We start from the raw sequence: 144,179 nt of genomic DNA, 5'->3' as shown, positions 1-144,179 counted from the left end.
TAAACATGGCAACATTTCTTTCCTGGATGAATTAATGTTCATCCGTGCAGAAAATTTTGAATGTAACATTATTTAAGCAATTTAAAAGTGAATTAAAGATTCATCTATTGTATCAGGTATCTGACTTCAGGCTAACATTTTAATCTCAATCATTGTTACAGTGTTTGCCATTCAAAAACTCTGAGAGATAAAGATGAAGGTTAATTCATGCAGAACTCAGTTCCTTGTTGATAAGTATGGTTGGGTATCAGGGAACTGCAAAATATGCTAATGGAGTTATTGTTTACCTTAGCATATTAGGCATCAGTTACACTTGTTTGAATAATTGGTTTTAGCTTTTGCATTTCAGATTTATTTTTGGTTTTATGTTGTTTTCATAGCTGCTACACTGACCACAGAAGGACTGCATTTTTTTCTGTTGTAAGCAGACCCACAGATTTCATTAGAATCATTTGTAAATATTTTTGCAACAGCTGATTGACAAACAGTTTTCTGGGAGGACTTGGTTTAAAAAACAATAGCTGTCACTCTAGCATTTTTCAATTTGCTAAGTTACTGTCCTTCTCTGACATCTTTTCATCAGCAGACCTGATTCATCTACCAGTCAAACAGGTGCAATTTCTTCATCTAAGCTACTCTTTAATTTTAACTAGGAACAGTGAACTCATAATCAGGTTCATTACATCATGTTCAGACATGCCGAATCATACTGAGAAATACTCTTAATGGGGGTCTGACTTGGTCAAAACCACCTTTCTTCTTGGAACAGGCAAACAAAAATTCTCCATAACATGACCAGAGCATTCACTATACATGAAATATGCTAAGAAGGTGTGATTAGGGTATATGTATAAAATACATCTAAGAATATGCAGTATGTAACTCTGCACCCAAAGGAAGTCCCTACAGCCACAGAGCCTGTTTCAACAGGTTGGAAGCAGAGGGCAAGAAACTGCTTCTTACAGGATAGTCTGCCCCAGGGAGGGCTTTTCTTCTTAATTCTCATCACTGAGGTCAGGTGCTGTTTGTAACACAAGGATTAATCTTACATTGAAAACATTAGTTCTATAGCTGTGGACATTTATGAAGTCCCTACAAATGACTGATCTTTTTGAACCCTACTCAGGCCTACAGCATCCCAGGCCAGTGTGATCCATGAACTAGCTGCAGTGTAGTTATTTTGTTGTATCTCAGCAATGCTTCATAGCAGGTGTTCACATCTCCCAGGTTTCCTCTTATTTTGATGTCTTTTCTAAATAAACCAGTGCATTTTTGAAGTAGCAAAGAAATGGTACTGGTATAAATCATACATTTTAAAATTAAATCTCACCACATATTTGTGGTGATTTTTTGCTTTCCGTTGCCTAATGCAGAAGTGAAATATTCTTTCTCTTACACAAACACTGGCAAGCCTGTTTCTCTACTATTCTTCTGTAATTATCAACAGAAGGTAACTGGCTCTCCTAAGAACTGAATGTAATTACTATGGTTTTGCTTACTTTAGTTAGATGACCAGGTTGGGAAGACAATTAGTCATTCCCCTTAGTGATAACTACAGGCACATTTTATTGTATAATTGCATATTAATACACAGCTAGGTATTTTCACCATGTTTTGTCAGATTCTGAACTGTCAGATCCTGGTTATAAAAGTCCAGGTGTAGCGATTAGATCCCTTCTGTTTCCTCATGAGGGAGAAAGAGCAAGGATTACGTATGAGTCCACAGTATGGGAAACAAGCAATTAAGCTAACAAAACTTCACAGAACTGACTTGATTCCCTACCAGCACCAGTTTTATGTCAGTAATTCTGCCTTTAATACACAGATATCAGTGAAATCAGATGATGCAGCTATTGCTTAGCAGAAAAGCCAGTCTACAGTATTGCGAACTTCTTAAATCGATGTAATGAAGCCAGGCTGTATTAAGATGTGCAGTAATCAGAAAAAAAAACCCAACATTTGATTATGAAATGGTTATAAATATGCTAAAAATCTTTCTTTAATTTTTTTTTGTAATGAAATATTTATTAGAAACTAGCTGAGTTCCAGTGGGTGGAGAATGACATGGAGCAGAAGCTACAGGGATGATTGATTTTTATCAGTAATTACATGTTCTGACTAAATACTTTCAGATTCTTAGTGTTACTGTTTCTTGTATCCAAGTGATTTTATTTTAATCTCCTTGAACAAAAAATGGAACAAAATGGAACTATAGTAAAGGAACAAAACCCCAAAGCCTTCTTACAAAGTCCCAAGCTTTAATTTTTTTTAATGTTTGGCTATAGTTACAGAAAAGCTTTAATTACTGATTGCTCATACTACATAGAACTGGCAAGAAGAAAGGTCATTGAAGTTTTCCTACTCTCTCTTGAGTGCTTCTCTATAATAGTCCTAACTTACAGAGGGGAATGTAAGCAGTCGTTCTTAATATTTACTGTTCTGACCTCACTCTAAATGAGTTCTGTACGCTTTTTGCATGACTGAAAGTAGACTTACAAACCAAGATGCTATCTCCTTTATTTTCAGCATTGGAGAAGCCATGCTCTAAATGATCTCTTCTGGGAGGCTAGAGGGTGAGTATCACCATTTTTGTAAAATCTTTTCCTTCTCTCAGATACTATATGAACCCTTGGTTAAGAATATAGGAGAGAAATGTACAACTATTAAAAACAGAGTAAGGTGTGTCATTCACGGTTGTGATAGCACAGGCAGTCTTGATCCACATTCAGAACACAAGAAAACTTCTGGTCCAAAGAGACAGAAACCACCAGCAGCAGAAAGATCTGATAACACACCTGTAAGTTACTAGTAACTCTAGTAGATTTTTGTGGTTTTATTTTATGATGCAGTATAAATATTTTAGAGATACCTAAACAAGTCGTTAGACAATGGCAGCAATAAAAGTGATGCATGTTTAGAATAGTTACTTAAAACACAAAATATATCTAATACAGAAACTGAGTGGAATTTTTTCCTCCCTCAACCTAGAGAATCTAGTAAGTTAATAACTTGCATGGGAACTAGGAATCAGCACATAGACATATAATATGAATACAGTATGCAAATAGCTCAGTCTGGCCACTGAGCTCAAACGTAAGTGCATAAATAAATTCTAATTGATTCAGAAAGTACTGAATTAAAAAAAAATAAATCTTGGAAGTGAAGAAAATTTAACTAAATAAACTGGTTTAGGATGAAACCTTTATTAAGGCATATTAAAGAAAGACAAAAGAAAATAAAAGACTAGATTCACTCAATGTCTGAAGAAGAGATGGTGTTAGCCTGCCAACATTGCCTGATGTAGTTCATACAAATAATTACAGTTTCTTAGATGAAGACAAGCTAGTGGGGAATGCAATAGTTTCTTGTCTCATAGTGTCTTAAAACAAGTTGCAGCGCTCACCACACATTTGCAGTGAGTTGTGTTCTTTTTGTAGCTCTCCACCTCTACCCTGCTAAGCAATATTTACTGCTATCACAGGCCTTTAGAAGTTAAGATGTATATCAAAACTGAATGTTTAGTTGATCTTGGATTTTGGATGTTTCTTTTTGATTTGTTTAAAAAAAGTGAATTAATATCTGCTACCAGACTTTCCAGGGTTATCCGGAAAGACTTACTTTCCTATAAATTTGAAACTTAGGCATCTACCATGAATTTAAGCTGGTTCTTAAAGAAGATAAAATTCATTTTTATTGCAAATATGGCTTTTTCCAGCACCTTTGGGAGCAGAAAGGCAGATGAAAAAGAGAACATAATGTGAGCACTGAAAAGATGAGAGGCGCACAAAAAATGTGAACTGCTGAATTTACTGTCTAGCTATAATGAGGTATTGCTTAACAATTAAGTTAAATTATGCAGCTGTTTCCTAGTATATTGTGCTAATGCATCTGAGAAATTATAATTTTCTGATTGGAGAACGTTATGTGGAGGAAACTGTAGCATTCCCCATTCCTGCAACAATTCATTTCATGATTAAAAAAGGAAGCCAGTATTTTTGCAGCTGGCAGGAATAGGCAATAAAGGATGACAATCCAAGGAGGCCTGTTAGTCACTGACACAATAAAATAATCCCAAACAAAAGCTGCAAAAGGAAAAAAGCTTGAAAGGGTACCAATGACACACAGCCGCAGCTTATGGCTTTCTGTGGTGAAGTGACTGTATAGCCCGCTAGTAGCAGAAACAGGTTTGAATGTTTCAAAAAGAAATGCTGTCACATGTGTTCCTTCAAAGACAAGTGCTCAAAAATTTCAGGGAACTGTTAACTCAGTGCTTTAAAGCAAAAATTGCATGTACATCAGGGATATACATCATCAGCTTTAAAAAAGAAAACCCAACTTTGCTAACCAGCAAGTCTTAATAATCTTAAACTTTTTAAAAAAAATTGCTTGAATGAGGATTAAGTGAAAAGTGAAGATTTGGAAAAAATAAATAGTATTGAAAAATTAAAACAAAGCAAGTATGCTGGCATTCCAAATTCTGCAAGTGGAACGTGCTCATGGGAAAAATGGCTACATAAAGCAGAGAAGAAATTAGGTATGTTAATTGGAGCAGGTGGCTTATTTTTTGTTATTTCATTTTTGACCAGCTTGAATTCTTGAGACTATTTAAAATTCCGGTCTAACAAATTCATAAATAAATCTGTATTATCCATTGTTTGAACTTATTTATGCAAAAAAATCCCAAAAACAAAAACTGTAGATGAAAACACATAATAGCTTTTGAGAAAAATGAAAGCTTTTCAATTAGCATCCATACTTCAGATGATCCTTTTATTCTAATCATCTGTTTTGCATGATTCTTTTGTTTTAGTCAGCATTTCCTTTTAAAAAAGGTTGAATTGGGGGAAAATATCATTTTATTTCACATTTTATGAGTCTGAATAACATAAAATGAGGTTGTGCCTTGCTTCATGACCATGCATATTTAAACATTTTCTATAAATACATTTACTTACTTTTGTTTTATTCTTGTGACAAAGCACTGCCTGGAAATGATAATGAAGAAACCTAAGAAAATACCATTTGGAATCATTCTTTGCTTTTGTTTCTATCAGTTGTTCCATAAAGGCGAAGCAGATTTGGCCTTTTAGTTCTTTAAGCTACTTCTGCACTGACTTTTTATATTGAATTACAGTATTACTCATCAGAAAAAACAGTCTATGATCAAGTGAGTTTCAAGATCTTTTTTCAATCTTGTCCACTATGTATCTAAGCTGACATTCCCCCTACGCGGAGGTAAAGACTTTGATGAAAGAAGTATTTCTGTTTCCCCATTTCTTGTGGAATGATTGAAGAGTTTTTAACCATAGAACAAAACAGGATTTTTTTGGTTCGAAAAAGATGAAAATTTGGGAAATCCTCCAGAATATAAAAATTATTCTTCAGAAACAACCTTGAAGGGACTTTAAAATCTCTAAAACAGGACACATTAGTCCACACTCAGTTAACTAGTTAATTTGGCAGCTGGTTTGAATTAAGTTAATAATGTGCCTCGCTGCTCGGCCACCTTACCCTTGCTGTGTGGTGCTCTCACCTGTTCTTACCCCTTGTGAAGTAACTGATAATTTTTGAGATGCTCAGATGTTATGGACCCTTCCTTCTATCTGTCTTGTGTTTATCAGGTTGTGAAGAGCCATGGGCTTTCTACCTTTCTGAGGGAATACCCAAGTAAGGTACCTGTTATCTGATGGGAGAAATAAAAAATTTGGTCTGCTCTGAAATGTTCAAGGTACTTCCCTTTTAGAGGACCATGAGCCACTTTTTGAACAATTAACCCCTCTCCAGAGGTTTTCTGTTCTGAGATGCAGTTTGTCTCCTCTCTCTCCCTGCATCTCTCTGTAAACTAACAGTATCATAGGTAGTGGATTGTAAACTTAAACTTGAGCACCAAAACTGTGATACAATGTAAAGCATTTCTTTTGGATATGTCTATTTTGTACATTTTTTGAGCTGTACATTCATTTTGTGCACTTTTTCGTGAGCACACAAGCCAGCTTTATTCTTTTGTTCACGTTCACTTGTGCCTGCTACAGAGATGGAAGAGGCTTGGACTTTGCAAGAGCTTACATTAGCCAAACAGGGAAGAGCTGAGGGGGAATATACTGAATGAAGCCAGGTACCATTGCTCTCGGGCCTATCATGTGGACTCTAATTAGAAAATATTCAGGAGGGAAAAAAAAATACCCTGTAGACAATTTAAAAAACAAATCAGCTATTACTACAGGAACAAACCAGGAAAATGTTAAATTAGTATGCAATTTCTGAAAATTCCTTGTCAAAACTTTCTTTCTCTCTTCTGCTAAACAGGGAATTTGGAGTTAATTGGGTGAGAATAGCCTAAGTATGTGAACGCTAAATTAGACAGGGAAATAAACCATGCTGCCACAGCCCTTACATAAATAAATATGCTTCCGGTGCCACCATTTACTCTGTATTACCTGATTGCTTCTGACCAGTATTTAGACTACTGCCTGTATGCTAAAGTCTCCTGACTTTAGCTGCTTTTCTGCTATAAAGAATGTCTTTTGTCTGTGAGGAAGGTGTGTCACCTCTGGAAAGCCAGGTTGTTTGAGATGATGGATTTGAATGAAATGAATAATTACATGAGGTGCACTTGACTAGAAAATGACTAGAACAATACTGTTACCATTGCACTGCTATGTCCATAAATACAATGATAACAGTATGTATACAACCATATATATGTGACACGTGGTGTGTCTAGTATAAATGTACCTTTTTATTTAGAAACATGAATAGATATAAATGTCTATAGCATGTTAATAATCAGTTTCTAAAAGTAATGCAGTTTGTGTGTTGATAGAATGAAAAGTGTAAATAAAGGAAACTGATTATATGCTAAGTTCAATTCTGTCTTACAAAATACTGTAATATTTTACAGATTACTTGTGTTGCAGCCATATAACAACCACATATAATTTACAGTTCTTAAAATGGGAGGTTATGACAAAAGTTGTCACAGAATCTTAACTAGTGTCATAAATATTCCACTGTAATCCATACAATATGAAATCTTTCATTGCGTCTCCCCTGAAGGTATATTCTTCAATTTTCATAGTTATAGCAAAATGATTAATTAGAGCTTAATGCTGTTGTGCCACTAAGCTACCCAAGACTTTTTACAAGCAACTATCCCAGTGTTAAAAAAAATAAAAAGCAGTCACACTAGTGCACAGCGCAACATATTTTTTTTTTTGTTCCCAGAAGTATGAAAATGCTTGACCCTTTCTTCTAGTAAATCACTGGGAAAAAAAAAAAAAAATAGATTTTGACTTCTTTCTTTCTTGCATTACCTTGGTTGTTTCTCTTCTTTCAAACAGACCAATTAAAAGTTTTTATACTTAATATGATTTATCAGCCTACATCATCTGTGTTTCTCAAGCAGTATTTGTGGAAATTAGCTGTGCTTTAGGCTCTAAGGCTCTGTGCAGTTTTACAGTAAACACAATATTCTAAGGAAACTCACAAGATGTAACAGCTTTTTGACAGAGATTAGTGTATAAGTGATGTTGTGCCATAATCTAGGAGACAAAGCCCTTGAAATAGGTTTCATTTTAAGTCAAGTATGCAAAGCATCAACCTGAGAAACAGTGATGTTGTTAACAAGGATAAAAGTCAATATTAAAAAAGGAGACTGTACCAGAAAGGGATGCATAGAAACTACAGACATTGAGTACTTACCTATATGTATAGAGGTGGACCAAATTTAGCCACTTTTTTGTGAGACTAATTAATTTTATTAGAGAGTAAGTAAATTCAGCTGTGAATGTTTGAGAATCTAATGACTTCCAGAGATTCAGAATGAATTCAGCAATAAAAGCTAATTAGAAGGGAAATGGATGCCTAAAATATCCCTGGTGTGCATAAAGAAAGAGTATAAAGACCATTCATTGAAATTAAAATTTAACAGTAGCCTAATGCTGCATGACATAAAATTCCATCTGTTGTGCAGAGCCACTAAACAAAGATACATGGGGAATAGTGTGTGGAGTCTCAGCTTTGCAGCTAGTCAATGAATGTATTGTAATGTCAAACCACTCCACACAATGAGAAGTCTGATGTTCAGAAGAGTCAGTTTAGGGCGTGATGATTCCTGTAATTACTAAATTAGAGAGAAAAAACTAAAACTGATGCTGCATTAGTGAGACATTTTATTTTTAATTAAGTAGGTGGGGTTTCTTCCTGCTTTTTTTATCTTTACAAGTGTAGAACAGGTACCCGTGCATTTTAGTATATATAGGCTGTAAAATCTATGTCCAAACCATTTCCTAGAGGTGCCTGTGTGGCACAGGCATCCGTGTACCTTGCAGGCTTCAAACAGAATTCAGGAGCAGGAGCCAAGTCAGTGTCCTTTGTTGCAGCATCTTATCAGAAACGCCCTGGAAGTTTCTGCAGAACACGTGAAAGGAAGTAAATGATAGCTTTGAATAATTTATTCTAGAATGTCTGGCTTTTTGTGCTGTTCACAAAATGTCTGTGAATGTCTTTTTTTTTTTTTTTCTTTTCTTTTAATGACTGATTACCAGTGATTGCTGTAACCAGTTTCAGCACACACATCTCCGGCATGAATTCCCCTGAAACAGTTCTCAAGATGTGGGCTGATGTATTGATGAAAGGTGGTTATATTGTACTTGCATTTCCATATTAGATAAACACAGCTATAATATTCCATTTTAATGACTAGAAACATGCAGCAATCAAAAAGGGTCTTGTTTGTTAAATGACATATCTATTAGTTTCTAGAGGGTTTATAATTATTGAGAAATTTCCAGCACAATGATTTTACTTTCAGGCTTATGTGTGAGATTGGAACAACAGCTTTTCAGAAAGTGAATCTAACAAAGTGATTGTATGATTCTTAGCACAACATGACTGTGGACTGTGATTGTTACCTAAGGCTAACTGCATGCTGAATAGGCCATAATGTCAAATTAGATGCTATTTGATATTCATATAGTACACTTTCTGAATGCCTACACGTGCATTAGTAATTCAGCACCTCTATTCTGGGACATCTCTCAATGCAGAGTTAATGGCTACTACAGAACACATACAGCGAAAGAAAATAACGGGTTGCACAGAGGAGAGTCACCATCATGTTGTGTGGACTGAGAGAACAAAAGTCCTTTAGAGAAAAAAGTTACCTAAACAGAGATCAAAACAAAGATGTGACTTGTTCACAATAGAAAATTCTGTGAGGAAGGGGGAAGAACTAGAACGAAAGATAAAAACAAATTCATATTCAGCAGTTTTAGGCATATTTAGCTGAAGACAATTAACCATCAGAAGAAGCAGCAGCAAAATATATGGGGATGATCTCTTTTTTTTTTTTAGTCTAAGACCAAGGTTCAATGCCTTTCTGGACAATCCTTTCAATCATTAAGAATATGCAAAATATAAATGTAAACAGGTTGCTAATGAGGATATTTCTAACTTTTATTTGCAAATTTACCCCAAAGAAGAGCAGGAAGGTTTTTACACAGAATTGAAAAACACTAATACAGATCTAACTATGCATATTTCTTGAAAGAGCCAGTAGTAAATGCAACAGTAATGGTAAACAGTGGCATTAATATGTAAAGAAACAACAGGTGTAACAAACTATTGCCAGATTTCCAGCCACTCTCTTTGCCAGGCAGAACCCGGGTAATTCAACTGTAGTATGTTCTGTGAATTACAGAAGAGAACAACTGGCAGATGGGGCAGCCATGGCAGGACGTGGGAAAAAATGGCGTTTCTCGCATTTACCTGCTCCATGTCTTGCAATCCGTTCTGCGTACTTGGTTCCTGGAGGCCCATCAGCTTGTTAATTTCCTCTCATTGATCTTACTTTGTGTATTTGTGAGCTACAAAGTACTACAGTAACTTTACAATTAATTTGTTAATAAGAAATGGTGCATCTCTTAAGTCACTGGTAGCTCAGCACTTTAGCCCACATCTTTCACTAAGCATACTTGGATGAACAATTCTCTTGATGGGCAGCTGTTTCCAATATTTCCTAAAGTTCTTGTCATTGCAGCTCTTAGAATTGGCATTTGCTGAAATATTTACTTTATTTTTACTGTTTTGATATTAGTATTTGATTCAAAGTACCTGTCATAGTACTTGTACTATTCCCAAAACATTAACTTGGGATGAAAGAGATAAGTGACTGGCTATGTATTTGTAGCAGCAAAGTATCCCTGCTACATTTACTGACTTTTCAAATTGTGTTTAGGTAGTTCAATGCATCTATATGAAGCCTGTCAGACTATCCTGAACCAACTGTCTTTAATTCCTCTCCCAGTAGTAATCTTCACTTATAATTAATTGTAAGGTGTGTATATATATAATATTGTCCATTAGAGAGGTATGTGACAGCTTCTATATGCAAATGTCCCTCTCTTCAGCCAAGACATAATGATTATGTACATAGTATTTATAAACATATGGTAAATCATTTTATAGAATGCATTTCAGTATTGCAGGATACTTGGGAAAAATATTGTGAAAGCCATCTGTATGCAAGTAAGATAATGAGGGGTGTGACAGGCAGGCTGCTAACTGAAAATCCTAATATCTGCTGTGTTGTTATTGTACTTGTCCTTTTTTATCATGCAGAGAACAAAAATGCAAACATGTTACTCCTAGAGCTTCAGCTTTCGAACGCTAGACATTTTTCTATCACTAGTCTTTAAAAATGCTTCTTAGAATTGTGAGTAATGAATCATGCTTTGTAAAAGCTTCATACTTCCTAAAGCAACGTATCGAAATTTTGTTGATTTTTTTTTTTTTTGTCTATTTAATGAAAAAAGTGTTTCACTGTCTATGATGGTTTCATCCACTGTAATCCTGTTCAGTGGCTGCCTATCTGTATCGTAAGTTTATGGCATAGTTCCTTGCTGCAGAAAGTGTAATAAACTTATTCTTCAAGTTAAATAGTGAACCCTGCATAAATCCTGCATTCAAAATTCAGTCCCTAAAATCGGATGCCCAAGATACATTTCCCTTAGTGGACTGTATGATGGGATAAAATACCCTTGTATGAAGTGTGTGGATGATTTGAAAATGGAGGGGGATGCTCTATACAGTGGATGGCAAAGGCTGACCTTCACGGGGACATCTGCAAACTTAGAGGAGTGTGCTAGCAGGAACCTCCTGAAGTTCAACAAAGGCAAATGCCCCAGGGCCAGGATAACCCCATGCATCAACACAGTTTAGCGGCAGGGTGGCTGCAGGGCATCTCTGCAGGAAGGCATCTGGGGAGAAGCAGCTGAATGTGAGGAAGCAATACACCATGGAGGCAAGGAAGTCTGGCAGCAGAGGCCCACTGAGCTTTTAATTTGTGAGGAATGTGGTGTTCGAGTATTATCAACACAAAACAAACACGTAGGTAAATCTAATAAAGTTTATTTTTCTATTTACTTTGGTTTTTAAACATAATAATAGATTTAAGTACTTACAAAAGTTAAAGAAGAATGAGATACTGCTTTAAAATTTGACAGCAAGACAGTTAACATCAGTCTGTCACATCTCTCCAAAAGATTAATTTGCATGATGGAAGTATTTTCTATGTCATTATCCAGAAGCAGAACTGCAAAAAGAATACTAATTTCCATCTTTTTTTTTTCCAAATATCTTGTATAAAATCACAACATATTGAGACATAGAAAGCTTAATTTTCAAAATGCAAAAGTCACAGGTAGCATAGTATTTCACCCAAAAAAGTAGTGAACATGATCTGCACCTGCTTCTTGAGATGTTGGGAAATTGATGTCCATGGTAACTTAGACACAACGGTCTTGTTGATCAGATAGTTTTATCTTCCAAATGTTTGTTGGATACTTTATGTCCAATATAGGTCTGTCATATCTGGAATGATGGCAACAGTCCAGCTTTAACATCATGTCTTAATTTCCAGCATTCATCAGAGCACCACATCAAGGACATTTTTGTTCAACTTCTCAATGAAGTGGATCCCACCATTTTCAAATCAATTTTTTTTACCTTTTTTGTATACCTTGTCCTGATAAGAGAGCACTATTGTCTGCGGCTGTAAAAGGAAAACAATGAGGTATTTCACAAAAAAACCCCAAACATCCAAAGCACCAGGGAGAGTTAACATTTTTTTTCCCCCCCAGAAAAAGTAGTCTTCATGAAAAGTCAGTCATCTAGGCTGTTCTGAAGATTTATTCCAAACAAAATCTCCCTTTCTAAATTTATTTTCTACAGCTACATCTATAGCTAAATTTGGTATACTCCTAAAGAGATTTAGATTTTATGCCCATGTTTTAAGGCAACTGAGAGACCCGTGGTTTAATATTTTTTAACGTTATTTCCTGAAGCTATTGTATTTGACTGTTCTTCCAGGAATCAATTTTTGGGGATATGCAGTCAACTCATTTTTATTGCAACCCATTCCAGCCATTAAGCAGCATAATTTCAGCTACCATGGAAATGCTGATTAAATCTACAGGTTTTATTTTGCCATTTTAGCTGCGTCTTGACAACTAATTGCTAGTTTGGTTAGGCATCAAAGGGGCATTGAATTTTTGGAATAAAAATGCAGTGAGACCGCATCCCAGAAAGGCATGGATCGCTCTCATCCGCACTTACCGCTTGCTAAATGGTACATTGATATCCACAGCTCCTTCATCCTCTGAGCACTGTGGTTGCCGGTAACCAGTTTGAAGCAAGGAAGGAGAAACACCCTAATTCGATGGAAAGTGTTAATGCCACAATTTAAGAGCAGCTTCTGTCAAAGCGCAGTTTAGGCCAAGGGGCCGCTTGCTGGCACGGCGCGAGGGTGGGAGAGGGAACCTCCTGCCTTCCGTGGGCGCCCCGGAAAACGCCATGCGTAGCGCCTGGCGCAACATTGCCCAGGGCCACTAGCTCAGATGAGGCCCCCCAGTTTTGCTGGTGGGATTCGAGTTAGCAGTTCAGGCCTATGCCATTGCCTTCCTGGTCTGGACTGGGTCTGCGTGGTGAGGCGCTGGTGGTGGGAGGCCGCCCTGCAGCCTCTGTGAGGAGAGGCCGAGGCTGCCCCACACCAGCCACAGCTGGCCCCAGCCAGCCCCAAGGGCCTCACTGCAGGGCACAGCTCCCCTCAGCCACCAGTGTGGCACCCCAGGAGACACCTATTTAAGTAAATACAAACCACCCTTCAGGTAGTGAGGAAGGCCGATGAGAGCATGAGAAGCAGCCCTGTGAGCACCTAGCTGAGAGAAGAAGGGGTGCTGCAGCAGAGACTCCCCTCTGGTGAGGTGCCTGTGCAGCAGCCGGCTCCTGACGGGAGCTGTGGCCCATGGAGAGGAGTCCAGGCGGGAGCAGGTTTATCCTGAAGGAGCAGTGACCTGTGGAGAGGACCCATGCTGGAGCAGGAGAAGACTCTGAGGAGAAAGGAGCTGCAGAGAGGTACTGCTGTGTGCTGATCCTCACCCCAATGCCCCAGCACTGCTTGGGGGGAGAAGAGTGGGGAATGAGGGAGTGAAGTGGAGCCTGGGATAAAGGGGGAGAGAAAGGTGTTTTAAATTTTGTCTGTGCTTCTTGCTATCCAACTCTATTTTAATTGTCAATACATTCAGTTAATTTTCCCCAAGTTGAGTGTGTTTTGCCTCTGACAGTAATATGTAAATGATTTCCTTGTCTTCACCCATAAGCTTTTTAATTTTGTTTTCTCCCCCTGCCCTGTTTAAGGAAGGGAGTGGGTTAAGGAAGGTGGGTGGGTGCCTGACAGCCAGCCATGGTCAGCCCACAGCAGGTTTGTACAAGAGACAAGGGGATGTCACTCCCTCAGCTCTGCCAGCCCCCTGGGTGGAGTCCTGCAACCTGAGCATCCCTCAGGGGACGAGCTGACATTGCCAATTGAGTGCAGCAAATGCTCTTTTAAGTACTTTTTTTTTTTTCCTGCACAATTAGCCTGTTTTGTGTAAGTTTTGAAGCAAGTGTTCTTTTCTCTTATTGAAGAGGAAAAACCAGATCTGTATATTTTGTCCAGATACTGTCATGAAACCGGCTCTTACATTTCAAAAGTAGTATTCCTGTTAAAAATGTCACCTGAGGGTTTTGGGGTTTTCTTTTCTGTGTTTTTATTTGTTACTACATGTAGGTGGGATGCAAAACTAGATCAGTAATAATTTCTCTGTTGTGGTGATGGTACGATATCTTTAAAATTATTCAGAAAACTTTCTACTTAGCTCTACTTTTCACTCTTCCTCCTGAAAGTGTGTGTTATTCAACTCAATAAAATTCCTGAGAAAAGTGCAGTTCTATCAAATATTTCATGTTCCTCAAAATTTTTATCACTCTAAACCAGATTATAATCTCAGGTAAGTGTAACATATTGCTTCATTGCTAATATAGTAAGAGATGAGGAGGCATGAAGGTTTTTTCTTGCTTTAAGCGGGCCTCTTCAGAAGTTTGATTATTTGCATGATGTCAGGCATTTGAATGGACCCACAGTCAAATTCCTTTTTTTTTTTTTTTTTTTTTTATTTACTTCAGGTGCTTTCAGAGTCACTCTCTACGACATCTCTGTTGATCAGCACTGGAGTGCCATGGGTCTAAACATACTTGGGGATGCACCTGAGATGACTAGGACTTAGTATAATATTTTTCTGGATTCTCTCCCACAGTCAGTGTTGAAGCCAAAACTGATGAGACCCTTGAAAATATGATAGCTATTCTTATATCCTGCATTTTCTCTCATTTCTGTATCTATTCCTGCCTGGTACTGCAAGTGTTTTACATCATATTCAATATCAGCACAACTTTGTATCTAATCTTTAGCGCACCAGTTGTATGACCTGAGAAAATGGTTTGCATTTTTATATTACTCTCTGCTGATGCTCTCAAATAGTGAAGAATCATTAGTTAAACCTTATATCCATCAGAGATGAACTGAGACATAAATACTGAGTTACTTGTCTAACGCTATGTAAAATTAGTGCCCAATATGAAGAAATAATGTAGCAATACTGGCTTCCTGTCACAGTTCAATTCTTCAAAGCAAGTTGTAAACACTCTATGTATTTAACACAATGACTTGGGCATTTTTAAAGCATGGAAATGTTGCTGACGTCATTTATTTCTTTGTACTGCATGATTTTTGGCAAGTCCTAATGCAGGAGAATGTGACTTGGCCCTGATACGTAGAATAAAAGAGATGGTCTCTTAGTTGAACACAGCAAACAAAAGTGAGTAAGAATAAACGTTCTGATGACTTTACAAATGCTATCTGATGGAGACTGCTGCTGACTTAAATTTCCTTCAGCCCTTCTTTGGACCCTCATGGTATGGTGTGGTCATACTATTTATATCATTAGGTAGTCTTAAGAACTGTGTACAATGCTTTTATATTTAACACCCACTCATTTTTGAAATGGAACCTACATATTACAGTGAAGTTGAAAGGCATATAGTCTGTTCTGAAACATGCAAATAATACCCTTTAGAGCTGAGAGGAATTAAGCACATGTATCAAGAGGAGAATATATCCTGAAATCTAATCTCTGTCTAGCTGTTTTCTCAACAATAAATTACATTTTATCTGAATAAATGTTATTATCTTTGCCAGTAGGTATCTTGAAATTTGATACTATGAATGTTCAGGGCAACAGAAATTTAAGCACTTTTGCAGAATGAAATTTTGAATTTCTAAAAGCCTCACAGATTTCTAAATAACACCATGCGCTAGAACTGTTCCTTCAACCAATACATTTATGGATTAACCAAGTACTGCTTGCTGGGTTTACACATGCAAACTCCCTTCAGAAATTTAATTTACAAAACATTATAGCCAAGAAAATATTATATGAAGATTGGTAGCTGGCTGCCTGCATTATCTTTTGTTGAGTTGTAGATAAATTTTCTTTTTCCTGTCCCATTTGCTGTACCAGGCCTTTGACCACTTTGGGTGGTTATTTTTCTTCTTAAAAGATCCTCAGTGTGTTTAGATCAAGGAATAGAATTTAGATGATGTGAAAGATTAGATTCAAAGCAATAACAAAGGTGCCTTTTTTTTTTTTTTTTTTAAACTGTGATAGCAAATACAGATGCTCCTGCAGCACCACAGACTATCTGCACACAACAGTCCCTTACTATTGGAATGCAGCTCTGTGTATTTCTGGTTTATAAACGAATAAAACTCCAAGCTTAATTTGATGTTAACTCTAAAGGCTTGTTTCTGTTTGGCTTCACTCGTCAGTTGTGATGTTTATGTACTATAAAGAAGACCCAAGACTTTGGATTTTACATGTTTCTTAAACCTTTGGGTCTTTCTGGCTTCTGCATTTAATACTTGCTATAATCCTGGAAAGCAACCACTTTTCTTGAAATAGAGAATGGCACAACCCTACCATTTATTCCCATAATTTACTGTCCTCTACTGTCTATACCATTTCTACAGAGTTTCTGCCTTGCAGCAGAATGTCTCACTTGTAATTTAATCCACTGAATTATGTGGTGTGATGGGTCTACAAACTTTGGACATTATATTCACCTTGTTGTTTTAAAAAAAACCAAACCAACCAAGCAAAAAACCACCACCACCCCCCAAACACACACAACCACCCCCCACCCCCCAAAATATACCAAACCCCCAAACCAAAAAACTAGAGAATGTGTTCTTTGTAAAGCAAGTCTGGAGAAACTCTTTTCTATTCTAGTCTCATTCCTTTTGTCAGTTTGGAGTCATTGCAGTGTTTTACCCAAGGCTTCTCTTTCTCTTAATTAATTACTGGAAATGATAACGAGTTGCTCCCTTAGTAGAGGAGTACCCCCTTAAAAGCACTACTTACTGTTCCATACTCCAAAGGCATGTGCCAGCCTTATTCAAGAGGATGCATGCTAAACACTGTTCATGGGAATAAAACAGTAGCTAATTGATGAGAATGAGCAATGTCAGATTATTTCTTTGACTAAATTGTTAAGTATAGTTTTTCAGTGTTCTTTTGAAGGCAGAAAAAACAACTGTAGTATGTCAACCCAAACTGGCAAGTTAGGCACATGTTCTTCCTCTAATACCAAATAATAGTTAGAAGCTTGAGCCAGTTACATCTTTCCTGTATGCTTCTGCCACAGTTAAGGAAAACTGGAAAAAAGTTACGGGAGAAAACATTTCTTGACATGTTTTCATTGCCCTTACTCTCTATTTCTCAGTCCACATATAAATGTGTACTTGCTAGATTTTTAATAGAAACAATACTGGAAGGGACTTTAAGAAGTACTATGGCAGGATCAATTACACCTTCTTTATTCCTAACAGCTGTTTCTTCTACCTGTTCTTAAAGATTTCATGTTAGAGAAGATGTCCATATCACTCCTGTTGGTAAGGAAAGTGAAGGGCTGAAATGGAGGCTTATTTTCTGCAGAGGAAATTGAATCCTTGTTATAGCAGTTGAAGTTTTTCTTATCCTATAGACCACAGATACAGACATGTTAATCACTTACGTTTTACAAAATACTTTTGCATACTTATAGACTATCATCATAATTTGCCTTATTCTCTTCTTTAAGCTAAACAATTCCAAATATTTCTGTCTTTCTTCATAGGTAATAAACCCTGGCTGTTTCATTGCCCTAGTTTTATTCTATCCAGTTTGTCCATGTTTCTTGGAAATCAAAGCAAAGAGCTGGACAGCATGCCCCAGCCAAAGCTTTATCAGTTCTGTCTATAGGGAAAGATTGCCTGATGAATCTTGACTCTCTTTCGTTTTCAGCTGTCTGAGGGGGGTATTTGACTTTTACTCAACAGTGTAACACTGTTGACTCGTGATCATCATTGATGCATAACAAACCTCACATCTTTTTCTGTAAAACTGCTACTTGATCCACGTCCTACATTTGCATAGCTAATTATTCATGCTTAGGTGCAGAACCTTGCCTTTGTCCCCACTGAATAAACATCCTATGCTTTTCATCTGCTTTCCCATTTGTGAAGTTCATTTGAATTCCTAGCTTGTCCTCCAGCTTATTTGTAGTCCCTACAAGCTTTGTTATCTGCAGATTTAAAAACTCATTGAGATTTCACAATTCTATACTGAAGACAAAGGTCTTAATACTTGGTACTCATCCAAATCTTGAAACGCAGCATAGTCAGGAAATGCACTCAATCCTTAAACAATGGACTTTCTCTTTGCGAAATTTTGAGTTGTCTATTCCCAAGTGATGTGAGCCTTTGGGGACTATGTTAGTTTAAGAAGATGAAAGAAGAATGCCCACTGTGTTCCATAATTTACATTAAAAGATATCTATGTGAAATAATTGGTAATGTGGGACCAGTTTCTTGAAAGAGTAAGAAAAATGATAACAGATTTTACCAAAATAAGAGGTCACATTTTAGGCAGACGGGTGAAAAATGTCTGTTAATTAATTTTCAAAATTATCTACATTTGATTATTTGAATTTAAATGCAATTTTAGGATGTTTCTGTAATTCAAAAGTAACAGGTTGGCTTACTATCTCTGTAGAATCCATCTCTGTTACTAATGGCAAAGACAAGCTTTTGAGGATACCTTTTAAAAGGTTATTGTCATCAAAGATTTTTTACCATTCCCTATTGGAAATTATCTTTCCATGCCCAAGGAATGTTACTAGAGTATCTCTGCTGTCTTAGTGCCATGTCAGCTGAGCTAGCTTTTTCAGAGACCTTTTTTGAATTATATGAGGTCTAGTACCAGGATGGCTACTGTTTTCAGCTGGCCTTAAATGAAAGGACATGTTTTAAGTTCTTTTCTTTATTTTTTTTCTTTTTTCCTTTTTTATTTTTTTCCTTTTCCTTTTTTTTCTTTTTATTTTTTCCTTTTTTCTTTTCCTTTTCCTTTTTCCCTTTTTCCCTTTTCCCTTTTTCTCTTTTTCTCTTTTTCCCTTTTTCTCTTTTTTCCTTTTTTTTCCTTTTTCCTTTTCCTTTTTCCTTTCCTTCTTTCCTTCTTTCTTTTTTTTCCTTTTAAGATCCTGGCAGGTTATGGAGGCTTTTTATTTGTATTTTTAAAGAATAGCCTCAGTCAGAATTTGGGCCGATATTAGAAATGTTTTCAGAGTTCAGCTTTACTTCTGTATCTTGTAGTTCAGTGCTTCTATAATGTTTAGAGTGGATTTCCAGGTGCCCAGGCCAGGATAGAGCTGAAAGTCTCTGAAGGGGGTCCTGTCCCTGCACTTGAGACCCCTACATCCTATTCCTACAAGGCTTTAGTTTTCCATGGGTTGAATTTTAACACTCAGCACAGGGACATGTACAACAAATCAGGAAAAGGCTAATGCAGGGTATCCTCAGCACTGTAAGAGTTAAAGATCAACCATACCATTTGCCAGAAAAATCTATGTTTCACTTACAGTGAATTTTTTTTTTTTTTTAACAACTGTCAGTAAGGTCACCATGGGGGACAGTCTGCAGTGCTCCTGAGATGACAGTTAGAAGATATTGCATTGAGCAATCCTCCCAGCACTCATATGACAAACTGATAGGGATGGGTTCATCACAAGATTTAATAAAGTTCAAAGTAATTGTCACTGGCAGTAATGTTTTTTAATTATTTTGAGACACAGTGAATAAGGCCATTAACTAGACTTTGTCTTGCAGGAATTTTGTATCATTTAGTAAATTGTTTTGTGGTATTTTGTTTTGCAAAATATATCTCTTTTGTATGTGTGCTGAGGGGAAGGAAATTATATTCCAAATTATATATTCTGTCCCATTCTAGATTCTTGAATGCCAGTGCCTTCTCTAGTTTTGAAAGCTTTTGAAAAGGTGGATTGTAATTTAGAGCCAGAGTATGTCTCCACACCATCATACAGAATGACTGTACTTTAGGAATGCTGTAAGGAAGGAACTGTGGCCCCAAGGAACTCTGTTTGTTCCTGTCAATGTTGACACGCTTACAGACGTGCATCAGTTGCAAAATTATGATGGTTCCTGGACTAGATCTGCCACACTAACTAAACATTCCTGGAGTACACAGAAAATATATCAAAGCCACTCAACACACCCCAATGCCAGAGTGCGTGTGGATGTGCTGCCTTAAACCAGAGTACAGACAATATAGAAGGAAGGTCAGACCTGTCCAGTGCGAATTGAAATCTACATTAAAAAAAACTTTGCAAGAAAATTCATTTCCATTTTTAATCATATGTGATGAAGACAAGCATTTGAAATATTTTAAAATGTTGTGGGGTGTCAATACCCAGCCATACGGTTGTAATGGACGAATAAGGAAGGAAGGGTTTATCTTCACCACCTATGGAGATGTGAGACACAAAAATAATCACAAAATTTGCATCAAAAAGGCAGTCCATAATTTATACGCACACTGTCAATCCACTAAAAACACAAACAGAACAATTTGCTTTATTAATTTCAGAGTAGAAGTTAATAGGAAATTGCTTTACAAGAAGGAAGTCCTTGCACCTCCAAGTACGTGGTGGTGAATACATGTAATTAAAGAACTCAAGTTAGTTCAAAATTTGTTGAATTACACTTTTCCACAACTGGCAACTTGTCACAATTTAATTACTACAGGGAAGAGTCATACACACAGGAGGAAAAAAACCAAAAGCTTTTCATGAATGCTGCTGCACTTTGTTTTCCTCATTTTGTATATACCTTAAAAATGTTATTTATGCTTTTGTAGAAGGGTTCTTCAAAGGAAAATGAATTGTCACTTAAAATGATATAATGGCTTTCAGTATCTACAAATATAAGAGTTATAACAGTATCTGTTTCAAGTCTTTAGTAATGTCATTAAGTGCAGTGAGAAAGGTTTACAAGACTTAAAACTATGATAGTGATAGTGCATAGATAAATACATCAGAATAATAGTATTCTCTCTCTTCATCTTGACTAAATGTATTTAAAGCTTCATTAACAGTGAGGGTTAAAGATCAGTCATCAGTCTCTTAACTGTTCTCAATAAAACCAGACTAGGTATCTCAGAGGAGGCTTAGCAGGGCTGGAAAATGGCCTAGGCCTTTTGTAAGGACACCAGAGAACAGTAACGCTGTTATGGCTGTTTCTATATCTTTGGTATTTTCATTGCATATGGAGATGGGACTTGTGAACCACAAAGTTCTTTTTGAAAGAAAAAAAAAAAAAAATAGGGGAAAGCATTAACAACAGACATGACAGGTGAGAGGCTTTGCGTGAAAAAGAAGGGAAATACAGATGATGTGTGGTGATGTTTAACATTTACCTGGAAGGACGAATGAGTAATGGGAGTTTTTGAGCCTCAGTTCAGTGCCTGAAACCAGTAGAAGACAAGCAGTGTGAATGATACTTAGCTATAATCAAGAAAGAATTAATGTCATTTTTGTATTAGTCATTGGAAATACATTTTTCTTACTTGCTTGTGTCTGTCTCTTTATAAGTAGATGAAAGAAACTTTCTTTTAGAGGTATTTACATTCTATATAATATGGAGGAGCCTGCCTCAAACTTTAACAGCATTTTACTGCTTGGTACCTTTCTAAATACTCATTCAGCTACCTTAATAAGATGATCTTATTATGCCCTCAGTTGTGAATTGCTGTTGGTCACCCAACCCATTAGCTAAGGCAAAACACACAGCAATTCAGCTTGACGTACTTAATGGAATTCTGAGGCTGCTTAATTTATCAGCCTGTAACATTAGGATACTTCAGCAAAGCTTCAGTGTTATGAATGTTATGTGCTGAATCTTTTGACAATACATAATGAGCCTCATCATTGTGAAGCCTGTGAATAGAATAGTCTGATCAGTTCATTAAGACCAGAGAGGTCTGAACACTAATAATGCCATTGTTTACACTCTGAACACTGAAGACCAAATTAATTTCTGGTGTAATTCCATAAACATTAATATAGTGGCTTCATGGATACTTTTGACCTAAGGAAAACAAGTCCTTTCTTTCGAGGAGTGCTGAAACTGGTGTAATAGAGTTACAGTAGTGATTTATTTTGTCAACGTGACTTTATCTTGGTAGTTTTTGATATATCATATTTTCTGGAATTATATACATGATAAAACTGTAGTAAGTCTAAAGATGTACTTTGAACCTAGAGAACATGACTAAATCTGTTTGTTTATTTATGGTTTTCCTGCTGTTGGAAATGAAATGGTAAGATGCACTAAAGCAAGATATTCAGAAAATCTATTCTGACCTAGTGAATCTAACCTCCTTCAGGACATACTCCTGTGCAAGACTGATCAGAACAGCTAAATTAGGTTCCTGCTCCTAATTTCTGTTTAAGAAACATGTGTCTCACCAATGACTGCAGAGGAGGTAGACTACTGAGTTACCTTTAGTCAACATACTTCTGTCACTTCAGACTTGATGATTTCCTACCTTGAGCCACAGTTGCAATTTGAGGCACAGGAGCTGGCAGAGACCTGCATGAGGTTTCACAGACGAGGATAGTATTTTAAACACTTGAGGATGCTAATTGCTTTATGAAGCTTTATTTGTAAATTTGTTCGGAGGCCGCCATGTAGCTCTTCTGCCAAAGTGTACAGCTGTTTGCAACAATAATAACACAGTTCTGCTCTCTTGGATAACTTGCAGCAGTTACCCTACAAGTGATACAATTGATTACCTAGCTAAGCACCTTGTAATATTTTAGGGAAATTACCATCCTGATCAGTGTTACTGGAGTAATTATCAAGAGGTAAATGAAATGTGAGTAATGAGGAGATTAGCTTGAGTTGAAGATCTTAAATCCTTTAATGTAGTACCCGGAATTGCAGTTTATCCATTTTTGTGAGGTGTGGGTTTTTTTTAATCTCATCCAAAGGGTCACAAAATTTGAAAAGCTCTGTTTAACTTGGAAAAATAGTGGGAGTTATTCATATTCTTCAAAGAAATATAACTTTTGTATTTAAGACTATTTCACAGAAGAGATTTTTAGACAGATACTTCTCCATCCAGTGTCTTGAAATGACATTTCTCTACAAAGAGAGGCCAGTGGAGCTCTGCCAATTTCTCTGCCAGTGTAGAGAAATGAAGTACTGAAGTCTGGTGGCCCTTGGTGGAGGGAATTTCCTTTTGGCACTTCTGCCAGTTACAGTATGAGTCCTGGACTATTCAATTCCACACTCATTCAGTTAGAATCAACTTTATGATTACAGAGCTGGAGCCATGCCCATGATAACTCCTTTCTCTCCTCTGGTAATCAGAAATACAATTTAGCAAGGATTTAGAAACCTTTCATTCTGGAGGAATAACTATTTGTCTGCCTATCTATTCATGTCTACATCAATAAGCAACTTCTTCATCAAATAACTAAATCTGCAGATTAACTGAGTTTCTTAACCAAATCACTAAACTTTTCCAATAAACTAATAAAAAATCTCTCCTATTTTTCCAGTGTTGAAATACATCTGGGGCAGACTGCACTTGACATTTATAAATGTACAATAAGTAACATGACTTTATGCAAGAATATACAGCAATGGATTCACGATTATATTGTTCGCCTGTTGTCATTACTAACTCCTCCAGAAATAATTGACATGAACATTTCTTCCTTATCCACAAAGAATCAAAAATTTCAATGACTTTTCTTTAAAAAGCACTGGTTATCGTACTCCCTAGAAATTTGCAGACTTAAGGTGAGGAAGGGTTGTTTTCGTAGCATTTACAATTAGTTTTTATTGTGCCTAGTACAGTATTTCAATGCTCCAGCTTGTTATACAGATTGTGAGGAATCAAAACATGGTAGATCAACTATTACTGTGTTTAAGAATTACTTTCCTTTGCCAAGTTTTATAGAAAACATTTGTTGTAGAAGTGAGATATAAGCAACAGATGTATCAAAACAGGACTTTCTTGAACATCCCTGCCATCAGTCATTTCTCATCAACTTGTTGCTGACACTGGTAACCCTACTTCTTTTAGAACTATTTCATATGGTGTTCACTTGTAAATGAAATACATAAAATGCATTTATAATACCTTAGTCCAGTCTCTCTATGCACAGGGTTTCTTACTGGTCACACCTGATCATGAAATACCTTTGGAACTATGTCAAACTTAGAGCTAGAACATTTGGAGCTAGTTATTTGCTCACAAATAGTTCTTTCATGACATGGAGCAATAGTTTTGGTTTTTTTAATCATTATACTTAATCACAATGGTAGGCGTAATTTGGATTAATACCTAGTAAATCCGAAAACATAGAGTTTTTAGCTTTTTTTTAAGCTGGACTAAATACTCTGAATGCAGTTATGCTTTTAAGAAGTCTGATTACTGTTATAGTGCCCTTCTTTCATGTATAGCTGCTGAATGGCTAGATGATTTTTACTTCCAACATTCCAATTCCCTTGGTAGTTTCTTACTATTTCCTAGCGAATGTTTGTCACCATTTTTTTTCCTCTACATTTTATCCAATCCATTTCTAGAAAGGGCAATGGTAGTTTTTTATTCTCTTTGGTTTTTATGAAAAAAGAAATCATGTTTTTATTTTTATACATCCTGCTTTTATTACAAAAATATATATGATAAATATTCAAGGAAGAAATACATTTTATTAAGAGGTCAACAAATTCCCAAAGAGAGACAGGTGTTCATAAAAAGATGATACTAGCATATGGAAGTTAAGATCCTCATTCTTCCTCTATAGTCATAAGAGAGACAGAGGTTCTGGATACTTGAATTTCAGTCTAAGTACACCTTCTCACTCCATGTAAAAACAGCAAGATGTGTCTCCTTGACTTATAGCTTGACTTTATGAATAAACATGTATTTTTGTAGTATTTTTGAGGAGAAATATTGGAGATCTATGGAGAAATAGAAGTTTAGCTTATATTGGGAAAAATTGCCTTGATTCTGGCATAATCAGCATTAAGTAGCACAGGAATAATTTAATTTATTCTCACTTACACATTTGAATTTAGTAATTTTATGCAAAAATAAGATGCCCAGCCAAAGTAAGTAAAATACTGTTTTTCCTCAGTGTGGATCATTAGAGACTTTTTCTAATTCCTCTTTCCTCACCTGAATCTAGCATGAAGATCTCAGTCAAGTTTCCCCTGCCCTGTTAGAGTGTGTTCTCATTCAGATATTTCATTCTTGACAGATAGAAATTAAAATGTCAATCTCTACAGTTATTTTCCTCTTCCCTCAAAAAGTGACAAAGATAGAAGGCTAACCACAATCCAAATGAAATATGTAAGGGATTTTTTTAGTGGAACAAAGAAAAAAGAAATAGCTCAGAAGATGAGATTTTTGAAGAGGTAAGGTGTGAGATTGTTTAGATCCCTTTTTCTTACTGGGCTTTTCCCCCACAGAAATAGTGTTGTAGCAGGCTTTGCCCAAGACAGTATGACTACTGCCCACAAGCAAAATGGGAATATTAAAACAAAGAAGCTGACATGTTGCTTCCTCGTCACACAAGGTTGAAAATAAAGATAAAAGCTGTTACCTGAAATTAAATCCTTTGCATGAGAGATCCTTGCTTTCATACTAAGACCACAATCAAATCATGTATTCAAAAGCTAGGTTGTTAAATCTCTGTTCTGTATAAATTAGCAGTTTCCCCTGTTTTATTAGAGTCTTCATTAAAAGGCACATACTTTTTCCAGTGAAGCAGCATCCTAACAGTGCATGAACATTTTCATTCCTAATGAAATAATTTTTTTTTTTCTGAAAATTGTAGTCTGTTTTCCCCTACTATGCAATGTCTACTTTTCAGCAAAGACTTTCTCCCTGGGAGATGCATTTTAGACATATTAATACATTAAAGGGTGCCTTTTAAACACACCATATGAGGTTTTTCCAGTGCAATATGCTAGATGAATGCATATTTAATTTATAAAATACCCAGAACAGATTATGATAAAATGTTTTATATAAGATGTGATAAAAATGTCACCTATTGCTCATTTATATGTTTGTCATTGTAGGCTACATATTTAGGTCAGATTAAATTGCAAGGCAAATAATGACTCATATATCAGTAAGCACAATGTTTGTTCTACACCAAATGAAAGACTTCTGTTCCTAACTAGAAAAGGTTTTAAATACAGGAAGAATTTGAAGTTACAATTATACAAAAGAAAAAATTAAGAATAAAACTATTACAGCTTTGGTTCTGATTTAAAATAACTATTCTTGTCATAGAGCCACTAAATGAGTCTTTACTTAGCTATTGGACACTGCTTGAGAGTGTGTAACAATATGGGATTTTTGTCATGCCATCCTTTCTCTATAGAATTGTAGAATAATATAGGTTGGCAGGGATACCTAGAGGTCATCCAGTCCATCTTGCATGACTTATCTTTTGGAGACTTGATCATATATAATCTCTTCAACAATATGCTCCACTGAAAATAACTCTACATAGAAGGGGGAACATGTTTTTATTTTATTCCTTAAATAGTTTTTCTCATTTCTAGAATTTGCAGAATAGTTCCTAATAACACTGAGATTATATGTTGCCCTAGGGTGGCTCTCATACTCCATAATGCATTGACACCATCAAAAAAAGAAAACTTTTGGAGAACAGTTAATCCCAACTCCTGAGGCTTATGGTGGTGGTAGGATGCATTTAATAGCCTTATCTTCACTTGAAACAGCCAAAATAGAGATAATTAATTTCAGCTAATTGCTGTGAGTTGTATATACTAGATAATATATATTTATTTTTCTTTAGGCTCGGACACAGCAGTGGAATCTCCAGGAGGAGAAATAAGGATAAAGGATAAATAAATTTGGGCAAATATTTGGCCTGTTGTCTTCATGTTTTCCGAGAAGATGAAGATATATTTTCCTTCAATGTAAGTATTGACCTCCTCTTTGTTTTGGTCGATACTTAGTTCTTGACTCAATTAATCTCAATAGGCACCAAAACAAAGATCAGTATTTATTTATTTATTGAAATCAGTGGGAATTATGTATATGTGGGGAGCAAATGATGGGTTTCCAAGAATTTTCTGTTAATGGCTTACTTAAATTTCTAAAAGAAACACTTCTCACTGCAATACATAGCATCTTTAGCCTTGCCAGTGATACTAAAGCACCTGAAATTTTCCATATTCTTCTCTTTAAAAGGTAGTTTATGTTTGGCCTTTGTGTGTTCTAAGAAATCTGGTAAGATTTATGAAGATTTCTTAGGAAGAGAGAATAAGAGGTCTTCGGCAGGTATTATGGTTGCCTGCTTTGAGTCTTGAAATTAAGGTGTTTCCAGTGTAGTCATGAATTTCCCTTAAATTCCTTGGCCTCCATTTACCAAGTGTGGGGAAGAGAAGCTGTTGTACCATGCAAGACCTGGAAGACACCTTCCTTCCGTTTCATGACACCCTGCATAGGGCATGCTGTACTTTGTGTGGTTGGTGTTTCTTTCAGAGGTTAATCAGAGGCCTTCTAAAAGATTGGTCTGCCTAAGGCTGAATTTTGCCTGTATATGTCTCAGTTATTTTTGTTTTCTCTCTTAAAGCTGAATGCGTGTTTCTATTTTCTTATGCTTTCAGTAGAAGTGCTGGGAAAGAGAATAAATGAACTGAAATAGTGTCTACTAATAATGGCATGCATTTATCTCTATTACTTTAATGCATATTAAATATGGATAGAATCAGATTAATATCTTTAAAAAATGTGGGAAAATATGAATAATATTGGGGGCTGAATGTTGGTCAGGTCTGTAGCTTTTTAAAATTTGGTGTTCCTAAGAATTCTTTTTCGTTACAGGAGAATTGTTTGCACTGTTTTCCAGATTTACTTTTAAGGCACTTCTTCAGCTGCACATTGTTATGTGCTTTCTCTTCATAGCTCTTCAGCCTACCTACGGGGTGGGGGAGAAACAAAACAAAAAAAACAAAACCAAAAACCAAACAAATAGAAAAAAAACCCACAACAGAAAATAGGTGAGGTTGCAGTCATCTTAAGAAGCAGATAGTTAAAATGCAGTTACAGAGACCCATCACTTGCTTCAGTTGCAAGTAATAAATATTGAATGAAAGCTGAAAGCAAACTGCTTGTGGAAAAGTTCATGAACTACATTTATTCACCAAAATACGAGCAACTGCCTAAGAAAGATGATACCCCCCCGTGCCCCATTAACAGGCTGGATTCATTGGTTAAATTATTTGTTGCCAAATAAATGTGTTGCTTAATGATCCACAGAGCAATTAACCTGTCACTTTGCACACTAATTTACTAAATCCTTTCCAATCTCCCTTTATATTAAACCCTTATTTCTAATTTGAAGAGATTAGATATTTATTTAAATATGTTTAATGTTTCCTGATAAAATGTTTAAAATAAATCTGCTTCAGAAACTCAGTGATACCAGAGAAATTAATCTGATACTACTATTGAAAGTATTCTTAGAATATAAGGAATCTTTGGAGATGGTCTAGTCCAACTCCCTGCTCAGACCAGGGTCAGCTAGAGTAGGGGTTGCCCAGGACCATGTCCAGCTGGGTTTTGAGTATCTCCAAGGATGGAAACTCAACAACTTCTCTGGGCAAGCTGTGCTGATATTTGACCACTCTCACAGTAAAAAAGATTTGTTTTTTTCAATGGAATTTTAAATATTTCAGTTTGTGCCCATTTTCTTTACTCTTGCCAGTATTTAAGCACATTGAGATTCCCTCGAGCATTTTCTTCTCAAGGCTGATCATTCCCAGCTCTCTTGGCCTTTCCTTGTATGTCAGATGCTTCAATCACTTCAGCATCTTTGCAGCCTTTTGCTGGACTTGCTCCAGCATGTCCTTGTCTCTCTTGTACTGGAGAGCTGATAAGTGGGTGCAGCACTCCAGGTGTGTCTTAGCAGTGCTGAGTCAAGGGGAAGGCTCACCTCCCTTGACCTTCTGGCAGTATTTTTCTGAATGCAGCCCAGGATCCCGTTGGGTGCCTTACTTCTCAACTTCTTTGACTCTAGAATTTTAAATCAAAATGAAGAATAGCACAAAAGTAACTACCTTTTACTCTGCTGCTTTTACTGTGTGAATGTATATATGTATTTATTGGTTCTGTATTAGATCACTTATGTATGAGTCTTATTTTGCATCCACAAACAGCAATGCAACAATAAGTGACGATTAGTATTTTCCTCAACTTTGGTACAGAGCCTACAACACTGGATAAATATAAAGGAGAACACAGTTTTCTCACCACATAATGTACACTGTCAAGCAAGGAATCTCTTAATTCTTTTCAGGCAGAGCCAAATTTCTCCAAAGTGGGTAGTATGCTTGCTTATTGTATGTCAGCAATTAGCTACAGTTTACATATTATTATTTAAAAGAACTCAGACTTGGCATTTTAATAAAGAGAAAGAAGTTGATAGGAAGGAAAAAAAATATTTGTGTAGCCTTGCTTTATCTTTCACACAATATTTGGGACTTTTAGAAGCAGTGGTGATGCCTGCTTATTAAAGAACACACACAAGCCTGAATTTCAAATGACATTCCCGATAAAAATAATAAAAACCTTCTGATGTGATAAAGGTGCCCATTCTTTAAATAGAGATATCCTTTCTGAAAGCTGGATGATAAAAGGTTTAAGGTAAGATTCTGTCATTCCTGTTTACCCAGCTAACCAGTCAGGCTTTAGTATTACTGCTCCTAAACACAGTACAACACCATGAGGGTATTTCTGACATGGATGATGGTCATGATTTTGAAGCAAATCTCTGCATCATCCCCACTTACTGCTCCCAGGTCCACATTACAGAACACTATCAGAGTATGACCCGCATTCCTTTCAGCTGAAACAAAACTGGAAAATACAGCCTAAGGGAATGCCTAATGCACTCCAGCTCTAAAAGATACTCAGTCCATGGGACCAGATCAGAGGTCGTCCAAAGTTTTAAGAAACAAACAGACTGTCACCGGGGCAGAGTTTGGTTCTCAGCAATTTGTTGCTCATGGCTAGGTAGTGGAAGATCTAAGTTTGGAAATCAGAAATTCTTCTACTCTGCTTTGCTCTAAATACAGGGCAATTAACAACAGCATTACAAACCCCAAAGAATGAAAAGATTTAACAATTAATAAATTATCTCTTTTTAGATAATGCACTTTGGTTTTAGTCTCTTAAGGAGCTGCCACATAATAGAGATATCCAAATAAAGTACAGAAACTTTGCAGTCCCAACTAAATACATGTTAAGCATGTTACCTTTCTTTAGATAGTTGATTTTTAATTGATCTGTTTAAATTCTCTTCAAACAACAATTAGTCATAGACTGTCAACAAGTAAAAACAAGACTGTAATTATTAACTCACAGTGATACGTTGGTGTTCATAATCAGATATAGATGATATCCAATTTTATAATTTCATAAAAGTGTTCAAGCAAATTACAGCCTTGTAATGACTCGATGGCAGTTTTATCTTTGCTATTATCTTTGTTGCTAGTTAATATTGGCATAACATCTTCTTGTAAAAATGGTTGTCTTTCTCATCAAATGTAGTACATGGTAGGGAGTAAATGTGTGTTAATGAAGCAGCAATGCATATGGAAGTGTTTGAACAGTTTTACTTCCAATTTAAAACAAACAAACAAACAAACCAAACACACCCACTGGACCAATTATTAATTCAAAGCTATTTGTGGACAAGCATCTGGCCACCTACATACCAGTCATCTTTCGGCATTTATTTCTGATGCTGAATAAGTACACTGTTACAATGGGATTTTTTTTTTTTTTTTTAATCCAAGCTACTTGTATCACAGGTACTGAATGTTCCCATAGTGCTATGACTTGCAAGCAGATGGTGTGAGTACAGCAAGAGAAAGTGGGATGAAAATCCTATTCACACAGTAGGCTGGGACACTGCTGAAGGCTAGTACCAGGCTTGTATGTTTTAGAGGCGATCTGAGGACTGTCCAAAGGTATTCACCAGTTTTTTTAGTCTGCCCTTTTCTTCTTCGCTGCTTTTTCTGATTTCAATTCAGTTGGGTTGCTTTGGAGTTGTGACAGAAGGGGAAAAAAAAGGAGACATTGTTCCAAATCTTCACTGATTACACCAAACACAGAGCAGGTAATATTAAGGATATCCTTACAAGTTCTTTTTAAGTAATTTCTTCCCCAGTTAAATTATTTTGAGGTACACTGTAGATGACACATTTTCAGTAGGTCTATGAGGGGATGGCATTAGATGATGGTAGAAGAACAAGACCCTAGCGAGGGTACCAAGCACAATAGTCCTACTAACAGTCCAGAAGAGCAAAGCAGAAGATCACGGAGACAACATAGCAATTTAAAAATTGAAAAATACCCATTAAATATGAGATGTGATTGCACCATCAAGTTTTCCCTCATTCTTGTGATTATTCAGTATTTCTTCTGCAACCTTATCTTCCCAAATACCAGCAGTAGTGGGGCTAATAGGATCTCCCAACTCATGTTATTTCTGTGGTTCAAAATTCATCATGGGTGTTTGCATGTGAATTCAAACTTGGACTTTCAGCTGGCCTTCCAACCAAGCTATTCATGGCCTCAGCCTCTAGAACTGGGTAAGACTAGGTACGGACATGTCATGGTTTAACCCCAGCTGGCAACTAAGCACCACACAGCCACTTGCTCACTCCCTCCCTGGTGGGATGGGGGAGAGAATCAGAAGAGTAAAAGTGAGAAAACTTGGGGGTTGGGATAAAGACAGTTTAATAGGTAAAGCAAAACCTGTGCACGCAAGCAAAGCAAAACAAGGAATTCACTCACTACTTCCCATGGGCAGGCAGGTGTTCAGCCATGTCCAGGAAAGCAGGGCTCTATCACGCCTAACGGTTACTTGGGAAGACAAACATCATCATTCCGAATGTCCCTCCCTTCCTCCTTTTTCCCCTGGCTTTATATGCTGAGCATGACGCCATATGGTATGGAATATCCCTTTGGCCAGTTTGGGTCCACTGTCTTGATTTGTCTCCTCCCAACTTCTTGTGCCCCCACAGCCTACTTGCTGGTGGGGTGAGAAGCTGAAAAGTCCTTGAGTTAGTGTAAATACTGCTTAGAAACAACTAAAACATCAGTGTGTTATCAACATTATTCTCATCCTAAATCCAAAACACAGCACTACACCAGCTACTATGAAGAAAATTAACTCTATCCCAGCTGAAACCAGGACAATATCCACCCCTTATTCTATACTATTTACGTCATGCCCAGGTCCCACACTTTCCAATACATTCTTTCCTGTCTTTTAATATATATACACAGATATCATTCCCTTAGTCTATGGGCCTATAGACTCTAAAATGTCTGTTGAGTTAATTTTGTCCATGACTTTGGGCTCTATCTGCCATAACAGTCCTTCAGGGCAGGAGAGATGGTGTGTGGTTTTGGATTGTTGCATGCTGAAGCCGGTTCTGGTTCCATCAATCCTGCACTTGTCTGGTTCTATCATCGCTGCTCTTTGCCCAGGTTCATCAAAATTCATTCTTCACTAATCTGGGAAATTTTTACTGTAATACCGTTGATATGGCATATAGCAACTATAGTAGTGATGACATACAGAATTATATAGCAATTAATATACAATTCAAATCATTGGCTATTCTCACCCAGAATCAAATTCCCTTGAGGTACACATTGGCTTCCACATCCTTCTGCATTATCCACCAAGTGCACCCAGGTCCTTGAGCAAAAGCAATCCCATGGATGGGTTTGCCTTTGCCTGAAGCAGGGATAATCCAGACTATCTTCCCCAGCTTATTTTCTATGTGTGCTACAGGGACTTTATCCCCTTCTATAGTACGTAAAATTTTTGTTTGGGCAGGGCCAGCTCAACTGGCAGATCCCCTAGTGTTGACTAACGAAGTGGCTTTTGCTAAATGTGTATCCCAATGTTTAAATGTCCCAGCACCCATTGCTCTCAGTGTAGTTTTTAATAGTCCATTGTATCGTTCAGTTTTCCTGGAGGCAGGTGAATGATAGGGGGTGTGATATGCCCACTCAATGCCATGCTCTTTGACCCAGGTGTCTATGAGGTTGTTTTGGAAATGAGTCCTGTTGTCTGACTCAATTCTTTCTGGGGTACCATTTTGCCGTAAGACTTGCTTTTCAAGACCCAGGATAATGTTCCAGGCAGTGGCATGGGGCATGGGATATGTTTCCAGCCATCTGGTGGTTGCTTCCACCATTGTAAGCACATAGCGCTTGCCTTGGTGGGTTTGTGGGAGTGTGATGTAGTCAATCTGCCAGGCCTCCCTATATTTATATTTCAGTCATTGTCCTCCATACCAGAAATGGTTTAACTACTTGGCTTGCTTGATTGCAGCACGTTTCACATTCATGGATAACCTGTGCAATAGTGTCCATGGTCAAGTCAACCCCTCAATGACGAGCCCATCTATATGCTGCATCTCTTCCTTGATGGCCTGAGGTGTCATGGGCCCATTGGGCTATAAATAATTCACCCTTATGTTGCCACTCCAGATCCACCTGAGCCACTTCAATCTTTAGCAGCCTGATCCACCTGCTGGTTGTTTTGATGTTCTTCAATGGCCCGACTGGGGTACCTGAGAATCTACATTAAGTGCTTTTACAACCAGATTCTCTACCCAAGCAGGAATATCTTGCCATAATTCAGCAGCCCAGATGGGTTTACCTCTGCGCTGCCAGCTGGTCTGTTTCCATTGCTGTAGCCACCCCCACAGAGCATTTGCCACCATCCATGAGTCAGTATAAAGTACTGGCCATTTTTCTCATTCAGCAATATCTAAAGCCAGCTGGATAGCTTTCGCCTCTGCAAACTGACTCAGTTCACCTTCTCCTTCAGCAATTTCTGTGATTTGTCATGTGGGACTCCACACAGCAGCTTTCCACCTTCAATGTTTTCCTACAATATGACAGGACCCATCATGAATAGGTGTTGCGGTTTAACCCCAGCTAGCCACCAAGCACCACACAGCCTCTCACTCAGTGCCCCCCACCCAGTGGGATGGGGAAGAGAATAAGAAAAAAAGTAAAACTCGTGGGTTGAGATAAGACAGTTTAATAAGATAGAAAGGAAAATAATAATATTAATAATAATAAAATAATTGAAATATACAAAACAAGTGATGCACAATGCAGTTGCTCGCCACTTGCAGACTGATGTCCAGTTAGTCCCCGAGCAGCAATTCGCCACCGACCCCAGCCAACTTCCCCCAGTTTATATATTGGCCATGATGTCACATGGTATGGAATATTCCTTTGGCCAGTTTGGGTCAGCTACCCTGGCTGTATCCCCTCCCAACTTCTTGTGCCCCTCCAGCCTTCTGGCTGGCTGGCCATGAGAAGCTGAAAAATCCTTGACTTAGTCTAAACACTACTTAGCAACAGCTGAAAACATCCGTGTGTTATCAACATTCTTCTCATACTGAATCCAAGACATAACACTATACCAGCTACTAGGAAAAAAAAATAACTCTATCCCAGCCGAGACCAGGACAATAGGGCATATTGTTTTTCATTTTCTGGTAGTTCATTACACAGTGGGAACTCTTTAGCACATGTCACCTCCTCCTCTGGTGACATTCCAAAATCTTTGCCTTCTGGCCAGTCCATGGTCAATTTAAAAATTCCTGGGTGACTGGGGTTTCCTATTTGAGCCCGTTGTGTGATCAGTGTGACCCACTTACTCCACATAGCATCAGTTGCATGATGTGTAGAGGGGACCCTCCCTTTGGAACATCCAACCCAGCGCCAGCAGTTGGGGTGCTAAGAGGAGCTTTGTTTCAGTACCAACCACTTCCAAAGCAGCTTGAACCCCTTCATCTGCTGCAAATGTTTCTTTTGCAGTTGGAGTATAGGAGGCCTTGGATGCTCTGTATCCTTGACTCCAAAACCCTGAGGATTGACCCTGAGTCTCCTCTGATGCTTTCTGCCAGAGGCTCCAGGTAGGGCTATTCTCCCCAGCTGCAGCGTAGAGCACATTTTTAACATCTCATCCTGCCCGGACTGGCCCAAGGGCTACTGCATGAGCAATCTCCCCTTTAGTTTGTTCAAAGGCTTGTTGTTGTTCAGGGCCCAATTTGAAATCGTTCTTCCAGGTCACTTGATAGAGAGGGCTTACAATCCGACTGTAATTTGGAATATGCATTCTCCAAAAATCCAGAGCACCTAAGAAAGCTTGTGTTTCCTTTTTGTTAGTTGGTCGATACACAGCTGTTACTTTCTTGATCCCATCCATTGGGATCTGACAACATCCATCTTGCCATTTTATTCCTAAAAACTGGATCTCCTGTGCAGGTCCCTTGACCTCACTTTGTTTTACGGCAAAACCAGGTTTTAGAAGGATTCAGACTATTTTCTTCCCCTTCTCAAAAAGTTCTTCTGCTGTGTTGCCCCACATGATGGTGTCATCCATGTATTGCAGGTGCTCCAGAGCCTCACCCTGTTCCAGAGCAGTCTGAATCAGTCCATGGCAAATGGTAGGGCCTTATTTCCACCGCTGGGACAGTCGATTCCAGGTGTACTGGACACCCCTCCAAATGAAAGCAAATTGTGGCCTGCAGTCTGCTGCCAAAGGGATTGAGAAAAACTCATTAGTGATGTCAGTTATGGCGTACCACTTGGCTGCCTTTGACTCCAGTTTGTATTGAAGTTCTAGTATATCCGGCACGGCAGCACTCAGCAGCAGCGTGACTTCATTCAGGCCACAATAGTCTACTGTTAGTCTCCACTCTCCATTAGATTTTCACACTGGCCATGTGGGATGGGACTATTAAAGGGTAAGCAAGTTTTGCTGATCACCCCTTGGTTCTCCAGTCAACGAATCGGCTTATGGATGAGAATCAGAGAGTCTCAGTTGGTGCAGTATTGCTGCCAGTGGACTGTTGTGGTAGCAATTGGCACCTGTTGTTCTTCAACCCTCAGCAACCCCACAACAGAAGGGTTCTCTGAGAGATTGGGCAAGGTGGACAGCTGTTCAATTTCCTCCATCTCCAAGGCAGCTATAGCAAAGGCCCACTAGTACCCTTTTGGTTCCTTGAAATACCCTCTCCTGAGACAGTCTATGCCAAGGATGCATGGGGCCTCTGGGCCAGTCACAACGGGATGCTTTTGTCACTCATTCCCAGTTAGGCTCACTTCAGCCTCCAATACAGTTAGCTATTTGGATCCCTCTGTCACTCCAGAAATACAGATGTACCCCTTTATACAGATACCCCTTTATAGCTTGATGACATTAGGGTACACTGTGCCCTGGTGTCTACTAGAACGTTATACTCTGGTGGGTCAGATGTGTCAGGCTGTATCGGACAATGATTATGCATTTTATCATTATAAAACTGGTTATAATGGCAAAGGATAAAAGTGGTAACATCTCCAGCTGTTGATCATTGACATATCTGTTTAGCTCTTATTAGTGCTATACTGAAGCCATGATCCTCAATATCGGATGCATTGGTAAGAACAGAAATTTGGAAAAAAATAGTCTGGGAAGAAGCCAGTTGATTTAAATTTACTGGCATGATTATATCAGATAATGACTTAGATTTGTATAACCTGTGACTGACTAAGAGAAGGTAATTACTGTTCCAGCCAGGAAAAATAAATAAGTGTTCAGCAATATTTTACAGACCCTCACACTGAAAGACACATTGTACGGCCACCACAAAAAAATCTGAATAAATATTGTCCCATTCTGTTAAAAATGAAAGAGGGTAATATGCTCTAAAACGTGGAAACAACACAGTATTGAGAGAAGGAAAGAAAGAGACAGCAGATGCTGTTTTCCAGACTAAATCTCCTCTGATGCACTCCAGGGACCTCATTTAATCAAGCATCATTCTCACACTTCATCACGTATATTATTCAGAAATGATGAAGAATTCTGGGAATAAATTAGTCATTTATTTCAGGATAAATGGTTTTTAAAATTTATTATTATTCAAGCTATTTTGAAAAATTTCGTTTTTCCTTTATTTCTCCCAGAGGCTTCCAGCTCAGCTTAATCAGAAACTGCTACTTGCAGGGTCCCAAAGATCAGGACCCTGACTCTCTTTGTAAAAGTCATTTTTCTGGGACATTCCTTCTTCTGTTATTATGTTCTCTCTACCTCTGATTATCAGATTTAAATATGCTTCCTTCAGTGCACTCTCACTTAGGGGAATGTCTATAACAATTCTCTGATTAAAAAAAAGTATTTTTTTTTCCAGCTGTGTGCATTAAAGTGACTTAACGTAAGAAGGACTCTCCACCAAAATCTTTTCCTTTTTTTCCTCATGTCTTGTTGACTGTTGGTTTTCCCTGCCCTTTTACATTATCCACTGCTGTTTACCTTCAGCACTTTACTTATCAATTTTATAACAACAGTGCAGCATAACTTGACACTGTCCAGGTAAATATATTCAACACTTTCCTGAAGAGTTTATACAAGCTGATACTTCTCTAGGAAGGATTCTGTCATATTTAATCACCCGGAGTAGTGCCTTATCTCACATGTTAGGGGGACAACCATGAGCCACTACCCAGCTGCTATAAAGTATCAGAGTATGACTTTCATGGCTAGATCACATATTCGTAAATAGTAGCTCTCTTGTTCAATTATTTTCGATAGAGGGATTTTGATTAGGTTAATATAATTTATACACCCTCCATACTTGGTGATGTCTGGGTGATAAATTGGACAGCCATATGATGAGCTGCATTTATCCTGTACAGTGTCTCTTCACTCTGCATGCTAATCTACCCCTGGGCACTTCAGGCCTTTGCCAAGTGTTATGTAGTCAAGGAGGAAAGCATGTGTTATAAGTACTGAATGAAGTTAGATTTAGCTTGAAAATGTGAAGGGTAAAGAAAAAATCACCCTTCTGTATATGTACGTATTTTGTGCATATCTGTATATATTTTTTTCATTCAAATGTCTTTTTTTTTTTTTGCCAAAAATTGTCTAGCTTTTACCAGAAATCAAGGAGCATTGTCACTAAACCTTTTTCTATTTCTAGTCAAAAATTATGTTTTTATTAAAAAGGGGACTAAATACTGACTTTTGATTGGAAAAAAAAAAAAACAAACAGAAAAAATTCTATGGATTTCCTATTAACAGAAGAAAAAAATTATTCCACAAAAATTAAGACAGGAAAATATATGTATAATTTTCAGTCAAGTCATTGAATCTTGGTGGAGGTTGAGGTACTGTATTACAAGTTACTCAGTCAAGCATCAGGCATTAACTCTGGGACCTTTCTTCTAGACAGCAAAGGTGCTTTGCAGCCCACCTTCATTGTCATCCAAATATTTAGCTGAATGTTCATCTCCCAGCAATTTGTCTGGGAGATCCCATGGGTCCCCTGCAGCCTGTCAACCCTGGTTTCCTACCTGCAGAAAAGGAGGAGCAGGAATGAGGAATTTAGTAATCATTTGCTTTCAGGCTTTTTCCCAGCAGCAGTGGGGTGGGATGTAGCTAAAGCAGGCATCTGACCCTGACAGCAAAGATTCCAAAGATTGGATGAAAATATTATTAATCCTTAATATTTGCAATGTCAAGTTTATTTGTGCATATGAATAATAAACTTCAGTGTCCTGCACCTGTTAGTTGCTTAGGATGCTCGTCGTCCATTTAGCAACTATGCGAATTAATGGGACAACCAGAAATGCTGAAGAGCCAAATGAAAATAATGAAAAGAATTAAAAAGGAAAATCCATATTGAAAATCCTTGTAGAATTGTAGAATTAGTTGCTTTCAAATGCTCAGCTATTGTAAAAAACGTGGTCTATTCCTGGGGAGCCCTGGAAGGGACCAGTAGAGCAGTTTCAAGTTCCATTTCATAGAATTTTTCTCTCTTATGAGCTTATGATGTCTGTTTCCCATCCTTTCATTCTCTCTCTCCTTTTCTTTTAGACAACAGAAAAAATTTCAGCATGCCAAACTTTGACCAAATGCAATAACTTTCATTATTTGTTTGCAATATTGGATGAACAGGAACTTTAGAGCAGAATGATGAACTTCACATGCTGTAGTGTGATGCCTCACCATAAAACGAGTTCCATTCTTTAAAAATAAAAACGGATCTTTTTAATGGGCTTTCTCATTATTACTTCAGAACAGCAGTCTCTGAAAAGCCCTCAGTGTGAGAACCCAATAGGGACTGCACCACAGAGATACAGGAAAACTCTGTATTACTTTGCAGTTACTCATATGTGCTGTGCTGTGATTCACTGCAATGAACTTCATGAACAAGAGATTTGTGTAGGTGATACAGTGTTTTAATGAACTAAATGATCACATTAAAAGATCACAGTTCAAATCCGCATTAAACCTACATTCTATAAGCAAAATGAGAAGGTATTTAACAATATGTGCTGTGATATTGTAAAAGTTCATTCCAGCTGGAGGTCTAGGCTTAGAAAATATTAACACCAATATGTATAGTACATGATGGGATATTTAATGCCTCTGTATAGCATATTTCTCCAGCAAGCATCTAGTATCTAATGAAATGCAAAATGTAGGGGAGTCTGAAAGGCTGCCAGACTTTTCATGCCTGGAATCCAAAACACAAAGAGAGGAGAGGTATGAGGTGGCTTTCTCTGAACAATATCTTCATGCTTCTAGGCAGAAAGAATAATTTGGTTCCCTTTCCAGACCCAAGAGATTCAAATGTTCATTTTCAAACAATAAGCCAACTGCTTAGTCATAGTGCAAGGCTCTAAAGAAGTATTCTCCATTCATCCTGTGAAACTGTGCCACTAGGAAGGACAGTTCAAATACCATGGAAGAGGGAAAAAAAGCCCAGGAGTGGACACAGTTACACCACCTACTGAACAGAGACAACATCAAGCTGGGAGGAACCAATCTGCTCCAAACACTCTGCACGTGTATGTGCATTTAAATAGGTGTTTGTTGAGTGAGAAACTGATATACCACTTTTAGGTTAGAACTCCAAACCAAGAAAATTGTATTCTCCACACTGTTTGTTCATCAGTATAGGAGTTAGAATCTAACAGCCAAATATTACTGTCAAAAAATAGTGAAAACATTCTGGGTTAAATTAGTTAAATGGATACATTTCACATCAATGCAACTTTTCCTCTTGTACATGATTTTCCTTTTCATCATTCCCTCAACACAGCACTCATCAAAGTTATTTTTCTTGTTTTTACAGCATTTTTAGTGATTAAAACATTTATATTTTCGAACCTTGTCCTCTCTAAAAAAAATTGATTAAATTAAAAAGCATAAATTCTAAAAAAAGCAAACTAAATTTAATATAATGAATAACTGAAACTGGTATTAAATGATAACATTTTAGAGGCATTTGTAGCACCATTCTGGTGAATTATGGGCTTTCACAAACATAATATCTTGCTACTGTGTACAGCAGTTATAAAAAGGAGAAACGTAAGCAAAAATCTGAACTTTCACACCTGGACAAAATTAAACCTAAATCCTTCCTGTGTTAGGATAAAAGTGAAACTACATTTTGTTTTTATTGCACTCTGTCTGATTTAATTTCCAGTCTCAATTCATAAAATACCCAAAATAATATGGCCAGTCCTTTTTGTTCTTGCCTAGATAGATTTTGATCCTGTGAAATCACAGCTCCATGTTAAGATCAAAAGGGTAGGGATGCAGGTGTCAGAACACTGGTTTTTCTTCTACTGAAAAACACAAGTCACCATAAGCAGTATGAAACATGTTATTTCCACATTCCATCTCTCCAAGCACAAAATGGTAGGTATAAGTACATGTAGCCTTTCCTCACCAATGTCTTGCCTTCTTCATAATCATCTTATCCCTATATCATAACATAACACTTAAGAATGACTCCACTGGAGTGAAATGGAAACTACATGGTCTTCATTCACTGTGCGCGTATGGCAAATACAGCAGCGTGGTCTTCATGGCTTCCCCAACTACCACCAGCCCTAGTAGAGCAGTACTTCTTATGACAACAATTGCCTTTCTGTATTTAGTCTTAGTCCTCAGTCTTAAGACTCTCAGCAGTGGGACTCAAGGAAGTGACTTTGGGGACGCAGTGGGCAAAAAAGAAACTGGGAACAGGATTTGTAAAGTCACAGATCTTCACTGCCATGAACTGCTTGAGATCCACTGGCTTCAGGAGGTCACAAGGGACTGCAAACATTTTTCAGAAATTAGTGTCTTGCCCCCGACCTCATCAAGATGTGAATAGTGACTTACGGCTGAAAGTTTCCATATTCTATAATATTTATTCCTGAGCCTTCTATTTGCACTCCTGAGAAGAGGTGGGAAAAGTTGCCTGTTTAGCTAAGTCTGTGGTGAAAAGTTCACTGCATCTTTGGATATTCTGGTTTTCCCTGAGTTTAGAAGGAAATGTTTTGAGAAAGAACCAATTTATTTTGTCATGGAAAGGAAAAAATGTTAGGTTGCTAAGTTTTTATACTCTACATCTGACCATACAAGTACAGTATCGCAAGTACCGGACCCATACAACTCAAGAGCTTTTTTTATTGGAAGTAAGCCTTTGGGTCCCCTAAAGGCTTTTCATGTTTCCTGGAAATATAAGACAAAAATGTATTGCAACATAGCAGAAGAAAGAAAGTAAATATAAAGAGAGAGGTGGTGATAGTTAGTGTTGGGTAAATATGAACTAAATGGTCAGTTTAAGAAGTCATATGCTTAGGTTATGTCTAGTAGATTTGAACACATAACAAAAACACTTCACACTGACACATTAAAACAGTGATTGCAATGCTTAAATTTATTAGACTTTGTTCTTCTGATTTCCAGTATGATTAGGTCACGATTTTGTTCCATAAACTAAGCAGTTTACATACAATTCATCACATTGGTTTTTGTTATAATGTGAAAACATGAAAAATATTATCATTCCGATATGTATGTATTTATTTACATATTTATAAATAATTTATCTAGTTCTTTCTGAATTCATGAACACCAGTTAACTGTACTGTGAAAGATATAGGAACATCTATGGAAGCCAACATTTTAGCAAGTGCTCATTTGTTTTTTGGCATACCTTAGACTTGTTGCATCGTTCAAAGAGGGAAACAACTTTCCTGTCCTGCTGCAATGGTTTACTTGCATCTCTTTGTTGAGCAGCCAGTTTCTTACCAATAGAGTCAATTTCTCTGGCAATGTAATGCAGTACCATGGTTGGAAGCCATGTCATTGCATGTCTACCAAATATTGACTTGACACATTGTTGCAGCCTGGACTCAGAAGACGTATTTCTTCCTGAGATGGTGTCCTTTCTTTTCTGTCTTTAAGAAATTACAGTGTATAGTAACCTGAACTTCCACTAATATTATGACCCTAATTGATATATTTGAAGTCCCAAGGTATTAAATTTAATACTGCAATTTGTGCCCTGATTGCAGTAATGGCATGAATAGGTTAACTGGAGTAGTTCTTAATTATAGATCCTGTAAGGAAGTAGGCTGCTGCCATAGCTCAGACACAACAGGCTGTTTAGAGGATTGTCAAACTTTTTTGGATTATTTCAGGAAATTAAGGATAAAGATGACGCTATTCTTTCTGTGGTCAAGGCAGGGGGAGAGAATGTTGCCAGTCAGGATATTATTTGCTCAGTATTGTTGCCATGGACCAGTCAAGGCTGAGGATTGCTTATCTGGAATTTGTCCACTAGAATTTATGATGGAATATGATATATGAGAGAAAACTGCTATGTATTAATCTGGAGTCAAAACACAGAGCCTGTCAAAATATTAATATTCTATGCATTCTGTTTTTCTCTTAGACTTTTATTTCTGAGAATCTTTTGACCAGTTCCAAAAAACATATGACCTTGCTGTTAAAATTAATATTTGGAATTTGTGAGAAAATAAAATAGGCATGTTCTCAAACCAGGCCCCTTTATGTGCAATGCTCCTCTTACTTATCACTGCCCATTCAAACATACCATCACTTACTATATTTAAAATCCTGTATGATGGTTTTGTGGGTATCCAAAAGTACTTTTTTTCCTGTTCCCAATGATGTGTCATGCTGAGTATAATTACTAAATGTAAGAATTATTAAGACTGCGTACACCTAATGCTCTTTCACTTAACAGATGGCTTATGAATATCTGGGACAACTTACTAGCCCTGAAATGATTCATACCTCAGCTATCTGAACACATGGCTACCTTTTATCACTTGTGCTGAATCTAAGAGCTGGTTTAATAACCCAGTTTTTAAAATATTTTCTGTTCTTTAAACAGCATATGCCACCAGCATATTTTTAATAAGGTATGAAAACCACAAATGTAAACTGTACTTTAGGCTTCCAGTGACCAGTCTTTCTTTCTTTTAATGTTATTACCTCAAATAGTTGTATAACTTCAGTTACATTGCTTGTCGGATCAATATCATTAATCCGATGCAGAATAACATCCTATCATAAGTCTAGAAAACCTGTCAGAATTTCCAAAATCTGAATCTGTTTGTGCCCAGCATTTCCATGCTCATCTTTTTATTTGCATGTTTTGGAGTGGATTACTTCCTGCTTTCTTGCTTTCTTTTTCTTGCTTTCTCACTCATTTTCTCATGTTCTCTCACTTTCTTTTGCTTTCCTGCTTTTCTGCTTTTTGTCTTTCCTTCTCTCCTCCTCTCCTGTTCTTGAATAGTCAAACAACCTGCTGCTTTATCATTTTCTTGGTTTGCCATACCTCACACAGTACTAATTTCTACACTTATTTGTTTCTCTTCAGCAAATTTTAGCTTCTGTAGGCTGCTTCATAATAACCCCTTTATCAGAAAGTGTGTGAGTTCTGTAAGTTTTAAAGTCTGTGGCGTATTGATCCATTATTTCAAACAGTTCTGGCCACAAAGGAAGCAATGATGTGTTTCATACAAAGAAAGTCACAGCCAAATTAGGTTTTCTAAAAGGTGAATGTATTCTAAATTATCAATGCCATTTTGTCCTCCATGTGCTAGAACAATGGAGATGATCAGTAAGTTAGAAAAATATATTTCTTATATTGTAGCAACATTTTCCATGGAATTTAAGTGCATACCAGTGATCCCTAATCAGGTAGAAAGCAATGATGAGTACTAGTTCATTGTATCATCTAGAAAGTCAGCTGTAACCCATTGTAAGAAGGCAGTATACTGAACAAAAAACATTGCAGAAAAAATTAAAATAACTGTGCTTGCAAACTGCAGGAATCAGGACTCAAATTTTCTTGCATTATTTACAATTGTTCAAGAATTTACATATTGAGAGACACATCCTTTATTGAACGCAAACATATACCAAAGTGTGAATAGAAAAAAACCAAAAAGTGAAACAGTTCATAGGACACTTGAGCAAGGTAGTTGGTAACATATCCAAGAACTAGCTTGCACTTTCATTTCTTGAAGTTTTTGTGAAGCTCTGTGCAACTGACTTATTGGCAGTTTTGTCATTAAATATCAGTCCTAACCGGGTCTTTTTTACACATCATTTTTGTTTCACAATGGTAATGTAATATTGTAACAATCAGGGAAAACTATGTGTGTTCCCACAGTACTTGGGATTGGGCAGAAAATTTTTTTTTTTTTAAATACTGAAGAATTTTCTCTCAATTAACTAGTGCTAGATAGATACACATGGATTATTTGTTAATTAACAATATTTAGCAAATTTGGGCAATGAAAAATGGAAGCAAAGCAAAGCATACGAGGATCAATCTTCAGCTGGTGTAAACTAGCACAGTTTAATAGCAATTCAACGGAATTGCCCAAATTTACACTGGCCAAAGGTCTGGCTCCCTATTTATAATCTCGTAGCTTGCTGCTTATGCAAAATGGATTCCAAGAACTCAGCAATGAGGGGATGGGAGCTCCAGAAATGCTTGGTTAATCTGGATGTAATTTTGTTTTTTAATTCCACACAGAAATTCGGGGGGGGGGGGGGGGGGGGTGTTGCCTTCCTCCCTCTCAAGATAATCACGTAAGATGGCAGAAAAAGTATTTTACTCTTTCTTTGGAAGGAGAATGCATTATCCACAGAGCAAGGAAGAATAAATATGTCTTAGAAGCAACTTGCTGATCTAGTTGTGTATTTTAGTCTTGCGAATCATTGTTAGAGTTCAAGGTAAATACATCGAGGCAGCACTGATTATGTTATTTTAACACCTTGTGTATTCACCAGTCACAATCATCAGTATTTGCTCCCACGTGCCTCAATGGTTTCAGGGTTAGACATGCTTAAAACACTCGCTCAAGTTCATTTTGCAGTTGCTACATTTTCCACGCCTTCCCTCTTCCAAGGCTGGTTCTTCTGAGCCTCAACACCCACCTTTGTCTTCAGAGGTCAGGGATGCTATTATTCTGTCTGATCTTACTCTGCCCTTGTCATTTAAAAAAAACAACAACTTGATCCATGCAATGCTTTAAATGGAGAGCAAAGAACCACAGTAATTAATATGGCTCTTGGCAGAGGTATAGTAGCATAAGAACATCAAAAAACCTCTGTGTTGGACCCAAACACATTGCATGAGCTCTGCATACAGCTCTGTAGGGTCTTTGTCACAGCCAGAGCCACATCACTGTGGTCACAGTGACACTTTTACACCTGGATCTATGTTGAGGAGTAGACTTCCATTCCTACAGTTGTGCTATTTCCCTATCGTCCTGCATAAAGCAGTCCAACTTACAGGTTCATTCCTGCTCTTTCACTGAGAAAAAGCCACTTGTTATTAGCATAGACTAATAATCTAATTTTGTATTTTCCTTCCAAAAAACCCACGGATGTAATTCTATGGATATCTTGTAAACTTCTTTTGGTAAGCTAGTTTTCTCATTTTACATATTAAAGGCCTATCAGTGCAAGAATATCAGCCCAGAAGTAAGACACTAAATGGAAAGTAATTGTGGCTTAGCTGTAGGTATGAAAAGAGAAAAATAATTGAGGTATGTATGTTTCTAATAGTGATTTGCTCACATATGCTGCAGATCTCTGTTATTACAGTGGGTTCTAATGTTTCTCTGGAGAGATCAATTATTTACTCTGCTTACCTATGTTAATGGTATGTCAATGTAATTTATGACATCCAAGCACCAAATTGCAGGAAAGTGTGGTAATGCACTGTAAGTTGTCTGAAATTGCCAAGTGATACTGGCGATATTACCCACATTTCAGTTGCAATCCCAGTTCCCTTCTGAGGCATGAATACTCAGGGGAATCTGCAGCTTCATCAGTCAGATGTTTCTGGCTATGATCAAGAGTGGTAAATTAGGTTTCTGCAATCTGTGCTTTTGAAAGATAAAGGAGCAGATCCTTAGCTGGTGTAAATTGTTATACGTCCACTGATTTCTACAAACCTATTCTATATGATACCAGCCAAAACATCCTCTTAAAGGCAAATTATGACTGAGTAGTAAGGAGTCAGGCTAGTAACTGAAAATTTGAATTTAAGCATTCAAAATCTGGTTAAAGCTTAGATCTGGATGCAACCTGTCTCCTTCAGACCTCTCATTATCCAGTTTAAGCCCTTATTTGCATTTAGCACAATTTTTTTTGTATTCTAGGATCATTCAGATGACAAGTGTTTAGGAGACAATCTCATTAGAATCTTGTTTGACTTGAAATCGTTGTTGCTTTTCTCAGTTCTGAGTTGTTTATTGCTCCTAAGTTTAGCAGACTTTGCTTGTACCTTTCTTTTTGTAAAAATGCCATATGTTGGATTTTGGCCAGGTTAGTGACAGTCAGAAATGTTTTTAGCTGGTCGTTCATCATCCTGCATTATGCTTATAAAATCTTTGTCCAGTTCTTAGTAGACACATGCATGACTTCATAAAGTGTTACAGTACATTTAGCATTCATTGGTGAGTGCAGTGATGGTGGAGCAAAATCAAAGTTTCAACAACCACCTTCTCCTTCACTATAAATATGTTCTTTGTAAGATTTATTACTGGCACTAATATTTACATAGTTACTCTTTTTGGAACTGTAGTGCTTAGGAACTTTTGTCAAAGAGAAAGAGGTTTCTTGGCAGCTCTCCCAGACTTTGCCAAGAAAAATTTATTGCAATTATTCATGCAAGTTTTCACAATTTCTTAACATAACTTCTTTCTATTTAATGCATCATGTTAGAACATTTCATTCAAACTGATCACACAATTCCAATGATTTTTTAAGTAATGTATACAAAAAATGATATTAAAGTTTAAGGTTTTCAAAATAAGAAAGAAAAGGAAGTAAAAAAATTGCTGGCTTAAAAGAAGAAGAAAATCTGGAGTCTGACAGCCAAATTTAAGGAATTTTACCAAAATGCAAAAATGAAAAGCCATAGACTCTGGTTTTCCTTTTTTCGTATCAAAGGGCATATCTTGTTCCCAGAAAACATTTTTTCACATTTAAAAATCAGGCTATAGAATAATACTTCACTGAAAACCCATAACATTTAATTAGAAAAATTTTTAAAAGTAGAATATCACAGAATTTGAGACAAGATCATGGTTTTGCATGTAAACTTTATGTCTTGGTCCCATACGATTTTTCCGTTAGTTGTTGAACAGTTCCGTTAAGTTGAACACCACAATTACTTGAATGTGAAATCTCTCTCTATTTGATTTAATGATTAAAAATTGTCATAATTTCCTTCATTACAAAATACACTTAGGCAAAATAAGCATACTGAACTTTAAATATCCAGCAACTAGGAAATTCAATTGTCTGTGTTTTAGGCAAGATATCCAGTGTGTTGCAATATCATCAGCATGGAACCAGGCAAGTCTAGCAGATTAAGTAATAAACAATGAGAGGCTCATTGACTCTGGAGAGGTTACAAGAACAATCTCTTCAGGAACAATATAGAACAAATTTTCTGTCAGTTGACGTCTCAACGCTATTACTATATTTATACAATTATATTTATACTTACAATATGATAAAAAGATGGTTTATATATCTATATTTATATACTTGAGAGTGCCTCTTTTAACACCAGTAAGAAAGCTTCTTATGTTTCTTTAGTATTTCCATTCTCAAAGAATGTAACAGATAAATATCAACTATAGCTCAGTGTCTTCATAAACTTTCATTGCCAAAAAGATAGACAGGAGAAAATTTGGCAACACTTAACAGCTGTCTCATAATTCATAGCTCTTATTATTCACCAATTCCCAGACAAATTTTAACTAATTAGTTTTGTCTGTTTGTTTATCCTTAGCATACATGCTTGACACCCCATTTAATTGCTGCATTTGCACTTATCTCAACATGGTACTTCTGTAGATTTTCTGTTCTGAAAGGACCTTCCTGCTTCATCCTCATCACATTACTGACACAAATGCTAGAAAAGATGCTAAAAGCCTGTGCACTGTGCCTGTATTACACTGTCAGTCTGCATATGTGTAATTCCCAAATGGGAGTTGCATCTGTGTTTCCAAAGATCTCATTCTATTGTATGCCATAAGATAGGTAGACAGTAATTAAAAATTTGTGACAAGAAAAATCAGATCACCAGTGACATACATTTTCAAATCCATGCAGAATCCAAGGTGTTGTGTCCAGATAAATGAAAAATGAAAAGGATCATGGATCATTTGACTGGGGTGAAAGTGGCGTAAGAAAAGAAATAAGATTAGCAAAGATGTTGCATGAAAGAAAAAGAAGTAAGCACATCATTCAAATAAGATATTGAATTTTTTTTTTCTTAGTATCTATTATGAGCTACTGGCACAGCAGTAAAGCACAGGTCCACACATTCTTTTTGTGTGTGTCTACATTGTGCATCAGAGCATGGTGCCTTGAGCTAGCAGAACCTGAGTTGAATGCACAACAATTTTGTACCTTCACACCTTCCCACATTGCCTGCCCTTATACTAGTAAATACAGGGGCCGGGGCATGGAGCTGAGCAACGTCCCATGGTACCATGCTCTCTAGCCCATTCCCTAGCAGGATGTTGACCGCAGTGCCTAGCTGCCTCCCCAGCATCAGAAGGCAGCACAGGGCAGAAACCACATCCCCCCAGGCAGTGCCAGCTTTTCATCCGTGTTTGAGGGAGGAAAGGATTGAAGCCTGTGAGTGTCAGCATGGCCCTTGGGCACAAGTGTGGGACAAACCTGCCAGCTGCTCTGCAACTGAGAGCCGCTGCCTACCTTGTGAGCATGACAAGGCCAGATCCAGACATCGGCGTGCTCTGGCCTATTTGTAGCTCATGTGGATATTTCTGCAATGCGTTCCTGCCAGCTGTTGTCCCTGGGTGGGCACAGGTACAGTTGGATCAGATTTAGCTACCTTCTCTCTCTCCATATTCTTCAGAGGTAAAATCATACTTGCTTGAAATGGATTGGAGGGACAGTCACTCCCTGTCATGTTTCATAGAGTACATAACAAGCCTCGATCTCTTGTCAAGAAAATGAAATGAACTTACTGTGTCTGGATGACCTTCAGGAAAATGAATAACTATTTTGTAAGCTGTTCATGACATATACCTAAAATTGAAGAACAGTGGATATTCCATCAAAAAAACCTGAACAACAAAACCAAAACCAAACCTTTGCTCTTACCCTTTGTATTTTGCTCCAAATTCTGCTTAGCTTTGGATCGTTTGAAACACATGTGCCTACATATTCCCCTGACTTTCTCTTTCAATTCTGTGACTCACATTTGTTGGATAATTGGTGAAATTATGGATTCTACTGGACAGAAAGTAAGACTGGTGTTTGTAGTAGTTGAACTGAGTGGAATATAATGTCCACAGTTCACTATTATACAACAAACATATGTCTTATAGCATGATTTGCAGGAAAGTATGTTTTTTTAAATAAGAATGTTTTATCATCACTAGCACCTTGTGTTCCCAAGAAATTGTTACAATGTTCCTGATAGTAATACTAAAATTAGATGAATCAGACCTGACAGAGAACTGCAGTACAGGGAGTGCTACATTAATTTCAACTACTCCTTTGCTGTCTCCTCTACCAGAAAAAAAAGCAAAATCAAGAACACCCCACCCTCCCTGAACATTTTAAAGAGGGAGATGGAGAAGGGGGGGGGGGGGGGGGGGGGAGGGGAGGCAGAGAAACCAAGAGAACAATGAAACAATAAAAATTCAATACTAACAGAATCTGTCAACCTTAAAACAATGAAAAGATTCAGAGTTCGGAAAGCCATTGTCTGCCATTTGTACAGAAGGAAAGAGGGAAATCAATATTTATTTCTTGGAGAGTGCCAGCCCCAGCATGTGGTATTGATATTTTCAACAGGATAGAAAGGCTTTTCACAACAAACCTTTCAGTTTTCCACCATTAGAGAAGGTCTGTGCATTAGCTTGAATATTACCTGGTAACACTGCTCTTGTTTAATGTTTTCTTTTGGGGAGATTTATGTTATTTTTATTGGCATTACCGTAAAACTTTTTGCATTGCTATTGCTGTTTTAATACAAATGAATGCATAAATAAAAGGCTCCCACTGCTGCACCACACAGGTCACTGCCTATGAAAAAATTTGCAACCAAAGAGTGCTGCAGCAAAGTCATGCTGGCCATGGCTTACAGGAGCTGCTTTGTCCACACCAAAAGCCTGAAGCATTTGCTGGTGGGTGGGCCCTTTTTATAATTTTCTGATATCACTATCCTGCAACCCCCAGAGATATATCTGTGGATTACAGAGGCACGGCTGGGGATGACTTTTAGTTGTTATTCAACCTTGACACAGCTGGGACCTCTGTAATGGCAGCTTGTTTTCTCAGCTCCAACTCTGAATGGAAGGAATTCATCCGAAAATGAAATGTATCCTGAACTGGTACTATACCTGCCTTTGAAAAATGCTATCTGTGTTTCTTTGACCTCTGTTTTCAATATATCGTATGACCTGATTGCTTTTATACAGCTTCTGTACCATCACTCAATCACTGCTATGAGGGGGGTGCTATCACCCCCCTCAAGAGAGAAGGGAAATAAGAGACTCATTACCTCTGTTCGCAGGAGGAAAAATAACCAACCTCTGTTAGAGTGGAGTGAATAGGAAAGGATGATGTCCTGGTTTTGACTGGGATAGAGTTAATTTTCTTCATAGTAGCTAGTATGGGGCTGTGTTTTGGATTTGTGCTGAAAACGGTGTTGATAACACAAGGATGTTTTAGTTACTGCTGAGCAGTGCTTACATAGAGCCAATGCCTTTTCTGCTTCTCAGCCCACCCCACCAGCGAGGAGGCTGGGGGTGCACAGGAAACTGGGAGGGGACACGGCTGGGACAGTTCACCCCAGCTGACCTAAGGGATATTCCAGACCATATGATGTCATGCTCAGCGTATTTTAGTTTAGTGGTTTAGTGGGCATGGTTGATGGTTGGACTCAATGAACTTGAAGGTCTTTTCCAACCTAAATGATTCTATGATTCTATGATTCTGTACAAAGCTGGTGGAAGAAGAAGGAAGGGGGGACATTCGGAGTGATGGCATTTGTCTTCCCAAGTAACCATTACGCATGATGGAGCCCTACTTTCCTGGAGATTGCTGAACACTTGCCTGCCAATGGGAATTAGTGAATGAATTCCTTATTTTGCTTTGCTTGCATGCATGGCTTTTGCTTTACCTATTAAACTGTCTTTATCTCAACCCATGAGTTTTCTCACTTTTACTCTTCTGATTCTCTCCCCCATCCATTGGGGAGGGAGTGGGTGAGTGGCTGTGTGGTGCTTAGTTGCCAGCTGGGGTTAAACCATGACAGATATGCTGATGTAAACTGTGCTAGAAGTAAACTCTTACTTATTAGCACTAAACTCTTATCCACCTTTCCAGAATAAACTTTTTAAAAAAATTATCAAGGTCCTGTGGATGGTTTTCAGACAGGGAGGCTCTCACAGCCTCTCCAGCAGGTCTGAGCCCTGGTAATCGCTCTGAGGCCCTCTCATCCTCCCCAGGGGGGTTGTAAATTGGCCTACTGGAGCACACAGCACATTTCAGTATCTGGTAGCTAGGCAAATCTTCTCCCTGTCCTCCTCCCACAGCTTCAAGCATTCTGTTTTTATACACTATTGTTTTATTGGGCTTGTGCCTCCCAGTGTGCTTGAGGCACTCTTGAACATCCTCTGATTCAGGAAGATTTTTTTCCATTGCTGCAGGCTTGCAAGATCAACTGTGAATTCTTTTATCTGTTCTCCAGAGAGCTAGAACTGCTCTGGGTTGGACTGGCAAAATATTGCTGTTTAAAGTCCAAAGACTGTATTCCAGTTCTTGCCATCACAGTCTATGCCAGGTAAATTAGTGGAATTTCAGCATATATCTTGCCTGAAAAATATTCAAGTCAACCAGAAATAAACATTCTCTTTTATTTCAAAGAAGTAAACAAAAACCAAACAAGGTGTCGTGGTTTAACCCCAGCCAGCAACTAAGCACCACACAACCGCTCACTCACTCCCCCCCACCCAGTGGGATGGGGGAGAAAATCGGGAAAAGAAGTAAAACTCATGGGTTGAGATAAGAACGGTTTCATAGAACAGAAAAGAAGAAACTAATAATGATAATGATAACACTAATAAAATGACAACAGTAATAATAAAAGGATTGGAATGTACAAATGATGCGCAGTGCAATTGCTTACCACCCACGGCTTGACACCCAGTTAGTCCCCGAGCGGCAATTCCCCCCGCCCCGACTCCCCCAGTTTGTACACTAGATGTGATGTCCCATGGTATGGAGTACCCCTTTGGCCAGTTTGGGTCAGCTGCCCTGGCTGTGTCCTGTGCCAACTTCTTGTGCCCCTCCAGCTTTCTCGCTGGCTGGGCTTGAGAAGCTGAAAAATCCTTGACTTGGGACTAAACACTACTTAGCAACAACAGAAAACATCAGTGTTATCAACATTCTTCACATACTGAACTCAAAACATAGCACTCTACCAGCTACTAGGAAGACAATTAACTCTATCCCAGCTGAAACCAGGACACAAGGAAAATTAAAGGTAGTCTCCTCGTGACACCAAGTTTGACCCGCATTAAATTGTTTTCATTTCAGGGGAGAAAGATTCACACAGAAGTAGACTTTTATTACAACTTCTCCAAAATTGTCATTTTTGCTTCAGCAGAAATCATTCAGTGAATACTAGAATTAAAAAAGGATTCCAACTGCCCCAACATGGAACTATTAATGAATAAATGATCTTTTAAGGGAAAAATTAATTCCTCCTTCCCGGTCAAATATTTAAGCTACAGGAGTTTTTTGTCTGAAGAATGATTGTCCTAGGATATGATTTCATATGCATCTCAAGCACAGGCACAGAACTGTGTGAATTCAGAACGTGTGAGTAGCACTGAAACCAAGACTTTGAACAGAGCATTCAAAAAGTGACCTAAAGAAAGTGATTAGATTTGTGTGAATTAAATGGTCAACATAATCACTAGAACTTAACATCCATCTTAGTACCTAAAGTTCGATTTTCTTGTCAGAGAGACGTAAAAATAAACCCTCTAATTGTTAGGGATGGTATTGTTAAAAATTTCACCCAAGAAAGGGTGATCGTGGTCTGAAAAAAAACTGATCATTGACATTTTGAGATTAGACTTAGGTGCCAGAAAGATGTTTCTAACCTAAATTAAACTAAGGTGGCAAAAATGATTGAATGTTTTACCCCAGAAATAGAAGAGAAAGTAAAATCCCCTGAAGGAAAAATGTCACATACCCTTACAAGGCTGAACATCCAACCATCCATGGGCCATCCACGTGAAACTGGTGGGAAAAGTTCCAGCAGCCCTGGGATGTTATTCTCAGATTCATGTACCATAATGCGTTTGTGGGGGTGATCTGTAGGAGTTTGATGTCTCTTTTCTCTTTTTGAAAAACAAATGCCTTAAGATCTCTGGAAATCTGGCCCTCAAAACTTGAGGGGTCTGAAGTCACTATGAAAAATCTTGGGTTTTATCTTATTGAAGTTCACATCAATCTTCTAAACCCAAATGCTGAATTCATGTTGTCATTTGCCTTGCTAGAAATATTAGTTTAGTTTCCTGATACCTTTTGTCTATTGATTATGTATAGAACTGATTACATGCATGCTCAGTTCCCACCCCTAGGGTTCCCTGTAGGACTACCAGTTAAGGGGGAGGGAAATAAAAAGTGAAAGCAGCTTTGTAGGAAATCCATCCATGTTCAACAAATTCCTTCACAGATCCCCAAAGAAAAATGCCTTAGGAAGTGCTCCCTCATTGTCTCTGATCAAAATGCATCTGCTGGCAGCCGATCTTCAAACACTTTGCACAACAGACGCAGGGTGCTTGTTGGTTTTGTGCTACTTCCTACAAGCGGCAGCCACAGGACACCTACCACTGTCTGTTCTCTCATCAAAGGACACAAAGAGTTGCCACCTGCAGCGTCTTCAGAGGCAAAACCAGCTGGAATGAAAGCACAGCCAAATTTACATGAAAAGCTTCCCAACAACCGCAGAAAGATGGTCTTTACAGGAACAGGGGTAATTCTTCCAGGCTTGCCTTACTAAAATACTGAAGATGGAGGAAACCTCCTCTCTCTTGCTGACATAACTGAGATTTTCCACTGGTACAGAGTCTCCTGGCTTAATCTTCAGATTTCCATTCTCAAGGACTTTGCCATTACATCAATATCTTATCCACATCATACTATGTGTACTTTATCTGCAGTCTGTTTACAGCATATGAGATGCTGACTGTGGATGGGAAAATGCTCCCACACCTCAGAAGTCTGATGGTTATGTGCCCAGCTCCCCTGTCAGCGCAGGAAAAGTGGTTTCTGCCCTACCCCAAGCACTGAGAGAACCAGACTGCATGGACCTCCCCGATGTTAAGTTCATGCCTCGATCTGGTGACATTTTAAAACTGCCATCAAAACAGCAGTTTGTCAGAATGAATATTCACCTCACAAAGGCTCCAGTGGGTGACCCGACCAGAAAGGGAGAGTAATTCACGAGTGTGGTTCTGGCGGTTGCCCTTGTTGAGGTAGCCAGGGATGATGGTTCATGCCTGCAAGGTCAGAAGAGGATCAGAATAGGGTTAATGGCAATCAGGACCTATGAACTAATATTACCCTAGAAGTTTTGCAGGACATCAGAATTACATATGGTGTTTTTATGCAGATCCTGGGCTCCAGAAGACCCATTTGTACAGGTCCACAGCTAAAACTCCCACTGCGCACCCTTGCTGCCAGGGTGCAGCAAGGCTGGCTACTCTGCAAGAGATGGGGAGCCAGGAACCAAGGCTGAGTGTGTGGCATGCAGGAGTTGTGGCCTCTCTAGCAAGGAGCCATGCGGTGTGGCAAGCCCGGGTCAGCATCAGGGCCAGAGTCAGAGGTCAAGGTCAGAAACAGGCCAGTGGCGCAGTGCAGCTTAAAAGTTGCTCGCAAGGGAAAATTGGGGCCAGACCTTGCTTCCAGCTCTCTTCACAACAACTTTTATCAGCGGAGGATCTCACCTTGGGCTTGGCCAGCTCAGCAGTCCAGGCTGACCTGCGCTGCACGCTGCTGCCCTAAGTTGCAGCCGGCATACTGGTGCATGCAACCTTGAGCAGGGTGACGCCTGGCAAGAACAGAGCATGTGGAAACACACACAAACTCCAAGTAACTTAATGCTAAATGGATGGCCTAAATCTGGGTTTTTTTTCCCCTCTCCACTGTTTTGGAAATGTAACTGGTTGTCTGAAATGCAATCAATGCATACTTGACTTTCGAGAATGATACATATAAAAGTGTTATAGAACGTAATTCACTGAAGTCAAGTATTCTTGAATCACATTTTAGATAATTGGATTAAATAAAAACTGACTGTAATTACAAAATATGGTTTGATTTTGATTCTGCTCTGCAATTTATCCAGTTTTTGAGCTTCATTCTTTGTGGCCCACCTCACTGAGGTGCTTTTTGTTTCTCTTTGCTTCTTTGTTTTCTTCTTAACATTTGGTGTTTCTGTTCAGGAAACGTTTTTCTTCAGTTTTCAGTATGTTATTAATAAGTTCTCCCTCCCCAGCTTGCTTTCCCTCAGTACATTCTTCTCTTGCCTATTGCTTTTGGGTTTATTTATTCTTAATGGCCCCAATTAGAAAACAGGAATCATCAACACTTATTTAAGCCTGGCTTAACCATGTGTTGAGTCATTGCCTGATTCAACATGCTTAAACTTACTAATTTACTTGAAGAATTGGGACAAGAATGATTTGTGCAAGGGCTCTGTTATACTCCCCAAATGAACCACAGTTTTGTTTGCCATAAATGGTTTATTTTCAACAGTGGAAAAGTTGCCAGATGAAATTTAGACACAGTATAAGGCACTGTGGCTGAGTGGGAAAGAAAAATATGAATGACAGAATAGTTTACAGCTAGCCCATGCAACTGAAACTGCATGTTAGCAGCTCAGTGTCACAACACCCACTTAGTGAAGGTAAATGGAGGGGAAGCAAAGGCAAAAGAAAAAAAGCCCAGCTGTTGCAAATATTTGAACCAGCACATTAGATGCTCACTCATCTTGAGCACAATATGGACTTGGAATGCATATTTGTGGTATATCCCAGTAGTGTTATAAGGTTCTGAATGAGGTTCCAGCAGAGGACAAGAGTGTCATCATTACCTATTTGAATGTCTTACTGTTACATTTGTCTACCTCACATCTTTAAACACTTCTGAGGCCTCAGTATCGTGATTAGATGCCACTCGAAGATCTTTCTACTGTTGAGGATTGGAAACAACCAAAGATCCATTTTCTGATTTTATCTTATGACTAACTGTAGCTCAGGATCTTTATTCTTAATACTTCGGATATGAATAATTAAATATTTAAATGTACACTTTGCATAAAATTGCTTGAGGGATCTGTTACAGTTTATTTGTATTCATGATCAGTAGCTATGTTGCTGAAGTCATTTTGGTAGTACAAAATTTTTTCCAAAGTCTTTCAACAGCCTCAAGTATTGTATTCACATCATTCTCACGCATATTATATGCTTGTCAAAGCAACCTCAAGCAAGGAAAGCTAATGTTTAAAACACAGGGAAATATTAAAAGAATTTAGGATAAATAGGAGTGCTCCTCACACAGCAAACTGTTTGCCTAAGGGAATATGGGTATACAACTTCCCTCATGGCTAGCTTTGGTTAACAAATAATTTGATACAGGGTAATTGGAATGACTGGGTGCCGGTGAATAAGAAACACTAACATGTATAAGTGCATTAGCATAAAATTTAGGACCAGCTCCTCAGTGGAAATTTAAACTAGATGATGCTTTCCTCCTACATATTGACTTAGACATTCCGATTCAAAAAATTATTGAGCTACACTTGGGGGGTTTCTGAATATTTCTTGATTTCAAATGGGTTTTATCAGGATGATTCTGTCATTTGACATTTAAGCAAATGAGAGTGTTATACGCTTTCTGAAGTACGTAAATTGGAAGCATCTACGAATGGGTACAGAATACTCATTCATTGACTAGAATTTAGACTGCAATTAACTAAACTAACATTTATTTATTTTTAGGTGCATACCTTCTAATAGGGTGCTTCACACATAAGTAATTAAACTTAACATTATGTCACAGGGACAAATGCAAATATATGTGATTCATTTCTTGCCACACAGATTTTTCTAGTGACAAAAAAATATGTTTTTTCTCTGCCTGTCTCTATTAGAGTTTCCGTTTTCTATACTCTGTTTACAGTTTGTTGCAAATTAAACAATGTCAAACTGACAAGCTGCAGGTTTTTTTCTAAATTTCCTGGCTTGTTAGGGGTGAAAAACTTCTTTTTGGGGGAAAAAAATGAATGTGCTTTTTCTGCAGCAAGACTTAAATGAAAGCAATTCTCCATGCTGTTAGCATAAATGAATTTGGCTCAAGTAAAATGCAAATTAAAGCTATTGTATGCACTTCTTTTAGTAAAGGCAAAATCTGTATTTCTGTAAGTTGTTGATGGTGTTTCCACACATTTATGTTCATTTTGCTATCCAACAGATTACACTGAGTTCAATGGCCTAATTCTGACCCCTTTTGCATCAGTTTTGTATTCATTCAAATCTACAGGGTCAGGTATCAGTTTACCGTAAGTGCACTGAAGCTTCTCTCATTAGCCTAAAATCCCAGGGACGGGACAGCACTGAGAAGCCACTCCTCTTCTGTTTAAGGCTTGTGGTATGGTAATGCTGCATCTTGTGGATATATATACAAATCTACTCTTCCAGTATTCTGACTTGAAAATAAAAATATGAGACTGTGTTAATGAGGTAACCTATGTGAGGCATGGGAAGACAGGGAGGAGAAAACATTCATTGCCATTGCCGTTGGGACTCCTAATGCTTTAGGAGTTGATTCAGGATAATTGAATTGCTGTGCTAATAAATCTCAGAGGAAGCTACAGCTATTTCAAAACACTTCCTGCCATGATAGTCTTACCTGAGATAGCAAAATCTGTCTGAGGTCATAACTCAAGTGCCTGACATTCAGGTGTTCTCTGATTATTTTAGTAGCCTCACCCCGCCACACATGTATGATACGTGGCTGGTCCCTTTTGTTTCCACTCATGCAGTCAGGGCCAACTCCACCCTGCTTGCCTGGGGACTATGCTTTCCGCTGTGTCACTGGTGCAATTAGTGCGCATTATATAGCCTATTGGTCAGGGGCTTCTCAAGCATCCAGGATGGAGCAACTGTCAGACACGCAGTCTGCTAGCTGGGATGTGCTACATAATCCTTGGCTCTACTGTGGAGCATGCAGATCTTTCCAAACATCAGCTGCTTTTTGTTTTTGTTCTGAGGGGCTTTGTTTGCACCTCGTAAGCAAATCTGTGTTTGACCGTCTGAGGCGCTGATTGATTCATTTAGTTCTGCATTTGTGGATTGCACACATTTGCATTTGTAGTGCTAACTGCTCCTTCCAGCTGCATAAGGAGCACTAATGTGAACCTTTTCCTGTGTAAAATGCATTGAGTGGTGACTGTTGGGCTGGATGCCTCTTCCTTGATGCTATAGCCCCAATTCATTTTATTGAGAAAGTTAATTGGATTCAGGCAGTAAAACCATTTTGTAGATGCTACAAAATCGAAACTGTAACAAACACATTATCAAGTGGTTGGGACGTGGTGTTAGTTCCTTCTTTCCCAAATTAGAAAGTCCAGTTTACTAACACCCTCTGGAAAATGCCTGTTCCATACTAAAACTTCTCAGTGTTAAAAAGTTGTATTGACATCTATATAAAATACTTTTTCTGAATTTTTGTTTCTCTCATACATTAATCATTAAAATTCTCATTGCGATCTAGATAGGGACCAGTGTTGAAACGACAGAAATTCTCTGCAGGTCCAAACACAGTGAAGTTTGGACTGTTTGGTTTGGTGCAAAGACAGACAGGTCTATGTGGAAAAGGAAAAGAGAAAAATTCATGATTCCTGTGCAGTATTGAGAAAAAAATAGCATATAAGCAAGTCACATAATGTGATATGTGTATTAAACTATAGTGTTAAATAATGTTTTATTGTTTTCCTATTAAAATGTCATTGATGGATACCTGAAAGAAAATGCATAGTGTTAATGAGAAATTTAAATAAGAAATTTAAACAAAATATTTGGATATATTTCTGACAAGAATTTTTAAGATTCAGAGGTAAATACAATCATCTTGCACAAGAAGTTGATGAAACTTCATTTTGCTACAGAAAGCTGTTTAACCAGAACATCTGACTAGCTCTATCCAGTGATTTCTAGATAATTATTGCTAGTTCAAATAAAGTAGCTTTTTCCAGACATAGTATATGGAAACTACGAGAGAGAGAGATAAAAAGTGAAAAGGCATTTACAGATCCTGAAATCTGATTTACTGGGGCATTTAGCCATGTGCATAAGCACATGAACTGCAATGATCTGTGGCAGTATTCATTTGGCTAAAGGATCTAGCTTAAATGGGAATATAGAATTTGGAAAAAATTGCATCAACATAGATAATTGAAGTAAGCTTTAAAAATACAACTGCAGAGAAGAACTAGTGATAAAGTTTATTCAGAAACCAGTAGAGAAGTTGCTTTTTTCTAAAATTATAAAAGTGTATTTGTTTCTGCCTAACCTCTGCCTAAGGCTTTCTGAGGTGCAGCCTGGGGAATCAGCTTCAGTCAAATCCAGATGCAGATGAATCTTTCAGATAATCACACCTCATCCCCTCTACTCCTCTGACTCAGTGAGCTGAGAGTAGATGTTCCAAGCTGACTTGTTTTCCTTTGGCAAACCATTCCAGATTTTGAATCCCATGGCTATGTTTGGCAGAGGGCATGTGCTTGGTGTCATGCCATGGCTTCTGTGACATGGCCAGGCTCAGGTTCCATCTCTTTTACCTCTTTGTTTTGTCTTACTCAGCTGTGAGAAAGCAGATATGTGCATGTGCATATCTTTGGGTGTGCAGGCATGTGAGCAGATGATTCATCTTGTTCACTGTGAAGGCAGGTGTGAAAAATTTGAAAAAGACTGCTTTTATACAAAAATTCAATACTAATTTCATAGAAAATCACTAAAGAGCTGATTAATGAGGAAGATCACTTAATGCTTCCTAATTAGATTGATGGAATTTACCCTGTGCCCTTAATCCATTGTGTATTAAGGAGAAATGGCTAAGGTTTTAATTTGAATGCTTTGTTTATTCCCAGTCCTTAATTTCAAGGTTGTCATCTGTGCAGTGTAATTTCCTTTTGTTTCATTACATTAATAGTTCAGTGTAAATAACTTGTCTGGTTAAAACCAAAAGTAGAAAGATGTCTCCAATGGTATTATGGTAGAAATCTATGGGCAGAAATTTAATTAAGCAAGCAGGAAAAGAGAAGACAGCATCATTATAGGGTTGCAGTGTTGTAAATCTATAAAAGAATGATGGCATCTGAAAGTGACCAACACAATCTGATGATTATGTAATTGCTGGAACATGCACAGACATTTCAAGAGGTGACAAAAATCTCAGAGACATACATTAAATTCTTCAGGATCTGAATCCAGATTTCCCCAATTTATAGCTGCTTACAGCCTCTGTTCTAATTCCCATCCATCTACAACGAAACACGAAATCACCAGAATGGCTTTCCTTCCAGCCGGATTAAATGGAGCAGGAAAATAGACACCATAAATGGTAATACATTACAATTAGAAACTTGTTTCAATGTAATAATCTAAGGCATGATTTGTGGCATAAATCCTGTTTCAAGAAAGCACTTAAGCATGTATTTAAGTCCATCTATATTGACACAAGGCATTTAAACATATGCTTCAGTTGAAATGTGGCCTTAAAGTCAAATTAAATATAATATTGTAGTATATATGCAAACTTACAGTAATTTTTTTAGGAAGGTTTCCCCAAGTAAGGATAACTTTAAGAGCTTTTGTTTTGTCTTGAATTAACATTGATTTCCTGAGCAAGAACCAACATAGACAGTTATCTATGGTATTTCATTTCCATCTTTCTGGAAAACTGTTTGGATGGACCAGTGTAGTGGTTTTTTTCCTTTGCTTTCATTGTTACAGCATTTTATAGTCCCTCCTTTTAAAAAGAAGAGCTTCTTTGCCTCTTGCTGATCTCAGTGCACAAGAGTCATATATTAGTAGGCTGACAGTAGGAGGAAATAAACTTTTCAGAAGATTTGTATTAGTCACTATTTCAAAACAAGTAATTTACACCTTTGTGCAAATTGGTAAATTCTTTTTTTTTTTTTGCTGTTGATTTCTACACATCTTCACTGTAATTGGACATGAATTCTGAAGATATGTGTTGCTGAAAATTTATGATTCAACATAGGTGTTTTGAGGTGTCAGGTTAAGGGACAAAAGATTTTTGTATTGCTTGTCATATGTCCTTCTCTGAAAGGGTAGAAGAAAGCATAAGACATGTATGTTATTTAGAAATCAGTGCCAATGACTCTGACAAAGGTTAGTTTGTGGACATATCCATGGAGGAAAGGTCCAGTTTCTAGTTTCTTAGCACTGCGTAAAATAAACATTTGCACGGCACATCACCAGTAGCAACTTGTGCTTACAAGTCCATGTCAAATAATAGCTTCAAATGCAGGTCCTTCCCTTGGGTCCTTTTTCCCATGAACAAGGGATGTTGTGGTGTTCTCCTTACCCCTCCTTCGATCAGACCTTTCTTCTAGAACTACATTTCCCTAAGTTTTCCTTCCTGTAAAAGCATGTTAGAAGACAATTGCTTAAATGAATAAGGCACCTAGTAATCAAAAACAAGCCCCCAGAGTTGTTTTTCTTTCAAGAGACTGATAATTTATTTTCTTTTCAAATCACATCACATCACAAATCACATCAGAGGAAAAGTCATGAAATATATTCTCCTATGCCACTAGAACTTACTATAATTTTTATATAATTCCCTGGAAGATGTGATATTTTATAAATCTGTGTCTTGACAAATTATTCTGTCTAATTCACTCATACTGTCTCATACTTGGTTCCGTTCTGATTCTACTTCTCCGATCTTCCAAGTAGAAATGAGAGAGGAACAACTCCTGATGACACAAAGAAAAATAAACTGAAATTAATAATCAAGCTAGCATGAAATAAAATTAATATTATAAATATTGATTATTTTAATTTGCAATAAATACGCTGCTTGTAAATAAAGACATTACTACCAAACTGAAATGTGTGAAAATATACAGGAAAATGTGTGAAAATATACAGCTTGTATACAGGAGAAGAGCTAAACGAAGACATCAATTTTGTAATTATAAAGGTGCTTTTTATTTTATTTTTCTTTCTTTACCATTTTCACATGCAAGTGCAGAATGTTTTTGCTATGTCTATTATTAGCATTTGAGCATCTCTTCCCCGCCCCCCCCCCGCCCCCCTTTCTTTTTGTATTATTTTCCACTAGAAGTGTTAGGAAAACTAACTAAAAAAGATAAGAAACTAAAACACTACTGATAACAATCGCTTTAAAAATAAAGGAGCATGAGCTGAGCATCCAAAATGTTACTTTGAAGTGTTTTTTGCTAATGTAGTAGCCAGTGGGCATGACAGGAAACGAATGAAAAGCTTACCTATAGCAGTTCAAAATTTCCCCACTCGTTTTAATTGAACATCTCTGTGACTTTTGTGCTATTAGAACTTGGAAAAAACCTTTCTCTAACCAAAAACAGGGCCTTTATTGTACATGTATAAACCCTGTGTATATGCGTAGGGGTTTTCATATATAAAAAATACATATACATAGACATATGCATATAGATATGCATATGTGATGTGATTATACATACACACACACACGCACGCACGTGTGTGTGTATATATATTAAAAGATTATCTACATTTAATGTTTCTCTCTGTATTCAAGGCTTTCTCATGTAGAAATGAAGCAGGAGCTTGAGAACTGTTCTGACTCTGTTCCCGCCTGCAGTCAAAGCGCTGTGGCAGTGAGAGGGCATGCAGGAGGGCTGTCAAGACCATGCGGGCCATAAAAAGCTGGTCCCAGAACATCTGCACCAAACCTCAGAAATACCAAGGCAGACACAAAAATGCCACCCCTGTGAGGATCTCTGACTTACATTCCCTGTCACCAATAGCATAACTGATTTGCATACTGCTGGCTCCCTGCTGCCCATTTCTGATGAATTTAATAGGTGTTGGGTGTGGTAAGGCAAGTCTTATTGATCAACCACTTCTATTTGATTTAATATAAAAGGATCCCTATTTCTGCCAGCACTGAGCCATGCCCTTATCTAGTTCTAGTTGTTGTAGGTGAGCTGAAGTTACTGAACCTGAGCTTTACTCAGTTAAGGAACTAGTGCCTGGTTTCAGAAATAATTTGTTCTTCTAACTTTTGATACAGCTTGTGAATCTCCCTCCTTAGCAGAAATACAGGTAAAGAAATAGGAGGCATTAAACACAAGCTACTAGTAAAGTAATATTTTTTATTCATAATTAATATGCTTCAAAAACACTCTTTAAGAGCAAGCAGTGTGAAGGACACATTCAAACAAACAATTTCTGTTAGGAACTGATCTAAAAGACCTAACAGAACTTGTTTTTTTTAAAACATTATAAATAATTTAACTTATTTTAATTATTCTCAGGAAATAATTTGAAAGTCTCTACTATGAAGATAACACATATAGGACTTTTGTTTTTAAAATATCAAACAGATTTAAAGTGATACTTCAAAAGTCCTCTGTTCAGCAGCAATCAATGTAATGTGAACTAAGTAGTTCAATTGTGCTTCTGTGAACATAAAAGCATACCATTTGTAAGCCTGTCTCACAGCAGCAGCTAAACATCAAAATAATATAGAAATTTAAAAATAAAAATAATCATGAAGTGTTCTGCTCTTTATCAGATACCAAAAATATTTCGAAGTTTTGTTTAAATACATTTGCTTCCTTACAAGCTTATGTGCACGTGTGCGTATAAGGCAAAGAACAAGAGCACTTCAAATGGAACAAATGCATGTTTTATGCCGGTTAGAATCTAGCCTTGCTAAACAGGAGGAAGTTCTACCATTGATTTCAATAGTACCTGGCTTAGGTACTATTCAATTTAAGGTTTAAGTCCTTCATAAAATTCAGACTTTAATAACTTTTATTCCCTGATGGCTGCAGAGTTGCTAAGGAAGCAGCATTTGACTTTATGCTATGAACTGCCTCAGGATCAGCCACAGAACCTGAAGGATTCTGTGCTGAGAGCACAGGGGCTGCCTGCCTATATACATTCACCCCATCTTCTCTCATCTCAGCTGGCCTCATCTACAGTGAGTCACAAATTTCAGGAGTAAATATTTTCTTGCCAGCATACCAACAAAAAGAACTTTGCGAAAAAATGCTAATTTTAATAATGAAAGCCTTTAACCACTATTCAGATTTCACTTTCTATTTGGGAGAAAGAGGCTAACATGCCAAGTGGTTTGTGTATTACTTGGCATGTATATACAGAAAAGCTCTAATCTGCTGTCTAGAGGGTAAAGAGTCAGTCTTGTTCTTGCCCTCACTTCTGTTGGAGCTGTTTAAGTTTCTATAAATAATTCTGCATTCTGAATAAAAGAGAAAGGATTTGGGGGCCCTGTGGTTAGGAAACTTACCTGGCATGTAGGTGGCAGATTGAGGTTCACATCATTGATCTAATGGGAATGAAATTGCTTATAGAGCCTGGAACAGCTCCAAGATAAATGAGGTGGTCTGTGATTAGAGCAGTTACCTGGAATGTGGAAGGTGCTGCTTAAACTGTCAGAGTGTGAGGGGCTCATTTCTTCCTCTGAGCCATAGTGAGCCACAGCCACTGGATCTCTGATGTTCTGGGATGGGGATCAATCTCTTGCTGTGTCAGGTCCAAAAATGTAGAAGCCTCTTTTCATTCCAAAAGGGAAAATGAAGAGGTTTTTTTGATATAACATTTTTTCCCTAGTATTTCCTTCCCACCTCCTGTAATGATCCCATTGAGAAACTGCTAACTCTGTGCCTTTGTAATCCTTGGCCTTTATGAAACATATGAGGCGAGACCTATATTGGAATCAGATCAGCCATCTCTAATCACACAACTATAAGAAAAACTTATTGCGAACTAGAGTGACATTATAACACTCATGCTCTGCTTGAGATGCTGTATGATTAGTTTTCTCTTTGGGCTATAATCATTTGGCAGACACCTCTAACACTGTAATCAGTTCAAAACTTAATGTTGGATTAGCTAAAACTTACAGCAATCAACCTAAACAGAAAATGCAGAGAAATCAAGAAAAAGAAAATTAATGAGGTGGTTCTGTGTTTCAGAAAGGAACATTGTTAGAAATCAAAACAGCAGGGAAGATGCATTGTGGAAAGAGACTCTTCACAGGATCTATCCAGAACTACTCCCATCCTGTTTCTATTGACTCCTATCATTCTGGTTTCACTACTTCTCAGGGTCCATGTTTGCAGTCTTAGTTTCTTATACAATCATAAATGGTCCTAAGAGCATAAGGTAGACTTTGTTTAAAATGCAATTGTGTCACTGGGTATTTGGATTCAGAACAAAGGAGAATCCGCACTGTTTCTTTTCTGTGTCATTTTTCTAAAGTGGCTAAAAGCAGGGAATTGAAACACTTCAAAATGCATAGCTAAAGTAAAATATATACACATACACATCCTTACTTTCAGCAAGTATGAAATTGTTATTTGCAACCAGAAGATGGCTCTGCAATCAAGCTGGGCAAGCTGAAACCATACAGATGCAGCAGTCAAAATTTTTTCTTTTATCCTTTCAGTTCCCTTCTTCCTCAGTGGAAACACACCAGTTCCTGTAAGCAGTGGTTTTACAAAAACTGTTTTTCCCCCCCATGGCAAAGACTCACTTTCCTCAAAGTCCTCTTTTTTTTTTTTTTTTTTTTTATTAGGGTAGGACACAAAGACAGAAGAACAGTCTGAACGGCTTTAACTGGCTTCCACTGAAGTCAAGTTGGTATCTCACTGCTGATTTCAGTGGCAACTGATTAAAAGCAAATAGAAGCTGCCTGGAAGTTCCTTTCCTTCAATCCCTGCAGGTGGTGTGGATGGCAGGTTCCTACACGTCAGTCTGTTGTGAGCTGATTTTCTTTTTAATGGTTGCTAAAAGCTATCAGTGACTGTTTTTTGACATTACACAGGGATGTGGTTCAGAAATGGTGCTGAAGATGACATGGCATAATTTTCTTATTTAGAATTGGATACCTGGCTGTTGGTATTTTAGTATTTTGTAACACTATGAAGAGTTTATATTACAACACGTCTTGTATCTGTCTTTTCCCCTTTGATGAGTTACCAGCCGCTGTAGCGCTATTTCAAAAGTGTGGATGGAGTAACTTCTCACATCCTTGACATAAACCTCTGAACAAAGCCCACATTTGGAAAAGGTAACATTTTTTTCCTAAACAGAGATGTTAATTAGCAAGAAATTCAGTGAAATCAATGAAGTAACTCCATTGTGAGCCTCAGGTTAAATCAAAACAAGGTCTATCATATCTTTTCTTGGCATTTGCTTTGAATTATTACTGTAAAACAAAAAGAAGGAAATTACAGGTGCTGCCCACTGTATGAGAATTTTAACGTGGAAACAAATTGGTGGTCGTGTACATTCTCCTGCTGTGCTAATTGTTTTCAAATTTCAAAATACTGATTATGGTGAACTAATGAGTGTTTTTCTTCCTGTAGGAGAAGGCTATACAGGCAAGAGAAAAAACCCTTAGCAATTGTTTGGGTTTACATTAATATAATAATCAATACTTAGCTGGTTTTGTCCATGTACCTGTTTTTAAATATCAAGATATGGGCCTAGTATTGCTCTAGTTTTCTGCTAGTTGAAATCCATTTCAATGTCACTTCTGTGGAGTTATAATGTAATGAAGCAATCAGCAGCGAATGAGGTCAATTCACTTTTACACACATGGAGCCTCAGACAGAAAGATAATGATTTTATTTTGGTTTTTATCGTCTTTTATTTTAACCTGAGCTCAGTGTAATTAAATGGAATTTATCCTGACATGCTTGTCCTAAAGGACAGGTGGAACTTTCAGGATCTCAAACTGCTTCCTTGTAATTTATTCATTTCATTATGAACCTGCAACCCTCTGGGGGGGTGACATAATATTATAATACATAATGTTCCTGAGTACTAGATTTTCATTTGGCTCTCTGATTTATCTGACAGATGCAAGGGGGGGAAAAAAACACGTGTAGCTGGAAAAATCCCCACGGACCACACATATGCGACTGCTAAAATGCACAGGTTATTTCAGTTAATGCTGACATTAACTTATGTTGGAAATGTTCCCGTCTGATTTTACTTTCTCTGGTGAAATAAGATGGTTTGGTGTTTTATTTCTGAGTCTGCTTCCTGTAGTTGTGCTCTCCCAAAACAAGTGTATCTCAGATCTCAATATCAAACGCTTTCACAAAAGATGTGTGCAATAACTCTTTCATGAAGCTGTGGGTTGCCTTTGCTCTCACAGAAGTTACAGACACATAGATAGGCTCTACAAAAGATACCATTTATTTGTAATCCCAGAATAGAAGCAGGACAATAGATGCTTCCCCCCCAAAAAAACTGGATTTGAATTTAAACCTCTGGTATTGTTAGGCCAATGCTTTTTCAAAACCCCTTAAGGTTAAGCCTCCTTTCAGACAAAGTTAGATGAAGGCGATGAGGCTTCTTCATTCTACACTTCATCAAGTATCACTGGAAAGCTCATATTAATGGAACTCGTTATTTTGTCAGTCTTTTACTAGAGGAAAGCAGGAACTGGCTCACCTATTATCTTTTTTACTAATATTTACATACAATAATAATGCACTCATACATAAAGAGTAACTGCTGCAAGTCTTCGTCAATCAGCAATTTAGCCTTTTGGTTACTGCAGTATCTTGGATGATTCTCCGTCATAAAGTGCCGCTGAATATCAGTGTATTTTACATAATATAAAATCAAACTCTGGGTGCTAGATTGAGAAAATTTCATTTTCTGTTCCTCCTTGTTCCCTTTGTAATTTATATTATGCCTTTTTCTGGTGACAGAAAAGAAAATCACCAATGATAAAATTAAAAGGGTACAGGGGGATTGGTTCCCCACTCATGTCAGAGTTACTGTTATACAGGTCTAGCAAATTCAATGGACTTAGTCTTACTTTGCATTAAAAGTTGCTTATATGTCACTTGGTTTACAAAGATACAGAATATGGGTGAACAGACATGAGACAAGCTTCAGCCAGTCAGAGCACAGAAAAGTGCCATCTTAGCCTCTCAAAAATTCCCTCAAGCCATCACTGACTGCAATCGACATGTTCAGTCTGATCTATGGAAGACAACAGCCTTACAGAACACATTAATTTGTTCCTCTAAAAGGATCAAGTTAATTTTTGGTCAAACTGGAACACACTTTAGGTAGGATATTACACCTGCTGCCAGGGTCAAATGTGATGTCTTAAGCCGCATAAGCTACTAAGTAAGTTTTTTACTCAGACTGCAGGCAAGCAGTTTGTTGATGGCTCTTTTCATTCTTAATGCGGAAGAGAAAAGTGCTTATGTAAAGCAGAAAAAATTGCAAAAAGCAGATGTTATGGTTATTGAACACCTTAAATTCAGTTCAAAGTAATATGGACTATACTACTCACTGCAAAAGCTGAGGCCTCTGTAAACAGATACTTGTACAGCAACTGCTAATACTTGTTTTCTTCTTGAAACACTTGCTCAGAAATATATCAGGTATCTAACTTGTATCAGGAATAGCAATTGCCATTTTCCTCCCTGTTTAGGGAGCTTTATAGCCTAATTGGAAGCATGTAGGTTCTAAAGTTGTTGCCATTACTATGAAATCATTCTTGAAGCTTTGCCATCTCCATGGCAACTGGCCTACATATATTAAGCATTTTGATACAACACCAATGTTTGCTGGTATTCTTAATTTGAGATATTAATTTAATATATCGGTGCCTTACACTGGAGTTTACGTGTTTTATCTTTTTGCTATAATCATGAGAAAACTTTGATGCTGAATAATGGCTTGCTAAAGCATAGCTCACACAGTGAAGCAACTACCACAGGATGAATTAGCATGGACCAAGGAACACACAGTCTCACTCTAAATGAACAGGATATGAAAGCACTAACTTACTTAGCTCATGTAGTATAATGTTTTGTGGGTCTAGGTAAGCTCTTTTAAGAGAAATCAGTAGAATCTTTTCCAGGTATATAAATGTTGCACGGACAATTCACCATGCTCAGGCAGACCCCACAGAAATCAGCAGCTGGGATCACTTAAGCCAGAGGTGGTTTTTCCTAGCAAAATATTCAGAGAAGGGTTTGAGGCAGGACCAAATCCTGCTACCAACATTAAATGTGGGGTGCAATACTGCAGAGTATACTCTGGTGTGCGCAGGAGGACCTTGAGTTGGGTCTGGTGAGCCGGTGTCCAGGCAGTGCTCTAACCCTCATGGTGGGACAGAGAGGTGAGACTCAGGTAAGCATTCCTCATGTTTCACATGCATCAGTTGTCTTTCTAACAATCTCTGGACAAAAGCCAGGTCTAACGAACTGGCACAAAGACGGCTGCTGTCCCTAGGAAAACTCATTTCAATCATCCACATGTGTGGGTGAAGTAGGGCCTGTGTTACTTCCATAGAGATAAGCCAGACAAATGAACTGTACTGGGTAACAGCCCAATATAGATCAGTTTTTCAAGGGCAGGGAGAGCCTGGAAGCTAGCTACAGCCACCAGGATTTTCCTGGAGCAAAACCATTATGCTCTTGCATGGGACTATGAAAAGTCCCCATTGATCTCAAAATTCCAAATGCTTATTTTATCCTTATCTTTCTGAATGAACTTGCAAATAATGTGCAGTGTAGTGGAAATGTGAAATATTACCCTGCTTCAAAGTGTATTAATCTTCCCTGAACTTTTCAGTATATGTGTTATTAATGCCATTGTAGAGCGAAGTCTTTGTGCTGGGATAGGGGTGGAGATGAGGAGAAAACACAGCAGTATTTACAGATAGATTCTGCAAACTGTAGTTCAAGAGAGATGACATCTTCTGTAATTGCAGATGAGTATTTTCACATTTGTTTTCTGCCAGAAATATATTAAATTATACTCACTCCCCCTAGCTAGTCTGTAAGCCTTTTTTCTTACTGGCCAGAGTCCCATTCCCAGCAATCCTTTAAATTCCTCATTTTTCATGCAACTACCTTGATTATCTATGCTGTTAGTGTGCTCAGTGGCTTTATGTCGGTAGAACAGATCCCAAGAGTTTCATTCTTTTTATTACATTCCACCGATGTGTGGATAGAATAGTTCTTCCTCTTTGGAGGTCAGAGAAAAATGATCTATTTACTTCCTTCTAAATGGAGGATAATTCTGTTTTTGCTTGGCACTGAAACTTTTCTATCAGACACCTTCCTGGAGACAATACTATAAAAGCCAGATTTTTAGCAGATTTGAACACTTTCTGCAGTTCCTCATTGAAATATCGAATTAGATCTGAAATTATTTTCTTCTGCACTAGTGTCATTTTAAGAGTGCTTTATGCCAGGGCCTTTGATGCCAAATTTCATCCCACGGTGAATTCTTACATGTAAACTCTCAAAAGCAAATTTTACAATAGACTTACTAACTGGCCCTTGGTTCCAGTAGCGCTGCTTGCAAGCTCAGTTAAAAAGCAGGCTCAATGGGTATAAGACCATAAGCACGTACTCTTTTTAGAATACAAACCTTAAAGCTCCTCTGTAATTTCTACTCCCCCAAAGCCGCATTCTGCTCTTGCCAAACCTATATGTTAAAAGGATGAGTATACCTCCTGTTAGGAAATGTGAATGAAATGAGGAGTGCATTGTGCTGATTAAAATGCAGGCATACATTTCTGTATACTGTAGCTGATAAACTAAAATTACTTGGTGAGCTGGGGATCGGGAATAAATGAATACAACTGCCTAACTGAGATTTTTTTTTTTAAAATCACTTTGAAAATACTTATGACTCCCTCCTTTTACCTCCTCTGAGCCTTCATGCTTTTAAGTGGTAACCAGTTTGAACTTGATACAATCTCACTGAAATCAGTGGAGAATTTTAATTAAATGTAATAGTGTTTAGAACAGGATCCAAATGCTTAGTATTGGGAAAAAAAATAGAAATTTTTGTGTAGGTTTCGAATGAATTTTCATTCCAGAAATGTACAGAAACTCTGACATTGTGGGTGTTTTCCTGACAGAGGCATCATGTGACCTCCGTGACTGACCTCAGGCAATGAAGAGCTCGTCCCGAACAGTGGACAATAAGGGCAATAGCTGATCCAATTGGTAGTTCCTGAGCTTCCCAGGACCTAAACCATATTTGAATAAACCACTTATTCAAGAGTTTCATTTTCCTTTAAAAAATACAATAATACTTCACAATGTTTTTAAAATCTAGATTTCTTTATGAAAAAATCATAGTTAATAAAAAGGTGTAACTTTGCAAAGTATGTTGTTTGCTTCAGTTCATTTTTTCAGGTATGAGAAAACAAAAACCAAAAAGCTTTTACTTTTTTATCTAAGATACACTCTTCAAGTTTTATTTCTCCTCTCCTGGTAGATACATGTATATAAAGTTTAAGATAAAACTTTATAAATTCAATACCAACTTTTTAGATCCACTGAGTAGAGACATATTAAATAAATAATGTATTAAAAAATAGCAGCATATTTATCATGGGATTGTGAGGCACATTAATCTATAATATGAAAGATGGGCCTCTTGTCCAGTTCCAGTAAGGCCAAACTAACTGCCCTTGCTTACAGTAACTGGTAAAGAGTAGGATATAAATGGTTAGGATACATCAGGATGATGTACGGTATAGCTGTGCAGCAGCTTATAGTATTGCAGCCTTTATCTCTGCTGCATACATTCTGTGGCTTAAAAATTATGCTTAATATTACTACGACTTCCATGGGGAATACAAATAGAATGCTATAACTAAGTAATGCAAATATATTTATGAACTCATTCTCTTTCCAACATGTCATATTAATAATTACCATCTTTCTTTCATTTAATATTTAAAAACCACAAAAAAGTATGAGTAGAATTTACACCTATTAAAAATTACTTTTAGCTGTGCCCAAAAATAGTCTGCAGTGTTACTACATTGTTTTTTTCTGTTGAAAAGACACAATCTGAAACCTAGCAAGATCATTTCTTCACAGTTTAATGGTGTCTTGAACATCCTAAAAGGAGACGTGGTCACAGAAAGGGGGGGCCGTATTCACATTTCATATCAGTATCACAAAATTGTACTGTTTATGTATAGCTGGTGTTTAGAATTTACATGTTATTCTCGTTAGTGTAAAAGTACAGCAGCAATGGTACACTTCATCTGTGCCACTGTGGGACGCCACTGATAGATGTAGTCCTGCTCTGGTTGCTCCTACTCCTGCCATTTACTTTCAGAAGTATTAGCAGAAATGCGACCACAAGAGCAGTTGGGTTCAGCTTGCTGAACTGTTGGAAAAGTATTTCCTTTTGAAAAAATGGTAGGTTTTTGATAGGTGGACAAAGTAGGGGAAGAGGAGGGAAGACCTGAGACACCCTTGGTGTTTGACTGCTGTTACACCAAATTGGGTGAGTGTAAAACTAAATCCTGAGATGAAAACGAAATGACCCAATGTTGTGAAAACATGTTATAGAAAACGTAACCATGTATGTCACATCAAAAAGAGTGCTTCTACAGCATTTTTTCTACAAAATGGATGAAAAATCTTGTTCTTAAGTGAGTCATTATCTGATCTCTCCAGTATAGTTCATTTTAGTACCTAGTGAAACAAAGCAGGAAACTTCATTTTGCAAGAAAATATTGACCTTTCAAACTTAGTATTTTGTCCCACACGCAAGAACTTTCAGATATTTGACAGAAAAAAAGAAAGCAGCCAATAGCTCAGAGTTAGAGACTTAGGGAGAGTTAATGGACTTTGTTATGTTTGATTCTGCCATAATAATTGATTATCAAATTGCAAAACTACCTTCTTCAATGTAATATTCTAATACGGACGCTGAAACTCTCTGAAAAAAGAATGAGGACATGACGAGGAAGTCCTGGTATGAAAAATGAAGGGGATTTTTATAGATGTTTGACACTACAACTGCTTACTGTTTGGCACAAAATACTGTCTTTTCAAATAATTTCTGCCATAGAAAGTCAAATTTAGGTATGTCAAAATTAGAAACATACACAAAGTGCATATTGGCAAGCAGAATGTATGATATCTAAGAATCCACAAAACAAATGAAAAAGTGTTTGTGAAAAAAATAAAGAAAATCATCACTGAAAAATTTACAGGAATGTTTAATTTGGAACTGATCCTTGAAGGTGGTTATAATAACAACTGCTATTAAGTACAGCAGTGCTCAGGGTTATTTTTTGTTGTTGTTAATGCTGAATATTAGTATTCATTGTGCATGTTTTTCTGAAGTGCCGAAGGGAATCAGAACTCTGTTTTCCAAGGTACTGAACAAGCATGTAGAGAATTTCCAACCCTGAGTAGATGTTAATAATTATATATATTTTAAAAAAAATCCTAAACCCAAACTTGAGCTAGTGCAGTGTTTGTAATTACTTGGAAGTGTTTAGGAGCTAGCTTTCACCTTTTGTAACGTAGGGTTGCACCTCTGAATGGAGAATTTGTTCATTCAATTCTGTCTTCAGACCTGTGTGGTGAAAGGTCTTGTGAAAGTTGATGAGCTTACTGCTCATCAAGAGACCACCTCGTATCTGTTTCTGGGAGTGTGAGACTGTGTTAAGAAAATACATAAATATGTCACTTCACTGGCATTGCTTGCATACTTAACTGATAGATGCACTGAAATAAGGAAAATTAAGCTTTCAATGGAGAAAATAACTAGGAATATATAGTAAGAATTTCAGTAAGAACACCAATTTGCAAGAATGCTACCATCTGTGAAAGGACATTAGTCAGCTTGGATGGGAGATTTCTGCATCCTACATTTGATTAGTAACTGCAAGTAGAAGTGTGACCATGGTTCCTACTAGGACCTTTTACAGAAGTTAGCTGCCCTCGTTTGAAGTATTGGATAGCTTGTTTCTGCTTGTGGCTTAGGAAGTCTTAGAAAATTTATTACAGGTTGAAGCAAAAAGCAGTGATTACAAACCTAAGAGTAAATCATAATTCTGACAGTGAGCTTCCTTTGGAAAATAGCATATCATTTCATATTGTGACTTGTTCCATCAAATAAAATGGAGGACGTTAATACAAGGTGATATTTGTCACAGTACATCATCCTGGAGATTGGCAAGAATCAGAAAGGAAAACAGCAAAGCAAACTAAGACCCTGAGCTTATAAGGGAATTTGCATGGGTAGAGAGAGAGTGATGTCAGAGTACAAACAAACATACGAACGACAACCTCAGTCCTTTTGCAAGACTGGGACAAAAACATGTTGAAATGACAAGAACCTAAGGAACGAAATGCAAAAAAGCATGCCTACAGTAGTGTGAACTATTTCTACTGCTCACCCTGAAAACAATGAGTCCTTTGTAACTTCTTTTATATAAGTAGCCCACAAAACATGAAATACGTTCTAGCGATCTAGCTAATATTATAAATATTTATATTCAGAATGAATTTCACAAGAGAGGAAGATAATACATTATAAAATATGAATACCAGTTTCATATTTTTTTTTAGTAATAATAGATGAAAAATTCCGTCATAAAAAAGAGAATTGATCAATGAAACTCTTTGCATATTCTTGAGCAGAATTCTTTGGAGATGCAAAGTCAATGAAGTTTCCCTTTATTTCTTTGTCTTTTAACTCTGTGATGATTCCCATTTTATCAATAGTCATGGCAACACAGAGCTGTAGCAGATTTTTATAATAAATAGCTTACTGTGAAGCAGAAGCTTAGTGGATACCATATCCACTGAGAGTGCTGTAGTGACTGCTAGTGAATGGTGAAAACATGTAGCAATTATATTTACTGTGGTTAGAGGGGCCTATCCTCTTGTCTCAACCCTTTTTGAATCCCTTTGTGCTTTGGTCCTTCACAGGGAATTACAGAATTCAGATATTTGTTAATGAAAAAAAATGTCTATTGCTTTAAGCTGGCAACTCAACTATTTCCTTTGAGTTAGATCTTGGAGATGCTGTTAGATCTTGTACTGTGAGATAATATCTGCATTTGATCTTTTTGTACCATTCTGGCAACCTTTCTTCATTGTGAACATTGATGGCCTATTACTCTCGTTTACTGTTTTTTACAGCTGAATATTTTGCTATAGGATTCTCTCTTCTATTGCCTGTAAGGAGGGATCTTGCCAGAAAATGCAAGAATTGACTGAATCATCTTTATTCCTGCCTTTGTGGGCTCCTTCAAAAATTGCAAGCACTGACCTGGAGAAGAGGGAAGAAAGTAATATAAACTGTTTTACTACATAGTATGGGTTTACACAGGATTTTTCTATTCTGAGGGCTTTGTTTTTATCTGATAGTCTGATATTTGAATAAGACTTCCCTGAATCTTTAGTAATGTGGATCCATGCTGGAACCCTTTTGCTTAGACCACTTTCACAATTTCCAATTCTTTTCATACTCAAGTGGATTTTAAGCAAGAGTTTAAGAGATCCACAATAAAGCTGCTGTGTGGGTACCACCTGATCCTGGCTATTTATTACTATTCAAATTATTGATTTGCTTTGGAGTATCTTCTGTTGACCTTTTAACAGTTTCATCTTCTCTGAAGACTGTCTCCAGTGTGGGAACCTTCCCTAATTGCCTCTTTAGAGAAAACAATGCAAATAATTAATTCTTCTGCAATGGCCTTTGGTAGTTTCCTTTTTTGGTTCTTTGACACTTCTAGTCTCTATCAGTCTCTCTCAGGACCATGAGCATGTTTTGTCACACCTGGGGGTTTAGCTGCCGGGGCTCAAGGCCAGCTCAGGTAGGGTGCAGGTGTGTGGTGGTGAGATAACTCAGAGGAGGCCAAGGCCTCCTCTACTCCCCACCTGCTTTTTTTAAGCTTAGGCTCTCACCCTTGCTTTCCACCTGCATTGCAGCTATCCCTGTACCTTCTATCCCCTGATCCTGACCTGCCAACTTGGTTTCCCTGCTTGATCCCAGATCAGCCTTCTTACTACAGACTTGCGGGTGATACCTGGACTGCCAGCTGCCCTCTCCATCCCTGTCCCTGCCCTGCTCACATCCTGCAGGGCTACAGTCTTGCTGGGAAGGGTCTTGTTCAGTCAACAGGGCTGTGGTACTCGGCCCTTGGTGTGCCTTTTATGAATTTCGTAGGCTGTTCCTCAAAATATTTTTTTCAGACTATTTTACTTCTAATAATCCCTCATGCTCTGCTGTGGACACATGCAGCATTTGAGGGGAGGTGTTTTGTAGACTCTGCTTTGATTACTGCTCTATGATTACTTTCATGGAGCTTCTTTACTGGAGACTGACACAGAAACTTTAAAGTTAGGTTAAAATCTTACAAGTAAGTGTGTGTGTGTGTATGTATGTATGTGTATGTGTGTGTACATAAATATATAAAAAATGTAACCTGTCTATAGTGACATGATTATTACTTTGGCATTTTTAATACAGATTTCATGCAATGTACTGTATTCTATACTACATATTTTGAGTATATTTGTAGGTTAACATAAATACTATAATTACATATAGCAAAGATACAGATTACTGCCCTAAAATTGGTTTATTCTGTTTTGATACTATGAATCATACCATTTGTGGGACTTCAAAATGAATTTTGAAGAATGTCTCATTGCTTATATTTATTTGCCTAATAATTATATCTTTCTCTTAGTTTCCAGATCTAAGGACAAATTCCAGCCTGTTTCATTTCAAAGACATTTGCTTGCAAAAAGAATTTTAAAGGCCATGAGTGAAATCGTCATTGTTCTACAGAGCCAAGAGTTCAGAGGTCTGTTTCTGCCATTGACACTCACATGGATAGCAGTTAACTCTGCAGGTAGATCCAATTTTTTATGATACTATAAATGTTTAAAAATATTTATTAGTTTGCTATCTCATAAAACTTGAGTTTTGGACATATTAGCCTATAAATATTCCAGTAATAATAATAAATCCCCCACATTTATTTAGCACCTTTCCTCCTAATGCAAAGTGCATTAAAATTTAGTCCTTAATGATATAACACATTATTTATTGCTTCTTGAATTTCTGTGATAACTCTGAAATGCCTTAAGTCGCTATGAGATTTTGAATTAAATTACCCAGTTAATACCTTTATGTTGTTCTAAGGTAAGTGTCCAGAGTAATTTCCTCACAATGTCTGTAGAAGAGAAAGAACATCATCCTATTCTAGTCCATTCTTTGGTAAATTCTTTAAATTTTGATTAAAGCTGAAATATGCTTCTTACTTGGACTCTTAAGTTACCTTATTATTTTAAGTTGTAATGTCAGGGGAGAAAACAATGTCATTTTTTTAAAAGGTAAAGTTTTAATGAAGGGACATGAATCTGTCACAAATTGTGTTTCTTCGCTTGTATCATAATATCAAAAATAGAAAAGCAGACATTTAATATAGAAGTTCGTATAAAATATTGTATTTTAATCAAATGCCTTATGAATAATTTCATTTATGCAGACTTAGAGTTTCATTATGCTCAGTGGTTAGTGGCTGGGGTGGTTGCAGTCCCTTCCACGTGTGCCTTGGTGATCAAGGTGCAGGTGTGGATGGCAGGCTTATGGGGAGCCAATGCCAGCAGGCTCTAGAAACTGATGACGTGTGCCAGAAAGGAGCTCAAGGCAACACAGCTTTGGAAACTTGAATGCCATCAACCTCGACAAAGGTGATGTTCAGAATTAAGGTTATTAGGTTTTACTACCTGAGGAATTTCTGGTACATGGGGAGTGGAAGTGCTCAAAACAGGGTTATCTGCAGGTAGATCTGTGCATCTTCGGTGTGCTGTATCTTGTTAACAGGGCCTAGATGCTTCTATCACTGCAGAATACTTCCTGCAACTAGTGCTTTGGTGTGGATTAATTGGATTTCATAACCTGAAAGTTCATGTGCAGATGGTTCTGGAGGAGGTTGGTGACAAGCTTAGAGATAGTGCCGGGTTACATGGGAAATTCTGGTACAAATGCAATATGTATCCATGTATTTGTGATTGAAGACGTGAATCTGATGTTTTGTGTGGCTCTCGTAAGAGTGTTCTTTCAGGGCATTCAGGAAAGGTCAGTTTTTTCTGCTATAAAAATCTGATCCATTGGATAGAACAACCAGGCTTTAGATGGTTGGTTGGGGTTTTTTTTGTTTTGGTTTAGTTTGGTTTGGTTTGTTTTTTTTTCAGAACTAAGACCTGCAAAAAGAAAAAAAGGATGTATTTTCCAGCTTCCTGAGGCACCCCCGGTATTCTGCCTAAGGATAAAAGCAGTTTGATAGCTGAAAGAGATCAGATAATTATAAGATATACTTGTAATATCACATCCTTCCCCTCCTACCCCCCCATTTATTCTCCTCCAGAAGATGTTCGCACAGACTATGGTTATGCTTCCATTTGGTTGTGCACTGGGCTGTTACTGTGTCTATGGATTTTTATGATATATGGTAGTGGGTCAAAATAACCAGGTATGCATTTTCAGAGGACACAAGTTGATGTGTCATCAGTTTGATGACAGTGCTGGGATCGGGGTGACCCAATATGTTCATGCTGCAGCTGGGCAGGAGCAAGTTGGGAAAACTGCAAGCTGCAGACCTAAGCAGAAAAAAGCAGTGTTGGAGTATTGCAATAAACTTCAGTGTGCTTCTTGCACTGTCAAGTTAGCCTATTCAAGGCTGTCTGAAGTTCATGATGAGGATATATGAAAAGGCTAATTATTATATGTCAAGAATTGTAATTTGTATAGGGACATAAGACTATGCACAGACATATGCACTGTCCATCAGAAAAGCTGCTTCAAGGTGATGTATATGTCTATTGGACATGGGGCCGATGAAAAATAAAGCACGATTTAAAATAAAGCAATGAGAAACTCATATAGAACAGGTCGTATGAAGAGGTATGCCAAATTCCCTAATCATAGGGTTAGTGCAGTCAGGGGACTAAGGATAACAATAAGTAAAGAAATTATTTGAGGAATGAGAAGCTGACCTTTTAGCTCAGAGCCAACCAGTAAATTTTGAGCTTCTGGAAATATGGATATAGACTTTCCACTTTCATGGACTATGTCTTATCCAAGTCTGTTCTTACCTAGACAGAGGAGTCTGGATATGTTGTCACGATACAGATGGAAATTGTATACCTGTACACTGAATGTAATTAAGGCCTGCAGACTACTTCCACAGTGGATACTAATAAATGTTTAGTCATACACAGGATTATACATAAAAGCTGTCATTTGAGATTTTATCCCATCACCATGTCTTGACTCTTCTTTGTGTGACTGTTGCTGAAATGCTTATCTCACTGCAATAGAACTCACCTTTTGCTCTGTAGCAGGGCACTTTGAAACTTTTTTCTTATTATGAGTAATTAACAAAATACTAGAGATCCCAGTTCTCAAACAATTCTGCTTTAGTTTAAACCAGAAAAGTCAACTCGGATAATTATCTGAATGTGACATAGACAGTTGACTTCATATGTTGGATCTCATACAGCGTTAAAACAATTGCAAGAATGCATTAATGTCAAACCAAGAGAGCAGTTGTTGTGGTTTAATTGTCTTCAAGAGCAGCATGATCATCTGAAAGTCAAATATGGTGCTTATGTTTTGGCCTTTTGGGGAAAGGTACATTTTAGCAGTTACATGACCCTTTTGCACAGAAATAATTGTCTGGTTTTGGTGCTGCATAAAGGCTAGAGTTTTTTCACCGATAATGTATTCCTGATCTTTGAATGCTGGATTTCAGCCTATGATAGTCGACTGATAATTATTTTCAAACCCAACAGGTCAAAATGCTTATATATATTTCAATAGTAGCTGCAGACAAAAACAATAAAAAAGAATTGCTTTTGTCTTCAAATGAGTTGGTGTATTTTGCAAAGGAAGAACATTGTACAATAACTGCTCATTTGAGAAGTAATTAACCTTCTTATGCTATTTGCATTATTAATGCACTAGAGTTATCATAATGTCCTAATGTATCTGAATTTCTGTTAATGTTTTCTTCACTAAATAAATAAAAATGAATCAAGTAAAGAAATGACATTTGTTTAATTGTTCATCAGGATTCTTTTTTCCCCTCATCCAAAGCCCTGATAGTTTGTTAAATAGAAATCCTTAAATGGATGGCATTTCATGATAGGTTTTGAACCTAATTATATCAAATGTCATAGCATTATTTATTTAAAAGGCTTTTCAAGATTACTGTACAAGGGGAAAAATGTGTTTTCTTCCTTTCAAAGTGCTTAAAATTTTCTATTAAGTTCTTCTAATTTGTTTAGCACTTTCACAAATGCCCTCAATCAAGTTTACTTTTAGACTCCTTTAAAAATGTTTCCTTTAAAGGTAGTTAGTCTTGTAATGCTGTTAGCTGCTACTACTACTTCCCTTTATGGAAAGGTCTCCTAGAACTGGAATCAGCATAATGCTATGCTTGTTCCGAAAACCTTGGCATGGTTTGCAAGTATTGGAGAGACTAAATGTTGTCACATAAAAGAAGTGATGACCAAAGTAATTTATGTAATTTAATAGGCTTCTTTTTAATTAAAATACACTAAGTAAACAGAAAAATTTAAGCTCTGTGTAAAGCATGTATACTCTGGTGAGGGAAGAAACTCAGTATATTAGTATCTGCATTGGCCATAACCTGGGGCTTGTACAGCTTTGTAGTGTACCAGGAGGAAGAAAGAAGAGCCCAAGGACTACGGAGCATGTGGAAACAGCAAGACTGCTGTATCAGTAGAACTGCATGACAGGAGCAAGTAGAAGGAGTTCTGATTTAGTTGTCCTATTCCACTGCATTTGAATTACTCTAACAAGAAATAAGGTATTCAACTATGACTTAAGAAAAACTAGAAAAAAAAACAGGAGAAAAATTATAATTCAAAATTTTAACAATTTTTATTGAAAGCCAAGAAGTCTTTTGTTTTGAGAAGTTAAAACTAATTATTAAAACAACTATTGGAAAATAGAATGCAAAAAGTGTTTTCAACAGCACACATCCCACCCCCAAATAACAATTTAAATTTTTCTACAAAAAAGTGTTAGTGATATAGTCACTGTCCACTGGAGACGCTGATAGAGACTTCACCCAGCTCTACTAGCATTGCCTAACACTTAATTTCTTATCAGTCCCTAGCGTTTTCACAGGAGGTAAGCAAAGAGAATTCAGGTGTCTTTAATCATTCTATAATGTCCTGCTCTGAATTTCCCTCTGGAAAAGCTCAATTAACTCTAAATAGTAGAACAATAGCTTTTTTGTTTTGTTTTATTTTATTTTTTTAAATGGGCTTATACCATTACAGAAATGCTTTTATGCATGACCAGCCTTCTCTTTGGGACACTATAGTGTTTAATAAACCCTAGTCAATATATCTGACTTAAACAAAAAACCCAACAATTTGTGAGGGCTTCCATCTTCAGATCATTGGTTGACTATTATAGTTCAATCCGGGCCATTTCTTATTTATTGCTTTATCCCCAGAGTATCTTTGGAGAGCTAGTCTCTAACTGATTTTTCCCAGATTCTTCCTCAAAGCTTATACATTGAAATCGGAGAAGCTTTGCTGGTTTATACCTGTTAAGTCATCCTTTCAGAATGATATACATGCCACAGTAGACCGATACTGTTGTGGTAAGCTACAAACATAATGGTGAAAGCTGATTGAAATACTGTATTTTTTTTCTTAATATTTCAAGTCCTTGCTTGCTTTGAAGTCTGAATACTTTTTTTTTTTTAGTTTTATTTCTCAAACTAGTGCTTGTAAAAAGAACATTTAAGATCATATTTTTCAGCACTCCTAGTTTGTGCATAATATCTTATTTGCAACTATGAAATGCAGCTCAGAGAGGCTCCCAACTGTAGGGAACCCAATACAGAAATGAATGTGTGTCTGTGTATTTTTTTAAAAGCATTTTAATATTAATGATAGAAATAAGTCAAATAGAATCTAAATGACCAAATCTATCTGTTAAATTGTTCAAAGTATTTTAACTGTAGTAGGTGTGTGCATCAGAACATTTTATTTTTAAAGTTATGAGTCTTTCAATTTTTAGTTGCCATATTGCATATAAAGTTAAGTTTATTTTGTTAGGATTCTCTAGTCTTTCAAGCTTTGAGCAAATGCCACCCCCCAAAAGATTTGAACTAGAAGCTGATACTCTATGTTGCCATGTTTGAATGCTACCCTGTTGGGAAAAAGACAGCAGGTTTCTTAAATAACCTTAGCTACCCTTTACCTTTCAGCTTTAAACACTTACATATAAAAGTGTTGAACTCTTTGCCAGGGGAAAGATTCTCTTTCCATCTCTGTCTCACATGAATCTGCTTGTCGGCTGATATTAGAAATAGGCCAGTACTAAAATACTATTGAAAACTACATATTGAGAACCATTGTAACAGTTGTTGGTATCAGTTTAAATCTCTGTGGCTAGGAATGAACAAATCATTGGGGAGGGGGTGTTATTTGAATTCTTGCTAATTATCACTTAAAAGGTTCTGCAATGATTGGTGATTGTTTCCCTGCTTTCCTTCCTAAAGTTCTCCAATTGTCTTTTAGTTTCATACCTTTACCCTTTTCCAGATCACACCAGAATCAAAAGTGTGTTACATCCTTAGAACATCTGTTCTTGTAGTATTTTTACCTTGACTATAAGATCGCAATTATCGTCTAAAACGGCTATTAAATTATCCTGCATATGTTGCAAATATCATAAAGATCTTTTAAAATATATTGCTAGATTTACAGTCATACTTTATTGTCTAGGGTTAAAAATAATTTACGTGTCATAGTAGCCTGAATGTATCTAAATTCCATTTAGCCAGTTACTGGTACATTCTCCTATGTAGGTTAGTATTGAGATAATGTAGAGAAATAACGGCACTTACAATTTCCCCAACTCTGGAAGAAATCCTACCTGCAGGACAGAAAGCAATGGTTGCGGTATCCCAAAGCCTGCTGATATCAAGGGATATACCAAATATTTGTTAGAGGAAACAGGCTTTGCTTATTTATGATAAAGCCACACCTAATTAAGTATTGCTTCTGCTGCCTTGCCCTCTTAGCCACAACTCTGGATCTAGCTTCAAGCTACCTGTGACAATTTGTCCAATTCTTTGCAGGGCTAGCTTTACAATTTAAAGAGGTCCACAGAGAAATGCAGAGATAGGAACTAAATCTGTTTGTGAACAGGTTAGTAATCAGTATATCTGACCAACATATTTCTGATCATGGCATAATTCTCCAAATGATTTGATCTTAGGCTTGTTAGACCTCCATTGGAGAGAGGCATAGGGAAAAAACTTGCAGACTTTTGCCTCCCGTGGTTTTGCACTTCCTCCTTCAAATCATACTGGCAACCTGTGAAGAATGTAAATTTTTTTTTTTTTTTTTTTTTCCCTCCTGTCACAACCACACCAACAAATGCTTGGTCCTAAATAACTGATTTTTATCTTGGTGGCCGTTGTCATAAGAATGAAAGGCTGGAATATTACATTAAAAGAGAGAACTGAAGAATTGACAGTGACCTGAACTTTAAAAGCACACAAATATTCTTTAGTTTCTGTGAAAACTTTTCAGACCTTCCCAAAACCATTCATAAATCCTGACATCTCAGCTTAACTACACCATAAATGAAACTGCTTCTTAACTCACCTTATCACGTAATTTCCTTTCCCTGAAATCCAATCATTTTCAGATTTAGAACTGTTAAAATATCTGTGTAACATCTGAGATATTACAAGTATTTCTATATAACCATTTTCTCAGGGTTGTAGATGACAACATTATTCCTTACTTACCAGAACTGAGATGCAAGTTCAAAGAATTCATTTCACGATACTTTTAGATGAACTTTTTAATTCTGAACCTCATCTGTAGATATTCTTTCAGAATCATTACCTTTAAGAATAATAGTAAGAGGCATAACATAAATGTCAACTACTAGCACTACTGCAAAATGAAAACAAACCATGTGTATTTGGTTGGATTATTTCTTCCATTGTATATAATACCAAAATCTCCATGACCTGAGGCACCCATTACTAATGGAAGAACTGAGGTGGATGATTTTTTGAAGTACTTAAATAGCAGGACACTCAGTCAAAACACAACATCTTTTGGATTTACGTTACCAGGCATGAAACGGTGAGGACTGTTTTTACAATGGAGCTTATCATCACACCAGGAGTTTCAAATTTATACTGTGAAGACCCAAGCACCTGATGAAATGTTGATACCATCCTGATTCATTAGGGATGAGTACAGTTGTCAGTAAAGAACATTCCCTTACTTTCTGTGTGTTGGAGCTTTTTCCTTTTTATGTATCAAGTGGAGAAAGGGCTAATGGACACCCTCTACTTCTTATTCCCCAGTTCTCTCCCTACTTTTGACCTGAATGAATTCTATGTCATCTTCTTCCATTTTCACACGACCAAATAAATTTCATCAAAGATAGTAGCAGGACAAAGAAGAAATGGAATTCAACTGAATTTCTAAGCTTTGTACATGAAGATTCAAATGAAAAAGTATTGCTTTAGGAGCATTGTAAATGTCATTTAGTCAAATTGAGATAAAAGACTTGTGTTGTATTATCTATCAATCTAATATTGTTTAATCTAATCTGATTTAGGAATGGATACAATACTAAAGAAAGAAAAGGACATCTGCATTGATTCTGAATCTCCAGGAAGCATTGATTTAGAAATGTATGTAATTTTCTGTCATCATACTTGGGGATAAAGGTCTGAACTGTTCTCTGTAAATCACCGTAGGTATACTACTTTATGAATTGCAATTGTTTGCTTAAAAACAGATGGTGCTCTGAGAATTCCAGAAGGTGTAACATGGATCTAAAAAATTTATTTTCTTTGTACAGATAAACTAGGGTAGTTTATCTGAAAGGCAGTCTTTGTATTCCAGTTTCGTGAGTGAGAATATCACATATTTGCTATGGGTTTGTGCAGATGTACTGTTCAGTGACAGAGGTGTTCAGGCTTTGCTCAACCAAAATAAAGATAACGAGGGTAGAAAACTGTAGAAGGATGGTTCCTTTTTTTTTTTCCTGGCAGGTCCATATATTTCAAGATACCTGCTTCTTGACATGGGAAGATTGGTAGATTTAGCACATTTATGTTCCAGGACTGCGAAACAAATGTTTCCCTGTCAATAGCAATATACCAGTAACGTTCTCTCCCAGCAACTGTACCAAACCTGTACCAAAGGGGAGAGATTATAGAAAAGAAAGAGTACTCTCCAGAGTTTGAATCACTTCAAATTATTTGTTGCTATTGTTGTTCTCGGCCATCCTCAGAGGTTTTATTCAGTCCCTGGGGGAAAAAAAAAAAACCCACCTCTCCTCCTCAAATAAACATTATGTTAGTCTATGAATAATGTAATGTAATTTAAAAAAAACAAAACCAAACTACAACACCCATTTTCTTGATATCTTATGGACATGAGCTGCATTTGGGAACATATTTTGGGATTTATGGTACTGGAATTAAAGCTGTCATCTTTTAAATGTTTGCAGATCTTTCAGAGTTGATGGATTGCTAAAGTGCTTGCATATAATGAATATGAGATTACATAGATAATGCAAAGCATTTCCAATTCTAGGCTGAAGTCCCCGCTCCCATCCTTTGTGTGTCTTTCTATGAAGAGTAAAAATAAACAGAATGTACATTTATTATATATATAAAAGACAACTCAAATTTCCAGGTGATGATTCAGAATGGAAGGGAATATTAAGTTTTAAATCTTACTTTTAAAATATTTTCCTTAAAGTGAAGCATTCTACTTCAATGGCATATAACATTTTCTATCTTGTATGCAAATGGAAGAAGAAATGGCACAGTAGCCATCACACTTTCCGTTTTCTCTTGGTAGTCTGTTATCCAATAACAAAAGTTTGTTGTGTGTCTTTACCTCCTATTTGAAGACTTGGTTAATTGCACAATAAAATTAAAAAGCAAAGTAAACTAAAGTTTTAGATTATGAATGCTAAAGCAGCTTTATACAGTACGTCTTAGTACCTTTCATGCTTTTAATATGGCAGAGTTTGTAATAGCAGTCATGCTTCTCTGTGAAAAAAGATGGCCAAAACTACCTTGATTTTTGACAATAAAGACAGAGTATGTTAAGTCTGCCAGAATGATATTTTGGTCCCTTTGAATAAATATAGACAATCTAAACTATCAGTTTCCTATTTTCTTGTAGTCCCCAGCTTCTGGTCTGTCAGGTTTTGTGATGTTCAGCAGCATCCCACTGGCAAGAATGGCACCAGTGTTTCTCAGCAATGTTTCTGTTACTTTACTGCTGCACTGTAATTTGCTTCCATATGACAACAAATACTTTTAGGTCTGATTCAAAGCCGAGTCAGAGTGATCTTGTGCAAATTGATATCTGATTTATAGATCACCACCTTAGGAAATTCTGTCTGGAAACCTGTTTTGATGGACAGCATTTCAGGATAAGACAGACATAAGCACATGCATCAAAAGAAGAAAACTAAAGAGCTGACTGCTCATAGTGTGTCTTTCTGCTAAATGACCTTTTGCTAAACTGAACCATCCACAAGAGTATTGCTTCAATTTCTCTCCACATTAGACTCTCTGCACATAAGTTACTTGCAATTATAACGAGGATATCTGGTAATTTTAGTTCTTATACTATAGTGAACTGTTATCACATTACATGCTTACATTGATTCCAAATAGTGCTTGTTGCAAGCCCTCAATCGTGTTAAATGTGTTTCTGACATGTTATAACACAGCTACCCTCAAGAGCTGTGACAGTCTGAGCATTTCAGTAGCTCATATGATCAGAACCTTTATTTTGAAGAGCACTTCAAAGTCAGCAGGGTTGAAAATCAGTCATCCTTAGCAGAGTGAGAGCATTGGACTAACAGAGTATAAATAGGCACAGCACGGGCTCAAACTATTCTGAATATAAGCATGATCTGAATGTTTGAGCTTGGAGGATATCAGTAATGAGACACTTCAGAGAGGAGGAACAAACAAACATGCTACATATGTTTGTTCTTCCCCAGCTATTGATCATGTGGGTTTTTCAAATGTCTGCTAGAAGATATTTTCTGCTGAATCATATCTGCTGTCACATAACATTAACTAGCCAAATCTAGTAAACAAATATCATAATGAGGTGGGCTAGAAATAAATTTATACCAGTTATATCAGAGGAATTCCTTGCATATATATCACAACACTTATCTTTCAGCCAAGCTGGGCTGCCACAGAAGGGAAAGAATAGAGGTCAAGGTCTTCTCTTTTTTTTTTTTCCACTACCTTTTTCCTTTTCTTTTTGCTTTCTTCTGTCTTTTTGTCTCACCACAAATCAATATGGAATGAGATCGGCTTGCTGGACAGCAAGCTGGTACCTGATGGAAACGGATTGCATGAAAGTGGAAGGCAAAAAATAGAGTGAAATTTCTTACGTAAAAAAATTCAACTGTTAACCATGCTATTAGACCTCCTCAAAGAAAAAAGTCATCATGGCTTTCAATGTCCATCATGTTACTCAGTAGAATACATAGGATTATTTTTAAAAACAAATAATATTGAAAATGTGGGTTTTTTTCCTTTGACTACATTAAGCAAATGTATACAATTGTTAGTGGTAAAACAGCATTTACTGCATTCAGCTACTACATTAAAAGAGTTGTCATATTCATGTCATAAATAAAACACCCACCCACTCAGCCTTAAATACCCACAGGCCCACTTTTCCGTGACTGCTGACATGTGCTCTGTATACATGACTACACTAAAGTTATGTTTATTGTGTGTCATAGTAATGCATATTAAAGATGTATATCATGAAAGGATAAAGGGGTCTGTGACGTGTATTGTTTTCTGCAGTACTCCCAAGCCTGAGGGATCAGTTGATGTAAACTATACAGGATCTCCACATTTTGTAGATGAGTTAGTGAAAAGAAAACACAAATGAGAGCATCCAATATGAAACTGAGAAAAATGATTGAAGGCTGTGCTGACTTGCAAAATGAATGGTGCTGGTTCACACTGTTACAAGCTCTTCTTTCCTTTGTGGAATCTCTTTCTTCCCTGGCAATGAAGTATGTCTTTTCTGAGTAACAACAGACTCATGCTTCCATAGAGAAAACGTACCATTGTAGCACCTAGTTTGACTTCCACTCTATCACAGGCCATTGACATTTCACTAAGCCATTTTGATAGCATCTTTAAACATATATTCTTCATCTTATCTCAAGCCTATACTATTTGTTTAAATAATTTAACTTTGGAGACAGGAAGATTAAGAAGTGACCATCACAGCTGACGTTCTTTAAGGTGTTTGGAACCAGCTAGTGTGTAAAGCAAGCTGCTGAGCTGGATATAAAGCCCAAATATCCCCAAACACTAGTAGGTGAGCTGGGTCCCACGTGGAAGATAAGGATTCAAATGTTCATGTATTATTTAAAGCATCAGGATATTCCAAGTATGAAAATTCATAGTTAGCTGCCTCTTACAAAAAGAGTTTCCTATCTTATGAGCTGGAGGTGATTTAAACAATTTAAAGGTGATTTATATATCAATTAGGGTGATTTAAACAGAACTCTCCACAGCTCTCCCACAGCTTTCTGAAATATATAAACAGTGTTTAATCTGTGAGGCCATTTGTAAAGAAAAAATAATTTCTTATGTTCGATAAACAAAAATTCATTTGTTCATCATTTATAAAAGTCATCCTAATTTCACAGAACAATGGCAGTAAAATCAGAACGATATGCTCCTATTTACAACGGAATTTTTATAAATCCTTTCCCTGCTAAGTCATATTTGATGGGATTTTTAGCTGTTTCACCAGTACTTGCAGAATGCAGTCTGCTCAGAATAGTGAGTGACTTTCTCCTAATTCAATAAGCTGTTCAACCATAGAGCATTGACAACTGCCTTTGTGAAATCCAGTATGAATTGACTTGTGAAAGTCAATTAGAATTCAGTATTTGATCGGAGATTCTTATGCACACAACATCCAGACACCGAGTCAGTCAGATTCTCTCAACACGGATACGTGTAGATTTATTTTACCTGTAATTTGTTTATTTACCCTATGACAGAATGAAATCCTTACAACATATAATCCATTGTCCTTCAGCACTAGAGGCAGCCTATTCAGCCCTCCGCTGCCATTTTTTATCAGCATGCTAAATTCCTGCTTGTAGATAATTGTATTACAATATGCAGTAAATCCATAGCGGCAGAAGTACTCTAAACCCAGCTCAGTACTTCTATTTTCCTTCTTACTAAGCAATGAAGAACTGATTGCTCCACCCCTCATTACTACCAGTCCTTCGAAGTCAGCTACAGCCATTCCTTGTCAAACTGGCTGAAGGCTTTTATGGGCACATAACAAGCATGGCACAGCTGGCACAGGTTCCATCAGTGCAAACCTAAAGTGTATGGAGATTTTTGTTGTGTGATAAGTAATTTACTATTGCAGACACAATGTGGACCACAAAACTAATTGAAGTGAGGGTCTAGATTTTGGCAGATAAGGAACAAAAGATGGATTGGATCTTTTAGTTTTCAAGAGACTAGAAAATTAAAAATAAACAAAACAAAACAAATCGATTCCAAGTGCATCTTTTCAGGATTTCTGCTTGAGAACCTGTGAGACTATGTTTTCAGGCTATTCAAACCTTGTTTTGTTCTTTAGACTGCCCTGTAACACAGTGCTGTATTTCCCTACTCTTTCTGTTTCTTCGTTCCCATTTTTCCCTTCAGCATGGTGGATGAAGTTGCATCACTAACCTTGTTTCTTTTGCTTTTGTATTTTGGGAACAGAAATGTAGCCCTTCTCAGCACTATTATAAAACACAATCAGCTGGATATTTCTGACTGCACTGCTCGGTGTCAGGGAGCGGTGAGGACAGCCTCGCAGCCACGGCCATCCCACCGCCCCAGCCAGGGAGCCTGGCCAGCCAGGGGGAGCCGGGGGGAGCCAGGGGCAGCCCCAGTCCCGGGCATTGGGCACCTCCCCTAGGAACAGGGATGGGCCCAGGCTTGGATTATATTACCTGACCCACTAGCTAGTGACTTCTTCCAGGGCCATAGAGGTACTTCTGAAAGAACACCACAGCAAATTGTTTCCTAAATATAAGGTTACTACCTTCAGTAATCTATTAATAATGTTTTTGAAAATCCATCTATCTTCCTCTGGTGTCCCTGCCTCCTGCTGAGTCCGAGAAGGTAGTCTGAAACGCTGTGTTACGTATTTTAATAAGATCTGAATACATGATATCTACCTGCAGAAATATGAATTATGTTCTCTTAATACAGAGCCTGGTTTCACATAGCCTCTATTATGGTGCAGGTACTCTTCTACTGTGTTGATTATTCTTGTCAATATCTCTTTTAATTTGCGCTGGCATTCTTCACATTGAAAAGCTTTTCTTGTGTCTTTGATTTACCTCTGCAAACCTTAATATGTAACTTCAGGTGGCTGAACTTATCCCATTTCTCCCCTCGTTTTCTCATCAGAAAATGTCAGAATGACAAATATACACTCTAAAGAATCCAAGATTTCCATGCAATAGAAATATGAGTAAACAATGGTAGAACCCAGTCTACTTTCCATTTAGCTGTTACCAAAAACACTAGGTATTTTAAAAAGTGCAGCTTCACTTGGTAATATTACAAATAGATGGGCATATTTCTGGCCAGTATGTTCTTGCTCTCAGGGCAGCAATATTGTGCTTTGTTGAACTAACAAAAAATGTATTCACTTAGCTGCACAAAAGTGTCAATTTATTACCATCTGTCACAATGGAAATTACAAAACCTAATACAGAGAGTGAAGAAGTCTGCACGTATATACCATGCATGCACCTGATTGTGTCTCTGTTGTCTTGTAACCACACCATCTCCCTTTAAAATGCAACAGATAAATTTTATGATGGTAGTCAGCAGTGTTTATCTAGCTCATCAAGGATCTTCGTGGGGAATTTGGCTTCCTTTTTTTTTTTTTTTAATGTTCCCCAAGTGTATAGGACATTTTTACAGATAAAAATCTTCTTGGTAGCAAGCTGCCCAGAGGCAGAATTTCAGTTATATCCTCTAGCAAACATTCGTGTTTGTAAGTTGGTTAGGTGCAGCTCTGTGCCTCGTGGCAAGAGGTATTATTTTAATTGTATAGGTACTATAGTATAGAAGCAGAGCTGGTGGAAGAGAAACATTTGCATCTTGTCGAAGTATTCCTGTGTGGCAAATGCACAGCCTCAAGGTCACAGCCTTCAACTGGTTAAGAGGGAGTCTGACTAGTCATCCTGGGCAAGGGGGACTAGATTTTATGAAGCTTTTTGCTACATTCAGGGTTATCACAGAAGTAGGTGGGTGGGCTGTCTTGGTGAAGATGAGTAAGATGGGTAAATTTCTCCTCAATTACTTCACAGTAAAAATCTCAGTGAATACAGATCTCTGGTATGCATGTGAGCTTGTTAGAAAACAAAGCACCCCAGTCCTTCCTATTCGTATGGTAAGGCTGTTAAGGTACACACTGATGAGTCCACTTTGAATAATAATCACAGACCTTGCAGGTATCTGGGCAGGGCAAGGCACGATTTCAAGAAACATGTGGCCTAAGCAGCGAGTGGGAAATATCTAAACGAGAAAGTTTCTGCAGACTGCTGAACGAGGTGGTGAAAAGACTCTTCTCGGGAATCCAGAGGTGACTGGGGCGTTGCTCTGGCTGACAAGCCTGTGGAGCTTTTCAAAAGGGCTCTGGACTGAGTGAGTTCATAGCAAGCAGATAGGAGAGTTATTTCTAAGATTTCCTATTTATATTTTGCACTGCCCAGCACACCTAGGCTTTTGATGCTAAAAAATAGATTCAGTTTATGTTCTAATGAAACCTTGGTTTTGCAACGCAAAACTCTTCTTGTGTTTTGATGTTCTCTTTTTTACGGAAAAGGTGCGGGCAAATGCCCACCAAAACTCCATCTGTCTCACCACGTGCTCTAAGGAGATTTCAGAGCACCTTTGTGACACAGTTCCCCTTCGCTTCAGGTTTCTGCCATGCTGGAAAGGGGGTTAAAAGTCCATTTTGTGATCTCAGACCTAAGACAGAAGAGCTAAAAAAAAAAAAAAATCAGAGACACCAGCCCAAACCCATCTGAGGTTCCCCATTGTGATGCCAGCTTTCCAGAAGCCACCTTCCCCAGCTCCTGCTTCAGAGCTGCAGCCCAGGGGGAGCCCACCCGGCCCACTGCAGCCAGGGCACATGCTGCACCCCACCAGCCAAGGCATGGAGCGAATTCACCTCAGCTGTAACTCAGCTGATTTTTAATTACCCGTGCTTTTCATTACTTGAACCCGAGCCACTCTCACGGTGGGAATTGCCATTTTAAATGGGTGCGGTGTTCCATGCGAGACCTGATTAGGAGAATGGGGGGTGCCAGGTGGAGCTGATAAAAGGAGAGCAGGGGCAGCTGGGGCTGGCTTATCCTGCGAGTCTGGGCTGTGTCTCAGTAATGAGTTTCCTGAGGAGTTTGTCTAAGTTGATTCTTCTAATCTAGTAAATGAAAGTTGTGATAGGCGTAGACTTTAGTAGTTGTGGATAGGGCTATCTGCTTGCTTCCCTGGTAGAGGAGTTGAGGAAGAGCACAGAGCTGCCCTTGCCTGGGAGGCAATGTGCTTTCATGCCTGTCTGAGGCACTTGCTGTACAACCTGAGGCCGGTCTCATGCTGGTGTGGCTGGAATAACTGCAGTGCGGTGTGAGCAGCCACAGGAGAAATGAGCTGTAGTTGCTGCCGCCCTTTGCTGTGTATGGAAAGTAGAAGGTAGGAGCAACAGTGATCTGTTGTCTTTGAATTTATTATTACTTAAGGTTATAACAAATAACGGGCACGTGCTGAGATGCAAATTGTAATTGCTCATCTTCCCAAAAATATATATAAATACATTAACCTGTGCCCTGTTTATTTCTTCTAACTCCCTAATTTACTGCAGTGGTTTTATAGTGCCTCTTTATTATTATAGTGTCTAAGTGTAGTGGGAGAACATATATCTTGTTTTTTTGATAATGAAACCACTCTCCCTAGCCTGGTGATGATGGAATCTGCTTCTCTCCTTTTATAGAACTATGTTTTTGATTATATGGTTTCCTTCCTCCCTCCCTCCCTCCCTCCCTTTTCTGCTTAGGCTTTCTCACCTGCTGCTTTTAGTAGGAAAGGAATGTACAGCTGAAAGGCTAAAACCCAGCATAGTTGTGACCCTTAATCAATATTTCCCTCTTTCCATCTCTTAAAAACTCTTTTTTTCTGGACGCTGTGTGCTATGTCTTTCTTGAAGCTCTATGGCTGTCTTGAATACTTACGGCGTAAAAGGCAATCCCTGATATATCTGCAGCTCTCTGCCCAGGTGGGGACTGCTGGAGACGAGGTAGGACTGGCACTGGAGTTCTGGAAACTCTTCCAGAAAGTGAATCTTATTTGAATCATGGTAATGAGGATGAGACATGCTAGTCAGGGAGGTAAGCTCTAATGTACAAGTACTTGCAGTTTTCTGTCAGCAACTTACAGTCAAAGGATATAGTCCCTTCTTATTTCTGTCTCTGAATTCTCTATTCTTGCCACACTCCTTCAGCACGTTTCCCATTGTAATATTCCATATTTTCTTCTTCTTTCTGTGACTTTCTATACATGATAACCCTTCATATACTCTTTGTGAGCTTGCTCAGTCAGATGAAATAGTGATGATGATCATGTTGAAATTACAGGTGCACAGGAGGCAAATGTGGCCTTATATGGGCTTATGCCTACCCTCTGTGGGCAAACCTGCTTACCATACCTTCAATCAAACTTTGAAAAAAGGCTTGTTCTCAATAGTTTGTTGCTGTTTATGCATTGATAAAGCCACACTTTCATCTCAACAGACTTAAGCTGCTGCAGAGCTGGAATTGTTGCTTTAGCAGCCGATGTGCTAGCAGGGTACTTACAGCTACATAAAATGTTCCTGTTCTGGGACAGATTTCTGCATCATCATGCAATAAAAACTATGCTTTAAACTGCTCCAGTGCAAGTCATGCACTCATGCAGATGTGTTTTCAAACATAAATATTTATATACATAGTGAGTGGTATCCCGTGGGAGGGAGGGAAAACACTGAAGGAGACTGATCTAATAGCACACACTGTAGCTTCTGCTTAATCTGCTGGGCAAGAGCAGCACAAAAACTGTCTGCCCTTCGTTGGGAAGGATATAATTTTTTTTTATTAGCCTACAAGGGATAAACAGGTCTCTCAATATCTTAATACCTCTTTTACTGGTCTCAAATTATTTAGAAAAGTTATAATATTTCTCCTCCTATTTTTCATCTGCACTTCTGAACTGAACTGTTCTCCAGGCTGTCAGGAGCCTGAACAGCTGCCATGGATAGAGCAGGTGCCCACCTGTTAATTAACAGCAGCCTCTCACTTCATACAAGTTGTTAGTGCCTGTGGAGGTGGGAAGTCAGCTGGTGCTTGGCTGAGGGCTTGAGGACATGAAGCTCAGAGGTACTGTGGTGGGAGAAGGGATAAGGTGTAGAGTGGAAAGTCTTACGCTTACATAGGCAGGTGTATGTAGGTGTCTGGGGGTGTAGGTGGGTATTTAACCGGTTTAGGTACTAGTGGAACTATCAAGAGCTCCTGTCTCTGACTTGACTTGTGCTTTGCTGGACCGACACCAAGTAAGTATCCCCATCTGCAGGTGTCCAAATATATGAAAAAAATCTCGTCCTTAGCTGCTGATGTGCAACTTTGTGAAACCTTTCAAACATAAGCTTTCACCTTTCCCAGTCGCGTTTGAGGATCTTGTGCTACAGAAAAACATGACTTTTTCCAACTAAAATTCATTCCTGTTGAACTTTTTTGGTTTTAAGCATGCACCTGCTTCTTTAAGAAAAATATAATCTGATTTTATTGTTAAAGCTAGCTAGCAATAACTTAAGATTTAAATAACACAATGTCCTTTTCAGGTTGAAATCTCTGTTCTTTTGAGAATAAATCTGTGATGGAGTGGTTACATGTCTTCTGTTGGTAAATGCTGCATTTAGTACAGCAACTAAGTAGTCCTATTTCATAGTTAAATGTTCAAGTTTTCATAAATCATGTGATCAAGTGCATGTAATGTGGTCTCCGTGTATTCTGCTCAGAAGCTGTCTCAAAAACTTTGAAGACTATTTACAGTCTTCATGGATACAAGTTAATATGTTGTTGCTTTTTGTTAAAAACAGAAGCCCAAGGATGCTGCAGTGGCCAATAGATTTTGCACTCAGTAATGTAGACACACTGAGAAAGAAGCGGTTCTCTCCTTTTCATGTGGCTAGCTTGTCTCTTTACTTCAGGCTAGAAAACATTTCCAGGAGTATTTCCCTGCTGCTACTATATCCCTGTCCCTTTGAAAGGGACACACAGTAAGCATCTGTCCTGGCAATAAATGATGTTTCTTGTGGTTTTGAATCTGATGCTAATACTGTTTTTTTCTAAAGTTAGGCTTAAATTCTCTAGTCACTTTAATTTTGTATTTTACACTTGCCACTTGAAAAAAGAGGTCTGATAAGGTTTATTTTCTTGTAGGCCTCTTAAATTGCAGCCCTTTGGATATGAGACTGTAAAATCCTAAATCACACTAACAGGATGCCTGAAACGGACACTGGTGGAGAGAAAAAAAGAAAACAAAACACAGCTGATACAGATAGTATCTGCTATTTTTAGTTCCTGACAGCCCAAGATTGCTCTTACCCAAGGACCATTCACATTGTTTTTTTCTCTTCTCCTTGCAGCTATCAGTTCTGTGATGACTTAGAAACAAAAACACAAAATAAGGGTATTCAGACTAGACGGACATTACTAGGATTAAATAGCAATTTGACAGGAAACTGATCTGCATGATTGCCCTCCTCTGCAGAAGATTGTAGTAGCATGATTGCAATCATTTCTGCTGGTCAGTGTTTTCAGCTTTAACGTAGCTACCTAGGGAGCCAGCCATGCTTTATGTAAGACTTTCTTTGGAACTGAAAGAAAAAGAGGAGAAGAAATTCTCTGATATTTTACTATAGCAGTTTCATATGCTAATGGTGGCATGCAACACAACCACATTTCATATATAGTGTTTACTTGCGGTGCTGTCTTCAGATGTGCTAGTTGTGAGAGCTGCTTCTATAGAAAGCTTATTTATATTACTGCCTGGTTAATCCTCCCTGTAAAATAAAATTAAAAAAAATTCAACATCCTAATCTCTTCCAGTTGTTTGCATAAGTATTTGTATCCCCGTTCTGAAGACTGTCAGAGTTAAACAATACTTAATAGATCTTAGATGTTTTAGTTCTGTAGTCAAGATACCCAAATGGTACAACAGCTGTATACAAACGATGGTATGTTTGGATGGTATTCTGGGACAAAGACGGTGCTCTTCTCTTTGTAGTGAGTAGAGTTAAAACTGGCCAAGTTTTAACCTTTTAATTGACTGGCATTTTTAACTGGAAAAATACAATTTAGAGTTTCAGTTTTTAAATCCTCTAAGTACATATTGTAAACATTTAGCTTATTCTACAGGCTCACTATGGGAAAAGGTTGCAATTAAATGCTGCCTCCTGTGGAGAAGAGGTGTTGCCTGTCTCTCAAATTGTATATCTTGGGGGGAAAAAAAAGAAATAGGGATTTAAGTGAGAGAAAACAGAGAACCCAAGACCTTTTCACTTCAGTAAGTCCTGTACTGAAGTGGCTGTTGTGTAAAATACAACCAGGACCACAAAAGTTAGCAGTCTGAAGAACTTGTTATACAGCAACAGCTTAACTTCAGTGTTTTTCACCCAGTGCTACTGCTAGCACTGTTTGTGCATCCTGTGGTTCGCCTCCCTGGGCAACCCCTTCTCAGTTCCTGTGCCTCGATGCTGCTTGGGCATGGGTCTGTGGAAGGAGTCTGGGACTTTGTCCTGCGTGGGGGTGAGAAGCAGGTGACGTATTTTTTGTGGCAGCCACCTAGCCTAGAGCTTGCTCCCTGTCCTCTTACAGAGCAGGAGCTTCTTGTAGCAACAGCCTATTCCCGGTCATGGTGTCCTGAGGAATCTGGCTTGTGAATGTGCTCAGTACACTGGTCTGTGCATGACAGTAAATGTGGGCCTATGGGTGCAGGCTGGATCTCTTTGCCGACCTTAGAACTGCAGCTCTTAAGGAGAGAGGTCAGTGTTCACCCTCCCTGTCATTAAATTAAACCAGCTGGTCTAAGTCTTTCTTCAGGAGGGGTGCTGCTCTTAGGCTGATAAGGTGGCAGTGTGCATGTGTCTTTCCTTGGCTTAGTGCACTTAGTGAGCTTCTTGAGCTAGAATTTGTGAAATTTTCAAAGCTCGCTCTTTTTTCTATTAAGAGAAATGAATTGCTGAAGTTCCTGAAATGTTTAGTTTTCTTCCTTATGCAAGATACTGAGGGATACACTCTTCTCATCCCTTAGGTAATTATTTGCTTTATTATTGCACTGTAGTGAGATAGGATTAATGTAAGTTACAAGTAGTAACAGAATATGAAATAAGACAACAATAAGCACAAAAGCAAAAGATAAAAATAGACTTGGGAATTAACCTAGTAGTTTGAGAATTGTATGCATTTATAAAAAGCTTGCAACTATGCTTAAATATATTTTTCTTTCTGATAAAGAATGTATCTTCAAATATTACACATACAAGATTCACCTGGGATATATGAACTTGAAGAATTTCAAGTGTTCAATGGCAGGAATGAAAAAATAAACTTTTGACTTGGGTTGTCAACCTGAATAGACTATTAGCTAGATCGTGTAATAACCAATGGATAGCTAATAAGGGTGCAATAAAACCACAAATCAAACTGCTCTTTTTTCCCCTTAACCTTTTCCCACTGTTCCTGTCAAATTTGTTTTTCTGCCTAGTTCTTTAGTTTGCTTTCCAAACCATTCCTTGTCCTCAGTAAATCTTAAGACCATTCACATGAGTGTATTTGAATAATCAATTTTGATCGTAGGAAGTAGTATCATGAAGTATCAGATTTCACAAACTTGAGTTTATGGATTGAAAGCTTTAGATAATTCAAGTAGACACTGGTGAACGTTCAACCTGATCTCTGGCAGCCTCCAGTCTGAAAGGCTGACAACTCAAAACCTGGTGTTTGCTCTGAAAGGCAAGTTACAGGAGAATGAGGAAGTGGTCCTGGCAAGATTGTTTCCTGGGTGTCATCTTTAATAGTTGTTTTCTAATATTATTAGTAACCAGGCCAATAACCTTTAATTGTGTTTTGTTTGTTTGTTTTAATTTATGGCCAGTTGTGCTGGCAGATGGCTGTGACTGCACTGTAGTACGCCCAGCTTCTGCCAAGCTCTGCTTTATTGGAGCTCGGCTGTACGTGAATGCTGCTGTATATTGAAAGAAATGTTAACGTGAAAAGAAAATGATCACAAATGCAAGCCAGATATATTGTGACATACAAGTGTTTATATAGCACTCTAAAGTCAAATATAACATCATCATTTAACCACATGCAAGGGAGCGTATTCTACTTCTGCTATATAAAAGCTTTGGGATTAAACTGATTTGAATAAATTACGGGCAAATACAGTCTGGGGTGATGTTATACTGAAATGCCTAGCATGTGTTCTGCAGCAGATACTGTGATGTTGACTGATAATTCTAGGAAAAGTTCCTTGATTAAGCACTTCTGGGAATCTTGGTTATATCTGATAATCAAGGAAATTCTGTACCTAAATATAAGCAAACTTGATTAACAAGAGGATTAGAATGATTTGATGTAGAAACTTTTTTCACTAAACCGTTAAAGATGATTATGTTTGTTTAATCTTATAGTTTAAGTGCAATAAAAATTTGGAAGAGCTGAAATTGAAATACATTTGTTTAAATGGCTTACTTTGGGACAGATTGCATCATCAAAGGGCCTTAATGTTGGAACTACTTCTAAAAGTGTGGATTTTCTACATAGCATGGTCAATTTATAATTTCCAATCTAAAACTTCTTCACAAAATGCTCTGAACTGAACTGTTAAATTAGCTGCATCACTAAATTCTTATCTGTAACTGTTTCTGCTTCCTCATTGGAAGAAGGTCAGGGGATGGGGGAAGTTAATGTTTTCAATGACTTCTGTATCTCTCTGCACAGAGGTTGCTTTCTGTGTTGAGATTGTTTTCATAATAATTAGCTGACTGTTACAGAGGACCATGAGTAGCTAGCAGAAAATGAGAACTAGAAAGCCTAAACTATGAATCTACCTCTATCAATATTATTGTTACTGTTTCAAGGGAAGAGGCATCATTTCAATCAAAATGTTGATACTATTCACTTTTTAACTAAACACTGAGCTCAGGCTGCTGTTCTGTTTGTTTTGTAAATAAATGACATTTTCATTGCAGTAAATGCTCAATGTTATTTGATAGCAGTTATTCCCTTTACTGTTAATTTAAGTTAATGTGTCTCCATTAGAACTGACTTCTGTACTCAAGAATCTCTCCATGGTTTATTGAATGGGCGCTTTACAGCATCAGTCTAGATTCTTTCCTTTTAGGGCATGAGTAGTCCTATTGACTTGAGTATGTTGCTAGTTTATGAAAGAGAGGTCACTGAATGGGGAATGAAATTAGAATAGAGTGGGGGAAAGTGGAACTTGAATGAGGCTACTTGTGGAGTTCAGGTTAGGTGTCTCCTAAATACTTCACTGGGTGGGGGTTTGAAGCTGTAGAAACTATATTAATGGATTACTCAGACCTAGAGACTAAATGTGAAACATTCCTACTTGGTTTTGCCAACACATACACTATACAGGGAAAAATCTACATTTTGGTTTAACCTGTGTTCCCATGCTGTATTTGATTGTAAAACTTTGAGTTATCATTCCTGCCATTTTTAAAGAGAGCAATAGTACATTTTGGGTTTAGGTCTGTCCGTTACTTAAATCAAGAGACACTATGAAAGTGTAAGGCAGTTACATTCCTATTGCCTATTTGTTTATCTTATTCTTGTTTCCTTCCTCAGCCACACTTTTTATGAAATCTAGTAAAAATAGTTATTCTATTTGTTATAAGTAAAAACCAATGGTTTATGCTGTCCACATTCCTTTATGCTCAAGAACCGCTGAGATAGTATTTCTACTATGAGCTATGTTCAATTTTTCTGCCTTCCAAAGAGTAAAGATAGACTGGAATATTTTCTGGGTAAGGGAGGGCAAATGACCTCATGTAAAGAGTAAACTGAGGTTTATATTCACTTACATACATTCTATATACTTCCATGCTTGAGCAAGACACAGCTATTGTACTGGTGCTTAAGATGCCAATAGCTTGATGAACCCAGGAATATTGTACAAATATCTTTCCTCAAAATTGTTGTTATTAGCAGCAAAAAAAAAAATAATACAAAACCTCCAAGTTTAGTGCTACAGAATCATGTTCACCCTCCTCTTGGAACCGGCAGGAATACTTATTTGAGTACTGTAGACACAAAATGTGCCTCTGATAGAAGCTTTGGTGCCAATGTTCCCTCTTGAGGTTTGACTCCTCTTGTGCTTGAGCGGTACCAAATGTAGGAGGGGTAGAGAAAGAAATCAAACAACTGGGTAGGAGGAGAGGTAGAAATTTTTTTTTTTCCTGATATGGCAAACTCATTGTACTGTCTGTCTGCCCTTCTTAACTCTCTTAAAAGGTGGTCAGTAAAGGAAGGAGAATGATGGACTGCTGGGAGAAAGAAATGGAGGAGCATCAGACTCAGCATCAGCTTTGTCATACTCTTCTAGTGTAATGATTTATGGTACATTGGCATCAGCTGCTAGTTTTTTTATTTAGTTTGAAAACAGCTATAACAGACAACCTCCAGCAGAATACTGATTCTTTGAAAACTTTATCTCATGATACTTTGAGGTAAATTCTGTATAAACATAGTAGAAAAGCTAAACAAACTTGTAAAAATCCTTTTCCTAGAATGATGGGGGTTTTATGTTTTGTTTTACCTTTTTTCCACTTGACCACTAGAGTCTCAACTCAGCTGAGAAGAATATAAAGAAGCAGGTCTTTCATGTATGGTAAGAGAAGAGCTCCCTCTCTAGACTAAATGCACATCTGAGTAGTGGGAAATTGAGGTCTGTTTTCTATTGCTGACGTCAAAGGTGTGAGTTACTCCTTTTAACTTCAATAAGACCTATGAAGAGTTACATCTGTTGGGGGAGTTACATTTGGTGGATGTTACAGCTGGATGACAAAGACTTTGAAACTGAGCTCATAGGGTTTAAGTTGTCAAGTCTGATGCACTTGTCTGATTTGTTTTGTGTCTTTTTTTCTTTTTGGTTTCATGATCTTTCTTTAGTTGAGCCTTTCATCATAATAAATATGGGTTTTCAATTTGTTTAACTCTGCCTCTGGATGATGAACATACCAGTAATCTCTACAGTGGTGGCTTAACCTTTAAAATCTGTTGATTTATAAATCAAAAAATCAGTGACCTCTAATCTTTTCCATGTTTTCTTTTGAAATATGGATTTTGTTGATTAAAAAAAACCAACCTGTTTTCACTAAGAATGAAAATAAGCACATCACTGAACGATGGCAGATTTATAAAAGGGTGTAATTTTTTTATTTTTAAACAGTTAAAAATATTACAAGGCTGGGTATCACAATTGTAGTTTCAGGCAGTGCCTACTTGCTCGTAGCTTCTATCCAGTTAGCACTTGCTTGTTCCTTGGTGCATTCAGAGTGGAATGAATGGCATCGCCAACAGATGTTGTATTTTTGACTTACTGACAAATAATGCCATTTAAAAATATCTCAGAATGAAATAGCTCCTTATCCTTGTCACAGTGCTTATGGTTTTCCAGTTTGCAGGAAACAAAAGCAACTTGAGGTAAGGGAAATGTGTGTGTGAATGTGCATCTTAGAGATAGCTCAGGAGCTGATCCTGTACACGTAAGGACACAGATTGTAGATGCTAAGGCATTACTCTGTTCTTAAGATTTTTATCATAATAGCTCTCATGTGAAATTTTTAATTAATTATTAATTTTGGAAACTAGTACATCCTGACCTCTTCCTTCCTATCTCCTTCAGTATTGCCTTCATATAAAGACATCTGACTGCAATCTGTTGGTTGTTCATTAGTAATGACTTCTCTTGCTCCATGCTGTTCTACTTCTTAATGTTGTCAAGTCTGGAAAAAGCTTTCAGTTGCTTATATGCTACTTCAGATTGTTTTCCTGGACTCAGAAGCCTTGCTTGCATTGTGTTAGCTTTTGGTTTTACCAGGATCAGATCAATACTGGCTAGGAATAGTGATTCCCCCCCCCCCCCCCCCCCCCCCCCCCCCCCCCCCCCCCCCCCTAATTCCCATCTAACATTAAATTGTTTTTTAAAATGCTTTCTTCCATCTTGAGAGCTAATTAGTATATAGTGGTGGTTTGTTTTGTAAACTGAAGAAAATGTTTCTCATCATATTCTTTCTCTGCCTGGCAGACCATGTGTATTTCAAATGTATCCAGTGATACTTTCATCTTTTTATATCTGAGACGTGGTCTTATTTTGCATAAGATAATACCTAGCATATGACTGCAGGATTTAAATAATTGTTGTAGAAATTAAATCATCCAATTTCTATGTAATGAGAGAAGGAATAATTAACTCAAATTTGGAAAAAAAAATTAACAGCAATAATCTTTCTCAAAGTAGTATTTGGCAAGCCTAAATGCCTTGATGGACAGTTAAACATGCAAGGAAACAGGCAAGTGTGGGAAACTGGCCTTTCCAAGTCAATCCTGAGTAAACAACAAAGCCTTCAGGAAGTCAAATAGGTCAGGCTTATGCTACCAAACTGACTTCACTTGGTACCTGTAACAAGCTGGTTTTTGGCCTATGCCCCAAGAAATAAATAATTAGTGAATTAATCCACTGCACCAAATAGTCTCCTAATACGATGTGCTACTAATGCTTTCCCAGGTACACTTATTGACCACTGCTAGTCATTACCATTAATTAAATGGTGGCTCCCTTCTGCTGTTGTCTGAATCTATTGTTACTAATTTAGCTAACGCAGTACTTCCAGCCAAAACAGTTAAATAATGATGCTCTAAGATTAGTTTAATCATCAATTAAGCCTGGAAAGCTGAAACACCATACTAACTGGTATACACAGGTACTTAGGACTGTGTAGCTATGATGTGGCTTTGCTTAGCTGTGTGAATGAGGCCTGTTCCTGGGCTACCTTATTGAAGCTCTGGAAATGTTCAACTGGCAGAGGATTATAAACCCTCTCTATTTAATGTCTATGACTGGATAGGTATATGGGATGCATGTTTTACAAGCAGCTAGAAAGGGATGCAGGGGTAAATCTTTAATGTTTCTGAAGGGCTCCTATTATATCAAATTGGATACTTCTACTTTTCTCCCAAACTCTCAGAAAGGCAAGTGATGCATCTCCAACATGACATTTTTACGCTTAGATGTAAAAGGTCATTTATCTCTTTTCTCTCAGTAAGTGAAAATGTATTCACATGTCAAATCTTTCATGTCGGGGAGAATCCAGATTGTGGACTCAAAAGCTTTTCATGTCATGTTTCTAATTAGATCTGTGACTCATTCTCATGAATAATATATCAAGCTGCATATTAACATCTAATCCACCTAAATCGTCAATTTACAGTAAACCTTGGCTGCAGCAACTTTAGTAAAAAAAGTCAGAGGCTGCAACATTTTTCCAACAGCTGTTAAAACTTCTGCAGTGTCTCTGGGTACTAAACTTGCAAAGCAAGTGGTTAGATTCATGTTGCAGTGTTTGGGCATGAATTAACTGTTATGATTAAAATCATAACAGTAGATTTCTAAAAAGGACTCTGCAGTTAAGGCCACCCCACACCGCCCAGGTACAAATTATTTTCTTTTATGATCCAAGGAGGAGACTATTTAACCAGGTTCAGACTGAAGTGCTGTGTATTTTTAGAATATATTGCTTTTTTGGTAAGAAACTGATTAGTTTTATATGTGCGAGTGCTGGAACAAAAAGGTACCAGCTAATAAATTATTACAAAGACTTTTAACCTGAAATGAAATCACTTGTCACTTGACCTCAGTCTTTTGGAATATTTTGAAGGATTGTCCCAGCTCCCTTATTAATATGCTGGGTGGGACTGTTGTGGATGTAGCTGGTGTTTTTTGTTTGTGATCATGCTGACAGTTGTCGAACAGCTTCACTCCATCATGTGGTGTTCATCACCAATTAGTCATTTGACAAGTATAATTTTTTAGTGCTGTGGATCACTATTGTAACTGTAAATTATCTGTGAAAGTGTCTTCAAAATGTCGTCTCTTCCCACTGTTGTCTGTTTTCCATCACCTAGTTCACGATAGGTTGCTGGCACTGGCATATGCTTCCTTCCTATCTTATTTTATAGACAGAATGATATATTCCTGCCACTCCCTTTCTGACCTTCCCTGCTGCTCCCATCCCTTCTCCAGAGAACTGGGCTTACAGGACGCTCCACTTGATGACTGGTGTGTGTTTGTGTGTCAGAGTAAGGAGAGAAAAACGGTCTATGCCTGGTTTTTTCGGTCTTTCCAAATGTTGTTCCATTGCCACATCTGTTGACTTTCACGCAGTTAAGAGAGTCTTTGAAAAGGATACAGCTTAGATGTAGCTTCTGTCAGACCACATTAGAATAATCAGCTTTGAAAAAGACAGGTACCATGTGCTCGACTCTTCATGCATATGTATTCTCTCTCCTGCATACATGTTGCTTCTGGGACTGTGAACCAATCTACTATAAAATACCTCACTGGAGATCTGTTACAGTCAGAATGTTTGTGAGATATCCATAAAATATGAGGGTTTTGAACTTAAAGTGTGTAGGTCATGGCTGTTCAACTTAATGTAGCCAGGTTATCGGATGTGATCTGATTGTGCACGTACAACTGTTGCTAGTGAGGGTCTTGTATGGGAATGTGAGATGTTAAGCTAACTTTGCTTTTCTGTTTCAGATGGAGCGAAACTGTCTTCCAGACAGGATCTGACAGCAAATTGCAAATGTATAGCCAGCATACATTGAGTTAAAATGTTTCAAAGTGAATGACTTGACAATGGACTGTTACCAAAAGTTAATGGAAGATAGCGGACAATATTTCCAAGGTGACTTAGAAAACTAAGTCAATAATGCATTTCAAAAAGCAAAATAATATTCTTGTGGGGAAGTAGCAAATGTGATGCCAGTGTCACAGGTTGTTGCATATCAGCACGTGTATGGTATGTAAGGAATCAGTAGGCGTGTTTGGCTGTGCTAGGCCATGATTGCAAACTACAGTGACTTTTAAGTATCTTTTAAGCATTTTTTTTGTTGCCTTAAACTTTCTTAACAGTAGTGTGGATCTCGGGGCATACTAAAATGGGAAAGTGAATATTCCATAACGTTCTGAAAGATCCCCTTAATACAATGTCTTTATATTTGTAATGCAAAGTTAGGAAAAGAAAGAAAAGGAATAAGTAAATATCATGGACTATTAGGATCAGAGCTTCAATTATGAAAGAGGAAAGATGAGGCACTTCTAAATAGATAATGTGTGCTTGTCATAAGTATCAAAAATCAGAATATACAGGTTGCATATGGGTACACTAGTCTGCGTGGGTTGATGTTTAACCTCCATCATATTGCACTTCTCCCTGTTATGTCAATATTATTTGAAAACCTGGGTTAGTGATGATTTTTTTTTAACCTATGAATCTGAGTGCTTTATACACCTAACAATGACATGCATGTACCTTGGCATCCCTGGAAAGTTGCAGTTAACTTAAAATGGTTGCCCTTGTTCTTAAGGACCGAATGTGGATAAAGAAAAGGTGCTAAAAAAGGATTTTTTGAGTGTGGGGAAGTACCACAATTTTACTGCTTGTGTGCACACGTGTACAGACTTGATACAACTTTTAAAACTGCCTATAATAAGCCCTGGGTGCAAGACCTTAGTATGATTTGAGCTGATTAGCGAGCTGAAATTTTTATATTGTTCCAGCAGTTAAAGACTTTCACATAGATTTATGCTCCATTCAATGTGCAGAGCTTGATGCTGTAGTTCTTCAGCAGGTATAATTTTCTCCAGTGGAAGTTTTGCATGAGGAGGGGCTGTTTCTTGAGGCTTTTTATGTACTAACAATGAAAACATTCACATTGTTAGCTTGTTGTGCTCTTAAACAAATGGGTGAATCAAGTTCGTGGAGCTTAGGAAGACAAATGACACTTCCAAGGTTGCCAGCAATTCTGCATAAACAGCTGGTGATTTAGTTGATCAATAGCAAAGAAAAAAAACTTATATCTGTGCTTGACTCCTAGAAAAGGAACAGGATACACTGTCACATCCGCTATATAAATTAAAGACTGTGTGGCAGTTGATTTTTCTATTTTGATTACATCTTAAACTACATCACATGTTATGAACTACACAGAAATTAGCAAATAGATTAGATTAACGTGGTACTGAACACGAAGGCTAACATCAGTTTATTTTGATGCAGTGATGATGACAAATAAGTACTTTCATTAGAACACTTAAGTAAAATTGCTCTGAATACATAGATTGAGAACTCCATCTCACTCTGTCTTGTTTCAGTTCTGATATATTTTGCCTACATCTTGCTAATTTCTGCCTGGTTTTGTAGGCTGAGTTGATGTTTTACTTTTTTTTTTTTTTTTTTTTTACTTAGCAATCCACTTTCTTTGCACCTTTGTTATATATGTGTGCTGGGCTTCAGGGTTTTTTTTTCTTATTCTCTTTCTGGAAGCTATTTTAGTCTATTCACTTTGAGTGGCTGATTTAAGGAAATTGAGACATTAGGATAGTGGACAACTGAGATGAATTGAAGTAGTTCATCTTTGTCAGAAAAATTCTGTCTCTCACAGCTGTCCCTCATGCAAGAAAGGAGAAACTGGGCAGAGAGCTAAACTTCAGAGGCACAGAATAATTAGGAAGAAGCAAAGTGAGAAAGAATCTTAAAGCTGGGAAAAATGGGTACCCTTTGGACTGAAGTTGGTGTATGGAAGCACTTAATTCCATATGAATCTGTAGCAGACTATCAATTTACTCTGAGTCCATTAACATAGATAGCAGATCTTCAACAAGAGAAAATTCTTAGGGGTATGTTTTCGAAAGAGTAAATATTCAAACTTGTGTTCAATTGATAAGGGTGAGAGGGATATACTTTCCTAAGAGAAATTAAAAAGAAAAAATGTGTTTTGGAGTAAAAATGTGCAGAGAAGAGAAAAATCTGTCTTGTAGCTCAAATGTTTCTTTTTGCTAAGCTGGAATAAAAGAAATATTTAAGCCCAACTTTGTAGTTATTAAAAATATAAATAGTTAAATACAAGTAAACTGCCTTGGGAGGGAAAATGGTGCTATTAATATTTGAAAGGAGAAAAGAGAATACCAAGTATGATAAAGAGATTGACATCAGTGTTAGTAGCTTCTAGGTAAAGTATTTCAAAGAAGTATTGAGCTGGCTAGGATCAAAGTCACTTGTACATGCAGACTTTCCAGCATAAAAAGCTATGGGAGGATATGGGTCTGATATAGTCTGAAAGTCTCAGAAGCTATTCGTTATCTGAAAACAGCAGAATAGCCAGCATTGATCACACTTCAGCAGAAGTGGAGGGAATCAAGGTCATGGCAAGGTATGTTCACTTGATCTGCTGAAAACCTGAGACTGGAAGAAATGATTGGTAACATAAAAGCAAAGAGTCTCTTGATAACTTGCTCCAGAAAGACAGAAGGCCTGCAAGCTTCTAAGGATAGGAAAACTTTAATCACCTTAATCACTTTGAGATTTTCAGAGGAATTAGGTGAGGTGCTTTCCTGGCTCTGTGCAGACATGGTGCCTCCTGGCTTGCCTCTCCTCAGAACACACTATTTCAGTCTGCTCTGTGCTGAGGTTTCCAGTCTGTGTTGAAGCAGCCTCCGGCTGGTCTCAGAGTCTTGTAGAAGTACATAGTTTTGGAGGGCTGGGGATGGGAGGAGGAGGAAGGGTGCAGGGGGAGATGGTTCAGGCACATATGTAGAGCGGATAGTTACAGTGACTTCCCTGGTCTGACAGACGCTCTGGGAGAGGAAAGCAAGCATGGGGTGGAAGTCAGGTGCTGGAGCTGGCTTGTTGTCCAGCCTGAGTTTAGCATTACAGTTGCAGGTGTGAGTACACAGACTTCCTACAATCTGATTCAGGGACGGACATTCAGTTGAAGTGTGTGCCTAAAGAGATATTTTTCCTGGATGAAGATGTGCTGTGGGGCATGTTCAGCTGTGCCAGACACTGCTCCCAGCCTGCCACTGTGATCGGCAGGAAGGGTCCCTGCCTGCTCAGGTGGTGCACTTACTTGCCCAAGGTAGCTATAATTATGAAATTTAAGGAATAAATTAAAAGCAACTGATAATGTTTCTTAAACACAGCTGATCAGTTTGACCAAGTTGCAAACATTAGAGACTTGAGATGTCTTTATTTTTTAGAAAAATGCTGAACACCCCATAATTTCTATAATACAGTGGGCATTGTAAAGCCCTTTGTTTCAGAGGTTACCTATAACACATTGCTCAGTGAGTAGTGTCTTAGCTACAAAGCCTCAACCAGAACATTTTCTTTTGCTATTGTTGCACTGTTTTACTATGCAAGACTTGCAAGTCTGCAACATATGGCATGGCTATATTGTCCTATAAAGAAGGAAATAACTGTGTATGACTTTTATTTGGATGGTGAAAGCTGGGGGGAGAAGTCCCAAGAGCTACTCTTCTAAAACTAAAAGCCAAGGTGTTTGATGTGATGTCAAAGGCTGTTGAAATATGTAATTCATTCCATCTGCTGCCTTTGGTGCATGAGAACAACGCATTGGTGCCAGCTGCATACGCCTAAAACTGAGAGAGGAAAAAACTTGGCAATCATTCTGTTTACTCTGCTACTTGTAGAGTGCCAGTGAACCACGATTTCTCTTTTATTTTTAGCCCATGTGTCCTGGTTTGCCTGACAGGCCAAGCTTAGAGGGATGTATGCTGCATGCACTTGAGCTTAGGAGGCTTCCCCTATATTGCCAATATTGGAGTTCTAAAAATTCATACCCATTCACCAACTTTCTATTGCCATCTGTCTAGGAATTAGGTAGCTTTGGCACTCTTATTCTAGACTCAGTATTACAGAATTTTTATTCCTTTCATTGCTCCTTGGCTGGTCCAACCAAGCTCAGCTATTGGTTATTCAGAACGTGTAGTTAACAGTGAGGTTAGTGACCTAAACAACTATTTATGAAATAATTGGGGTTTTAACAATAGATGTCTTCTAATGCTGCATTTCTGAATAAAATACAATGTTTACAAGCATAGCTCTCTAACTGACAAGCTCTAGGAGATCAATTTTTTTAAATCTCAGAGTTTCTAGTCAAGGATTAATAGTTGCTTTCTCAGTCTTTCTTGTCCTTTAGGAACTGTTTTCTCCTCTCCCCTCCTCTCTTCTTCCAGAATTTCTAAAACACACCATTAGTGCTCTAGTATTTGTACTGTGTGTGGAGGGCAAATTCAATATATGAAATAGTTATTATCATTAAATCATTCTCCAGCCTTTAGGAAGGCTTACTCTGGCTTGCTTTAGTGCTTTACCATGTGTTACAGTGGTCCAAGAACAGTAAAATGGAAGTGGAATTTACAATTTTCCTTGAATATTTTATTCATGTAAGTAGTAGCACTTGCCTGAGAATTTTTAGATGTGAAACTTTCAAGTTGCTGTTTAATAGAAGGAAGAAAAAATTGAATATCAATAAAATCTTCCTTTTTTCATTTATCAACCAATTATTAAGGAAATAGAAAATTAATCCCATAATAAATTATATTCAGCCCTCTCCCCCTTTCCTGTTATTTATGGAACAGTGGTGCCTGGAAGCTGTGCTGCCTATAACTTGTAGCCAATGGATTTGTACATACAACGAAAGACCACATGGTGAGACATGATAAAAGAATTGTGAAAAACATAACAGGATTAAAAAAAAAAACAAAAAAACAAACCCACAACAAAAAAACCCACCACAAAATGCTTATGGGCAACAAGATGTCTTAGTGTAATGGAGAACACAGTAACACAGCTGCTGGGTCTAAAAACCTTATTTTCTTAATATTTTTTTTGCTGGTTGTGCTCTACAGAGGAGAAATAAGAGTTAAGATCCGAAACAACTTTTGTGGATCTGTGTCTCTGTACCAAAATATAAGCATGCAAGTAGTCTCAAATCAGTGTGCCATTTACAGGATTCAAGCTTGCTGCATCCTTAAACAACTGCAAGAACTGAAGCCAAATTCACCATGTTACGTGAATCCAAATTGGAGAAGCGTTTAATAGCAATTCATGGGTAATAGGGAGTTTTTAATCTGAAGCCTTCAAAGCTGTTTTTTATTTTGCCATTGAGGGCATGGCCTCTAATTTCATCTGCTTTGTGCAGGCAGTGTTGTTCAGTAGTGACTGACAAATATATTTCTGTACTATGTATTGCTAATATAATAATAATAAAGCTAAAAACACGTGTGTGTAAAACCTTAATCTTCCACTGTATCTTTTGCATGCTATAAACAGAGCTTATGCAGATCCCTGCAACTGTAAACTCTTTGATGTGGTACTTCTATAATAAGAGTAATGGGTTTCTGCTCCATAAGTGGTTTCTTACTTGGAACAAATACTACTGCACATCTAACACTGTACTGCTGATGTGCAGTCATCTCTGCCACTATGACCCTGTACCGGAGTCTTTTTGGAGAGAAGTGAAGATGGATTTGTCATAATGACAAATTTGTGGGAAATTGAATCACAGCAGGTGAACTTTACTTACCCAAGTTGGCACTTAACCAGAAAATAAAAGTTAACATTCTTCCTTTTGCAAATATGCTACAGGATCTTTAATAACTGTGAGTAATCAGCACATCTGCTGAATCACAATCCTCTTGGACTGATTCAAAGGCATATTTTTCAAATTTTTTTTGCAATTAGAAGTTCTATAATATATTCAAATATGACAGTTAAAGTCCCTTACTCTTCAGTCAAAGATTTCAGTTTTGTGTCAGAATATGTTATTGTTGAGCAGAATTTTCTTTATTTGTACATTTCTGTTTGTCAGTGATACCTCATGTAGCTTAAGTACTAGTTTACTTGCAGCAAGGTGAAACTACTGTTTATTAAAACCTGTAGATGGTTTAGGTAGTAGGTAGCAGGTTTGATTATGCATAACACACGACGTGAGTAGTTATTAGTTTTACAAGCAAGACACTTGGAACAGGAAATGCCAATCTTAGGACTGCCATAACTGTCCTGGATAGCATCCCTTTGTTTGTTTAGGGGGGCTATCGTTTAAATTCACTGAATTCTTGTGACTTCTATGTCCATGAGAATAATACCTTCTGGGTTTTTAATGTACTTCAATATACCCATACTTTGCGTATAATATTTTACTACAGATTGTACAAACCAGACACTGTTGCTGTGGCACAGTACTGATGCATTGATGAGAATTTTGTTATTCACTCAAATATTGAATACATTTACATTAATGAAACTATTAAAGTTTGAAAAGTGAAGAATTTTAACCAGAAAAGTTAGTGCAGGCTTTTTCAGAAAAGGTCTCAAAGCTTCTCTTATGTAAGCCCCTGTAATGGAGAATTTTACCGAAACCCCAGATTTTTGCACAATATTTTTTTACTGATCTTCATTTTGAGGCGTGCTTTGTAGGAGAACAACTTTTCATCTGTTGGTCTGCATGAAAGCCAGAAGCCCAAGAGTAAAGTGGAAAAGGAAGGCTTTTAAACTTTAACACTTCTTTCATTGTTCAAATCTAGAGATAATATTAGGTTTGCACAACCTATGTCTATAGTGTAGAATCAATTTTAATAAATTAGGGAACTATTATAGATAAAGAGGTGAGGTTGTGTATCAGTACAAAATAAGAATGTTGAAGGCATATGCAGGTTGGTTTCCTCTGTTTTTTCCCCACTTTAAAAAGCTTTAATTATCCATAGGCACAGAGTAGAAGATAGCTGACAACACCCATTACAAATATTTACATTTCAAATTATTTGATTCCTATAATTTTCAAAATACATAGGAAGATTATTTCATAGAATAAGGAAATTAAATTTATAGGTAGGTGCTTTGAAGATATTACTCCAATTCACTTCGCAGTTTGAACCCATTTATTTTGGAAAGAACACCTTTACTGTCCACCTAGAGTAATCTGTGTATTACTCTTGTATTTGATATATATTTATTTTCATTTGTATAACTTGTATATTGTTGACATTATGTGAAATTAATTTCATACTGTAATAAAGGATTGGCTAGAGGAAAAAGACAACAAAACAACAAAAAACCCCCGAACGCAACACAACTCTGCTCCTTTAGCTTTGGTCTTTATACACATAAGATGATCTACCACAAAATATCTTCTAATAAAAGATTGTTTGTGGGATTCTGAAGATAAAATTTTACCTATTGTTTCCTATAAATACTTAGGTTTGCTTGGTTATCTTGTTGCAACATTTGAATTTCTCCCAAAAAATAAGAATCTGTTTTCAGAATGGGAGAAGAAAGTCTTGTGGTGAAAAGACTACCTTTGAAAAGAGGCACGCTTTCTGCCTGAATTGGTTAATTTGTGTCAAACTGCTTAGAAATTATAATATTCTTAAAGCGTGGGGAAAGAATGTTCTTAATATTTTTAGCTAACCTCCAGCTTACAGAAAAATAAAAAATGCTATTACTTGATTTAATATTTCCTTAAAAGCATTAATGAATATCTAGAATTTCCTGCACGGACAATGCATGATTTACCTGTGAAGACTGCTGTTGGTCTAAAAAAAAAAAACCAAACCACCCCACAACACCTCATTTAATGGCTAAGGGAGTACAGGAGTCAAAAATCTGTCTTTGGGAGGAAATGTCATAATTCAGGCTTGTGCCTAATGGTGTGTCCAGTATGGAGACACCGAAACTGGCTTTAAAGCAGTGAGAATCTTTCATTGGCTGCCTGCCTTCTCCAGGAGGGGGTGAGATACCTTTGGACCAGAACTTCCCTGTTTAAGTGACTCGCTGTAGGATTCCCAAGAGCTACCAAGAGTGTGTGTGGCAGAAAAGTTAAGGGAGAGGATCAGTTATTCTCTGATGTCACAGGCAAAAATGGTAGATATCCCTACATATTTTTACTATTAACTATGGATTCAGTTTTGTGCCACAAGTTTCTATCTGTGAGCAGGTGACACAATGTGAATCACTAGAAAACTGTCCTACCCATTTAGTGATCATAAGAGGTTATACTCTTGAAGCTAAATGTAAGCAAATGGTGCAAATAACATCTAATTTAAAGTTTGATGGTTTTGGGAGGGGGGGTGGTGTTTGGGGTTTTTGTGTTTTTTGTTGTTTTGTTTGGGTTTGGTTTTTTTTTCCCATGGGAATATATGCATTCTTTTAAAATAATACATCAACTTACTAGCTGCAGATTTTTTCTAGTCACTGTTTGGTGCAATGCTTACCAAATTATTTTCAGATCTTAGAAATAATCTACACAAAATGTCAACCTCTTCCAATATTTATCTAGCCTTCCTCTTACTAAAACTATTTTTTGTGAAATAATAGACTGCAGATATAAATCCCAGATGTACTCTCTGAATCTATAAATTGCTCATTGTGAAGAAAATACTTTTTTTTCTATAAAAATGATGGATTGGTAGAACATAATGGCTTGCTGCTGCTGTTATAGTTAAATTTTCTTTGAAATTACTGAATTTCGTGCTGTTTAAAGTAGGTACAGCCTCCATAAGGCTAGACAGACAAAGTGCACATCTACAACTAAAATAGAGCAGCTATAAAGAGTTCCGATGTTACATAGCTCTCATATTTACTTTTATTCTTTTTACTCTGAAATGGAGTGGAGAATGCTGAACGCTGTTTCTTTCTAGAGTATATTACACATAGACATGACTTACATATACTTGAGCATTAACACTCTGCACTTAACTGTTCGCATATACAAGAAAAACCTGAAGTGCAGATGCCATTTTGTTTTCTTCCTACAATGAAGACTTAAAAATAGGATTGAATATAATTATCATCTGCAATGACACATGTGATGGAACACATTTGTTTTGAACAAGACACTGAAAAGACTGAATTTACAAGAGTGACAATTGTAAATTGCAGAGACATTGCCTCTATCTTTTTCTCAGGTAACCTAGACTTGTTTTCCTTTATTAAGTAATTAGATAGTTGCTCAGCTGAACTGTTCCTGGCTCTTCCAAAGGAATTACTTGTTAATGGCCAAAGAGGGATTTCACTGCCAGGCAAATGAGCAGGAAGCAACATTCCCTGACAGCTCCCAAGATCTCTGATTTCATACCCAACATGCATATTGGTAAAAGCTGAAATTATCGCCACACCTCTTGAACAGGGAGAGGAAAGAATTTGGGTTATTCACATATCATGTGATGGTTTCAATAATTTTCATCACAGTCTGTGACTCCCACGTGGCCTTGTACTGGTGCTTTCCAGAATCATTTGTAGGGAACTCTACACCTACTGCAGCTTCATCACCTTCTGTCAATGTTGTTATTCTTATCAAAAAATACCAGTGAAACTCAAGTTGTCTTCATGTCTTTTCTAGGGGAAAGCCTGATCTGAAGAGGTCATAGTAGAGTTAATGGACACTGAACTGATCATTACCTTTTTGAAGTGTCTTAGGGTGGTGACAATTAGTGTATGTTCTTGGAGCACACTTAAACCATTATGGATTTTTACCTCAAATAGTGAGAAGTGTTATATTGATGAGCGAGTGTTACATGTCAAAGAGCAAAACAAGAGGTGTGTGTAGCGAAGAGGGAAGGTGACTCTCAAGCTTAAGCCTTCTATGGATGTGAAACTTTGTTTCAGAACCCAAAAGCTGTGATTCGTTTTGGGTAAGGGTTTTGTAGACTGATGGAGCACATACTGTAAGGGAGGTGTCTACAGTGCAGTCTGACTTTAAAGCAGCCTTTTCACTAGTAGAGGTGAAAGCTTCATTTGTATGAGCCACACAATACAGGGCAGGAATGTACCGCCTTGCAGTAACTTCTGAGATCTGTTACTGTATATAGCTTGGAGGATGAATTTTCAAAAGGAACTTCAGATTTCAGGTACATTTCACCCCCAAATCCAAGACCTAGTTATCTCTAAACAGAGAGTTAAGGCTTCAGTCAGAGCTCCCACTTCACTTAGGAAGGACTCAAATACCTGTGAAACAAATTCTAAAACCTCCAAGAACATAATTTAGTTATCACAGAAATTTGGTAGTAAACAATACGCTTCCAATAACCTTATTTTTTGGTCATGTGATTTATTATCTTCTTTGTATATGAAAGGAACTGCTCAATGTAGTAGATCTGTATAAAGGTAGGGGAGGAGCACAGAAAACTCTTGCATTTCTTTTGTTTACACCAGTAAATTTGGGGAATCAAAGTACTTAATTGCTTCAAGGAGTACTGAAATGTAATGAAAAGGATTTAGCTTTTCTTTCTGATTCCTGTAAAACTGAGGTCTATGGTGATAGTGTGGATTAACCTAAATGACATGCTACTTAGACATAATTTTTTTCTCTGAATAACTTGTGTAGTTTATGTAGTACCACCTGCAAAGTATGTTGCACTTAAGATTCTGTGAATACTGTTCTAAGTGTACTGATTCTGATATGTATACAAGAAATTTAATCAAAATTTTTTTAAACCAGATGGAGTGAGCAATGTCCTTTTGTGACCAGAATATTTCCTTTGAGATCTAGTTGCTTAAGAATGAGAATCCAAAAGGCTTGAAGCACTACTGTCATTCAGATGTTTAAAACAAGCAAGCTGGATGCCCAGGGCAGCTGTAGTCTAGTCAGTTGGCATTAGGATTAAGTGAAATAATAGAGAAAGCAATATGGATTAATGATGTCTGTGGATTTATGGAAAATGCCGTCTGAAATAAGCTGGTTTTATTCTCTGGCACTTTAATTGGGGCAAATATTTCTACATGTGAAGGTAGGTGATATATTTTAATTTCATGCTGCATAACATTGTGGGGAGGAAAAATAGTTATTCCTATACAGTGTCGCTTAAGTACAGCTGAGAAGACATGAATATTTGTTATAGTTCAAAACAATTATTGGAAGGAATCTTATTTAAAGAAGGAATGATTACCGGGAGTTATGGTGAGGACTGCTACTATGTCCAGTGTCATTTAATATTATCTAGCAATTATCGAAAATAAAGAAAAGGTGAAGGAGATATGGGGTTAACAAAGGCGAGTAAATGAATAGTGAAGCATAAATAATTCTGAAGAGCCAGCCAGGGTGTGCAGTTTAGAATGCTCTGAGAAAACAGACCCAGTTCAAAGAATTCATGTTAGTAAAACCCAGTGTGTGGTTATGGATGTAGAACTCCACAGAACAAACATACTCAGTCACTTCTTATGTATGGGAGAAGGCTCTGGGCTTCATAGCTAACCATCACCTTGATTTGAATATCACTCAAAGTTTTATATTATCCTTGAATATACAATCAAATATGAGTACAAATATAGAGGTAACTTACCTTTGTGACACTGATGAAATTGGTAATGAAGTTAATGGGAGTTTTAGTGTCCATACTTCAAAACAAATGGTAAGCTTGAGCAAGGTGGAGAAAGCAGCTTCCTTCTGGAAGTTCTGCATAGAGCAAATATTCTTAATAGAGTTAGATTTAAGCTGTTACGTATCTATTTATCTAATATTATATTGTTATGTGTGTAATTTTTCTAATATGTGAAAAATCACAAGTGATTTTCTAGTGTATGCTGACAAGGGAAGCTCTCTGAATTGAACAATTTTGAAAGAGGAACATTTGCCAATGGACAGTGGCAGGAAAGAAACTGAAGCAAATTGGTGTTTGGACTTTTTCCATATGTGAGAGAGTAATCTTTGGAACATATTGTCAAAAGTAATTGGTTGCTTTTCTGGTTTTTGGTGTCTTCACAAGAAGTATTGGCACCTTGAGGAAGGTAATCTTGACAAATGTAATTTACTGGATCTAGTGAGGGAGAGGTAGCTGGTTGAAAGTGTAGTGGCTTCTAATACACAGGAAAACAGATTACCTAATCTAATCAAATCATCTCCCCTCAAATATCCTATATTTGTGCAGCTCTGAGGTCAAAGCCTTTTGGCTCAGAAAAAAATAGAAAATAATATACAAAAATCTTTTTATAAATCTCTGCTGCATATTTTCTGATTTATTTCCTTTATCATTAATATTCAAATGTTTGAAGTAGCACCACATTGTTGGCATTTGTGTTTTGATGGAGTGGTGGTGGCAAATTTGTAAGACACCTGGAAGTGAACGAGGATTTGGTAGGTCTGTTCCATACATTCTCCTGCATGGGAGCTCCTTGACCATTTGGCCCATAAAAAAGGATTCTTAAGGGCTTAGGAGAATCAAAAAGCACACCTCTGTTGTGCTGAGTATTGCTTTTATTTAAAAGGTGGTTTGGGCTCCTTTCATGTTACAAGTTTGCCCTTTAGATCCTTTAGATCCTAATTAGACTTAATTACTACACTTAATGGCGTATCTTTCTTTTACGTATGTTCTCATAATATTAAATTAGTAATTCTATGGACAAACTATGTGAAGTCAGGTGTATGTGCCTTTGGAGTGTTGGAAAAAAAATAAGTTGGCAGAACGAGCAATGAAACTACCTCTTTTGGCATCATGCTTGTTTGGGTCTGTACTTCCATCATTTCTGTTGAAGTGGAATATCCTGGAGCAGTTTCAGGGCAACTTGTGCATGAATATCTATTTCTTTCAGCATATCATTCTTGCTATGGTTTAGTACCTGGCTTTGTATTCCTTTCTGATTTTATTGTATAATCATAGTTCTCCCCCCCGCCTGCAGTCTTTCACAAATAATTGAAGCAAACGTGATAGGGTTTTGGCAGACCATCTGTTATGTACGGTATCACATCCCCAACAAAGACAGTGGTCTCATGATAAACAAGTAGACAGATTAAGGACTTTATGTTCCTAAACCTTGGAAAAAAACAGCTTTTCCTTTCTTTCCATTCCAACCATGTTGGCTGGATAACATAATCACTTTTAACATTTCAGTATTGGTGGCAATTATGTCAGAAGTTCTGAGTAAATAAAATAGGTGATGATCAAAAAACCTCAACCTCATGATATTAGATACTCATAGTTCAAGTCTTAGTGGTGTAGTGACTTTTCTGGGTAAAGTGAATGGTGTTCAAAGTGAAACAGGGAAGTTTTCACAGTAAACAACTCTCTTCTAAAAACATAAAGCTGGTTGCAGAAACTTTCAGATATATGCTAGAATAGGTTTACTTTACAGTTCCTATCAGAAAAGGTATTTTTTTCAACGCAAATGATACTCCAGGAGATTTTGTATTTCAGTCTTTCATTTTTGTTAAATAAGGCTTTGGCCCAACAATGTAAATGAACACTGTGAAATCTTTACTTAGTGGTAAGACAAAAATAAAATGTTAGTATTTGTCAAAAAGAGAAGTTCATGTACTTTGAAATTTTCACAGCAAGCTTCTGAGTTCATTTTGGAAGGTTGACTTTACATCATTAACCTCATCTTTCTTCTCAGAATCGTTACATTGCTTACAGGGCAGTTGACCCTAAGTCTGATGGGATGATTGTTCATGGTAAGGAAATTTTATGTGGCGTTTCCACACAACTTACAGCCAAGCCAGCAATATGGCTTTAATCCACATGTTCCCCTACTTACACTAGGAAGCAGGCACACAGCAGATTGTGCAGCTGAGCTATGGGCTGCTTTATCTTACCATGGAGGTAGAAGGATAGGTTTGAAATTTCAAGTCATCTTTGTATTCTTCATCCTGGGTTTCTGTTTGTGCTTAAGGAAGAACTTCATTTTACAGTCTGTAGAGAAACATGACATTCTCCATAAGTCACTACCAGAGCCCAGGGGTGATATATGGGAAAATCCCTACAGGTTTTCACTCCAAATCTTCCAGCCCCCAGTTCCTATTACTCTGCCTCTTCTGAAACACATTTTGTGTATCAAGGAAAGGTAAGAGGATACCTGGAACTGGAGAAAATTACTGAATGGGTTCTATTTTGTATAAAACCTGTTTTGATATTATGGCATAAACCACAAATTTGTCAGCCAGCCACAGATTAGTAAAGCTTAAAAACTTTTATTATTCAATTAAAGATAAAAATCTCTGGATATTTATCAATATCCTCTGTAAAAAGGATAGGTCATACTTAGGAATGTTACTCTAACCTAGGTATTGGAAGGGAAAGCTCTTGAGTGTGACCTGCTGAGCATATTATCAGCTTTCATTTTATATTCATGTTTGTGACAATGTAGCATTTATTTCTCTCCTTGTAAAACGAGTTCTATTCCTGAGGTCTGCTCTACTTGTATTATTCTTAGTTCACACTGTTTTCTGTTTACTTGCTGTGAATATTTCTCAAAGGTATTTGGAACATGCTCATCACTGAGGCATATGTGTGATTTCATACTTGGAGTACGTGTGAAAATCAGAGTCTTCTATCTCATTCTTCAACAGAAGTGCAACCCTGCCATGTATTCCCTTTGGTAATAACATCAGTTGTAGATGAGCTATCCTGTTGGTTTGAATAAGTTTCTAAACACAATATGAGCCCTCATTTTGCAACTCCAGCTTCTCTTGGCTTTTTTTATAAGCCCTTGGTACTTGGTCACTTTATAGCATTTGGTATGGTCCTCAGCTGCATTTCTGTCACTTTGCATCTTCATCAGTGCAAAGCAGTTCTTAAACTGGTCTATCCAGCCACCCAAACCAGAATGACCCATTTTAACTCCTTCTGACAAACTGCAAATGTAGAACAGATTTTTATAGGGTTGAAGCTTCTCTTGGCCTCTCTAAAATCTTCATAGAGCCCTTTATTGACTCTGCTGAATACTGCTGTTCTGCTGTAGTTTAATACATTGGCCTGGGACATGAACAGTCTCAGCTTAGGGAGAGTTTGGCACTGAAGTGACATCTTTTTTACTGACACTTGGCATTGCTAAGTACCATACAAGTTAGAGTCTGAATCATTTAACCACAATAGAAAATGGGTGCCATAAGACCTGCTGGATTTCTTTCAAATCCATTTGTAGAACTGTTGTGTGTCATCTTAAACACGTTTTCTTTTATTTTTTTTTTTTTTCCTTAAAACAATGTTATATCTAGGCTGTGCCCTAGACTTGGCAATCTAATATGCTTCTATTGTTTCTTCAGGGAATAGGTCAAACCAACACCTGCAGGAAAGTCTCTTCAGATTTGTCAGAAAGTATTCAGCAATCAGCTTCACTTTCCAGTTGATTTCTTGTATTGATTGTATTATTTCAGTATAAGACCACAAATGTACCATTTTGTGCTCCCTTCCAGGGTACTCTTTTATTCTTAGAAGCTCTTTTTATTTTCTTCCAAGTCTAGTGAACTACGATATCTCAAACTTCTGAACACTTGCAAAATTATGCCCAGAGTTATACTAAGAGGGCAGAAGAATTTCTCTTCTGTGTTATTCAATAATAATTCAAAGGACTTTGAAGGAAAGGCTTTGATAGTACCACACAGAGAATCATGTATTTACTGACATAAAATTTATAAATTGGCTTTAGATTTTCACACGCATATCTCAATCTGTGAAAAGCGACATTTTTTCCCGTTTAATTTTGGGTCTGATTAGCTCTTCTATTTTGTAGCACCTGTGTTTATGTCTAGTTTTTTGTAGGAATTTATCTATAATGGAGACCTGGAGAATTCTTTTCTTATTTAGTCAAAGTTAATTAGGATATGGCTAAAGTTGTTTGTTATTGTATGAAATGTGCCTATCATAATCTCTAGGTACGTGTACATAAATTAATACATAAAAATGACCTCATTGTCAAATAAAGAGAGCTTACCAACCTTCTCTTTGCTTCTGCAGCCAGCCCCTCAGGCAAAAGCTTGAATAAATAGATAAGCCCTGCAGCATGCCCTGAAGGCTTGTAAATGTGGACTCTGCCAGACTATTGGGGTTAGGGAATTTGAGAGAACCTTGCCATTGGGCAATAAAACATATGCATTTAGGGTTGTTGGTGAGAGCAGATCAGCTGACCTTAACTTCAGGAACCAGACGGAGACTGATTTAATGTTTCAGGGTTTTGTAACTCCAAACAGCACCTTGAAAATTGATGATTTACACTGTTACAATGTGATGCTGCTATAGGACTTTGCACGCCCCCCCCCCCCCCCCCCAAGACATGGCTGTCAGGGTACACAGTATTTTTCAAAATTTTTCCACCTAGAATAGCAACTTAGTATTTGGGGACTAAGTCATCAGGCCCAAGTATAGGGAGGTAATGACTACTTACTTTGCAAAATTTACATATTTTTAAAGTTCAAGCCTATACGTATATATTATGATTCAGTATTAGTATAAAAAGGAAACAAAGTAAAACCCCCTGTGGTTATTTCCCTGGGCAGGATAGACTATAGTGCTAAAGTAACAGAAGGAAAAGGAGCTCTTTATTGATGTTGCTTTTTCAATTAACATGCACATTTGTTTTTATGTTGGCTTGATATCTTCTTGAGGAAAAATGTAAAAAAATAGACATCAACTCTTGCAAATAATCATAATAGCAGAAAAATAACTTCTTCATGCTTACCATAAGCTATCTATATTCTAGATTTTTAGTTTTAATTAGGGCTCCTTTTTTAATGTGTTTGGTTAGATATATAGCAGAAGGGAAAGAAGGAATGTGATATTAAAGACCCTTGCTCCACTGATTAAAAATGCAAGTAAAATTTTTATTTGAATAAGAAATAGTATGGCAATACTATGGAACTTATGCTTAATAAGAAAATTAAAATTTACTAATCACTCATTAGTATAAATGTGCTTTTAATGAACTGAAGGAACAGCACTACAGACAAGTGGAAAGAAAGCAAGAAAACTCAGTGAAAACCAATCTTTGATTATTGGGAACATGACCTGCCGGACATGTCTGTAATGTGGTAAACAGTCTCTTGTGCTTTTGAGGATAATGGTAAGTCATCTGTTGATTGCCAGGGAAAGCTTATCGACTGAACATAATTCCATTGGTTTATTCCAGTTACTCTAAAGGTTAGTACAATTTATCCTTCAAATATGTATACAAATACTTATTGCAGTGCAATCTGGTTATGAAAAAATAGGAATAAATAGAATAATAGTGAGATCTTTATGAAGAAAATTTAAATCAAAAAGTGCTTTGCATTCACCTAGCCAAAGTGATAGGAGTCTTACTGATTTCACTTGTCTGGGAATAAGTTCTATGTGGAGGGGTTTTGTGTCTTTTTAGCTATTTTTATGCAAAGTATCTTAAAAGAAATGGGACTTTATTTGATTATTCAGGGCCAAATATTTGGTGCATAAGTAATAAAAAATTGAGACCTTCAAAGATTTCTTGAAGTGTTCATCATGGTGGAGTGTATAGTATTTGGATTAGCTGTTTGAAATGAGTAATTTTTTTCCAGTTTATTACTATTGGAAAAAAAAAAAACCAAACCCAACTCTTTAGTAAGCCAGGTTTCCCTTTTGCACATAGCAGATAGGATAGTGCTTTTTGATTACCAGAACCTGACCACAGTAGGACAAGTACTGATGGGCTTTGAAAGAGCAGAGGTCCTACAAGGCATTCACAAAAGGCCATTTCTTCCAAAGCCTTAAGATGAAAACAAGAGGTGAATATCAAGATGTAGAAAACATATCTCAAAGCTCAACCTCATTTTTAAGATTAGGGAATGAGTAAATCATTGGTAGTAGAAAGAGATAAGCCTTTAGTGCTTCAAAAGTGAGCAATACACTTTTCTCAATTGGTGTAAAATCTAATGTGAAGTGACATGTAGTGCTTGCTTGGCACATAGAAATAGCAAAGCACTATCTTGGTATTTCTGAGGAAGTTGAAAGCTGGAAAGCAATTTATCCCATTTCCCAAGGAAGTAAATAGTTTGATTTTTGAAGTGACTTCTGCATAGGTCAATATCTAACTATCATTCTGAAAAATAACAGGTTTCAGTTGCTTTAAAACTTACAGTCTATTTCCAGAAATGATGCTAGAAGATTTGTAACAGGGAGTTGAATCCCTTTATAAAAACTAAGGCAAAAACCTGGAGATGGGAGCAGTAAGGAAATAAATTCTCTCTTTTGTGTGAGCCCTGAAATGTTGAATACTGATGTGTGCTATTAAAAACAAAACAACATAAAACAAAAAACAATGAATTCGAAACTTTAACAAAGAGAAAAGGGTGAATCCAACTTATAAACCATGGATGTTAGAAGATGTCAATGAACCTAGCATAGAAATCAAAATTGGACGAGGAGCAAGAAAAATGGACCCAAAATGTGTTAAAGCGCCACTTAACTAACCAGAAGAGGAAATAATATACTATTATTTGTGGAATAACTTTAAATTATGCTGAATCCTTAGCATGTATGCCAACTGGGGATCTAGTTACTTATACTGTAGAATATTTTTAATGAAAAAATCTGACTCAACCTGGTTTTGGGAAATTTTGGGTCAGTTCTTTCTCTGAATGGCTAAAATCAGTAGTTCTGTAATGCTCTATTAATCATCTGCTTCTAAACATATATCTTAAAACAACAGCTAGTTCTGACTGTTATACATAAACAGATCTTTTCTATTGATTGGTGACATCTTAGTTTTATTTGTTATCCTGTATTTATTATTGCTATTCTTTCACATTAAAAAAGACCATGGTTCTTTTACGTTTATACATCCCATCCTTACACTGACGTTAGCTTTTGTGTGTATGACACCTTAGTCAATGTCTTGGACATCTTTTAAAGACAAATTTAACCTGGCAAAACAAGATGATTAACTTAAGTAGTTCTTTCACAAAACTTGGCCTAATTTTTCTTCCAATGAAGTAACTTTCCCTTTTACTTATGAGAAGATTTTTACAAATAAATATTTTCACTGTCTCAATATTGGGTTTTAAGTCTTTTCCTTTCAGAAAGTCTTTTCTGCAGTTTTATTTTTAAATTGGCAACAGATGATAATGTAAAAATTTTTACAAATCTCATGTTTTCCAGGAAAATTTCTTTTCCTTCAATGGAGTACAATAGTGCAGAAGAGTGTATTATCCTAGTGGTCAAAATTTGGATGGAAGTCCCTGAGAAATGTCAGAAAAAAATTTCTATATTTAGGTAGAGTTATAACCACTAGATTTACTCCAAATGATTTCCAAGCTTCCTTCATTGAAGTAAAGCAGTTAAAACAAAAAAAAAAGCAGCTACTTCTCATTATTAATTCCATTTTAATCAATTTATTAAAAATAATATACTATTGGAAAGCTCCCAGCCTTTTTCTTCAAGCACAATTAGTTGGGACCAACCTAGACAATTAAAGAAAAAACATTGCAGAAAACACTACTATACGTTCATGAGCCTGACACTCTACTTTTCCATTTATAATAATGTACTTTCTAATAATACTGCACACAAACCTAACTTTAGAAGTGTGTTTAAATTTAAGATGGAAGACAATTTGTATTAAAGCATCACATTTTTTCATTTAAACATGGCACATTAAGCAGAAATATTAAAAAAAAAAAAAAAACAAATCAAAACTGTTTACCTTTGGAATTTCAGCCATGAGATCATATTTCATGGGTTCAATTGGGGCACTTCTCACCCAAATGCTGAAAGCTGCTTGTCTAGGTGGAAAAAATCCCAAATTTCTAGGATAAGGCTTCCCTGTGAAAGATCTTCAAATATTTAGGTCTGCTAACTTTTATTAGGAGAAAGTAACATCAGGAATCTGTGTGCATTTTCCTTTTTCTCTGGAAAATAAAACACATACATGCCTCTTTGGAAACTCCAGACTTTTCTTGCATTATGTGACTGTCTCCTGCTGCACAGAGTCTTGGCTGGCTTCTGAGTGAATGAACTGTTGTGATTACTTGCATGGGAATCAACTATGTTACTATTGGATTCAGAAGGGGGCTCTGATTAAACAATACAGGAATAGTCATGATGTGCAAATTATTCTAAGGGTTGGCCATGTGACTTCTGTGGAAGTTGAATTTGGATATCCCAAGTAAGACAAATATGCTAGAAACACCAAAAAAGTCATGTCATGGATTCTTGTGCCTCCTGTGTCACCTACTTTGTTTTCTTGTGATCCACAATTCAGTTTTGAGGGTTTTCTCTCCTACATCTTGAGGGTTTTTTCAGTCCTGTTGGTTTTTGTTGGAGCAAATGAAACTCATCTGAGGTGAATTAATTTTGTTGCTGTCTTTCAAGTGTCTCTTACTCTCTCTGCTGAAAGTATCTGCAGTGTCTCATTGAAACACAAGTTGTGCATGCAAATATGATATATAGTTGTATTTATGATTTTTTTTATTCCTAAGTCAACAGAGTAGACTTAAACTGCTATTTATAGTACCAAGGGAATTTTTCATTTATGTTAAATACTTCCATTTCAGAACATACAGATTTTTTTAATGACCTTAGAAGCTCGGAACTGATCCCATACTGCATTTCTTACCTTCCAAATATAAAAGTTTTCTGTAGTCTGCAAAAATGGGTGGCAAGATTCAGTACCATGCTATGAAGAATGATAGCGGTACAGTGTTTCATTGTATTAATGCCTTTCATACTTACCTGTCAAATAGAAGAAGAATAATGCATGAATACATGTCTTGGGTTCAGTTTCAGGATACAACCCTTTTCAGAACACATTCTGATTTGCTTTCATAAGTAGCATTGAATATGGTGAGTATATACAGCTTCTCCAATACACCAATACTTGAAATATATTTGATTTTATTCTAATATTCTGAACTCAATATTCAGTATTCAGTAAGCCAAAACATAAAATGCTAGCATGATTTTACCCTGCTGTCTATTTTGAAAGCTTATGTTGATTCTATTTTTTCATTATCCTACAGAGGATTGTTTTAAAATAATTTTTTTTCCTGAAAGTCTACTTTTTGTTTTAATAAGCTAAAATGTTCTGCTTCATACTGTGCCTCAAATATACAGGGTTCATGACACTTTAGCTACAACAGTTCAGCAGAATATTGACATGCCCAAAGGTGTTTGGTTTTTTCTGTGGAGGCTAGTAGTCATCATCTGCAGATCGTTCCTTACTTTGGAGGAACTTGCTTCTGAGGAAATGTGGAGGCTGTGGGCTTGCATCCCCCATAGATGATTTCTGTAAGTGTAGATTATAAATACCAGCTGATGAGCAAATTTCTAGTGGAAATCCAGAGGCAGGTAAGGTGCAGTGCTCCAAAGCTCAAATCCCTAACCTTAGTGAGACAGTCTCAACACTTCAATAGTAGAAAATCAGACTAGGCAAAACACTTCATTCAGAGAGATGCTTCGTGTGCAGAGATGTTCTGCCTTAAAAGAAGGATAAATGAAGGAAGGATAAATGAGCTTCTAGCAAGTCTTTTCTATCACCCTTTGATTCTGTTGACTCTTACAAGTTTGTGGAATGGAGCATTTTATTAAACACATTTTCTTCAATTATGAATCTTTTTCTGTGCTTTTGTATTGTACAATATGTTCGTTCTGTCAGTTGATAATTTTGCTGAATATTGCCTGATCCCAGATTGTGTGTCTGTAATGATGATAATGATGTATGTAAATGAAGTAATAGGTGCAATTCACCTTGTGCTCGCTGTTACTCAAGCATTGTGCCAATTTAATCTCAGAAGGCTATACAGTAATGAATCAGATGGGCTTTTCCAAATTTTGTAGAGTGTTTTACAAATAGAATTCAAAAGTGGCTCTGACAATCAAGGAGAAAACTCATTAGTGCCATTTTACGCCTACTTCTTCCTCCCACTGTTGTCGTCCCCCCCCCCCCCCCCCCAAAAAAAAAACCAACAAACCCACAAACCAACAAAACAACCCAAAACAACAAACCCTGAAAACCACCACACCCCAAGAACCCTCACACCAGCTATGTGGGAAGGCATCTTTAAGGTTTTGGTGTCTCCAAATTTAAATAACACTAAACAGCCTGGAAGGCAATAGAATAAACAAACAGTTCAACTGCACTGAGAGAATATGTCCATGAGTAACTAATTTAGCTTATAGTGTGGAAGAAAAAAGTGACTGAACAGTAATTAGTTTACTGTATTGTTTGTAATAATGTTATGTGATTAACAGGGCATAAATGGAAGAAGATGAGTGAGGGATTTTGCGTTAGTACTATGGATTGCTGCAGCCTTGATATAAACATGAAAGGATTATCTCTTTATTAACATGCCTGTTGGCAAAAGATGAAATATTCTTGGTGTTGCTCTGTATAACATCCAGTTTTGCAAATAAGGAAATGAAATACTTTTTTTCCAAGGGTCAAAGTTAGCAAAGGAAGAATAGAAATCTACTTTCTTGGGCAATGACACTTGGGTCTATGAAAAGAAATGACTACTGCAGATGTTTGGGGTTTTTTTAGGTAGTGGCCAGGCTACTGCTTGGCCTAGAAGAAAGGTGACAATATTTTGATATTTTAGGGAGAGTCAAGTGCTGTTCTAAGTTGCACTAGGTAAGCAGATAGAAAAACTTGCTGAGAATTAGTCAATGCCCTTTCCACGTAACATTTTAAAACATGTTTATGTGTTCTACATGTTTTCCAAGAGGTTTGAAATTTAAAATTGAAAACTCAGACTTTGGAGCTTGTAATATTTGACTGTTCCTATTTTTCAGTAACAAAGATGAAGAGAGTAAGAAAAATTCAGTTTGTATAACTTGTTTATTATTGAAATTTTCTATAGAAGCTTGCTTACAGTCAGAAAGCTCTTTTTTACTGTAAGCTTGTAAAAAAAAAAAAATTTACTCACCAACTAGAATGATACTACATTTTGCATCTCATAGAGCTGAATGTTACTGAATAGCAAGGAAACTGGTAACCTAAAACTGTGAAGCGGCTTTGTAAGCTCCTAGCTGAAGAGCCAATAGAGGTGAGAATCACAAAATCATTCAGGCTGGAAGGGACCTTGGATGTTTCTAGTCCAACCTCCTGCTCAAAGTAGGTCAGCTCTGAGGATCATTAGGGCTTTGTCCAGTTTGGTTTTGAAAGTCTTCAAGGATGGAGGTTGCACAACATCTCTGGGCCCCTGCTCCTCTGCATAATTATTATTGTAGTGACACTTTTCCCCTTGTCAGAATCATTTGTTTCAATTTATGCCTGCTGTCTCTCACTTCCCTGTTGTGCACCACAATGAAGAACTTAGCTTTATCTTCTTGATAGCCCCCTAGTACTGGATAGTACTGGCAGGCTACTATTAGGTCCCTCCTAAAGCCTTCTATTTTTCTCCAAACAAAACAGGCCCAGTTGCCTCTATCTCTTCAAAGGACATGTGCTTCTGTACACTGACTATTTTTGTGGCCCTCAACTTGCTTGAATTTATTAGTATCATTCCTGTACTAGAAGATCCAGAACTGGGTGCAGTAAGTGCAGACAGTCTGACAAGAGCAAAGACGACTAATTGCTACCCTTGAACAACTGGCTATGCTTCTGTTGATACAGCCCAGGATGCTGTCAGCCTTCACTGCTGCCAGGACACACTGTAGACATGTGTATCGTGCTGTCCACCAGCCCCCTCAAATCCTTCTCTTTTCAGTAGAACTGTTCTCCAGCCAGTCTGTCTCTAGCCTGTACTGCTGTTGGGGTAAGTCCCTCCCAAAGGAAAGACTTGGCATTTGTCCTTCTTGAATTTCATGAGGCTGGTCCCTTCTTCTGCATCAAATACTTTCTAACTTCTTGGTAGTAGTGGGGTTTCATGGTAGAGTGGATGATAACAGTACTCCCTCCCTGATAACTTTCTATCTGCAGATGGTGGCTTGTGAAGAAGAGATGTTCTTTGCATTCACATCAGATGCATGCCTTCCCCAGGAGTGGGGTAGCTCTGTGGTTAATCTCTGAATACTCGTATGAGATGTCTGTGTTCCCTCCCACCTTTTCTTTTCCCAAAGAAGAAATAAGGAAAAAGAGTCTGTTAACAATGAGTTTCATATTGGTTCAAAAGTATAACAAATCTCCCAGATAGAGCAAATATGCTGAATAACCCTGAATACTGAGGGGAAGTTTCTGTTTAGGGAATGGCAATACCACATTTTGAGGACAGGGGAGAGTAATAGATACATTGAAACTATATAAATTAGTAGTCTTGCATAAGATAAGACCACATGCTAGTTATTTATAGTTCCAACAATAATTCAATAGTTATGTCTCTCCTATGCATTTAAACTGTGAGATAAGTAAGAGTTCTGCACCAGATGGTCTAAACTACTTGACACACCATGTTAGAGGAAAAAGTCAATCCATGCACTTGCTTTTAACCTCTGATACAGTAGGTGGTGTCCTTTGGAATATACCACTAAGCACTGCTTCTGTAATGCCTTTGTAATGGTGAGTCAGCTCACTGTGCAGGTTTTGTTTATTCTCTGCATTCTCTTTTGTGATTTCTGAACTGGAAGTTACTTCTGTAAGATCTTTTGAGAGCTTTAACAGTAACTTGTAGATGATTGCTATCAGAGGTACTGCGGAGTTCAGGAAGTTTGGTTGTGTTTCTGAAATTGCCACAATTATTACATGGGGTAAGACTACTGTGGTACACATGCAATATATAGAACACATCTCACTTACTGAAACAATGAACTGTGCTGTAACACATGTTGAAGAATATTTTTTATGATTCTTTTAGGAACTATTTGTAAGGTGTTTAAAGGGTCAAGGATAGCTTTATCTGTTTCCTGGATGAAAGTATTATGACATTGCACAGAAAAGTGGTTAGCCATTTAAAAATTCATATCACGGATGAATGCCTTTAACGTGTAAGATGTGAATATTCATTCAGATTCTGATTTCTTTTGACTCTCCTACATTATGTCACTAAAACTTATTTTTCTCCGATAGTCATATTTTCCTTTATAACTGAAGAACAGTCTTTTACTGGGCCATCGAAGCAGCATAATTTTTTGTAGTGTTGAGAGTGACATCATGTTTCTGTCGTCTCTCTTTATATGGAAAAAAATCACTTTGCAGTGATATGTAAAAGACTTTACAGATCTTTGGGCTTGAATGTGTTTAGTACAGTTGACATTCTTGAGCTAACTGAGGATGGAGGTGAAAAATGCCAATATCCACAGTTTAGAGACTATCTTACTTTCAATTAACAGCTGAGATCCCCTAGTGATTTCTTACTACGGTCATTATATGAAAACAAAGTTTGCAAAGTCTTGAGACAGAGATCCAATATTTCCGTCTCCAAAAGTTGGAGGTAATTGAAGAGAACTGGAGCTGGGTAGATACTCAGTATGCTCAAATCCCCTCCAAAGATTAAGCTTTTCCCTTTAACTGATAATCTAGATCCACAAAGGGAGGTGCTCTTCAAGATGCTGGGGGGGGAGGGGTAGAGCAGTGTTGGCACAATTGCCCCAAATCTGCACTGTCAAATCTATTGCCCAGCGTCACTTTAAATCGGGCTTTTAGCTTAAGACACACTTTATCCTTGGAGTCTTTTATGACTTGTTTAAGTGTCTTGCACTCACCTGACAGAATTTCATGTGCTGAACCTAGACAACTCCATATGTTTCAGGAGGAGCTGAGGCATCATCTTCTCGTGAAGGTGTTGTAGGTTCCAGTAGGGAATGAGAGTCCCATCTCCAGTTCCATAATAGTTAAAGTGTAAGGAAGAACATTGTATCTGGTTAGCATTTGAGATGAAACTTTGCATGGGCAGGTAATTTTAAATAGATTTTCCAGAGATGTAAGAGCTAACTCGTTTCTGGAGTGAAATGCAGGAAGTGCGATGGCCAGAATCTGTTAAATTACGTGGGGGAAAAGTGTTCATACCTGTTGTATATGTGCAAATGAAAGCGGCTTTTGTTTTGTTTTGTTTTTTTCCTTTGGCTACTTGGATGTTTATGCTCCATGTGATTGTATGTTGTTGTCTTCATGAGGGGTTGGTAAATGCTAGATAACCCTTCAGGAAGGAAAAAAAAGCAATACAAAAGTCAAAGTGGGCAGACCCCTTCCAGAGAGGGAAGGTGGTCTCTAGGGAGAAATGAATTGGGTGTTAGGCTGAAGCAGGAAGCTGCTGTGCTGTTTTTGGCTGGAGTCCCGTTGTCAAGAAAGATGTAAATTATTACACTGCCTTGGGGTGTATAGCTTCACTGTTTTGTGTGAATACACAACATTAATGATGCGGCTCCATGCAGAGTACAATGCATCATGTCCATCAGCTTTTGCTGCTGATCTGCAGCACTTGCAGGTGATGAGGGGAAGTGCTGAAGCACCTCCACTGACTACTCTCCCTTGTTCACATCCATACTCTGAGTCTGCTCAGTCCTATCTGCTGTCTCTAATGACAAAATGCGTTTGTTATTTTTTATTAAAATCCAAAGGAAGTAATGAGAGAGCTTGTGTTTTAAGGTAAAGTTGGGTGGCTATGAGCAATTAGCTCAATGCAATAGTTGTCTTGTAAAACTCCTGGTAATGATGAGTCCAATTTGAAGGACTCATTTGCTACCAGATGTCTTCTGAGACAGAAGCGTGAGAAAATGTAGGTCTTTCTGTGCTTCTTTCAAGTTTGTTGAACCTACCTTCACAATCTCTCTTTTGAGAAAGAAGCTGCTGGTTTTAACTGTAAGGTTTTTGCCATGTCAAATCCAAGTTGATGGTATATTGAATTGCAACAGGAATACTATTACAAGTTCCTGAGCAGAAATATTTTCATGACTGCTCCATGTTTGAATTAACTGTTCCATGTTTCTAGTTCTTGTAAGTGAACCAACATTTTAAAATTCTGACTGGTTAACTTTCCTGAATATGGCTACAGACAGGGTTCCTGGAAGTGTTTCCTCATTCATCAGGACTATGTCAAGGGCCACCACTTGCACGTGTCAAGTGACTAGTTCACATTTATAGTATTATATATAACATGACTCTTCTAGGTAATATCACTTTGGGAATTTGATATTGATTATTGATTTTTTTTTTTAATTTCTTTGTGGCACTGCATAATTGAGAGTAGAAACCAAAAAAAAAGCTTTACATAAATTCTCTGTTAAATATCTACTGAGTCTATCCCAGTAAACTTATATGAGATTTTTAAACCAATTTTAATATTTCTTTCTAATGAAATAGTGTTGAAAAAATGGCTACAAAATCAAATACAAACAGCTTACCAGTCCTGTGTGTCTACTGTAAGTTTTCCCTTGCTTTTCAAATGATACACCTCGTTATAGCTACAATTAAATTTTAGTACAAGCTGTTATAGGTAAAGGCTCATTGTCATTGCTAGTAATGTATGATACCTGACCCCTTCAGGTTTTTTTTTATATAGGTGTATATATATATATACATCATAAGCTTTGAAATGAATTGCCAATGTAATTACAGTTCTGGAGACAAGCATTTAGTAATTGTCAGCTTATGATGATATAACATGAAAAATCAATCTCTTATTTGATCAAGTAAGAATGCTTTGGTTATGTATTTTAAAGATTATGTATTTCAAAGATTATATTTATGTATTTTAAAGATTTGTATTGCTAGCAGTATGTTTTCAGGATAAAGTGTTTTAACTTAATATATCAGGGACAAATGTATTTCTATTTTGTAAGCCTTCCAAATTCCATGGGTGAAACGATAATTGTCAGAACACTAGTCAATGGAGAACAATACAGGTAACAGCTGTGTCTGTACTGCAGAAGTATGGGGTATGTCTCTTCCTGTGCACCTTAGAACCAGATGTAAATGTGCTGTTTCTCCACTCATTCCTTTGCTTTTCTGTGCAAGTAAAGCTGGTCATGCTAGCTAGGGGTTAGGAGCAGCAGGTTCTCCACTTGGGATACTTAGGAAGCAGGGACTGCAGAGATACCTGCCCTGAAGCTCAGGTGTAGGTTAGACTGTAAGAATATTTTCATATCTGATCTTGATGGATCCCATCTTGATCAAAGTAAAGCAAGAAAGAACAGATAGTTGCCTCATTTATTAGGAAATGTCTGGGGACAAAAAAGGGCATTTTTATGTATTTCATATCTTACTTCAGTGATACGCGAAAGCACATTTTGCTTCAGCGTTCAGCTGCTGCGCTGGTCCAAAGTAGACCAGTCTTGAGGTTGTTTTAGTCTGACCTAAAATCAGAGTATTTCTTCCCACTGTCTCACAAATATTGGCAAATATAAAACCATAGCCTGAATTAAAATGCTTGTGTCTGTAGTGGATGATGGGACAGGAACAGGGAAAGGAGATGGCTATCCTCACACTACTCTTTCAACTTCAATATATGTCATGAAAGTGAAATGTGTTGGGTTGTTGTGTGTATAAATGCTTTAAGGAAGTGAAAGGAAGATATATTGTCCCAAGTATTTCTATCCTAATGTCAAGAGATAAGGAAATATAAAACTGTGTGGGAAATAGTATAGAATAGGTGTTGTATGACTGTATAAATGTAAGCAGTCCTGCCTTTCTCTACCCTTTTCCTTGTCCATTTTGATATAGGTATCAGTAGCCCTTTAGGCTCCTAGCCAGTCAGTCCCCAACCTGTACTGTTGCTTGGATTTTACTACTTACTAGTAATAACCACCATATTTTTGTGGTGTTTCCTGCGCCATTATCCTTACAGTGGGATCAGCACCACATCACCCGATTAGCTTCCTATGCTCACACCGTCTCTCTCACTTGTATGTATTTGCTGTCTTAGTCCAGAAGATGCTAACCTCAAGCATTTGGCTTTTTGATGGGGAAAGAATTTTGGATAGTGATCAGAACGGAGACATCTTCTCTTTCCTTTCCCCTGCCTCAAGACTAATGTTGCAGGAAAAAAAAAGATACTTGTTTTGTGATAGTCTTTACTTTTGGTAACAAAGTTAGCACCTCTCTGATCTGAAGCAAGTACTGGTTCATGGCATTGGATTGTGTGTAGTTCTTTGGATGTAATTTGAACAACCATGTAGCTTTTTTTAGACATTGCTTTGTCAGTAAGCAGGTGACTTCAATGACAGCTTTGTTTGTGGATAAGCAATCAGGCCCAAAGGAATGTGGGAAAGCCACAAGAGAAGATTTCTTGTCATCTGTCAAGACTTGTCAAAGTAAAATTAGCAAATGGAGAAAAATATGAAATTATATGTATTTAGCCAAAAAAGAAATATGAAATATGAAAAATATAGAAATATATATTGATATATATAGATACAGAAATATATAGATGTATATATTTCTGCAAAACACTAGGGGAAGGAAGATATGAACTGGAAGCTTGCAACTGGTTCATAAAACAATCTGATTAAATAGAAGTCTTTGAAGGCTGACTTTTTTCAATTAGGGTTTTTCAAAATTAGCTAGTGCCAAATTATCTTTGCCCTTGATAACATCTATATATTGACTTCATGGATTCAGAATGAAGCAAAAGGTGTTTGTTTAAAATTACACAAACTAGGATGATAGTCTTCAATTATGCCAATATTAAAGTGGGAGGTGCTCCACAGGCTTCTGTCTGGACAAACCCACTCAATCTAAAATCAGGGGAGAATAAGACAAGTAGTCCAGGTTATTACTGCTATCTTCTTTTTAATACTTAAGAGGGATGATATTAATGGGAATCTAAATTAGGAAGAATGGTAAAGGAAGTGAAATTATGTTACGAAAAAAGGACACTACCAGGAGTACTGAGGTGTGCTTGGGCTGAATACAAGATAATGCCTTAAACCTGAACCATTAAAAAGATAGGGAAGCAGAACGGAAGTTTTACATCCTTGCAGGTTTTTAAATAAAAATTAATTTTCATGGAATGACTTAATGTGCCCAGATAAAATATTGAAGTTTAGCATATAAACCTAGCCCAGATGATGTGACATTTTTGGCTATCCTCTTGAATTGCTGTCACGTCTGTAGAGAATTGAGTGAACACTGCCAACTATTGGTAGATAAATTGAAAGCATTACTCCCACAACATGTGTATTAACATGCCATATGCTGGGAGCTAACATATTTAAGCTTATAAAATTGCCATAGAGCATGAGATAAAATATAGTAAGATGTGTTACCAACTGCATTATTTCTTAAGCTACACAAATCTTAGAAATCAATATTTTATTCAGTGTAATTCCACATGATACAATTAAAAGCAACAAGAGAGGAAAATATTTCTGTACACAGGAAGCTTCTAAACCAGACTGGTGCCACAGGACACCTGTACTGCAGTTTGGAAATGACAGTGCGCTTTAAATGGAATAACTGCAGGAACAGATGCTCATGCATTAAGCTCTCAGCCTTACATACAGCTGAAGTTTACTTTCAGTCTTGGGAAGCTTATTTTCAGGCTTGTAGGGTATCTCAGTGGGGTGTGTGACAAGCGGTCACCCTGCAGGAAGCAGGACAAATTTACATTTTACTTCCATTAATTCCAGGTGATTTTTTTTTTCTTTTTTTTTCTTTTGAATGTGAAGTGGAAGTTGATTTAATGATCATAGAGGATACCAGGCTGATAGCTCTGAAAAGAGAACCCTTTTGTTTATGAAGAGTCTTAACGTTCCTAATTTGCAAACTGGAGAAGATCTCATCCATGGCAAGGAAGTTTCCTCCATGGCTTTTTTCCTCTTTGGGGATTTCTGTTTATGACTAAGCAAGAATGCAACTTGGATATGCCTTTCTGCTCTCTTCTGCTTATTGGGATAAAAATGAGTGAATCTGAAAGCTAATCTCATGGATGCTCCCATACATATGTACAGTATTTATATGAAGCATTTTAGGTTTGAGCCATTGTTTTCAGATACAGTGGAAGTTCAGCTTTTGTATAGTGTTCTTTGAGTTGTTCTAGGTTAGTCTGATGGAGTTCATAGTGATTTAAGAGTGAGTTAGGTAGCTTTTCTGGCAGCTCAAGAAATCATACTTTTTCTCAAACAGCCAGGACAAAAAAAGAGGTCAGTGACTTCCACACTGAGTGAAGTGTTCAATAAGATATCTAAATGTTTTGCTTAATATGAAGTGTTTGGAAACAAGAAACTATAGGAATACTTAGTATGAGAATGAACCAATATCAAATATCCTGAATTACGAGCATATGAAGATAATAAGGCAATCAATGGAGTGAACTTTTAATTGAAGTTGGGCTGGTAGTAAATTAAATTTTTCTGAAGGAGTTTATAAAAATCCTGCAGTGGTAAATCCTACCACACCGTGAAAACGATGCTTTGCTCTAAAATCCTATTGTATGTAGGCAGACAGATTGCAAAATAGTTGCCAGAAGAGCTGTGTCAGGATTTTGACCCATGCCTTTGACTTTTCTAAGGAGACTATGGATTGCTTCAAGCAGGTGGCCCTGGCCTCTGTGTTCCCTGCCTAATCTCTTAGAACACCTTACATTTGCTTCTGTGTGAATGGTTGACTGCATCTCCATGCAGTGTGGTAATCCCCACCCAGGTCCTATCTCTCCCAGGGAGAACTGTTTAGTCAAAACAGCATCCTGAATTACTGTTTGACACTGGAAAATTAAACAAAGGTGATGAAACTTAACTTTTGCACGTTTCCAGAGTGAAGTATTTGAGAAAATGGTCTTGCCAAAGTTTTGCTTGTAGCTAGAGCAATCTCATCTTTCTTTCAGAATGTGCTCAGTGTGGATTTGTACTAGAGCAATTAATAAAACCTACACCCTCTTCATGTTGCCAATATGGAGCTGTATGTTTGTGTTCTCCTCTGTCTTGTTAGCTCTAGTGTTTTCCAAACTTATAGCAATTAATAGCAAAGAAGGGAGAGATTTCAACCACATGTACACTTGTATTCTAGTGTTTTCTTTAAGCTGATATACTGCCCTCAGGAAAAAGAACATGAAATAACAGGGAAAGTCTCAAGCAAAAGAAATATATTTCATTGAAGGAAAAAAAAACAACCCAAAACCAACAACAAACCACAAAAGCAAGAGACCACTTCTGAAACTAAAGCTGCCAAAATTTCATTTGAAAAACTGAAATCTGTGTACCTTTATAACATCTTTACAACTTAAAATATCTTTATAATTACAAATATAAAGTACTACTGGGATAAGGCAGAGGAGGTTGAGGCAGGGTTCAGGAACACTGATGCAACGTAAAAACAGTCATGATTTCTTGATTTTTTTTTTTTTTTTTTTTTTCTCCCCCCAGTGAAATGGTGTGCATTGCTTCAAACTGTTGCTGTACCAATTAATGTATTTTGTAAAACATTCTGACATACTCTGAAAATCTGGAAGTCCAAAGGGTTATACATATCTCATATTAAAGCATTTTGCAGATGTTACTGACAAAATTAAATATTCTCTCCCATTTCTGAAATGTGTTTGTAGACGTTTTAATTAGATCATATTTTTCCCTGAGTATTTCATTTCCTTTAAGGCTTCTGTTCTACATAGTTAGATATATTCTGCAGGCCATTAAAATATCTAGCAGTGAAGATAGATTATGAGCTTCTATTCTTAGAATGACTAGACTAAATGCACTCTTTCCCATCTTCTCTTAACCTGAATGACGGCAAGTACTTTTTTTGTTCTGGGTTTTTTCTTACCCCCCTAAATCATATATATTTAATCAAATAGATAAATAACAAATGTATATATAGATAATACATTAATAAGAAACTTCATCTTGTATAGATATGCAAGTAATCCTGCAGCTCAATTTCAGGTTTTTTTTTTTTTTTTAGTGAGCTCTGGCAGGCTTTCAGCTCTTTCAGTTTTTATTTTCCACTTTCTTTGAATAAAAATACTTAATTCATTTCAGAACAAGTAGAGAAGAGTTAAACTGCTGTGATGTCCACAACCAGTCTCTTTTCAGGGTTGTAAGTCCACTTAATTGAAGTTACTTGGGTAACTGAAATTTGCTGTGCTATGGTATGATGCCACACACAACTGGGACCTGTCCCAGGTGTTTTGTCTGGCTCCCAGGTCTAGATATGTTCCTTGGCAGCTTCTTTGTGCATGTAAGGACAAGATCAGTGTGGTCTAGCATCCTGTAAGCGTTTAGTTGTCAGTGGAGGGAAGTCTTTGCCTTGAGCTAACTGGTCTGGGGAGCAAGATTATAGGGCTTACATTGGAGCATGCCTGCAGTGCAGCACAGATACAATCAAGAATCTCGTATAGATCTGAGTTAAATCAACAAGTTAAAACAAGCAGTCTTTAAGTATTACTAACCATTAAGCTTTATCTTGCTTTGTCCATCCTTTCTCCTTTCTAATGTAGATTTTTAGTTTTATCCTAGGTTTTGAATAGCATTTAGAAATCATGCAGTTATGACATGGTAGTTCATGTATCTTTTAATACCATGTGATGTGCTAAACAACTTTTGTTTTATAAGACCCCTCTCACCTTTGCTGAATGCCACTTAAAGTTCAGCACTGCTTTTGTTCTGTAAGGCCCACAAAAAATGCTGGGGCACCTACCTGCAGTTTGTTATTACATTCTGTACCCGCATTTAAAACATGCAGAATTTTGTTTATTTCCTTTCATAAGTGTTTTGCCTGCATTAGAGCTCATTCCTAAAAATGGATCTGTGTAAATCTATAACCACCAAAAGCATAGTTCACTGTTTATGAAAAGAATAAAACATATCAAAAGGGACCAGGTGCCCAGATCAAAATACAGGTTCTCCACTACAAATGCAATTTCTTGAAAAGGAATAGGGCCTATGTAATTTTTAACACAGGTTGCTAGTACATCTTGCTTAGAAATTCAAGCAGTGTGTTGTTTCTCTGTTTAGAATGTAGTTTCCTAGGACAAAATACCATAAAGTAGAGTTTATAGGATAATTCAGTCCAACTGTTTTTTTTCAGTAGTCATTAAAGTTAACACACTTCCAGGGTTTATTTTAAACTTAATGTGAGGAGTATTTATGGATATTTTGTTAAATTAAAAGGTTGATTTCTCACGGTCTCTTCTAACAATTATTTTCTACTTTAGTTTTTATTTAGTTGGACTTCAAGTATGTATTACAGCGACTCCTTTCTTTTGTGGTTTCTCTTCTTTCTTCTGAAAAGCTACTATAGAACAACCACCTAGAGTATTTCTAAGCTGTATTGTAGAATCACATTGATAACTAACATTTCTTTTTAAACATGGAATTTTCTTTCATTGAAATGGGCAGAATGAAGACAGTTGCATATAAAACTTAAGACAGAAACAGCAGCCATGGAAATATCTGACTTTCCAGAAGTTCATTAATATGTTGCAACTTTCTCATTCTCAATAGGGAGAGGCAAAACATAATCCAATATCAAAACTGAATATAGCTCAAAGTCCATAAGTTCAAAGTACTCTAGCTGCCAGCTTGTTACTAAAGGCACCTTCTCCCAGTTTGATTAGTGGCACTGAATATAGTTTGTGCGTGGGTAGCATCTGGCACAAAGAACATCTCTGACAATGAACCTTCCTTTAAGGAATTTGTATCCATTTGTAAAACACATATATACAAAGCTGGTTTGAGTTTCTCAGTTTACTGCATCTTTATAATTTTATATGTCCAGCAGTGTCACTGAAGTCATAATATGCTTTATCCTCAGACAGACTTAACGTTAAGTGAGCAAGATACTTACTACCATGAATTACAGCAATATAAGTTTTTTGTTTAGTATTATGTGAGAAACAAAATGTGATTAAAAAAACCCACTGTAACTGAAAATAAGTACCCAAGTCAATTCTTAATATAGTTTCAAAAATTTTTATTTCTTAAAAAAATGGGAGTAGGCCATCCTTATGTAAATCTGTTGTGATTATGAATTTTCTCCTTAAATTTGTTTTCCTACCAATCTGAATTAAATGTTCAAAATTAATTTCAACGAAGATAAACTAAATTCTAGATGTTTTGCTTGGCATGCCACTCTATCCTTGTGCTAAGAATGTAGGTCATTGTTCACCAAAGCAGCAAAGATTGTATTTGGCTTCACACACGGTGATAGCCTAATTTAGCATTTGGACAGCTAACCGGTCTGCTTATGCTAAAAGGCTGAGAAATACAATTATCTGTGAATTGTATAGGAGGTGATGAGCTCTCAGGTAATTTAATCAGAACTGATAGCGACTTATGGTGATCAGAAAGAATAGCTGGCTCAAGTGGCTTAAAAGCAAACAAACAACAAAAGACCACACACACACAAAAAACTCACCACCAACCACAAAAAAACTTAATAAATTGTTTCCAATATTTAGATCGTTTAGGAATGGAAAACAAGACAAATGGAAGACCCATGGTAGTTTTGTGTAGGGAAGGATGAGAAAAAAACCCTAAAAGTAAGGGAGAGAATGGTGACAGGAATACCTTAGATTTCCATATGATATCCAATATTTACTCATGATCTTGAAAAGGAGAAAGCAGAAGTTAGGATAAAGTCCAGAAGATTATTGTTTGATTATTCTTTGCCAGACAAGGCTGAGATATTTAAGAGATATCCTTGTGAAAAAGGATGTTCAGTATTCATAAATGCAAGGTCAGGCAGTGGAGGGTAACATTTACATTGTATGGCTTAAATGATGTATAGTTAGGAAGCCTACCTGGAGGTCTTAGTCGACAGCTCCGTGGAAACCTTTGCTCAGGGCACAATCATGATTTGCAAGTTTAGAAGGATATACAGTATAGTGACAATCAGTTTCCTGATGTCTCTTATGTAAAACCATCTGGAAGAGTAGCTAGTACTAATTGCCTTGTATAAAGAAATATATATTGAAGAATTTGAGGTAATTCAAAGGATGAGACTAGGAAACCTTTACTGTAAGATGTTCAATGCAACATATGGCAATTTATAAAATGGTGAATGGTGTGAAAAAGATTAATCGGGTGTTTTTCTTTTCTTTTTATGTGAGAAAAAGAGGGTGGCTAGCCATTGCATTTAAATGTACTAAATATCAAACCAACAGGAAGAAACATTTTCAGACACAATCTCGTAATTTATGGGAAGAAACAGTGTTGTTGAGTCCAATAAAAATGTCCTATTGGGTCAGTCCTGGTCATCTGGCCCAGCATCATGTAGCAATAAGGTGCTGTTTAGGGACAGCAGGCATCGCATGACCAATTTTTCATGTTTGTGTCCTCATAGTTTACACATCCAAAACTGTTTTTTGGGATGTTAGAGTATACTTACTATTGAGGTCTTCTAGTATGTATTAATGGATGTTATCCCTGAATTAATTTTTAACATGCTGACAATGTTTACCTCCTAATCTGCCTCCTAAACTCCAGAAGGGCACTACCTGCTGTGTAAACATTGGCCGCCTTTACTTGCTTTTACCAACCTCCTATTAGTTTTAACAAGTGCCTTCTAGTCTAAGTATTGCAGGATTTGGTGAACAAAGTTCCACATCTACTGCCTTCGTGATTTTAGAAACTTTAAACATCTCCCTCTCAGCCTCCTCCCTGCAGACCGAGGAACCTCAGCCATTAGTCCCTCCTTGTATGGCAGCTACTCCCTCCCCTTCTTCAGTTCAGTTGCCCTTCTCTGTACCTTCCCCAGCTCTATCCATTGTGTCTTTCTTGAGATGACCAGAGCAGCAGACTGCAGTCAGTGCACCAGGTCTCAATATCCTAGCAAAACAATGCTGCTTTCTGGGGCTCTTAAAACTCCTTCCCAGCAATGCCCAGCTCTTATTTTGTGACCTTTTTGGCTGCCACTGCACAGTGGGTGGATGGCTTTGCAGTGCTGTAAGTGGTGGCTCCAAGTTCTCTGTTGTCAGCTGGAACTGTCAGGTCCAGCTTTAAGTTATGGTGCCTAGGGGCACTAGCACACATTTATTTCCACTGAAGCTTGTTTGTCACCTTTTGCTTGCTTTCTCAGCTTTGGGAGGTCCTTCTGGAGTTCTTCCTTGTTAGCTGCAGTGTTTGATTTGAAAAGGCTTGGACTCCTCTCCCCATTCCCTTTTCTAGGTCATTGATGAAGATGTTGACCCAGACCAGTATCTGGGGGAGATGCCACTGTTGACTTGCCTTCACTCTGTACAGCAATGGTTAAGCCCTAGCATTTGCTTTTGAGCCTTTGATTAGCATTGAGTCCAGAAATGGATGTTTCCTCCGGTCTACTGGAACTTTATTTTTTTAAAAACTTTAAAGGTCTTTTGGAAATACAGCTGTGGTATGTTCATGGAATCCCCTTCATTCATGTGGTGTTAGACATTCTCATATAGTGTTGGTTTTTAGGACTGACAGGATTTCCCCTTACAGAAACCATCCTGGCACTTTCATAACAACCTGTATTTATCCACTTTCTCAGTTATCTTATTTGTTGTTATAGATGTTATCATCTGTTGTGGTTTAACCCCAGCTGGTAACTAAGCACCACACAGCTGCTCACTTACTCCCCCTCCCACCTAGTGGGATGGGGGAGAGAATCAGGGGAAAAAAAAAAAAAAAAAAAAGTAAAATTCGTGGGTTGAGATAAGAACAGTTTAATAGAACACAAAGGAAGAAACTAATAATAATAACAACAATAATAAAATTACATTAATAAAAGAATTGGAATATACAAAACAAATCACCACTTGCTCACTGATGCTCAGTTAGTTCCCAAGCAGCAATCTCCCCCACCCCCACTCCCCCCAGTTTATATACTAGGTGTGACATCACATGGTATGCAATATCCCTTTGGCCAGTTTGGGTCAGCTGCCCTGGCTGTCTCCCCTCCCAGCTTCTTGTGTCCCTCCAGCCTTCTTGCTGGCTGGGCATGAAAAGCTGAAAAATCTTTGACTCAGTCTAAACACTACTTAGCAACAACTGAAAATATCTGTGTGTTATCAACATTCTTCTCATACTGAATCCACAACATAACTCTATACCAGCTACTAGAAAGAAAATTAACTCTATACCAGCCAAAACCAGGACACCATCTTACCAGAGATGATATTCAAACTCTCCAGTCTGAATCCCTTTTAGACCTTTTTTGTGAAAGGGAGTTTCTTGGGAAAAGAGCAGTCCTCTAGCACGGTGACTGTGATGAGACTTTATGCAACAAGGGTAAAGGCACAAAATGATTTGCTGTATGCCGTTATGTTGCAAAAACGCAGTAGACCTTAATTATTTTGGAAGGGGCAGTCAGCTGCGTATTTCCTGTTTTTTCTGATTTCAATGTTGGTGAATTTCAAGAAGCTTCATGTGTCTCCTCACTGGACCTGATGGTCCGTTGATTTGATCTAAACTGGTCATTTCTGTATTTCTTTATTCTGCAGACTAGTCAGAAGAAAAGAGGATAACATGGAAGTCCAATGTGAATGTCAATACTTTTTGAGATTCCTCAGAGAAGAATTTAAGAGAAATTCCTCATTAGAATGATGAAATCCAATATAATCTGTATTTGACTGTAGATTTGTCTATTTTACTGCTTTTGAGAATTTGTCAAGGTTTTGTCCCCCTTTCTCATATTCTTTTCATAATTTCAGGAAAGTACAACTTGTTTCATATTTCTCTCTCCCTTTTTAACTACACAAAAACCCCCTCAACAGCTCTTCTTAAAGTCGTGCTGTTGTTCTGTCTGTACATGAGGCAGAGGACGCTTAGGTGGGATTACATTCTTTTCTAGTCTATTCACTTTAGAGCTTTCTCCCTTGGGAAGCTTAACCTCAGGCTTTTATGACACTGATACAATATTATGTGATATAAGGAGAATTTTTCCCCCTAACATTAATCCAACTGTAATGATAGAGGAGCCTATGTTGGCATTTGCAGCAGTGCCTTGTCCCTTGGAGGTTCTGGAGTTCACTGGCTCCCTTTCTGTC

The sequence above is a fragment of the Aquila chrysaetos genome, chromosome 6 (genome assembly GCF_900496995.4).
Source record: "Aquila chrysaetos chrysaetos chromosome 6, bAquChr1.4, whole genome shotgun sequence".
Taxonomy (NCBI): domain Eukaryota; kingdom Metazoa; phylum Chordata; class Aves; order Accipitriformes; family Accipitridae; genus Aquila; species Aquila chrysaetos.
The sequence above is the reverse complement of the archived record's forward strand: the minus strand, read 5'-3'. Positions refer to the sequence as shown.